The sequence below is a fragment of the Humulus lupulus genome, chromosome 9, assembly GCF_963169125.1.
Source record: "Humulus lupulus chromosome 9, drHumLupu1.1, whole genome shotgun sequence".
Taxonomy (NCBI): Eukaryota; Viridiplantae; Streptophyta; class Magnoliopsida; order Rosales; family Cannabaceae; genus Humulus; species Humulus lupulus.
Window position 1 is genome coordinate 159,002,833 of NC_084801.1, and position 144,179 is coordinate 159,147,011.

Genomic DNA, 144,179 nt, shown 5'->3' on the forward strand with positions numbered 1-144,179 from the left:
ATAGGAATTATACTTTTCTTAATTTTATAAAAAAAATTATTAAAAAAAAAGTTAAATTATGAGAAACACAATTAATAACTAACTAAAATATGGAAATACCACATTTTTTATGATAATTATGTTTTCATTGATTTTGAAGGTCTTTTTTTTTTTAATTTTTAATTTTTTCCTTCATTCTTTTTATTATTTTTTCAGTTTTTTTTCCTTTTTTTTTCTTCCATTTTTTCTTTTTTTCTTTTTTTTTTCTACCAATTTTTGCCTTCATCATTTTTTTTCTTTCCATTTTCTATTATTCGTATTCTCTTTTCATTTTTATTCATTTATCTATTTTTTTTCTTTCATTTGTATTGTTTTATTTTTTATTCATATTTTTTCAGTTTTCTTTCTTTTTTTTCCTTTTTTTCATTCTATTTTTTCTTCATTTTTGTATTTATATTTTCTCATTCCATTTTTTTTCTTTTTTCACACATATGAGATTTTTTTCTTTCTTTTTTTTCTCTTCCATTTTTCTTTTTTTTTTTCGTTTTTTTCTACCAATTTTTTCATTGATATTTTTTTTTCTTTTCACTTTACCATTATTTTTCTTCTTCTTCTTTTCATTTTTATTTGTTCGTTTTTTTTTTCATTCATCATTTCTTTTGTTTTTTTTTTCATTTTTGTACTTATTCTTTTCTAATTCCATTTTCTTTTTTTTTCACACATATATTTTAACATTACATAATTATTTTACTATTTTTTTATTTATTATCTTTTATTATTATAATTTTTTATAGTTTTTTCCACTATATGTAAAAATAATTCAAATCAATTTTTTCAGCATTTTCTTTTTACGGTAACACTTATAGGAATACCAAAATTTGGAAAGAAAACTAATAAAAATATGAAAACGTGAATGAGTAACTGGTTACCTTCACGTTCTTTGTGTGTATATTTCTGAGGGTAACTGATTACCCTCATGTTCTGGTGTGTGTGTGTGTATATTTATGGTTTCTTTATGGTAACTGGTTACTTTTGTTACTAAAATCATAGTTACTTCTTCTTCCTTTTTTAATAAAGTGTTCTTCCACTTTTTCTTTCAAATTTGATGTTTTTTTTCATGTTTAATATGAGTAACTCGTCACCCCTTTTAGGTAACTGGTTACCCCTCTTATGGCAGAAAGTTACTCATCTTAGGATAACTGATTACCCCTCCTGGTGCATGTTAATTAACCTAGCTCTAGGATTTTTTTTTACATAACTGTCTGTACGCCTTCCCACAGACTGTTAGCAAGCTGAGATACGGCCTAATCATGTCTACCACGTGGACATCCCCAAGACCGGAGCTGCCACTCGAAAGATCCTACCTCCTCAGCTCGGGGTAACCTAAGGGTTCGCCAAGACGAGACTGAGTTTGGACTCTGAAGGCCACAGGTCGAGGGAAGCATCCAGCTCGTGGTACGAGCTAGAGTTGGAGGCTGTGACCTTTTATAAAGTCAACCACGCAAGGTAAACGTGCATATATCAGACATCACATGTCTGATATATCCCTGACTTCTCGGACACGCAGCATGAACGTGCGCATTGTGGCACCCACGACTGGGTTGGGCCGTGCGGCCCATTATCCCCCTTACCTATTGATTAGACCACACTTCATGTGTCAGGTTTTAGGAATTAATCATGAATGTCACAGAGTTGACGTGATAGGTAAGAAGGTCACGGGATGACCTTCTTACCAACTCCCAGGTGCCCTCTTCTATAAATATGGAGACCCTGGGAGTTGCAAAGGGTTGGATTCTATTGTGTAAGAAATACCCTGTAAAAGAATACCAAGCATATAACAATAATATTGACTGGTGGAGTAGAAGGATTTTAACCTTTGAACCACCTAAAAACGTAATTGTGTCACCCGCCCATTTCTGAAAAGATCATTCATCTATTTCGGTTCAACATAAGCACTAATCCCTTCCTCTTATTTTCTTAATTACCTGTTGGCGAAGAACCGCGTCAACAGTTTGGTGCTTTCATTGAGAGCAAGTTGGATTGGTGCTGTCACAAACATCCCACTATGGTGACCACTCGATTCATGCACGGAAACGAGACGGAACAGCATGATGGGCAGGAGGCTCATCATATCGCCATCCCCGGTGAACAAATTCCTAAGGTCCAACAGCGGCCGGGCAAGCAGCCGGTGGGCCAAGATGACATTGGAAGTTCGGCGCCCCGGCCACCTAATCCAAACCCAGATTATTACACTGCGGTGGAGATGGAGAATGCTCAGCTAAGGAACCAGCTAGTAAAAGCTAATCAGGAGACCAAGGAGGTGTTGGCCCGACTACCCCCTCTTACAACCGACGCTAACATCGGAAAGAGGCAAGGCGAGACTCATAAGTCCCGCCAGGGTAATCGGTCTAGGCCTAGCCGCTCAGACAGACCTCCGACAGCCAACTCTATTCCCTCATCGCACCGTCAAGAGGCAAACTTCGAAGAAATGCCTAGAGCCGAACAACCACAGTACAACCGTTCGGTCCGAACTTCAACTCCCAGCTCCCAACCAGCCTCGAGCGCGCCTAGGAGAGCTCGAGGAAATTCCAGAAGGAGATCCGGGGAGGGCTCACAGCATCAGCCCGTCCCCTCCAGCCGTCCTGCGCCTCGTCCAGATCGCCAAGTGCGGGACTCGCATGTTGGCAAGGCCGCGAGGCCCCCACTTAACTTGATCAGCCCTGATGGAACTAGGATCGCATCTCCGGTCAGGCATCCTCCCTCACCAATAAGATATCCGTCTCCACCTCGGCCCATCAGAGATATCCCAGCTTATGGAAGCAGTAGGAGAAACCCGTCGTCCGTGGGACCTTCCCGACGTAGCGGGGCGCCGAGAGGGAGCCCGGATCCTCACCCCCAAAGGCGGACTCCGAGCATTTCTAACGGGAGCTACTGGGCCGGCAGTCACCAGAGTGACCTCTCTGGTGGAGACCTACGTCATCATTTAAGCTCGGCACAAAGTCCTCATAGAGGAGAGCCAGTAGGACGCGGCAGCCATGCTCGCTCAGGGGGGGACCTGTCCGAAGTACATAACGGCGGGAATGCCCCAAATAACCTATCTCAAGATAGGAGGGGCAATAACCCACCAAATATGTACAATGGATCTGAAGCTGTTGAGCAGCCCCGGAATAACCAAGGAAATCAGGACAAAACCCTCGAGCGCCTGGCTCAAATGGAGGAGCTGATGAGGAAGCTCCTGTCGGAGAAAGAGAAAGATGAATATGATTCGGGGGACGAGATGGAGCTCTTCACCCCCAGCATAGCAACAACGGCTTACCCACCCGGTTTTCGTATGCCGCACCTGTCCAAATTCAATGGAGATGGAGATCCGTCGGATCATCTGGGGATGTTCAACACCCAGATGATGGCCCACAACATTGGCCCCGAGCTGAGGTGTCTGATATTTCCCTCCACACTGACTGGACCAGCCAGACAGTGGTTCAAGCAAAGCAAAAGACAATCAATCAGCTCCTGGAAGACTTTCTCGGCTGACTTCAAAAGGGCATTCCGAGCCTCCCAGGCTACCCGCGTCAAGGCCGATTCTCTGGCTAACGTGAGGCAGCAGCCTGACGAACCTCTGAAGACTTACTTGGGCAGGTTCGCGAGCATCGCTGCTCGGGCCAGAGATGCGGATGACAGCTCCAAGCTCATGGCCTTGAGGACTGGGATCCTCGTTGGAGGGGGACTCTAGAAAGATATACAAATGAAGGGAGTTAGCTCGGTGAATGAGTTCCTAAATAGGGCCCAGGAGTGGATCAACTTGGAGGAGGCCGAAGCCTCAGCTGCAGGGACCAGCCAGGTCCCTGAGTAGCCCGCTGGAGTGGGGACGGAGGTCGTGACCGCGACCCAAAATGTCACACAGAACAACCAGCTTGGTGGAGGCAAAAGAAAGGGGAACGGGGAGGGCAGCCAGCACGGCCCAAAGAAGAATAAGTCCGTATACAAGTTTAATCCCGTCTACGCGACTTATACAGAGCTCTCCCACTCTAGGGAGAACATCTTCCTAGCTAACTCTACTCGCCTCCCCTGGAAGAGGCCGGAGCCGTTGAAGCACCAGAAGGGGAAGAGAGACACCTCCAAGTTTTTCCGTTTTCACAACGATGTTGGCCACAATACCGATGATTGTAGGCATTTGAAAGATAAGATTGAGACTCTCATCCGAGCCGGCCCCTTGGCCCAGTACGCGCGGAACAGGGTTCCAGCAAGTCGACCAGCTCCAGAAGTCCCGGTCAGTCACCCAGGTCTCGGATAGATCAGGACGTCCCTCCTCCTGTGATAGGAGGAGAGATATCCACAATATCTGGAGGTCCGCATATGGCTGGCACGAGCAGGGGTGCCCAGAAGAGGTACGTAAACGAACTCAAGGCGCATAATGGAGTAGAGTTCGCCCCGGAGCAGCGTCCGCCAAAGCAGCAACGATTGGAGAGGCAACCGATCATTTTTACAGAAGATGCGGGCCATGTCCAATTCCCTCATAACGAACCTCTGGTCGTAGCAGTTCAGCTCGCTAATCGGAAGGTTAGGAGGGTGCTGATCGATAATGGGAGCTCAGTAAAGCTTCTATTCCGGTCCACACTGGAGAAGATGGGTTTGACTGTTGCCGAGCTGAAGGCGACCTCCATGATGCTGTATGGTTTTTCGGGAGAAGGATCAGCGCCTATAGGGACTATTGAGCTGGTGATCACCCTAGGAGAAGGACCTCTGACAGTCTCCAAACTCCTCGAGTTCGTGGTCATCGACTGCTCCGCTGCGTACAATGCAATTTTGGGACGACCCACGCTCATAGCTTTTAAGGCCGTCACTTCCATTCGCCACCTCGCGATGAAATTCCCTACTTCCACGGGAATATGCACCGTCCATGGCGATCAGCTCGCTGCCAGGGAATGCTACAGCATTTCCATGAAGGGAAAATCGAAACCCGGGCAGCTAGCAATGGCCATCCAAGGTGGTGGAGAGGAATCTCAGGAACCCTTAGCTGATCCTGAGATTGAAAAACCTCAGAGCACCGAAGGGGAAAATATCGTCTTAAGTGAGGATATTGACCCTCGAATAGGCGAGGACAGGTCCGAGCTCCAGGCTATTGAGGAGCTCGAGGAAGTAAACATCAATCCGCATAACCCTTCATGGATGGTCAAGCTCGGGAAAAAACTCTGTAGTAAGAGGAAGGCGCAGCTGACTAAATTTCTGCAGGACAACCTGGATGTGTTCGCATGGTCCCACGAGGATATGGTGGGAATTAGCCCAAGTATAATCATGCACACCCTTCATCTGGATAAAAGCGTTCCTACAAAGTCCCAGAAGCAAAGGCGCCTTGGAACAACCTGGGCTGAGGCCTTAGAGGAAGAAGTAGCCCGACTCAAGAAATGCGGCTTTATCCGTGAAGCCAAGTTTCCGATTTGGGTCGCCAACCCCGTGCTGGTCCCGAAGCCCAACGGGAAATGGCGAACCTGCATCGACTTCTCCGACCTGAATAAAGCCTGCCCCAAGGATTGTTTTCCATTGCCAAGGATTGACCAACTGGTGGATGCCACGGCGGGACACGAGCTCATGTCCTTTATGGACGCATACTCAGGCTACAATCAGATCGCCATGAATCCGGCGGACCAGGAGCACACCAGCTTCATGACCTCGACTAACGTTTATTGTTACAAGGTCATGCCATTCGGGCTGAAGAATGTCGGTGCTACGTACCAAAGGTTAGTAAATAGAATGTTCGCAAACTAGATCGGGAAGAACATGGAAGTGTACGTTGATGACATGCTAGTCAAGTCAAAGACTGCCGATAACCATGTTTCCGACCTGGAAGAATGCTTCAAGATACTACGGGAGTATGGCATGAGGCTTAATCCACAGAAGTGCACTTTTGGAGTCGCATTGGGAAAATTCCTGGGTTTCATCGTCAATACCCGAGGAATCGAGGCAAACCCCGACAAGATCAGATCATTACTCGAGCTTCCCTCACCCAGGTCGCACAAAGACGTCCAAGGCCTAACAAGAAGGGTGGCAGCCCTCAATCGGTTTATTTCAAAATCCACCTATAAATGATTGCCATTCTACAACTTGCTCCGAGGAAATAAGAAGTTCAAGTGGACAGAAGAGTGTGAAAGTGCTTTCCTCGAGCTAAAGGCACACCTGGCCGAGCCGCCCGTATTATCCAAACCAAAAGCAGGAGAGCCTCTTTTTCTCTACCTAGCTGTCACAGAGGATGCAGCTAGTGCCGTATTAGTCCGAGAAGAAGACCGGATTCAGAAACCTGTCTATTACATCAGCAAGAGACTTCTCGGAGCTGAATCCCGGTACCCGTTGATGGAGAAATTGGCGTTCTGCGTTATCACGGCCTCTCGAAAGCTCAGGCCATACTTCCAGTCCCACTCAATACACGTCATAACCGATCAGCCTTTAAGGCAGGTTTTGCAAAAACCTGAAGCATCAGGACGTCTGTTAAAGTGGGCTATCAAACTCAGTCAGTTCGAGATATTGTACACCCCAAGAACTGCTATAAAAAGTCAGGCCCTGGCCGATTTTGTAGCAGAGTGCACATGATTCCGGGAGGATCCTACAGAAGACTCACCCCAGGTCACCTCGGCCCAGGCATCGTGGAGGATCTTCGTGGATGGTTCATCCAATGAGAACGGCTCCAGGGCTGGAATCATTTTAATATCCCCTGAGGGACATAGATTCCACTCGGTGCTGAGATTCGGATTCAAGGCCTCCAACAACGAGGTCGAATACGAAGCTTTGCTGGCTAGTCTAAGAATAGCCCAGGAGCTGAAGGCGAGCTCCGTCCAGTGCTTCAGTGACTCCCAGCTCGTGGTAAACCAGCATCTGGGCGAATATCAGGCACGAGGACCCAAGATGGCTGCCTACCTAGCAAAGGTAAAAGTGGAACTGTCCGCGTTTGGGCGAGGCTCAATCGAGCAGATACCTCGGGAACAGAACGCTAATGCAGACGCTCTTGCCAAGCTCGCCACCTCCGGGGAGACGGAGGCTCTGAGGTTAGTTCCGGTAGAGTTCTTGGAAAAACCAAGTATAGAAGAAGCCCTAGCGGAGGTCGAGATGATCGACGCTATGCCGACCTGGATGACCCCCATCCTTGAGTATCTCACCGAGGGGAAGCTACCTGAAGGGCGTAATGATGCGCGGTGAATACTGTACCAGGCCCCAAGGTATACGATGGTGGATGGGATGCTATACCGACGTGGGAACTCCCTACCTCTCCTACGATGTGTTCTTCCAGGCGAAGCAAAGGCCATCCTGCAGGAAGTGCATGAGGGTTTTTGCGGAGATCACACTGGGGGGCGGAGCTTGGCCCTAAAGGTCCTGAGGCAAGGATATTACTGGCCCACTTTGTCCAAGGATTCGATCGCGTATGTCAAGAAGTGCGAAAAATGCTAGCGATTCGCCATCGTTGCCCGAGCTCCCCCGGTCGAGCTGAAGATGATCTCGTCCCCATGGCCGTTTGCAGTCTGGGGGATCGACTTGGTTGGCGCCCTCCCTACTGGAAAAGGCGGGGTCCGTTACGCCGTGGTGGCCATCAACTACTTTATGAAGTGGGTTGAGGCAGAACCTTTGGCAACGATAACTTCCAAAAAAGTCCTCGACTTCGTGGTTAAGAGCATTATCTGCCGATTCGGGCTGCCCAAGAAAATCGTTTCCGACAATGGGACTCAGTTCGACAGCGACCTCTTCACCGAATTTTGCGAAAGGTACGGAATTGTGAAAAGTTTCTCCTCCATGGCCTATCCTCAAGCGAATGGCCAGGTCGAGGCCGTCAACAAGACGTTAAAGGCGAGCCTCAAGAAGAGACTAGACGAAGCGAAGGGGGTCTAGCCAGAACAGCTCCCCCAAGTTCTATGGGCATACCGGACCTCGCATCGGACTCCTACGGGTCATACTCCTTTCCCCTGACCTTTGGGAGTGAGGCAGTCCTCCCTGTGGAGATTAAGGTACTTTCGCATAGAGTCCAAGCATATGACCAAGATCGCAACCATGAGCTACGTAGTGCTTCCCTTGACTTGGTTGATGAAAGACGAGAAGATTCGCAACTCCAGCTCGCACATTACCAGCAAAAAATCACTCGTTATTTCAACTCAAAGGTCAAAAAACGCGCCTTTAGCGTTGGCGACCTGGTCCTCAGGAGAGTTTTCTTAGCCGGAAAGGATCCCAAAGACAGAGTATTGGGACCGAACTGGGAAGGGCCATATCAAATCATCGAGGTCATTAAAGAAGGAACTTACAAATTAGCTCAGCTTAATGGAGGGGCAGTCCCACGAACTTGGAACGCCATCCATTTGAAGAGATATTATCAATGATTCCCTTGTAAGGCCTAAAAGGCCATTTTTATGTATTACGCAATGAGAATTAACTTTTCGTTTATAATTGTACATATTTACGAGTGTAATCTAAAGTAATCACGAAAGACCCTTTCCTAGTTACTTGGGGGGCATATGGTAATTGGATATAACCAGGTCGCCTTAAAGACTTAGAAGTTAATTCAAATCGATTGATCATTGTTTTTCTTAAAAAAAAACGCGAGATATTGATAAAGGATTAACACGAACTAAGTTTTCAAATTAAGTTCCTGGACATAACCAGGTCATAAAACTTGGAAGTTAATTTAAATCGATTGATCGTTGTTTTTCTTAAAAAGCACGAGATATTGATAAAAGTTAACACGAACTAAGTTTTCAAATTAAGTTCCTGGACATAACCAGGTCATAAAACTTGGAAGTTAATTTAAATCGATTGATCGTTGTTTTTCTTAAAAAGCACGAGATATTGATAAAAGTTAACACAAACTAAGTTTTCAAATTAAGTTCCTGGACATAACCAGGTCATAAAACTTAGAAGTTAATTTAAATTGATTGATCGTTGTTTTTCTTAAAAAGCACGAGATATTGATAAAAATTAACGCGAACTAAGTTTTCAAATTAAGTTCCTGGACATAACCAGGTCATAAAACTTAGAAGTTAATTTAAATCGATTGATCGTTGTTTTTCTTAAAAAGCACGAGATATTGATAAAAATTAACGCGAACTAAGTTTTTTCAAAATAACAACTAAAATGCGTAAAGGCAAAATGAAGTAAATCGATTAAAAATAAAATTGATAGTTAGATGTCTCGAGGTGAAAAACCACATGCAAAGTTACAAAAAAAAAATGAGAATAATAAAATAGTGGATGCAAAATGGAAAGGCCCTAGGCTCCACCAGTCGACCCCGTGGAGGTCGCCGTCTCGCCCTCCTACTCGGCCACAACGAAGGCTTCCCTAGTCTCAGAAGGTGCTTATTTATCGAGGCGAGCTTTAAACCCCTCCAACAAGGGCTCCCAGACGTCCGCTCCCAAGAAGGAGAAATCACCGTCGGAGTTATAGACCCAGCAGTAGTAGAGCATGTCCTCCATGGCGGTGCTGGAGGCTGCCTTCTCGGCTTCCAGGGCGGCCTTGGCCTCCTCGGCCCCAGCCTTTGCAGTGTCTAGCTCTGCCCGCGCAGCGGCGAGGGCAGCTTTGGTAGCCTCGACCTCTTGAAGCTTGGGACGGGCTTCTTCCAACTCGGCCTGCGCGGACGCCAGGGCATCCTTAGCCATCTGTAAGGAAGTTTGGTGGGTGGCCACAACCGCCTGATGCTCGCCCTTCATATCCTCGAGCTGGGCCTTAGTCCTGGCTATGCTTCGGTGAAGGGCCAAGGCACTCAGCAAAAACGGAGAGGCAACTGCCTTAAGAAAAAAAGAGGGGAGAAAGGAAAATCAGGGGAAGGAATGATAATCAAAAACCATAAAAGGGTAAGGTCAGCTTACCGTTAGGGCCATGCCCAATGAAGATTCCAGTGCGCCCACCGGGCTCCTTGTTTCGATGGCCCGCAGCTCCCTCTTGTTGAAGTGGTAGAAGTGGCTGACGGCGTAGTTCGCTGTCTCATACACAGTCCCCCGAAAGACATCTGGAATCTTCTCCAGGTCCTGGGGGTCAACCGGGATGCGCACCTCGGGAGGCGCAATCGCCGAAGCCCCGGGCTCCGCCCCTGTGTCCCGAACGAAGGCCGGAGCTCGCGGAGGGGGTGGGGGCATGCTCCCCCCTGCAGCAGGAGATGCAGTTTCCTCGACCTGGGCGGCTGGGGGCTGCTCTTTCTCCTTTGCAGAAGACTTGGTTGGGTTCCCAGCGGCTTTCTTCGCCATCCGGAGCTTCTTCATTTTGGGCCCAGAGGCCCCAACTGAAGGGTTCCCCCTGGTGAACACAGCCCGCAAATTTTTTCCCCCGGGCTGAGACATCTCCTCTGGCAAAACAAATATATGGTTAGTACACAAGTTAGCAGTCATGCAAAAACAAAAACAAAGGGGAAAAAAACGAAATTCAAGTACATATATATATACTAAAGGGAATCCTACCCCCCGAGCTAGAAGAAGAATCTACGGTTACGACCATCGGCCCCGGAGCTTCCGCGGGGGAATCTAAGACAATTATTTCTCGAGCTGGCGTAGGTTTTGGATCCGAGGCTGTCTCAAGACTAGACTCTTCTACGTATTGCCTAAGACCTGGAGCTACGACATCCTCCTGGAGTGATGGCCATGACCGAAGGTTAGTCCCATACTCCTCGAATAGGACCGACATAAAGGCTAGGGTGTTGTCTACAACTATGGTACCCCTAGGGCGGCTACTTTCGTAGTCCAGCACGAGCTGGTCGACGCAGTGGAGCAGGGTTTCATCTAAGTCTGGGTCACTTCGGTGTCGTTGGACGATCTGTCTGGGATTGAACCTAGCTAGCGGGGGTCTGCAGTGGCCTTATCTAAGTTCCTAAACATGTAAGGGTTACCTTGGCCGGAGGGACCTGCAGCTGCTCCGGACCGGACCCTCTCCTCGTCCGTTCTTTGGGCGACCTCCAACGCCCGCTTCCTCGTCCTCACGAGGGGCACCTCGTCCTCCTCATCCTCATCCCCCGTGACCTCCTCCATGATGACAGGCCTCATATCGCGAGCTGGGGGAAGCACTCGGGGCCTCCTCAGGTTCAGAGTCTGGCCTGGGGAGATCAGCTTACAGGCCAGCATCGTCTCGTCTGTCACGAGCTGACGATAGTCCTTTTCACTGGGGGCAAGCCCGCCACTGTCTCGTACTGGCTCCCGAGGATCACAGACTTCTCTGTCCTCGCGAAGATAGCTGCAGAATTATTCTAAGTCAGAAATGGATATAAGGGAAGCTAACCGATACTTAACTTACGAGCTAAGGTTGAAAGGCACTTACGAGGACGGTTGAAGTAGTGCAGCTCGCAGTTTCGGAACCCCGTTGACATAAAGAATTGATCTTTGAAGTCGTTGGGATGGCTGGGCAACTCGATGACCGCAGCCGTGTTGGGGAACCGGGTTAAGTAATAGAACCCGTCACCAACCAAGATGTTCCACGTATTCGACGCCTGGGTAAAATGTAGAATATGAAGAGTTCATGGGGAAGCCTAAAAGCCCCTACTGTGGCCCTATGCGACGTCGTGTACCACGAGCAGGGGCTTGAGGGGCAAATGTACGCCCTGGTTTTTCCACGGACTATTAGCAAGCTGAGATATGGCCTAATCATGTCTACCACGTGGACATCCCCAAGACCGTAGCTGCCACTCGAAAGATCCTACCTCCTCAGCTCGGGGTAACCTAAGGGTTCACCAAGATGAGACTGAGTTTGGACTCTGAAGGCCACAGGTTGAGGGAAGCATCCAGCTCGTGGTACGAGCTAGAGTTGGAGGCTGTGACATTTTATAAAGTCAACCACGCAAGGTAAACGTGCATATATCAGACATCACGTGTCTGATATATCCCTGATTTCTCGGACACGCAGCATAAACGTGCGCATTCTGGCACCCACGATTGGGTTGGGCCGTGCGGCCCATTATCCCCCTTACCTATTGATTAGACCACACTTCATGTGTCAGGTTTTAGGAATTAATCATGAATGTCACAGAGTTGACATGATGGGTAAGAAGGTCACGGGATGACCTTCTTACCAACTCCCAGGTGCCCTCTTCTATAAATATGGAGACCCTGAGAGTTGCAAAGGGTTGGATTCTATTGTGTAAGAAATACCCTGTAAAAGAATACCAAGCATATAACAATAATATTGACTGGTGGAGTAGAAGGATTTTAACCTTTGAACCACCTAAAAACGTAATTGTGTCACCCGCCCATTTCTAAAAAGAACATTCATCTATTTCGGTTCAACATAAGCACTAATCCCTTCCTCTTATTTTCTTAATTACCTGTTGGCGAAGAACCGTGTCAACACTGTCAAAGATCAATCAGGTAACTGGTTACCTTACCTAGGATTTGAAAAAAAAAACGTACAATCTAAAAAAAAACATGTACAATAAAGAAAAAATAATTTTAAAAACAATTCATATTACAAAAAAAAAAATTGCAAAACAACCAAAGAAAAATTTAATATAAAATTAGTAATATAAAAACAATATAAAAAAACAAATAAGCTAAAAAAATAATAATCAAATTACAAACATACCCTTTCAAATTAATAAAATTTGATTAAGAGTAAAACTATGTCATAAACCAACTTTTATACAAAAATATGATAAAATAAACGTAAAAATTCTTTAAAAAAAAAAGCCATAATTTAACTCTTTTTTTTTTAAAAAAAAACCATATTTTTCAACTCTATTAAAAATCCAATATAAAATATAATTTCCTCTTGTATATTTGAATATTAAATCTGGAAAAAGATTGATCCACTTATATAAAGTTATAAACTATTTTTCCATTTTATTCTTCATCAATTGAAAAGTTCAGTGCCGTGCATTTTGGGTAACTAAAGAATTTTCCCGAATTCACACTAGCCTCACCATTTTTCATGGTAAGCGGGCCGGCCCTGGGCATAGGCGGGTTAGGCCCGTGCCTAGGGCCCACCCCTACCCAGGACCAATTTTATTTAAAATTAGTTTAAATTAATTAGTTTAATTTTATATTACTAAATATTAGTTTAATTTTATTTAAAATTACATATACAAAAGGGCCCATTTTTTTCAAATTTATTAAAACCGTGACCGTAAGCATCTCCTTCAAGTTTCCTATCACCTTCTAGCACGATCAAACATCCGGTTGATTCATCTTCTGTGGTTGTCGTCATTGATATATGGAATTGCTCTCTATCGACTACTGTTATTTGGTTGATTTTTTCTCTCTCTAAAACGTGTCACTTACTAAAGGTTCTGTATTTTCTTATGAAATTCATTGAATCAATTCTCTTCTTGCCAAAGCACTGGGCTCTTTTGTGCACTCTTCATCTAGAAATTATTAGTTTTAAAATAAATATGTATTCTTTTGCAAATTTAGTGTTTAATAAAAAAAACTGTACTCATTTAATGCGATTAAATTGGCAATCCTACGAAGAAACGCCGTTGGTTACCAAGAGCTGTAAATGTGGACGCGGCCCACATTTTTGAAAGAGTAGGCCCAGCTTGGCCCATGTTGTGTCGGCCCACTTTATTATTACCAAAAAATGTGAGGATGGAGAATTGAACCATCCACCTCATTTTTAATTATCAATAGACTTACTACCAAACCAAATACATTTCTTCATTTAAATTATAATTTTAGATATTTTTATATACTTTTTAACAATATTTTACACAAAATTATATCAAAGATAATTATTAGAATTTTAATACTTACTAATAAATGCTAAAAAATTTAACTCACAAATCTTAAAATAAATTAATATAATTATAAAAATATAAACATTGAGAAAAATAAAACTTCTATTATCATTTTAATTTATTAATAATTGACAAATAAAAATTTATTATGATTATTAATGTCAAAATATCGGGATTTTTATCGTGTTGTGCTTTCGGACTAGTTTGTTCGTGCTTTTGTGTCGTGCCTTCAGGTTTGTCGTGCTGTGCCGTGCTCAGGCCCATGTCGTGTCATGTCATGTCGTGCCTGGCCCAGGCCCATATTTTTTTGTGTCGTGTCGTGCTCGTGCCTCCCGGGCTCATGCCGATTTCGTGCCATGCTAAAAAGTCCGGCCCGTATTTCCAGCTCTATGTCAAATAGGGAATCGGAAGCTTTCTCACATTTTTTGAGTAGTTAAGATTTATAATATATATATATACATATATATAGGGGAATTCTCCTATAGGGACTTCATTTTAAGCCATACCGGTAGGGCTCTCAGTGTTTACAACCCGTGAACAGTTTTCGGCGCGATTGTTTTTATGACCGTGTATATTGTAGCTATTTAGAGCACCCTGCACATTTTTCAGAAAATTCCGAATAGTTTACAGTACCGAAAACTAGGTTCAAACATGTTGTTGCACGCGTGACTAATTTTTTTATGCGCGTGGAAAACATGTTTGAACCTAGTTTTCGGTACTGTAAACTATTCGGAATTTTCTGAAAATTTGTAAGATGCTTTAAATAGCTACAATATACACGGTCATAAAAAAATGTCACACGCGAAAACTATTCACGGGTCGAGAAACATTGAGAGCCCTACCGATAGGGCTTAAAGTGAAGCCCCTATAGAAGAATTGTCCTATGTATATATATATATATTTGATAACCATAGTCATTCTTTGATAAATGATCTTTTGATGAATAAATGGAAATATTATCTTGTTCATTTATGGCAATGTCATTTTTTTCATTCCGTCGAAAATCTATTTTACGGTATAGACGCTTATGACCTCCCCCTTTATGCCCTGCGGTTTCAAATTCAAAAGTAAAGAACTAGTAAAACTCTTTCGGTCAAATCAAAAGTGAATCTTAGATTACTTTTTGAAAAAATAGAAATATATTTATTTGGAATACGAAATCTATTCCAACTATAATACTCGTGAAGAAAAAGCCGTAATAAATGCAAAGACGTCGTGAGACAATTCGGTCCATATCCAATGTGGGCGTTAGAGTATTGAGAGGACATTTCCCTAGTACGAGAGTATTATAGTTGGAATAGATTTCGTATTCCAAATAAATCTATTTCTATTTTTTCAAAAAGTAATTACACAATTTACTCAGACCTCAATCTAAGACAATAAGTAACTAACCTGTTCTAACAAAAATTAATTTGGTAAGAAATAAACATGAGTGAGATATATGATTTAAGCTGCAAGTTTACTCTAATATGACATAACAAAAACAAATTTTGGTACGTTGCAATCCTTAATAGTAACAAAGATAATAATAAAATGTAACTTAATACATTTTTAATACCATAAAAATTACATGTAACAAAACACAACAAAGAGAGCAACATAAAGTAAGCTAGTACATATTTTGCAATTTATAAAAGTAATTAAGAAAACAACAAAAAGTAACACTATACTTTTTGGACACCATAAAAATATTATGGAACAATTACAAGAATAAAAAAGACAACAACAAAAATTAACTTAATATTTTGCATTCTATAAAAAGTAACAAAAACAACAACAAAAAGTAACAGCATATAAGTAACTTAGAGCAATCACATGCATAAACCTGCTATTTTGTTATCTATAAAAGTAACAAAGACAACAACAAAAAGTAACATGATACTTTGAAATCTATAAAATTAACAAAAGACAGCTTCAAAAAGTAACTTAGTAATTCTTGGATACAGTAACCTATAACAATTACAAATATAATAAAGACAACAACAAAAAAGTAGTATGATACTTTGCAATTTATAAAATTAACAAAATATAGCAACAAAAAGTAACTTATTACTTGTTGGACACCATAAAAGTAACCTATAGCAATTACAAGCATAATAAAAATAACAAGAAAAAAGTAATCTGGTACTTTACAATCCATAAGATTGACAAAAACAACAACAGAAAGTACTCTAAAAGTAACCTAAAATAATTTAAAGTATAACAAAAACAACAATAAAAAGTAACTTGGTATTCTACAATCTATGACTGAATCAACAACAAAATACAATCTATAACTTGGTATTCACTTGTATTTATATGTTATAATATATATTTTGACATTTTTTATATATTCAAATCAAAATAATAATAAAAAAAATTTATTACTAATTTCAATTTTAGCCATGTTATATATGTACATGTACACGTTTATTTATTTTTTTTTGAAAAGTAGTAATGCAATTTCAAGGCAAAAGCTAAATACCAAAGGGAAATTTCATGTTATATGCATAATAACTTAGTGAAATTTTTTAATATGCCACCATAAGTTATTATCCCAAATATATGACAATTTCAATTTTTTAGACAAAAATACCCCTAGCATTCAAATACTCATTTTTTTCTCTCAATCCAAACTTTCTCTCTCTAACATCTCTTATTCTCTCACTCTCTCTAACATTATAATCTTATAGATCTCGAAAAAATACCAAAATTAAAAAAAAATCATCTGAAACCGACATCTCAGTGGAAAAATATGAATCTCCAAAGTTTTCGTCAAATTTTAGTGCAGAGCATCGAAATTGCATCGAAAAAGTATCGTTTTGGATAAAAATCAAGTTTTCATGATTGCATCGAAACATCATCGATGTTGCATCGAAATATCGTCGATTTGGCATCGAAACACAATCGATTTTGCATCGAAAAGTAATCGGTTTGGCAAAAAAATCAAGTTTTCATGATTGCATCGCAACAGCATCGAAATATCATCGATTTTGCATCGAAACATCATCGATGTACCATCGATTTCGCATCGAAACACCATCGATTTTGCATCGAAACATCATCGATGTACCATCGATTTTGCATCGATACACCATCGATTTTGCATCGAAAAAGCATCGTTTTGGATAAAAATCAAGTTTTCATGATTGCATCGAAACATCATCGATGTACCATCGATTTTTCGATGCAAAATCGATGGTGTTTCGATGTTCTTTCGATGCAATCATAAAAACTTGTTTTTTTTTGCCAAAACGATGTTTTTTCGATGCAAAATCGATGGTGTTTCAATGCATAATCGATGGTACATCGATGATGTATCAATGCAAAATCGATGGTATTTCGATGCAAAATCGATGATGTTTCGATGCAAAATCGATGGTATTTCGACGTTGTTGTGATGCAATCATGAAAACTTGTTTTTTGGCCAAAACGATGACTTTTCGATGCAAAATTGATGGTGTTTCGATGCCGAATCGATGGTATTTCGATGAAAAATCGACGGTACATCGATGATATTTCGATGCAATCATGAAAGCTTGATTTTTATCCAAAATGATGCCTTTTCGATACAATTTCGATGATCTGCACTGAAATTTGACAAAAAACTTTGGAGATTCATATTTTTTTTCACTCAAATGTCGGTTTTTAGATGATTTTTTTTTAATTTTGATATTTTTTTCGAGATCTACAAGATTAGAATGTTAGAGAAAGTGAGAGAATAAGAGATGTTAGAGAGAGAAAGCTTAGATTGAGAGAGAAAATAGGTATTTGAATGTTAGTAGTATTTTTATCTAAAAAATTGAAATTGTCATATATTTAGGATAGTAACTTATGGTGGCATATTAAAAAATTTCACTAAGTTATTATGCATATAACATGAAATTTCTCATACCAAATACAAGCCAACTAAGGGCAAATAATAATAAAAAAAAAGATTTCTTTTTGTAAAAGAAAAAAAAGAAAAAAAATGATATATGTTAAAAGTAGATATATATATATATATTTTAAAAAATGAATAGATGAGATGTAATGACAAAAATACCAAAAATAATAACACAAATCTCTAAACACCAAACTAATAAATAAAATATGGCTTTATTTTGAAAAAACTTAAAAATCTGGAAATATTTTCTCACACAATTAGTTTAAGTTAGAAAAAAGTCATAGATTAAGAAAAATCTTAAAATTTTTATATTTATGAAATGAAAGTAAAAATAGTCATACCTCACATAATTTTCACTATTTTTTTTATATATTTTTTTAAAATTACCCACTTTTATCATTCATTAATCATAAATAGCCACATATTTTATTTTTACAATTGATACTCACAATTAGTGACTAAAATGCAATTGGTTTATATTTTTAGGCTTGTAGTTTATATGTATGAACGTGTGGTTTACGTTTTTGATTTGTAGTTTAGATTTTAAAGCCTAGTGGTGGATTGTGATTTACATTTAAAGTCTAGAAAATGTAAAATCGTTATTATGATTAGAATAGTTGATATTAATTAACAATTTTAAAATTTTGCATAAAAATAAAATGGGCTAACTAAAACTAGGTACTACATGTATTTTTTTTTCATATTTCTCATAGAAAAAAAATTAAACAAATAAATTTCTCATATTTTTAGTTAAAATGATTTTTTTAAGAATAAAAAGCCCAATAAGAGGAGGGAAGTTCAATACATTAAAAATATATTTTTCCACGAACTAAAGAGAAAATTATATTTTATATGAAATTTTTAATAGAGTGTGAAAAAATATAATTTTATTTTAAAAAAAAAGTTAATATATGACCTTTTTTTTTTTAAGAATTTTCACTTTTACGAGTTTATTTTCTCATATTTTTGTATAAAAGTTGGTTCATGCCATAGTTTTACTTTTAATCAAGTTGTATTAATTTGAAAGGGTCTTTTTGTAATTTGATTATTATTTTTTTTAGCTTATTTGTTTTTTATATATTATTTTTATATAATTAATTTTATATTAATTTTTTCTTTGATTGTTTTGCAATTTTTTTTGGTAATATGAATTATGTTTATTATTATTTTTTATTTATTATGAACATTTTTTTTCCTTTTCTTAGATTATACGTTTCTTTTTTCAAATCCTGGGTAAGGTAACAAATTACTTTATTAATCTTTGATAGTTATGTAAAAAAAAATTATAGAGCTAGGTTAAATAACATGTACTAGGAGGGATAACAAGTTACTCTGAGAGGAAGAGCACTTCATTAAGAAAAGAAGAAGAAGTAACCATGATTTTAGTAACCTGTTACCATATAGAACCCAGAAATACACACACACATCAGAATATGAAGGTAACCAGTTACCCCCAGAAATATACACACAAAGAACTGGAAGGTAACCAGTTACCCCTAGAAATATACACACAAAGAACGGGAAGATAACCAGCTCCCACATACTTGAAGATAGAAAAAAAAAAAAAACAGATCCACCTCATTTCTCTCTCTCCCATCTTCTTATCTTCCCTCACCAAGAACTCTAGTCGACGCCTGCCTCTCATTGCCGACCCTCCACTCAGACCACCTCCTTGCATCACCTCGAAAATATAAAAAATATTTAGATCTAAAAAAAAATTAAATATGAAAATGGCCGGTAGTCAGGGCTGGGACTCGCCTAGGAGCGACGAGGCTAGGGAGGAGCTTTTCGGGTTCTTGGTTCTTAGTTTGAAGTGTTGGGTTCGGGGTTAGGTTGCAAAGTGGTGGCGATGGATCTCGGGATCGACAACGAAGATGGAGATGAGGAGGGCGGTTCGCGTCTAGGCATGGGTTGCCGTGGGGATGGGCTCGGAGTAACGCCGCAGAAGAGGTGCGAAATTGCACCTAGGTTTAGATGGTGGGGCATGGGTGGAGCTGGGGTCTCGAACGGTTGGGGCTCTCAAACGGAGGGTCGTCGGTGCTGGATGGGGTCGCAGTTGGGGTCGCGCGGAGCTGGAGGGGATTGCGCCAGCCGAAGTTGGAGGGGATGGTGTGGCTGGGTTTTGGAAAGAGAATGGGTTTGTGTGGGTGGGTTTGGAGAGAGAAAGGGTTTGTGTGGCTGGGGTTTGAGAGAGAGAGAAAAATGCAATGCTAATTTTACAATAGTACCCTTATTTGGCTTATGTGTTTTTGTTTTAAATTTAGCTTCCATATTTAGTTAGCTAATAATTGTATTTCCCATACTTTTTTTTTGTCATTAATAAAATTTTCCATACAAATTAGCAAAGATATAATTTCCATATTTTTGCACAATGATAACATAAAAGCCATATTTTGAAAAATTCCCTAAAAACAATAAAACATGTTTGACATAAAAAAACACATTTTTTAATTCAATATAAGAGCAACTAAAGATAAATTATTTAAAATAAAAAAATCTCATTAGATCTAAACTCATTAGTAAAATAACAATATACATCTATTTGTAAAAACCAAATTATGTAAGAAAAAACTATTTATTAAGATTAGATAATCTAAATGATCTAATTAATAAGCAAGTAATATAGAATATTGAGAGTGATGTACTTATAAATAATTTTTATTTCTTAATATTTAATAGAAAAAATACTATTTTGACCCTTGTGTTTTGCCCGAATACTTAATTGACCTCTATGTTTTGTTAAATGACAAAACAGACCATCTGTTTTGTAAAATAGTACAATATGATACTTGAGCCTAATTTTGGTCAAACATTTTTTCAATAGGACTAAAATCCCCTTGTTGTTTTTATTTTTCTGTTTTTTTAATTCCTTTAATGAATTTTCTTTTTTCTAATGTATAAAATTAATTTTATAAAAATGAATTTTCTTTTATAATTATCTTTTAAAAAATAGATAAATAAAAAAACCCGGAACCTCTTTCTCTCTCCCCACTCGACTCTCTCTTTCTCTCTCTCTCTCTTCTTGCATATCTCTGCCCAGCCCCGATCGAGGCACCTCCAGCCATCGTCCGATCACACGCATGCCACCATGAGAAGCGTTGACCCTTGAAAACCCTACCCCTGTGATTCAGCCACCTGACGTGCCACCCTCCGCCTCAACGAGCTTGCTGAAGTCGTGCGCTGTCATGGCTTCTAAGCCACTTTTCGATGATCTCTGGTAGCATCTTGACCAGGGGGTGGTACAGGTGAACTCATAATGTTGAGATGAAGAAAACCTAGCCATGAATTGGCTTCAATCGTTGCTGGAGCAGAGGGAGGAGTCTCGTCAAAATCTCAAAAATTATGAGATTTCTAGGCCTCAATCTAGCCAATCCACGGGGAGGTGAGCTACACCACCACCGTAAATGGTTCCAACGACTTTTGATCCACGTTTACCAAGTGTTTTTTGAGCCCTCAACCGTGTGTAGGTGGTGACGCCGCTGCCGCTTCCAGGTTCCAGGTAGGGAGAGCGTGGACTTGGAATTGACATGAGGAGGGTGGTTGGGTCTTCTTCCATCTCCAACGAGTTCTCCGGCTTTAGATCCATGGCCTCCGTCTCCGGCGAGTTCTCTGACTTTATATCCATGAGCTCCCTCTCTGGCAGGTTATCCAGTTTCAGATACATGACCACCATACCTGCAAAAAGAAGCAATGGAAGAAGAAAGAAAACGTTTGACTATTTTGATTTTTTTATTGGATATAGTTTGAGGTTTGAGTTTAGATTTGTATTTTGTTTTGTATATCATATTTTTATTTTTAAAATTAATTAATATATTATTTTAAAATCTTTTTTTTTAATTATTTAATTAATAAACTAAATCAGAATGCGAGGCTATTTCGGTCCTATTGAAAAAATATTTGACCAAAATTATACTCGTACTATTGATCAATTTTTACAAAAGTTAGGGTTTGAAATATTATTTAACAAAATATAATGACCATCGAGTATTCGAGTAAGGCAAAACAAATATTTTCCCTATTTAACAAGAATACTTATTTGTAGTTAGTGGATGAAATGAAACATATAATATAATTTAAGAAGAAGAAATATTTATTTGTAGTTACAAGGCTGAAAAAGCGTTATAGCTACGCTACGCGGGTGATATCTCTACTAAGTATAAAATACTTGAATCATATAGGGAATTCAATCAACACACATTCTCATTCTCATTCTCTTTTTCTTTGATTCTTTAAATTCATCACTCGCAAATGGTTACCAACCCCAACAAATGCTTCCAGGTATGTCTCTTCTAAATCTAGTCCATTCTCTCTTCTTTTTCTTAAATTTTGTTCTGTTTTGCTCAAGCAAAAGAAAAAAGGATTGGAATCTTGAATTGGATATGTAGGGACTTTGACTCTTTCTTTTTCCCAATTCATGTCGTTTTCCAGTGGTCGTTAAAGCTATTGTCGTTTTGAGTCTATGCTGAAAGTTGTTGTCGTTTACTTCTTCTCTCTCTTTTTTTTTCAATGTACTATTGTTTTTATATTCGTTCTTATACAAACGACAAAGGGCAGCTAGGCAGGCCACCAAACTTTTGGGATCTTCCATGGACATTCTCATTATTTTTAGGTCAATATTATCATTATTGTTAATTATTAATACAACTTTTTTCTCCTCTATATAAACTTTTTTCCTCGTACCATTTTCTAAATAAACTCATTATAAGTTTTTTACATCTGTTTTAACACACTTTGATATTATTATTAAAAATGGATGAAAAGAAAATAAATAAAATCAATGATCATTACCTTTATTACAAATCAAATGGGTAAAAAAATGAATTATATTTCATAGACAAAACAACATTTATTAAGAACCAAATAGACTTATTCTTATTAATTACTTGTAATAATAACAAGTCAATATGGTTTTTGTTTCTTACTTTTCTTTATTTTCCTTGTTTAGGTAGCTGAACCTCCAAACGACTCAATTTCGAGCTTGAGTTTCAGTCCAAAGGCCGATTTGCTGGTGGCAACGTCATGGGACAATGAAGTTAGGTGCTGGGAAATAAAGCACAATAGTAGCAATGGTACGACTGAGACTAGGCTCAAGGCTTCAATATCTCATGAGCAACCTGTACTGTGCTCCACTTGGAACGATGATGGAACAATCGTTTTCTCTGGTGGCTGCGACAACCAAGTCAAAATGTGGCCTTTGACGACACCTGATGCCCAGCCAACGACCGTCGCCACTCACCATGCCCCCATCAAAGATCTTGCTTGGATTCCAGAGATGGAGCTCTTGGTCACAGGAAGCTGGGACAGGACCTTAAAGTATGCACTCTTTTCTTTCTTCATTTACATTCCTTAACATTTATTTGTACATATATAGTGTTTATGTTAGTTTTTAAGTTAAACAGTTGGCTATGTTACAAGTCAAAATCTTTTATAGAGTAGTGTCTGAAGTTAGTAGCTCTAAACTAAGTTGAGAGTAATACTGGCACTGGGATGTAGCTTTATAATTTCCCATGAAGTATTTTGGTCTCTGGCAGCATATTGTTTGCATTTTGAACTAAACAGCCGATGATGTGTATTGGCCGTTTGATTAGCATTGATTGGTCATTGACTTCTGCACTTGGATTCCTACTCTTTTTTCTAGTGTGTTTGTAATGTTAAAGTTACCTATATGGCCTATGGCAGTTCAAAAAGAAATATGATCTCTCTTTCTTTTCCTTTCTTTTTACTGGGATAACCATGAAAATTCAGAGAGTTTACTGCCATTGTTCTATATTTATATATGTACTTGTTTTTTCTTAATACTGTTTCTCATTTTTTGTATCATCTTTTATAGGTATTGGGATATTAGGCAGGCAAGTCCAGTGCATACTCAGCCACTTCCTGATCGTTGCTACACATTATCAGTGAGACATCCTTTCATGGTTGTTGGCACTGCAGATATAACTCTGATAGTTTTCGACTTGAGAAATCCTCAGGTAACTAATGCTTCTTGTATCATCATTATGACTACATGAACAATTTTAGAGGCACATACTTCAGTACATTATCTAATAATATACTTAGATTATTTATGTTAAAGTTATGCTCTAATCAATAACTTTGAACATGTCATCACAGGTTGAAATGAGGAGATTCCCCTCACCCCTCATTTACCAGACAAGATGTGTTGCTATCTTTCCTGATAACCAGGGTTTCTTGGTATATCTATTTACTTTCTCACAAGATAGTCATAATTCTAAGTTCCATTTTCAGCTTTTTTCTTTTCTGTTAAATGACTGACTATCTGGTTTTAAATTTTTCTTTAGGTTGGCTCAATAGAAGGAAGAGTTGGTGTGCAACATTTTGACTTCTCACAACAATATAAGAACTATACTTTCAAGAGTCACAAAGATGGAAACACTTTGTACTCAGTCAACTCCATAAACTTCCAACCTGTAAGATTTCATGATATGCCAGCATATATGAGATTAGCGGAGTTTTTTTTTTTTTTTTTGCATAATTATTCACTTTCTTTTGCAGGTTTATCACACATTCTCAACTGCAGGCTCTGATGGTGTTGTTACCATATGGGATAAGAACAGCAAACAAAAACTCAAGGTATATAAACACAAGTCCAAAGGTTAATTTTCAGCTTAATCAAATGAAGACATTGCCAGGGCAACTCTTGGTCCTTTAGAAGTAGTACTTCAAATGCCCATAATAATATTCGGCCTTGTCCCCAAGTTTACTTTGTCTTTGGCTAATTGGATACATGTTAATCTTTTTTTTTAATGTACTTTTCAGACCATCGCAAAGTGCAATCAACCAGTATCATGTGCCACCTTCAACAACAACGGTTCAATATTTGTCTACTCGGTGAGTCTATATGAAAGAAAAAAAGATGCTAAATAATAATACAAATAAGTCTTTCTCATAATATTAAATTCTGAAGTGTATCTCACATCTTTATGTTGTATTTATTGAGTAATGAAGTGTTTTACTCACAACTTGTCTATATATATACATGTATAGGTGTGTTACGACTGGAGTAAAGGTGAAGTTGAACAAGATCCAGGGACATCAAAGTCCCAAATTTTTTTGCATTTCCCAAAGGTATAAAGGTATAATTCTAATGTTTTGCTTGTTTGGATTATAAATGAGAGAGACCTTTTTTTTTTAAATATTTGCTTATAATATTTTGGATGCAGGAATCTCATGTCAAACCACAATTTGGAACCGGGTTTTATTAAGTGACATAGCTCATATATATCAGATGACAAAGAAGATATTCTAGAGTCAATTACTAATTAGACATGAGTATTAAATCTTGTTTAGTCATACTGAGAAAGAGCTCCTATTTATATGTATGTGTCCAGCTTCCTTTAGCTTTTTTGTAATTCTTATTTCTCTGCTTATCTACTTATATGTTTAATGTTCTTAGAGATCCCAATAGTACAGTTTTTTCCTTTTCCAAAGTGTTATATTTTGTAAACATTTTCCATTCAATAAAAAGATCTCTCCTATTAGACCACTTGTCAATATGAATCATTACATCAATATTATTTTTCTTAGTTAAAACACACCAAAACTGTTTTAGTATTTTGAAATGGTGCCTTCTGATAACTCTCTATGCTAACAAAAATCTTAGGCCATACAGTTGTTTCTTCATTTCCATATCTTTGATAAGAGAAACTTCTAAACCAAATAAAGTGTATTCGCACACCATTGAAATTGCATTATATATGTTTAGTACAAGCGCATGCTACTATTCATCTCCACTTTTGGTGAGAAACTAGTGTTTTTCAGCTACCTTTTTTTATAAATAGATTGTATGGTCCTTGTCTATGTGAAGAAAGAGAATAAACGATTCTCATTGAATAAAAAATACTATGCAGAGTATTTAAATACAATAGATCAGCAGCTCATTACAACTGTACAATTAGTTAGCATAACATAAATTAGTTACAAGAGCTAAGAGCTAATCTAGCTAACTAATACTCTTAACACTCCCCCTCAAACTTAGGGTAGACTATGACTCTACACTAAATTTGTCCCTCAACAAAAGAAATCAAGAGCTACATAAGGCTTTGGTAAAGATTTCTGCGGTTTGCTCATGCGAAGGGGTGTGTTTGACAATCAATGTCTTAGCCAAGACCTTCCCTCGAACAAAGTACAAGTCAAGTTCTATGTGCTTGGTCCTAGCGTGTAAAACTGGGTTGGCAGCCATCAACACAGTACTAAGATTGTCACACCAAATAATAGGAGGCCTCTGAATAGGAACACAAATCTCAGATAGAAGAGATTGTATCCAAGTGAGCTCTACTATGATACCAGCTAGACTTCTATATTCTGCTTCGGTACTAGACCGAGAGACAGTTTATTGTTTCTTCGAAGACCAGCTGACTAAATTAGGCCCAAGGTAAACACATAACCCAAAAGTTGACCTCCTATCATCAGAATCTAAAGCCCAATCAGCATCACAAAAACCAACCAAATCAAGAGAGATTGACCGCCTGAGATGTAAGCCAAAATCTAGAGTACCCTTAAAATATCGAAGGATGCATTTGATAGTTCTCCAATGGGACTCTAAAGGTGTGTGCATGAACTGACAAACACAATTGACAACATAGGATATTTCTGGCCTAGTGATTGTCGCATACTGAAGTGTCCCCACTAAGCTGCGATACACCTTAGGGTCTTGGATAGGATCACTTCCAGTGGCTGACAACTTTTCTCCCCCTGTCATGGGAGTCTTCAACCCATTTGCAAATTGAAGTTTGGCTTTGCACAAAAGGTAAGTGATATACTTGGTATGGGAAAGATGAATTCTTTCCTTTGTTGACTACATTTGAATGCCCAGAAAGTAATTGATCTCTCCAAGATCTTTCAGTGCAAAAGTGGAATTGAGTTGAGACACAAGAGTATCTAACTCAGATGGGTAGCTGTCTGTAATAAGTATATCATCGACATACACAAGAACAAAGGTAGTGTGAGTCTTGGTAAGTCGAATAAAGAGAGAGTTATCTGACCTTGCATTGCGAAAACCAAACTGAACCAATGCTTCTTTGAGTTTGTCAAACTAGGCCCTAGGGGCTTGCTTAAGACCATACAAAGCTTTGTGCAATTTGCAAACCAAATGAGATGAATTTGGCTTAATAAACCCCGGTGGCTGCTGCATAAACACTTCCTCAGTGAGGGAGTCATTGAGGAAGACATTGTTAATATCAAGTTGTCTAACTATCCACTATCGAGAAAGAGCAATAGTTAGAATAACTCGAATTGTTGTTGGCCTAACAACCAGGCTGAAAGTTTCTGTGAAATCAAAGCCATATTGTTGACGAAACCCCTTGGCAACCAATCGTGCCTTATATTTGTCAATAGTTCCATCGAGGTTCTCTTTAAGTTTGAATACCCATCTGCAACCTCTAGCTTTTCTGCCCTTGGGCAGCTCCACAAGAGACCAAGTTCTATTATTTTTTAAAGCAAGCAACTTAGCAGCCATTGCATTATGCCATTCTAGTTTGGAAAGAGCTTTTTCAACTGTTAAAGGATCTTTAGAGGTGATATGCACCTTTGGTTTATATACCCCAGCTTTGGCTCTTGTAGTCATATGATGGGCATTAGTTGGTAAGGGAGCTGACTATGTTGGTTGTGGGTAGACAGTAGCATGGGTAGGACTAGTAGATGAAGGTGGTGATGGTTGATGTGATGAAGGTGATGAATTAGGCAAGTGTGTGAAGGAGGATGAGGAGGATTGGTGGAATGATGGTGGAGAGTGGTGAGGAGAAGAATGTAGTGCGGAATGGGTAGAAGAGGAAGGGTTAGATACTGTAGTGGGAATAGTTAGGATGGAGGTAGATGGTAAACCTGAAAAATCAGACTTGGAAACATTGTTAGAGATAGTAGTAGACTTAGCAAAAGGAAACGAAAAACTCATTAAAAATAACATCACGAGATATGTAAAGCCTACCAGTAGGAGAGAGACTATTATACCCTTTATGTTTCAAGCTATACCCTAAGAAAGTACACTCAATAGAGCGAAAATTGAAGCTTGTGTTTGTTATATGGTCTTCTGTTTGGAAAACAAGAACAACCAAAGACACAAAGTTGGTTGTAATCAGGAGCTTGAGAATAAAGAGTATAAAGAGGTGTAGCTCCAGACAAAACAGATGAGGGGAGCCGATTAATAAGAAAGGTTGCAACATAAACAACCTCATCCCAGAATTTTAGTGGCATAGAGGCGTGAGCAAGAAGAGTTAAGGCTGTCTCAACAAGGTGTCGGTGCTTACATTCATCAACACTGTTTTGCTTATGAGTAGTTGGACAAAAGACTCGATGGGTGATGCCATGAGTAACTAAATACTCAGTAAAGGTTGGAAATTCACCTCCCCAATCAGATTGGAAGCTCTTAATGTTGCAACTAAACTCATTCTCAATTTGTGTCTTAAAGTTGATGAATGTTTGCATAGCTTCAAACTTGTGCTTCAAAAGATAAACCCAAGTAAATCTAGAAAAGGCATCAGTGAAATGTACATAGTATCGATATCCATTGGAAGAGACCATAGGAGATGGACCCCATAGGTTAGAATGAACTAACTGCAATGGCTGAGAATACACAGTATCAGATTTTGAAAAAGGAAACTTATGTATTTTACCCAGACAACAAGCTGAACAAAAATTTGAGATACTTTTATTGCTATGAGAAACATTACAATTTGTCATTACAGACTGAACTGTCTTGGCAACAGGGTGCCCAAGACGACTATGCCACAAATTGAATAAAGAATGTGCATTATTATTGGTGTTTACAACTTGAGAAGTATTACAAGACAGAGTAGACTCTTGTAACACAGACTTAGATGGAGCAGCAGAGCAAGGAGACAAAGACAGAGGTGGCAAGGCATATAGACCATTGCTAAGCATACCCTGCATCAGCACTTTCTTGGAGACCTCATCCTTAACAAGACAAAAGTTAGGATGAAAATCAAAGAAAACACCATTATCATGAGCAAACTGAGACACACTATTCAGGTTCTTGGTTATTTTAGGGACATGAAGCAATTGATTAAGAACAAGAGGTTTAGAGGAGTCAAAGGAAGATAGGAAGGTCTTACCAACATTCTTAATGGTTAAGCTAGCTCCATTGCCCATACGAACTTGTTCAGATCCATGGTATTCATCCTTTTGAGTCAAATGTCTCTCATTAGTAGTGCAATGATGGGTCGCTCCCGAATCTGGATACCAGGACTCATCACAGACAATTTCAGCAGTAGCCACCATTACAGAAGCAGCACTAGGAGATCGATCATTGGATCAGCTCCAAAACCAGGAAGTGTTGGATTGAATCGTTGGTAACATTTTGATGCAAAGTGACCAGGTCTCTGACAAATTTGGCATAGCAGACAAGCACTAGAGAAAGTAGTACCAGAGCAAGAATTGAAACCAAGAGAGGATGAAGAGTACACACCCTGGCCATTAGAACCAAATTGAGAACCCAAGGTATGAGTACTAGAAGTAAATTGATTGCCAAAAATTTTTCCATTCCGAGCTCCAGTAGCAAACAGATTCCAATGACCACGGCTAGGATTGGTAGACATACCTCAACGAGGTCAAAAATTAGTATTGGCCAAATTCATAGATACAAAGTCCAAATCTTTGTGTTGCCTCTTAATTCGATGTTCTTGAGCAAGAAGAAGTGATTCAAGAGCAGTCACAATGAGAGGTTCAGATCTAGAATTGACTGAGAAGATGAAAGTATCATAATCAGGAGAAGGCAATCCATGAAAAATTGCAGCAATATGCTCCTTAGGAGAAGTGTAATGGACAACTGAACTGAGTTGATCAATGAGAGACCTAACCTTGAGCAAATAGTCATTAAGAGTGAGTGAAACTTTCTTGATATTCTGAAATTGAGTGGTGAATTAATCAAGCTTTGCTTCGGTCTGAGAGGCAAAATAGATTTCCAAAACTGACCAGAGTTAAGCATACGACAAACTGCTGACTATTGAGCCAATGGATAAAGAAGCCTCAGAGTCTCTAGAAGAAGGGTAACTAACTAAGTGTGAGCTGTTGCCAGCTAGCACTAACTGATTGTAACAGATTATAACAACTTCCTTGATTGTAGGAGAATGTTATAGTCATTCTTCTCTCATGTATTGCTCTCTTGAGTATGTATAAATATAATTCAAGAAGCTCAAGCTCTGTATCGATTTGATCAGAGCATTCATTCACTCAAACACTTTTCCTTTCTGCATATTCTTTTTGAGCTCTCACTCTGACCATACATGTGAGGATCGGTGGAGTCATCAACAATAGGAGCCACAAGTATAGAAGTTGATCCTACTGGTACCATTAAACAAAGGTAGGTGGAAGAAATATAATCTTCAAGCTTGTGGCCTCTAATGGCAGAAATAACTTGAGGTTTCCAGAGAAGGTAGGTGCTATCATCAAGTCTGGTTGCAAGTTTATGAGCAAACGAGACTGGAGTGAAGGTTGCCGTAGGCGAAGCAGAGGAGGTCGCCAGAGTTGTACTAGAAGAGAGAGCCGGAGTGGTTGCCATTGATAACTAGAAAACTCAAGGCATACTAGAGAGAAGAAGAAGAAAAAAAAACTCAGATCTGTCAAACTAGAGAAATCAATGGGTATACTAGAGAGAGAAGCTCAGATACCATGTGAAGAAAGAGAATAAACGATTCTCATTGAATAAAAAAAATACTATACAGAGTATTTAAATACAATAAATCAGGAACTCATTACAATTGTACAATTAGTTAGCATAATAGAAATTAGTTACAAGAGCTAAGAACTAATCTGACTAACAAATACTCTTAACAGTCTAAACATCATTTTTCTTATAAAATTCGTTTCTATCATTTACAAGTTCATGGTAAATTACCTCTGATATTCATCCATGTTGAGGAATATGGTCCTCCAATGACTCATATCAGACAATGAATAAAGAAGCACATAACAATAATAGCATAAAACAGAAGAGAACATCCAAGGCAAGAGGTTGATTTGTTATATTAAAAAGAGACACCAATAGGGTCATGACACGTTCACTAAGTATAGTTAATATTATTTTCTTACAAGGCTCTAGTCTTTTCCTTTTGTAAAGTTATATTAACTCCTTTTCTCTTCATCTCTTAGTCTCTCATTAAATTTTGAATGTTGTTCTTTGATAATTATCATGAATATGCAACAATAACTAGATAAAAATTTGCAGTCTTATGACTTAACCAACTTGGTAACAGTCATAACTAACATAACAACTAATAATAGACAATTTACATAGAGAGAGTTAGCACACAGGTTACACTTGGTGCTTAACAATGCATGGCTCTTCAATATAAAGCTCTTATGAATAAAAATGTAAATTTTCATACATCATACTGAAGGGATTCTATTTTCCTCCATTTATTAGTGAGGTTTTTTTAGCTGCCGTCTCCATTCTTCTTCCATTAATTTATTAGTGTTACAAAGTGTAAATAATGGAAACTGCAGCTGAGAAAAAACCCTTTATTAGTTAGGGTAGAGGGTAACAGTACTCTTAGTTCAGCTCACCACGTACTCACTTTCTTATTTATAATTTAACCGACGTTGTAAAGTTAGAACACATTGTTACTATTTATAAAACTCAAGGGCCTAATTACCACTATGAAGAGATATCTCTCCAATTAATCAACTAGGAAGTTGGTTGGTTCAATTTCAATCGTTCTCAACAGTAAACTAACATAGCCAGGCCCATCTCTGCCTTTGGGCAAAGATAGGTCAGACTTGCTAAGTGCCCTAGTCAAAAGAGTCAAATTTTAGAAAAATCACTTTTTCTGTAATAGTCTATAAATTTAGAAAAATACAATTTTCTATATAATTATCATAAAAAAATATTATATTTTGTACTAGACCCTTAAAAGTTTATAGGTCCCACCCTAATAACAGCAAATCAAGAAATCAATCTAGTATTAGAGCTACACTTAGTCAGTTAGCTTAGTTAGTTAACTTTTTAACTCGTTTAGCTTCGTGATTAGTTACTATGTTAACTAAATTCTGTTTTGCCCCAAGTTGTTTTAACATTTCTGTTGTACTAGCTGTCTATATATATATATATATATATATATGACAGCAGTCTCAAATTGTAAACACGTGAGATTCATTTTCAATTCAGAATAAGAGGGTGTTTAACTCCTTAACTAAAATACTGTTTTTTGTTTTTAAAAGTTATAAATAGTTTTTTGAAAGTAAGTTGGGGTGTTTGGCGTTGTTTTCATAAAATAATTTTTAAAAGCAAAGTTACAAAAACAGAAAATTTCGAGAACAACAAAAAGTTGTTTTATGTTGTTCTCAATTTTTTTTTGTTATTTTTTTTTTCACATCACTTTTTTAATTATTATTATCTAACATCATTTATTATCATATCATTTTCTTTCTCATTAGTTTCTCTCTCTTCACTTTCTCTCACATCACTTTCTTTCTCATCACTTTCTATCTCCTTATTTTCTCTCTCATCACTTTCTCTCTCCTTACCTATTCCCTCTTTACTTTCTCTCTCCTTACATTTTCTCTCTTCACTTTTTCACTATTTTCTCTCTTATCACTTTCTATCTTTTCATTTTATCTTTCATCATTTTCTATCTCCTTATTTTCTATTGCATAATTTATTATGTCATCATTTTCTCTTTCATCACTTACTATATCCTCATTTTCTCTCTCATCTTTTTTGCTCTCTCGCAATTTCCTCTCTCATCACTTTCTCTCTACTCACTTCTCTCACTTCACTTTTTTCTCATCACCTTCTCTCTCATTTTTTAATGCATAGATCAATTTCTTTGTTCTCAATTTCAATTTCTTCAAATTTTCTCTCCTTACTTTCTCACTCCTTATTTTTCATCATTTTTTCTTTCAAATTATTTTATCTCATTATTTATTACAAACTATTAAAAGATTTTTCTCTTCATAAATATATTTGTTAATTTTTTTATTTAAGATTTTAAAAAAATAAAACTAAAAAATTGTTTATAGAAAACATTAACCAAACACCTCTTATTTTTTGAAAACTACAAAAACTATTTTCTATTCTCATTTATGAGAACACAATTTTGAAAACAAAAAACAGAAAACAATGCCAAATAGACCCTAAGGGCCTGTTTGGCATTGTTTTCTGTTTTTTGTTTTCAAAATTTTGTTCTCAGAAATGAGAACAGAAAACTGTTTTTGTAGTTTTCAAAAAATAAGAGTTGTTTGGTTAATGGTTTCTAAAAACAATTTTTTTAGTTTTTTTTTTTTTTTAAATCTTAAATAAAAAATTAACAAATATATTTACAAAGAGAAAAATATTTTAAAAATTTGTAATAAATAATGAGATAAAATAATTTGAAAGAAAAAATGATGAAAAATAAGAAGTAAAGTTAGGAAAAAAAATTTGAGAACAACAGAAAACAACTTTTTGTTGTTCTCAAAATTTTCTATTTTTTGTAACTTTGTTTTTAAAAATTGTTTTCTGAAAACAATGCCAAACACCCCTACTTGTTTTCAAAAAACAGTTTTTAGCTTTTAAAAACAAAAAACAGTTTTTTAGTTAAGGTGCCAAACACCCTCTAAGTTTTTCTTTCCTCTGTTTTCTCTGGTTTTTTCCTCTCGGTCCTCTAGCACTAATATCTAGTGTTCAAGGTTGTTTCTTGGTGTCTTTATGATCTAAGCTAACACACCATGTATATAAGGTTATGCCAAAGAAAGAGAAGAGTGTTTCAAGAAAAGCATGAACAAACTCGATTCTCAGTGTAGATCAAACCTACATGAGTTCTATACTTAAAATAATTCCAAATTTGAGAAAAATGATAATTTTATTCATAGAAAGGTTATATTTTTTTTTTATATATAAAAAAGTTACAATCATTTACTTATTAATTAATGCAGGGTCGTGTGTTGAAAAAAATTATGGGGTTTCATCTAAAAATCAATTAGTAATTAGTGGAGTTACCCATGTTCTTACAAATGACTCAATATTCTTACACTTGTTTCATGTGTCCCGCGACAAATGGCTCAAAATCATGACCTGCGACAAGTGCAATCTTATACTCATCCAAATATGATCCTGTTTGTTTTGTAGGAATGCTGGAAGGTACAATCTTTTTTTTTTTTTTTTTTGCAAAATTAGGACTTGCGAAACAATTTCATTTTTAGTGATCTACTTACAACAAGCAAAAAACTCGAGATTGTACATGCTTTATTATTTCTCTCATATCCCGCTCTAGAAGTCGTAAAATGACACGAGTTTAGAAGCATATGAAAGATAAGACATAGGGCTACAATTTTCATGATTAACAAAATTTCAAAATCAACCTTCTTCATGGTCAAAAGTTTATCCCAATGCAAGATTTCCTAAAATGGGTATACTAAAAAAAAACATCCATAAAATATTTTGGTCGTACCTTACCCTATACTCATCCAAATTTAATTTTGTTTGTTTTGTAGGGATCCTATAAGGTAGAACCTTCACTTTTTTTTTTTGGCAAAATTGAATATTTACCTATAGGCACAAATATGTATTTATTTATTTTCTTTTGTTGAATTTTTCACTTGTAGATTTTGCAATATACAAATACATAGATCGAAATATTAATTAGAGAGTGTTTCCTAGTTTAGTATAATTGATATTATAATAATTTTATATAGATAAGACATATGCCTACAACTTTCATGTTTCTCGAAATTTTAAAATCGACCATCTTCAAGGTCAAAAGTTTTTCCCAATGTAAAATATTGGAAATCAAGATTTTTTGAAAGGGATATATTCACAAAAAAGTAGTTAGGAAATATTTTGGCCATACCGTACCCTATACTCATCCAAATTCAATTCCATTTGTTTTATAGGAATGCTAGAAGGTAGATACTTCATCTTTTGGCTTCAACAGTAAACATGAAAATTGTGGCCCTACGTCTTGTCTTCTACATGCTTATGCCCTCGTGTTATTTCAAAACTTCTAGAGCCGAATATGACCAAAATAGTGAAGCATGTATGACCCCCTAGTTTAATGCTTCAAAACAATGTATTTGTGTCTGTATATATATGTATACCTCCAGCCAAGCATAGGATCTTGTGAGTTCATAGGTTGCAAACCCTCCATTCTTGCTCTGTAAAGATAGAATTAGATGCACAACATCCTTAAGGTGATACTCTGGAACACGATTTTTCCCATGATGTCAAATGACATGTCTGATAGTAAGAGGGTTGCCGAATTTCAAATTCGACCGTCTTCATGGTCAAACGTTTGTCCTAATGCGAGATATAGAAAATTGAGATTTCTTGAAGGGGTATATTCACAAAAAAGTAGCCAAGAAATATTTTGGCCGTACCCTACCCTGTACTTATGCAAATCTAATTCCGTTTGTTTTGTAGGAATGATAGAAAGTAGAACCTTAATTTTTTTTGGCAACCTTTTTTTTATTAGTACTTGGAATGTTAGAAGCCTTTATGATCATAATTCCTAGCCTAAAGAGAAAAAGAACAAAGAGATCCATACTAAAAGGAATGAATGATCACATTCCTTTTGCTTAATATGCATGATTTAGTGCATTTTCTCCCAGTTTAGAGTGCTTTTAGAGGTAATGTTTCGCTTCTCTTAAAGTTTAAACCTTTTTCTTTCCTTCTCTGATTTAAAGTACTTGGAATGTTAGGAGCTTTTCCAATCATAATCCCTAACAAGAAGAGAATAAGAACAAAGAGATGCATACTAAAAGGTATGAATGATCACCTTTCTTTTGCTAGTGTATTCATGACTTGGTTGCATTTTCTCTCAGTTTAACGTGCTTTCAGAGGTAATGTTTCACTTTTTTTTTTTTTTTTTAAGTTTTAACCTTTTTTTCTTTTCTTTTTCCTACTTTGATTTAAAGTACTTGGAATGTTAAGAGCTTTTATGATAAAAAATCCATATTCAGAAGAAAAAAGAACAAAGAGATACATAATATAAGGTATGAATTACCACTTCTTTTTTGCTTGTGTATGCATGATCTAGTGGATTTTCTCTCAGTTTAGAGTGATTTTAGAGGTAATGTTTTACTTCTTTTAAAGTTTAAACTTTTTTTCCATTTTTTCTTGCTCTGATTCAAAGTACTTGGAAAGTTTGGAGCTTTTTTGGCCATAATCCCTATTTTGCTAGGCCTAATTTTGTGAAAAAAAATGAAGGTTTTACCTTTTCACATTCAGTGAAACAAACAGAGTTGGATTTAGATGAGTATAGGGTAAAGTACGACCAAAATATTTTCCAGCTACTATTTTGTGAATATACCCTATTAAGGAAATCTCGATTTCCTATATCCCGCATTAGAACTAACTTTTGACCATGAATACTATTGATTTTGTAATTTCGGTAAACATGAAAGTTGTAGCCCTACTTAATTTTGCCAAAGAATCAAGGTTCTACATTTTAGTATTCCTACAAAACAAACTAGATTGGATTTGGATGAGTATAGGGTAGGTATATTTCCTGGCTACTTTTTTCAAGAATATTTCAATTTCCTTGCATTGGGACAAACTTTTGACGATGAAGACGATCAATTTTGAAATTTTGTTAAACATGAAAGTTGTAGCCCTACATCCAAATTTAAAAAAAAAAAAAAAGAACGTTATACCTTCTAGGATTCATACAAAACAAACATAATCAAATTTGGAGGAGTATTGTGTAAGGTATGATCAAAATATCTCCCTCGCCAGATTAGAAGTGACCCTTCTCATCTTGTTTTTTTTTTTTTTTAATCTCAAGTGTTGCACTATGCGGATTTCATGCGACTTGTTTTTTTTTTTTTTTTTTTTTTTAATTTGGCTCACTATTTGGATAGTGTGTGTTCTCTATTTCTTTCAGTGGGTATGACTCATGATACCATGACAATAATCATATTGTTCTATCTAAAAACGAATTAGTGATTATTAGAGTTACCCATGTTTTTATAAATGTCTCAATATTCTTACACTTGTTCCATATGGGACACCATTCTTCAATATGTGTTTGTTCATTAGTTTGTTTTTTTAGGTATAATAACTTCTTTAAACAATTATTACTACTTTTTTTAAGTTCTAATTTGCAATTATTCGAATATATAATTCAGGCTTGCCATGCTAAATACCTAATGCCCTGTACATATAATTTAATTTAACTGAGAAAAACTCAAAAATCTTGCTCAAACCAGATATAAGAATAAATATAATTTCGATCAAAAGAGTCTATAACATACACCTTATTATTCGCACATATATAATAAACACACGGAAAAAAATGTGACTATAAAAACATATGAAATTAATCAATCTATGTCATCATGATTAATCTCATCAAGAATTACAATGAGTGATACTATGAAGGCGTAGTCGATGTTTGGATACACTGTCACCATGAAGTTGTGTTTGCCAAACAGGATGCTTTGGGCTGTATGCTTCTTATGCATCTGCAATTAAGTAAGATTATATATCATAAGTACTTTACATAAATCATTTAGTTATATATATATAAATGATCCTTTAATTATATATATAAAGAAATAGCTATCATTATAGATTAATTCTTACTTGGGCAACAATGGTAGAAGATTCTCCAGCATAGACGACACAGGAGCGTTCGAACCAACTTCCTTTAACCTTGAAATCACAAACTTCTTCTTTTGTGTTATTTGCTAAGAACACATCCAATTTGGCCTTCATTTGGATCAAAGAAGACCTTTTTGCGCTAAATAGCAAGTCTCTTGAGTCAGTGCTATCACCCCTAAATACTTGCCATCTTTCATGAGCTGACAGCAGCTGCATATACACATACATACATACATTTATTCAATAATAATAATAATAATTGAATTTTTATCATGTTTAGAAAGAAATGTACTTTATATTTGACTTTATGTATTATATATTAGGTTTAGAGTTTGTTATACCCAGATTTCGAGCTGTAGAAAATATGACCTCGAAAGCTGAGTTCGCATTAAATGGTCTCGTGAGGGTTAAGGGTATGCTCTACGATTGTAAATCGGAGCCTGCAAAGTGTGATACAGACCTCGAATATGGTGACCTCGAAATGATCTCGATCTCGAAGGATAGCTCTGTGAGCCCCTCATCTTCAGAAGCAACTTCGGAGCAGGGATCTCGAGCTCGATATGCCATCTCGAAAGAAATGTAAGCTCGGGAAGTGTCAGCGGCTCGCACAATGACGTGAAGCCTTGGAGATACGCAATGACTACCTTGAATGTCTACAAGTGTTGTAGATATGGGATATGATCCTCATTTATTAATGTAAATCCCCAAGAATCGTGGGATATTATTTGGTCAGTTATGCGTTTCCTGGTCTTCAGGGACGTTTCCTTTTATATCTGATTATAGGCATTTAAAGCTATTTATTTTATTCACAAAAGAGTAACTACCCAAAATATGTGGGATAGTATTCTGCATCCTTCTCTATAAATAGAGAAGGCATGCACCATTGTAAAGGATCGAATTTCTGATTCTTGAGAGAAAACTCTGGAGAATTCATGCTAAAGGATTGTTCAGAGATAATCTTGAGATTAATAACAGAGACTCGTGGACTAGGCAGATTTAACTGCTGAACCACGTAAAAACCGCGTGTCTGATTCGTTTGTTTGTTTTAGCCATTGTCTTTAATTGTTTGCGTGCTCTCTTCTTTTATCTGTTGACGAAAAGCGGCGTCAACAGTTTGGTGCTTTCATTGAGAGCCTCAAGCATCCATCCCTGAGAGATTCATGGCTACAAACAATCAGAACACTCCTGAAGAAAATTACCCAAGGCGTCCTGGAAAACAGCCAATGGAGAACCCGGACGCTGATGAAAGGAGTGGGTCCTCTGATTCCCGGGGACCACCTCCACAACCAAGGGATGAGGACATGTACTATAACCCTGAGCGTTATGTCCCTATTGTAGAATTGGAGAATCGGCAGCTGAAACAACTGCTGGCAGATGCCAACAAACGTAACGAGGAGTTGACTAGGATAGCCGCGGAGGCGCAGGTGGCTCAGCCCCCACCTCCGCGCGAAGACCGAGCCCCTCCTCCAAGGGACGTACACGTTCCTCCCCGGAAGCCCCGTGGACGTCCACGAAAAAATGCTAACACAAGGAGGCCAGCTCAGCCTCCAGCACCAACAGAGCCATCTGCTCCTTCTAGGCCTCAGAGGAGTACCCGAGCTCGGGTCCCGCCTAATCCACCTGTGGAAGTGCCTGCAGGAACTGAGAACAACCAAGCTCCTGTCGAGGCTCGGACTCAGGTTCCTGGTAGCGCACCAAACGCAACCGGCCCATCTCGGGCAAATTCTGGACCTTCCAGGCTGAGGCAAGGACGGCAACCACCGTCACCTATACGGTTTCCTCCGTCTCCCATAAGATATCCTTCACCTCCCCGCAGGAACGCTCAACCTGGTCGAGATCAGGATCAAGGGCGTACAGGGGAGAGACAAGGAAACGGGGAGAGGTTCCAGGGGCGGAAAGGCGCGCCATCCGAGAGAAGTCAGACGTCCCGATCTCGTACTGCAGTGACGAGGCGACGTAGAAAGGATCCACCACGAAATGACCGATCGATGAGTTTCACTAGCGATGAGTCCGGAGAAACAAGGTCTGTCAGTAAACACGACCGGGGTCGTAAAAATACTGGGAATCACAAGAGCCATCCCGACCTGCGCAATCACCTGAATCAGAGCAGGGGAAAGGGAGATCAGACAAACCCGGATCTTAGGAATCATCTGAATGGGCGTAGAGATCCCTCACGGAGACGCGAGCCTGGGATCGCGATTAATGACTATCAATTCCAAACGCCGCCTAAGGACCCAGTACAAGAAAGGATCGATCAGCTCGAAAAAGCCTTTAGGCTTTTGAAGAATGAGCGAGGAAACGGTCGATATGAGGACTCTGATGAGGAACTCGAGCCGTTTGCTCCCAATATTTCTAACACTCAGTTCCCCCAAGGGTTCCGGATTCCTCACGTCCCAGCGTTTGAAGGAAAAACCGACCCATGCAGCCATCTGAGTACATTCAACACTATTATGAGAGCTAGTAACGTAGGTTACGAGCTCAGATGTATGTTGTTTCCAACATCATTGGCCGGGCCTGCCAAGAGTTGGTTCGAGAAGTACAAGAGACATTCTATAACTTCGTGGGATCAATTGTCTAGAGACTTCAAGAAGCAGTTCCGGGCTATGGTGGGAGTCAGACCCGAAGCATCCACTTTGACTAACGTCCGACAACAACCAGGCGAAACACTAAAGAGCTACCTGACAAGATTTAATCTAGAGGTCGCCCGAGCTCGTGACGTGGATGACAGCGGGCACTTGATGGCCATCCGAGCTGGTGTTTTACCCGGGAGTGCACTTTGGGATGACATACAAGGGAAACCGGTGAGGTCGATAACCGAGTTTAACAGACGGGCGCAGAAATTTGTTAATCTAGAGGAAGCGAGGTCAACACTCAAAGCGACCTCGCAGACCGAAACTACAACGATAAACATTAACTCCGCCTCAACCTCGGTTGACCCTCTAGTTACACAGCCTGCCTCGGAGAATCCTTCCAAGAGAAAAAAAAGCGAGGGAAATAATCCCGAGGCTGATGGAGGAAAGAAGAAAAAAGGAGAAAGATATTTCTCCGTATATAAAGTGCATACCGAGCTCAACGAGTCCCGGGAAAACATATACCTGGCTAATGAAAACCAGGTCCCCTTCAGGCGACCGGATCCTATGAGGAATCAAAAGTCCAAGAGGGACTCCAGCAAGTATTGTCGATTTCATAGGGACACCGGCCACACAACTGATGAGTGCCGACAGCTCAAGGACGAGATCGAAGGATTGATCTCGAGAGGTTATTTCCGGCAGTATGTCAAAAACCAGAATACTGGACAGGCTACTGCCAGCCAGAGAGTAGCCGCGCTTCCGGCAACACAGAATAATAACTCCCGATCTCGGGATGAGGATAGGCCTCCACCGATAGATGGAGAGGACGTAATAACCATCTCGGGAGGTCCTCATCTCGCAGGAGGGGGCAGAAATGCTCAAAAACGATATGTGAATGAGCTAAAGACAGGGGACGGGTCTCCATATGAACCCGAACCAAGGGCACCAAAAAGCCAAAGGGTTGAGACTCAGCCTATAACCTTCACCGAGGAGGATGCCTCTCACGTCCAGTTCCCTCATCATGATCCACTCGTCATCACCCTACAGCTTGCCAACAAAAGAGTGCGCCGAGTTCTCATAGACAATGGGAGCTCAGTTAACATTCTTTATAAAGCAACCCTAGAGAAAATGGGGCTCTCCCTTCGCGACCTGAGGGCTTGTGCAACCACTTTGTACGGCTTTTCTGGAGAAGGAACCGCTTGTATGGGGTCCATTGAACTCCCTGTGACCTTGGGAGACTATCCAGTCTCGGTGACCAAGATGATGGAGTTCGTGGTAGTAGAGTTACCATCTGCCTACAATGTATTGCTCGGGAGACCCGCCCTGGTCGGGCTGGGGGCAGTTTCATCTGTAAGGCATCTAGCCCTTAAGTTCCCAACTCCAAGCGGGGTCGGAACATTGAAAGGAGATCAACTGGCAGGAAGGGAGTGCTACAGCATTTCCTTAAGGGGAAAGAAACAAACAAGCGCGCAAGCACTTGTTGTCATACAGTATAAAGACGGGACAGTTCTAAAAATTGACGAGGAGATCGATCCAAGGATTGAAGAGAAGATTGACCTCCAACCTTTGGAGGAGCTCGAAGAGGTTCAGCTCGATGAATCTAGTCCCTCGAAAAAGGTGAAGGTCGGGAAACACCTCCTAGACGAATCAAAATAGCAATTAATTTGCTTTCTGAAGAAAAACCAGGATGTCTTCGCGTGGTCCCACTCTGACATGGTGGGAATAAGCCCTAATATAGCGAGCCACGCATTGAATATAAACAAAAGCTTTCCTCCGAAGCAGCAAAAGCGAAGGCAGATGGATGAAGACAGAAAGAAAGCACTAAAGGAGGAGGTGGACAGGCTGAAAGCAAATAATTTTATAAGGGACGCTTTTTACCCTGATTGGGTGGCCAATCCAGTGTTGGTCCCGAAACCCAATGGGACATGGAGGACGTGCATTGACTACTCAGACCTCAACAAGGCCTGCCCGAAAGACTGTTTTCCCCTACCGAGAATTGATCAGCTCGTGGATGCCACGGCGGGGCATGGTCTGATGTCATTCATGGATGCCTATTCTGGATATAACCAGATTCCCATGCATGCCCCCGACCAAGAGCATACAAGCTTCATTATGGATAAAGGGCTCTACTGCTACAATGTCATGCCATTCGGACTCAAGAATGCCGGAGCAACGTACCAGCGGCTCGTAAACATGATGTTCTCAGAGCAAATAGGGAACAACATGGAAGTTTATGTTGACGACATGCTCGTAAAGTCTCAACTTAACAAGAACCATGTTGATGACCTCGAAGAGTGCTTTGGCGTGCTCAGAAAGTACAACATGAAGTTGAATCCTCAGAAGTGCACTTTTGGGGTGTCTTCAGGGAAATTTCTGGGTTTCATTGTCAACTCTCGTGGAATCGAGGCTAATCCCGATAAAATAAAGGCCCTGATTGATATGCCGTCACCTCGGAAGCATAAAGATGTTCAAAGCTTGACTGGCAGGATGGCAGCTCTGGGCAGGTTCATTTCGAAGTCAACGGACCGTGGTCTCCCGTTCTTCAACTTATTGAAAGGAAGTAAAAAGTTCGAATGGACAGACGAGTGCGAGCTAGCCTTTCAAGAGTTAAAAAGGCACTTGGCCGAACCACCTATCCTATCGAAACCTGAGACGGGAGAAGTACTGTTCTTATATCTCTCAACAACTGAACACGCGATAAGCGCGGTGCTCGTCCGAGAGGAAGAGAGAATACAGAAACCCGTCTACTATATCAGTAAAAGATTACTGGGGGCAGAGTCAAGGTATCCACTGATGGAGAAGCTCGCCCTCAGTCTGATCCACTCATCTCGAAAGCTCCGCCCTTACTTTCAGGCACATCCTATCCATGTACTGACAGATCAACCACTAAGGCAAGTCTCGTCGAAACCAGAGGCGTCTGGTCGACTCCTTAAGTGGGCTGTTGAGCTCGGACAATTCGAGATCACCTACCATCCGAGAACAACCATTAAGGCACAAGCGTTGGCAGATTTTATAGTAGAATGCACCGGTACAGCCGACGACGAAGTAACAACCACGGCCCACGAGCTATGGAAACTTTACGTCGACGGGTCGTCAAATGAAAATGGAGCGGGGGCAGGAGTTATTCTGATCACCCCTGCAGGGAGCAAATTTCACTCTGCATTAAGATTCGGCTTTAAAGCATCTAATAATGAAGCTGAGTACGAGGCTTTACTGGCGGGACTACGAATAGCAAAGGAACTCAAGGCCAGAGCTATACATTGCTACAGCGACTCCCAGCTCGTAGTTAATCAAATCTTGGGAGAATATCAGGCTCGTGGCACAAAAATGGCAGCTTATCTGGAGAAGGCAAAGTACGCATTGGAGTTTTTTGAGTTTTATGCAATCGAACAAGTTCCCCGAGAACAAAACTCAAATGCAGATGCCTTAGCTCGGCTCGCCACTTCCACTGAAAATGAGGAGCTGAATGTTGTACCCATAGAACATCTGTCAGCGCCCAGCATTACTGAGTCAGACAAGGAAGATGTGTGCATGATCGAGACAGAACCGACCTGGATGAGCCCGATCGTTGAATACCTCGAAAATGGAATTCTTCCCAAAGATCGAAGTCAGGCTCGGAAACTAATGTATCAACTTCCTCGTTACACCATCCTGGATGGAAGGCTATACAGAAGAGGGTATTCCATGCCATTGCTCAGATGCGTGACTCCCCCCGAGGCAAAGAAGATTATTAGAGAAGTTCATGAAGGGTTTTGCGGAGATCATACTGGGGGGCACAGCCTATCCAAGAAAATTATACGCCAAGGATATTTCTGGCCAACCATTAAGACGGATTCTTTCGAGTTCGTGAAAAAATGCGACAAGTGCCAGAGATTTGCCACGATACCCCGAGCTCCACCTTCCGAACTAACCATGTTGACGTCCCCATGGCCTTTTGCGGTATGGGGCATCGACCTCATAGGCTCACTCCCAACTGGCAAAGGAGGAGTAAAGTATGCTGTGGTCGCGGTTGATTACTTCACAAAATGGACGGAGGCTGAACCATTGGCGACCATAACTTCGAAGAAGATCCTGGATTTCGTGGTAAAGAACATCGTATGCCGATATGGAGTGCCAAGAAAGATTGTGTCTGACAACGGAACCCAGTTTGATTGCGACTTATTTTCCAACTTTTGTAACAAGAACGGTATAATAAAGAGCTTTTCGTCAGTGGCTCACCCTCAGGCGAACGGTCAGGTCGAAGCCGTTAATAAAACTCTCAAGAGTTCCTTGAAGAAAAAGTTGGAAGAAGCAAAGGGACGATGGCCTGAGGAATTACCCCAAGTCCTTTGGGGATATAGAACTACAGCTCGGACATCAACTGGGCATACCCCGTTTTCTCTAGCATACGGCTGCGAGGCAATGTTGCCCATTGAGGTCGAAATTCCGACAATTCGAACTCAGATTTACGACCAAAGTTCCAATCATACTCAGCTCGAAGAAACCCTAGACTTGATCGAAGAAAAAAGGGAGGAGGCTCAGCTGAGAAATGCTGCTTACCAGCAACGAACAACAAGATATTTCAATAAAAGGGTCCGAAGTCGAAAGTTCGGAGTAGGAGACCTGATTTTGAGACGAGTATTCTTAGCAACCCGAGATCCAGCAGCAGGAGTACTCGGGCCAAACTGGGAAGGACCATACCAGATAGAATCAGTCATCCGCCCTGGCGTATACAAACTTGCGAGATTAGATGGGAACCTCATACCACGAGCATGGAATGGCGAACACCTTAGACCATATTATCAATAGTGTAGGAAGTGTCGCCCGTAACCATGATTTTCTGTACTTAGTTTGTTTTTGAATTTCAAATAAAGGGTCTACTTTGTTTCACATGTAACTTATTTTTATTTTTGCAATCTCTCTTAATTTAATAACCTATGGTCACACTCATAGGATATTAAGGGGGCAACATTGGTATACATACCTCTAGCTTTAAAAAGAAAAAAAAAATATACAATACAAAAAGTATTTGGATACAACCAAATACGCGAGCTAAGATAGTTCGGACTTAACCGAATTATAAAAAACAAAAAAGTATTTGGATATAACCAAATACGCGAGTTCAGATAGTTCGGACTTAACCGAGCGAGCTTAGATAGTTCGGACTTAACCGAATTATAAAAAACATTAAGTATTTGGAAATAACCAAGTATGCGGGCTTAGATAGTTCGGACATTACCGAGCTACCAAAAACCAAAAACGTTTGGAATTAACCAGATGTGCAAGCATAACAGGTTTGGAACAAACCAGCCAAATTATCGATCAATGATGAATGGGAGCCTAAACCCGTCACAAAATATGTCGAGATCGAGGCTGGAACATCTTAAAATAGTTTCGAACTCATAACCTCGGAGCTAAGATACTAAGGATGAGGGAAAGTGACTAAAAAGATGAACCAAATCATTCATATTACATGCCATATAAGTACTTTTCAGTTCATGGTTACAGTAATGTCCGACCTTGATAAATAACGAGGTTGGAAACGGATAAATCGAATAAACTATGCATGAATGCATCGAATTTCGAGCCTAAATCCAAACTATGTTTGTATGCATAAATAAACATAACCGGTCCATCAATTATAAAAATATGCAAAATATTTCGAACCAAGAAATGTAAGTATATAAAAGAATAATAAAGGGAATTGTATCAGCCCCGTGGGCACAAGTTGAAATAATTACAGAAATAATGGGACGCAGCCCCGAAAACTGATCTCCCCGAGGTCAGATTCAAAGAAGAGGAGTCTCCTTGGCCTTCTCAGCATCAGTGGCACCGGACCCCTCAGGACGAATAGCATGACTATCCTCCTGAGCTCCCTCCGAAACAGTACTCGGAGTAGCTTTATCCTTCTCAAGCTGGTCAGCCTCTTCCTTCTCGAGCCGGGCATTCCATCGTTCGAGGAAGGACGCCTCGAGGGGACCCAAAAAACTGGTGTCCAGTTCTTCGTTATAGGCCCACATCCAGTACATGGCTGAATCGACCGCCGTTTCCTTCTTTTCTTTGAACTCAGCAGTAAGGCGGGTTTTGATATCCTCCATGAGGTCGAGGGTGACGGCCTTGTCTTCCTCGAGCTTCTTGTTGGTCTCCCGAAGCTGGATGTTGTCTTTCTTCTGCTCCTCGAGTTCGTTTTTCAGCTTTCCGAGCTCCTTGGCCATTTCCTCACGCTCCTTAACCACTGCCTCGAGCTTAGCATTCACTGCCTTCAGGTCGTCATTCGCTTTAAGGTGGAGGTCCCTCTCCTCTTGGGCGAGGGTCCTGCTCGTATGGACCTCGTTGTTCAGCTCATAATTAAGCTGGGCAGTGAAAGCAAGAGCCTGAAAAAAGGAAGAAACCATCATTAGCCTCGAGACAGCATGAATGTAAGCAAAGGGAATATATAGGATACTTACCGCGGCAGTGTGCTCGATACTCTTCTCGTACAGGACAGTGCGGTCCCGAGTGCCAGTTAGACACTGCCACTGAGGAGCCTCAAAATTGCCGTAGCTCTGGCCAATCCGGGACATTACATCCGAGATCAGCATAGACCCGTGAGGACCGGCAGCATTATCCACCACATACGAATCCATATGGGTGGAAATAGTTAGCTTCTGGGCTCGGGAAGCAGAAGGTCTTTTGGCGAGCTGGGTAGAAGGCATTTGACCCGCCACAGGAGGTTGGGATTCAACCACGGCAGCGATATCAGTCTGCGAGGCCGGCGCCACCACAGGGACGACGACCTGCGAGGGTGGTATCGTCATGGGGACGTTAGTCTGGCCAGTCGACGCAGCAGCAGAGCTCGAAGCCGGCGGGGGAGGAGGAGGCGTTTTCCTGGATCTCTTGGAGCTTTTCCCAGGCTGACTGGTTGTCAGTCCCCTTGCCCTGGGGCGCTTGCTCCTCTTGGCACCCGCATTGTCGATGAGGGCGTCGAGGTCGGAGTCCATGTTGCCTGCACAAGTCATCACAGTGAGTCAGTGAAAGAAATACAAGTTACTCCAACACTATATAGAGTGGTGAAAGAAAAAACCTAACTGGAACTTTCCCCCGAGATCGAGCTTGGGGACCATGAAATTCCCCCGTCTTCAGAAGAGGCGGGGGGAGGGCCTTCCCTATAAGTTGGTGATAACCTCGAAAGGTCCCTATAGTCATTGGTCCCATACTGCACAGCTATCCCATTCCACATCTCGTCTGTGGTATACATAGTGTCATATTTCCCGAGCCCACTATCAAACCTATGGACACAGTCATCTACCCAACTCCATATATAGAAGTGATATCTATCCTGTGGGCACGAGACTAGTCTATTGGGCCTGTGTTTTAATAAAGTGGGAGACCACATTCGCGAAGTAGGAAGGGTTTTACCTCCATCAGAGTCCGAACCCGAGGCTTCATCATTTGCCTCGTTCCCTGACCGCGGACTTCTCGAGCGAATTGGGAGAGGTGTTTTCCTTTTCCTCCTCGGAGGAAGGATGCCTGTGGGCAAAGACACTTCCTCCCAGCGTTCGTATTTTTTACTGGACCAGTCAGAGGTTGACTGGCCCTGTCCCAACAAGCCACAAGCTCGAAGCTTGTCCTCATGTAACAGAAATGAAAGAGACCTCCTGCCATAAGGGAGTCGGAGCAGGCTCCCTCTGTGCTCCTTCATTGTCTCGTCGGGGGTGGGACGCTGAAAGTTAGCTGAAAGGCGAGATACACTTCAACTAAACATGGATACAAGGGCTAAAGATTCGAGCTCAAAAATAGAAAGTAACGAGAATACTTACGAATTCGCCTAAACGAACGATGTCGAGACGGGAACAGACCGTCTGTCCAGAAAAAAGCCCTTTTGAAGTCAGGGGGATGGTTCGGAAGGTCTTCAAAGATTTTTGTCTCTTTGGGATAGCTCGAAAGGTAGTAAAAACCATCTCCTCCCCGAGCTCGGGAGGGATTACTCTTCAAACAAAAGAGGTATAAAATCTCTTGGGGTGAAGGTCCTATCCACCCCAGCTCGTGGAATAAGGACCTCAGGGCAGACAGCACCCTGTATGAATTGGTGTTGAGTTGGAATGGAGCCAACCCAACGAAATCGGTGAAATCTCTGAAAAAGGACTTCAGGGGCAGCAAAGCTCCTGCCTTTAGGTGTTCCTGGCTCCAGGCCGCGTACTTCATACTGGAATCGCGGCCCCCAGGAGCGAAGCAGCTCCGTTCATGTCTTGTCGGAGCTCGGCAGTTCAGTGTGTCCAATGAGCTAAGGCCATGAAGGGCCAGGATGTCAGTTATCTGGTCGGAGGTGGTAACCGAGCTCTGGTAGAACTCGGCTTCAAACATCTCCCTCCTAGGCTGCGAAGACGAAGGCTCCGCCATTAAGGAAAACTGAAGTTCCCCCGGATAGTATGCTACCGTGACTTTTAACGCGGGGTCAAGGGGAACTGGCCTAGGTCCGGGGTTCGGCTCCGGATAGATGGCTTCCCGAAGGACTCTTCTCTTCTTTTCGATGACCTCGTCAATCTGGCGGCGATAGTGGGCTCGGATGTCTTCTTGCTCGCGTGCGATCTCGTACTCTTTAATCCGACGCTGGTTCCGGACAAAGACCGATTCCGGGCTCGGAGATTTGGGCTCGTAAGGGATTGCTCGTAATGACCCCCACCGTCTTTCCAGATTCTGTGACATCTAACGAGAAAGAAAAAATGGTGAGGGCCATGCATGCAAGGATCACGAACTCGATAAGATAAGCTCGGATAACTAAGGGCAAGAAACTAAATATTAAGACCCGAGCACGTGTTCCACAGGGAAGAAAAAGAACGTGGATGATTTTTTGAAAATCCCGAAGTTCAAGGGAAAGAAAGGTGGCGGTTAGCCAGGAAAGGGCTTTTTCGGGTTTCGTGTAATTGTCAAGAATAAGGGTTTTTACCCGAAAACTTGGTGTACAAGAATCATAGCCTAAAATCTTCAAAACCCAGAAAGTTGAAACCACATTCAAACGATTGAATCTGAATATAAACCAGAGACGAACTTCCAGAGTGAAAATCCAGAAAGCCTAAAAACCTATCGGTTCAAACCCTCCTATCGCATCATGCTAATAACGTAAACTAACATACACAGCCAGCACAATATAAAAGGAACAACAAAAATGGCGTACTTACACAGTAATGGGGAGTGCAGCGAAATCGTCGAGTGGAGAAGAGGTTGCAGGAAAGAACTCACTGAGTCGTACAAACCAGGATTCTTTTGTTTCTTCGGCCTGGAAAACATGCAATGAGCATGAACTGTGGTAAGAGGTTTAGGGAGTGTTTCTTTTTTCTGGTCTGTGATGAGAAAATGTGAAGAAGACGAAGAGGGAGTCTTGCATAAATAGGTGGGAAAACTGAATTAATCAGGAATGTTGATTGAAATCCTCATCAGATCGAATGGAGGGGAGTCGATGATGAGATAAGCGCCGAAAAGCTGTCAGACGAACGATCGTGGGCATGTTCCCAAGGTACTCAAGTACCTAAAGTGAGCAATACCCATCTGGCACGTGTCCGTTTTTAAGAGAGTGACAGTATGGTTCCCGAAAAAAGTAGTTCAAAAGTTTCCTTCTCTTAGGATTCGAACAAATACTTTTGAGGGGGAAAAATGTTATACCCAGATTTCGAGCTGTAGAAAATATGACCTCGAAAGCTGAGTTCGCATTAAATGGTCTCGTGAGGGTTAAGGGTATGCTCTACGATTGTAAATCGGAGCCTGCAAAGTGTGATACAGACCTCGAATATGGTGACCTCGAAATGATCTCGATCTCAAAGGATAGCTCTGTGAGCCCCTCATCTTCAGAAGCAACTTCGGAGCAGGGATCTCGAGCTCGATATGCCATCTCGAAAGAAATGTAAGCTCGGGAAGTGTCAGCGGCTCGCACAATGACGTGAAGCCTTGGAGATACGCAATGACTACCTTGAATGTCTACAAGTGTTGTAGATATGGGATATGATCCTCATTTATTAATGTAAATCCCCAAGAATCGTGGGATATTATTTGGTCAGTTATGCGTTTCCTGGTCTTCAGGGACGTTTCCTATTATATCTGATTATAGGCATTTAAAGCCATTTATTTTATTCACAAAAGAGTAACTACCCAAAATATGTGGGATAGTATTCTGCATCCTTCTCTATAAATAGAGAAGGCATGCACCATTGTAAAGGATCGAATTTCTGATTCTTGAGAGAAAACTCTGGAGAATTCATGCTAAAGGATTGTTCAGAGATAATCTTGAGATTAATAACAGAGACTCGTGGACTAGGCAGATTTAACTGCTGAACCACGTAAAAACCGCGTGTCTGATTCGTTTGTTTGTTTTAGCCATTATCTTTAATTGTTTGCGTGCTCTCTTCTTTTATCTGTTGACGAAAAGCGGCGTCAACAGAGTTAATATATTTTTCAACTTGAATCTTAAGATTAGTCGTCTGATCAATTCAATCACACGAATCAATTGATTAATGAACTAAATGGATTTATTCCGAACCCTATTTATCATATAGATATATATTTCCTACGATAACTAAATTAATCAGATTAATTATCAAATATATTATCCCAATCGTAATAATTCTAAAAAAAATTAAAATTAATATAAGATATATATAGAAGTGGTAAACACTAAAACGAAAAGAAAAAAAAAGTATTAACTACCTTCTCACGTAGAGTGATGATGGGACGTCCAGCTGCGTCGAGCAAGACTCGACGGTCACGGAGGCTCAATAAGAATCCTTTCACCTTAAAAATAAGGTTCCCATTAACGTCTGTTACTCCAAAGTTGCCGTCCGTTATCGTCAAAACCTTCTGGACGATCGCCAAATCCACGGGATAAGAGGCGCAGTACTGGGGCCCCACGATTGCGCCGCCGCCACCTTGAATTTGATTCAGGCACCGTTGGCTGGTAACCATAGGGTGCGCTCGGTTGTGCGTATGCCATCACCAAAAATCTCCTAGCTATATATATATAATATGTATGTATATGTTTATAATGGTGGAGAAGAGAATCTAGCTAGAGACTACAAGAACGTTAAATCACAATATATAAGTACGTATTATAACTTGTATAATTTGTGTTGTGATATTTGTAGAATATATATATATATATATGAGGGAAAAGCACGTATTTATATATATATTTATATAAATAGGTATTATGGACTAGCTTTCGTGGCCAAATAACTTGGTTTGTCCTTCGTGGAAGTGGATATGGAAGGACTAGTCTGAATTATATAACGTTAAGTAATAGTTTTAATTAAGAAGACTTCTTAGAATTTTAGACTTTTCTAATTTAAATACGCGTTGTATTTTTTTTTTAAAAATATTTACGTGTAAAAAGAATCATGTGTAAATTATATATAGCACTATAAATTAATAATTTTTTTAAAATACAGAATTTTACAAAAATTATAAAAATATGCATAACAGTGTGTAACAATTATTTAATCAACTCTTACAATTTTTTATTTAGTCTGTAAATGTTGTTTACAAAATGGTAACATATAGTTACAAGCTTATAAATTTTAGTTACAAATTTATAAACTTTGGTTACAAAAAACTGTATTGTTACAAATTTACAAACTTTGTTTTTTTAAAAAAATCGTATTTATGATTATGTCCCTTTGTATTTTTGTAATTTTGTCTAGATTTCATATATTTAGCTTTTTTTTTTAAATCTTAGGTATTTTTGTGAATTTTTCATTATTATTTTTGCAATTGATATAGTGAAATATGTTGAGATATCTCTTCTATATAAAAATTATTTTGATAACGAAAATTCTTGGTTTTAATGGTTTTTTAATTTTTTTTTCCGTTAATTTTAATAGAATATTCTTATATTTAACAGAATATTTTTATATTTAATGGTAGATTGTAAACATGATTTAAACTTAAATAAATAATTAAACAAATTAAAATAAGATATTTTACAATGATAATTATTTAAAAATAATAAAACCATATATTTTATAACTTAACATAAACTTAAACAAAAATAAATAAATTAATTAAAATAAGATATTTTCAGTTATTTTATGATAATTTAAATAATTAAATAACTTTTATTTATAAATAATAAAGACATATATATATATCTTTTTTTTATCTTATAAATTTGCGTGATAGTTTATTTATTATCTAGTGATTGGAGCTCTTTTTCTTAATCAAATTCACCAAAGGACATTCTGAGATACATTAGAAACTAAAAGTAATTGATGCATGTACAGTATGACTTTTTCTATTGTTATTTTATTTCTATTATTAATTTTAAAAAAAATATTATTGTAATATATATATATATGTGTGTCATGTAGCCATCTATATCTATATATTATATAAATGAGAATTTCAAGGAGATGATGTGGCACTCTAAAATTTCTCCAAAAACACTATTTATTTTCTCCTTTAATCTATTTTTTTAATTCATTTTATAGATTATAATAATGTATTAATTAAAAAACAATGTATCAGACATGTTTTAAAAAATATGTAGTTATATGTTTTTTAAATTTAAATAAGATATTTACAAGATATTATTATTTACTCTATCTATTTTACACATTGAAAAAAAGTAGTAATTATAAAAATATATATCTCATATAAATGAGAGCTTCAAGGAGATGATGTGACACTCTAAAATTGCTCTAAAACACTCTATATATTTTATCCTTTAATCTAAATTTTTATTCATTTAATAGATTATAATAATATAGTAATTTAAAAAAAAAATGTAAGTAATTACATATATATATTTTTTATATAAATAAGATATTTACAAGATATTATTATTTACTTTATCTATTTTACATGTTTAAAAAACTAATATTGATCCAAAGCACTTTTTTTTTTTTTTTATCTATTTTCTCCTTAATCTATTTTTTTTATTCATTTTATAGATTATAATAATATAGTAATTAAAAAAAAATGTAAGTAGTTACATGTTTTTAAATTTAAATAAGATATTTACAAGATATTATTATTTACTCCATCTATTTCATGTTATATTATTTTATAATATAATGTAATGTTATATTAATTTATAATATAATGTTTTAGATTAAATAAATGTGACAAAGAGTGTCACATATTGTAACATATAAAAGATAGTTACAATATTTAGATATATGTGAATATCCAAATATGTCACATATTTGGTGTTACAAATGCGATTACAAATTTATAACTTCCAAATATTGCCCATTATTGTGTAGATTTGTTGTTACACAATTTTGAGTTAAATTTCTTAAATCCATATGTGAAATGACTGTTAGAGATATGATTTTAACCCCAATAATGTGTTTTGGGGGGTTACAAAATCAATTGGGAATGATTTGGAACCCTTTGGAAAAACAGTACAATTTTGTGTGCTGAAATTGGGCAGTGGCCGCGGCCAGGAGCACCAGTGGCCACGACCTGGGGGACAGAGAGCCACGGCCGTAGCCAGCAATGCCTGTGGCTGCGGCCACAGTATCTGACGACAGACCAAATTTCAGTTTTTTCCAACCTTTTTGAACAACTCCAAATATACAAATAACTCCCAAATCTCATTTTTAATTCCATAAACATCCAATTAATTATTAGTAACAACCATGGGGTTGATGGAATTTGAAATTCAAAGGGTGTCTCTAAACTCTATAAATAGGAGCCTATTGCTCACTTGTAAGACACAATTTTTCTATCCATTATAGCACTTGGCTAGAAAACACCTAGAGACTTGATAATTCTAGAAAGCTATTTCTAAAAATTGTGAGAGTTCCCTTAGTGCTTGAGTTAGGGGGAAATAAGCTTTTTGACAAAGATTTCAAACCTTGTTCAAGTTGGTGATCCCCAACACTTTTCATTTTGGTTGTGTGAGTGAGAGTTTCTTGCTTTTTGTTCTTGTTCTTACAATTTCTACTATTGCTTTTCTTCTTATTCTTCTTGTCTTATTTACTTGTATTTCTTGTTTAAGAGTAGTAATCTTTTATTTCAAACACTTTTACTTATTTGTATCTTTTTGTTTAGAGTTGTATTTCACCATTCTCTTCTTCTAATTCTTCTCTTATTTATTTATATTTTTCATTCATAGAGTTGTAAAATTATTTAATCAATCTTAGTTTAATTGTATTATTTTGTCTAGAGTTGTAATAGTTTTTACCATTTCCGTTGATACATGTACAACATATATTTTCCTAACATTCAAAAGCTTACCCCTTTGTTTGTTTCAATGGAAGGTGAGACTATCAAGATTATGAATCAAGACATAGTGAGGTTGGATAGGTTTGATGGATCCAATTATACTAGATGGCAAGACAAGGTGAGATTTCTCTTGATCACTCTCAAGATCGCCTATATCCTAGAGTCCACCCTTAAACCTCTCCCGACGCCATCCGACAATGACACTCCCAAGGTGGTGGAGAAAAGAAGGAAGAGGGAGGAGGACAATCTCCTTTTTAGGGGTCATATCCTCAACGATCTTTCCAATAGGCTCTATGACCTCTACACCAAGACCAAGTCGGCAAAGGAGATATGGGGTCCACTTAAGACAAAATTCAAGGCAAAAGAGGAAGGTACCAAAAAGTTTTTGATTTCTCAATATATAGATTTCAAGATTTTTGTGATAAACCTATTCTTCCTCAAATAGATGAATTTCAAATAATTGTTAACAAGTTGAAAGTTTTGAAGATTGAGCTTCCCGAGGTCTTTCAAGTTGGTGCTATAGTGGCAAAATTACCACCAACTTGGAGGAGATATAGGAAAAGAATCCTTCATAAAAATGAGGATTATTCTTTGGAGGAAATCCAAAAGCATATTCGAATTAAGGAGGAATCGATATGTAGAGATAAACTTGTGGAGGGGTCTAATGGAGAGACTTCCAAAGAAAATGCGGTGTCACAACCAAAACATCCTAAAAACAAATGGAAATGCAAGAAGGGTAATGAGGCATCGTTGGGTCCAAGAACCAACCCAAACAAGTTTAAGGGCGAGAAAGTTCCTTGCTTTGTGTGTGGAAAAAATGGTCACTATGCTAGAGAGTGTAGGCATAGAAAAGACCAACAAAGACCTAAGGTAAATGCAACTCATGAGGAGGATATAATTGCTACCTTTAGTGAGGTAAATGCGGTCCAAGGCAAGGTGAAGGGGTGGTGGTACGATACATGTGCCACTGTCCATGTCACCTATGACAAATCATTGTTCAAGACCTTTGAAGAGTCAAAGGGCAAATATGAGATTCAAATGGGTAATGAGGGAAAATCCAAGGTACTTGGCAAATGTACCATTGAAGTCTTTTTTACCTCCGGCAAGAAAGTAACATTAGTGAATGTGTTTTATGTTCCCGAAATGAGTAGAAACTTGGTAAGTGGTGATTTTCTTGGCAAGCCCGACATTAAAGCCGTTTTTGAGTCCGGTAAACTTTTTTTTTTTTGATGAAAATAGGAATATATTGAACTACAAACAAACATATACAAAACAAGTTGTGCACCAATGATTCTTACAAAAACTTATTCTTACAAAAACCAATGTATTTTTGGGAAAGGGGTACTCTTGTGAGGGTATGGTTAAGTTGTGCACCAATGATGTAACTTTCAATGTTATCAATAAAAATGTTAATTCCGCCTATATTGTTGAGTATGATTATTTATTTTTATGGAATCTTAGACTATCTCACATAGGTTTTTCAACTATGAAATGAGTAGTTATATGTGGTATGATTGCATGCAATCTTAAAAACTATGGTAAATGTGAAACATGTGTTAAGGAAAAGATTATTAAGAAAATATTTCCTAGTGTAGAATGATCATCTAATTTACTAGATTTAATCCATAGTGATCTTTGTGAATTAAATGGTGTTTTAACTAGAGGTGGTAAAATGTATTTTCTTACTTTTATAGATGATTTTAGTAGATATACCTATGTGTTTCTTTTAAATCATAAAGATGAAACTTGTGATGCTTTTAAAGTATATAAATTAGAAGTTGAATTACAACTCAATAAAAAGATTAAGGTGCTAAGAAGTGATAGAGGAGGAGAGTACTTCTCTAATGAATTCAATACATTTTATGAAGAAAATGGTATAATTCATGAGTGCACCGCACCTTATACACCACAACACAATGGTGTTGCCGAAAGGAAAAGTAGGACTTATCTAGAGATGATAAATTCTATGTTGGTGTTTTCTAAATTAAACTTCAACTTATGGGGTGAAGCGTTGCTAGCCGCTTGTCACATTCTTAATCGAATACCAATAAAGAAAATTGAGATATCTCCATATGAGTTATGGAAATGAAGAAAACCCAACATAGGGTACTTCAAAGTGTGGGGGTTTCTTGCATATTGCAAGAAAAATGAACCTAATAGAACAAAGTTAGGTTCAAGAGCCATAAAGTGTGCTTTTGTTGGTTATGCCAACGATAGTAAAGCTTATAGGCTATTATACTTAGAATCTAATTTTGTGATTGAATCTAGAGAAATTGAATTCTTTGAGAACATGTTATGTGACAACAATTCTCTAGCTTCAACATCTCTAAATGAGAATTTGTTATATGAGAACAATTCTCAAGCATCTACATCCAAAAATGATTCTCAAGAGGAGAAATCTCAAAGGAATGTAGAGAAACCCATTGAACTTAGAAGAATTTAAAGGGTTAGAAAGGAGAAAAGTCTAGGATTGGATGAGATAGATTCTCAATGAATTTCTTTCTACATGGTAGAAGGAAATAGAGAGGAAGTCATTACGAAAATTCCTATTGTACTTCTTGTTAAGGATGATCTTAAGACTTATAGAGAAGTCATGCAATCAAGAGATAGTGCGTTTTGGAAAAAAGCCATCAATGATGAGATGAATTCCATTCTTTCCAACAACGCTTGGGAATTGGTAGACCTCCCACCGGGGTCTAAGCCAATTGGGTGTAAGTGGGTATTTAGGAGAAAGTATCACACTGACGACACTATCCAAACCTTTAAAGCTAGATTAGTAGCTAAAAGGTTTAGGAAAAAGAGGGTATCAATTATTTCGATACCTATGCGCCCGTTGCAAGAACAACTTCTATAAGAATTTTGTTCGCTTTGGCTTCTATACATAACTTGTATGTTCATCAAATGGATGTCAAAACAACATTCTTTAATGGTGACCTCAATGAGGAAGTGTATATGGAACAACCCGAAGGGTTTGTCCTACCAAGATATGAATATAAAATATGTAGACGTGTAAAATCCTTATATGGATTGAAACAAGCTCCTAAGAAATGGCATGAGAAATTTGATCAAGTCATCATGTCTAATGAGTTTAGGCATAACATTGGAGACAAGTGTTTGTATTCCAAAACTTGTAAGAGATATGTGATCATTGTTTGCTTATATGTGGATGACATGCTTATTCTAAGTGATAGCATGAAAGGGATAGAAGAAAGGAAGATGTTTCTATCATCAACCTTCAAGACGAAAGATCTTGGAGAAGTTGACACCATATTCTGTATAAAAGTGAAGAAACATAGTGAGGTTTTGCGTTAAGGCAAGCCCACTATGTTGAGAAAGTATTGAACAAATTTAACCATCTCAAGGTTAAAGATGCCAATACTCTATTCGATCATAGTGTAAAACTAGAGAAGAATAAAGGAAGAGCGGTGGCACAATTGGAGTACGCTAGTGCTATAGGCAGTCTTATGTACATTGCCCAATGTACTAGACCTGATATAGCATTTGCGGTAAGTAAACTTAGTAGGTTTACAAGTAATCCAAGTGTGGATCACTGGAAGGCTATTGGGAGAGTCCTAGGTTATCTCAAGAAAACCAAAGGACTAAGCCTTCACTACTCCAATTTTCCTTAAATCTTAGAAGGATATACAGATGCAAGCTGGATATCCAATCTTGGGAACAACTTGTCAATCACTAGTTGGGTATTTACACTTGGTGGGGGTGCAATTTCTTGGGGTTCAAGAAACAAACCTGTATATCTCATTCCACTATGGAAGCAGAGTTTATAGCTCTAGCTGCTACTGACAAATAGGCTGAATGGTTAAGGGATCTATTGATAGAGATACCCATAATCAAAGAGAATGTATCCACTATATCGATACATTGTGATAGCCAAGCAACATTGGCTAGAGCATACAACAGAGTGTATAATGGGAAGTCTAGACACATTAGTCTAAGATATTGATACGTAAGAGAATTGATTCAAAGAGGAGTTATCTCAATATCCTATGTGAGAACAAGTGAAAACTTGGCGGATCCTTTCACTAAGCCACTAACAAGAGATTTAGTGGCTACATCATCTCGAGGGATGGGACCTAAACTTCCTAAAGAGATTCATGATTGATGGTAACCTATCTTAACACTAGTTATTTAACTAGTGTTAGGTTCAATAGGTAATAACAAGTCATTCGAGTGAATATTAGTTGTACTCAAAACAAGTCACATCTGAGATGTTGAGTACTTGTGAGTTACCAAATTGAGGGTTAAAACCGAGAGGTTTTTTTTAATAGAATTCAGTCTTGTGAAGACAAGTATTTTTGGTAACAAAATACTGTAAGAGTTCTACCTATATGGACCTAGGGGTGCTACCGCCTCTCATGAGAATTGGGAGTATTCTCAAGAATGTCCATGAATGGAAAGTGCACATGGCTATTAATGGTGCAAAACGAGACATAGAGGTCTCAAGTGAACATGGCAAAGGTGTGTGTGTTATCACTGATTTGTTATCATGAAAAGATGGTTCAATGCCTAGTACAACCATATTTTCAACAAATTTTGTGATAATTACACTATAGTAAAGTTCAAGTTGAAAAACACTTTATTTTATGCACCAATGCAATGACTTCTATAAGAGAGAGTTATTATTTAATCAAGTGAGGGATATGTTATATTTTAAAATATAATGTTGATTGATTAAATAAGTGTTACAATAGATAACTATTTAATCTAGTGGGGGAATGCTATATTATTTTATAATATAATGTTTTAGATTAAATAAATCTGACAAAGATTGTCACATATTGTAACGTATAAAAGAGAGTTACAATATTTAGATATATGTGAATATCCAAATATGTAACATATTTGGTGTTACAAATTTATAACTTCCAAATATTGCCCATTATTGTGTAGATTTGTTGTTACACAATTTTGAGTTGAATTTCTTAAAGCCATATGTGAAATGGCTGTTAGAGATATGATTTTAACCCCAATAATGTGTTTTGGGGGTTAAAATCAATTGGGAATGATTTGGAACCGTTTGAAAAAATAACACAATTTTGTGTGCTGAAATTGGGCAGTGGCCACAGCCAGGAGCACTAGTGGCCACGACCTGCGGGACAACGAGCCACGGCTGCGGCCAACAATGCCCATGGTCACGGCCACAATATCTGACTAACCAAATTTCTGTTTTTTCCAACCTCTTTGAACGGCTCCAAAAACACAAATAACTCACAAATCTCATTTTTAATTCCATAAACATCCAATTAATTATTGGTAACAGCCATGGGAGTTGGTGGAATTTGAAATTCAAAGGGTGTCTCTAAACTCTATAAATAGGAGCCTATTACTCAATTGTAAGGCACAATTTTTCTATCCATTAGAGCACTTGGCTAGAAAACACCTAGAGGCTTGATAATTCCAGAAAACTATTTCCAAGCATTTTGAGAGTTCCCTTAGTGCTTGAGTTAGGGGGAAATAACCTTTTGGACAAATGTTTCAAACCTTGTTCAAGTTGGTGATCCCCAACACTCTTCAATTTGGTTGTGTGAGTGAGAGTTTCTTGCTTTTTGTTCTTGTTCTTGCATTTTCTACTATTGCTTTTCTTCTTATATTCTTCTTGTCTTATTTACTTGTATTTCTTGTTTAAGAGTTGTAATCTTTTATTTTTTTTGTTTCAAACACTTTTACTTATTTGTATCTTTTTTTTAGCGTTGTATTTCACCATTCTCTTCTTCTAATTTTTCTATTATTTATTTGTATTTTTTAGTCATAGAGTTGTAAAAATATTTAATCAATCTTAGTTTATTTGTATTATTTTGTCTAGAGTTGTAATAGTTTTTACCATTTCCATTGATACAACATATATTTTCCTAACATTTCACATGTTTAAAAAACTAAAATTTATCCAAAACACTCTATTTATTTTCTCCTTTAATCTATTTTTTTATTCAATTTATAGATTGTAATAATGTAGTAATTTTTTAAAAAATATACCATACACGTTTTAAAAATATATGTAGTTACATGTTTTTTAAATTTAAATAAGATATTTATAAGATATTATTATTTACTCTATCTATTTTACACGTTTTAAAAAAATAGTAATAATAAAAAATAAAAAACGTAACTACTAACTATGCTTATATATAAATTAATACATTCAAAAAATATATTTTATAAATTAATGTAGTAATGTATTTTAGATATATGTGATTTAACAAATGTAGTTTAAAAATAGCATCTATCTATAAATAAAAAAAAACGTAAATAACTATTAATTAATACTTAAATATCTAACTTAAAAAAAACAAAATGGTAAAAAATTTCAAATTCCAAACTAAAATTGCTTAACAATTAAAAATATCAATATATATACACATAATATTAATTTGATTAAGAATTTATTAAGGTTCATGGCTTGGCTCTCAATGACTCAAGTGAGTAATAATCAATAATTCAAGTTTCAAGGTATTCAATCTCTCTCTCTATATATATGAATATATGTGTATACATGCAAAATGTATATCTAAAATTGTTAGTTTGTGTATGTTGACGCCGTTTTTCGTCAACAGATAAAAGAAGAGAGCACGTAAACAATTAAAGACAATGGCCAAAAGAAACAAACGAATCAAACACACGGTTTTTTACGTGGTTCAGCAGTTAAATCTGCCTAGTCCACGAGTCTCTGTTATTAACCTCAAGATTATCTCTGAACAATTCTTTAGCATGAATTCTACAGAGTTTTCTCCCAAGGATCAGAATTTCGGGTCCCTTACAATGGTGCATGACCTCTCTATTTATAGAGAAGGTTGCCGAATACTATCCCACATATATTGGGTAGTTACTCTTTTGTGAATAAAAATAAATGGCTTTAAATGCCTTTAATCAGATAAAAAAGGAAACGTCCCTGATGACCAGGGAACGCATAACTGACTAAATAATATCCCACGATTCTTGGGGATTTACATCAATAAATGAGGATTACATCTCATGCTTACAATACTTGTAGATATTCAAGGTGGTTATAGCGTATCTCCAAGACTTTAGCATTTCAGGTTTCATGTCATTATGCGAGCCATTGACATCTCCCGAGCTAACGTTGCTTTCGAGATGGGATATCGAGCTCAAGACCCATGCTCCGAAGTTCCTGAAGATGAAGGTATTCTCGGAACTACCTTTCGAGATCGAGATCATTTCGAGATCACCGCATTCGAGACCATATATCATACTTTGCAGGCTCGACTTACAATCCTAGATCACTCTAATCCTCACGAGACCATTTGTTGCGAACTCAGCTTTCGAGGTCATATTTACTATGGCTCGAAATCTGGGTATAACATCTTGCCCCCTCAAAAGTATTTGTTCGAATCCTAAGAGAAGGAAACTTTTGAACTACTCTTTCTGGGAACCATACCGTCACACTCTTGAAAATGGACACGTGCCAGATGGGTATTGCTCACTTTAGGTACTTGAGTACCTTGGGAACACGCCCACGATCGTTCGCCTAACAACTTTTCGGCGCCATCTTGTCACCGATCCCCATCCATTCGATCTGTTGAGGAATTTAATCAACGCTCCTGATTAATTTAGTTTTCCCACCTATATATACAAGACCCCCTCTTCGTCTTCTTCACATTTGTTCATCACAAGCCAGAAAAAAGAAAAACACTCCCTAAACTTCTTATCACAGTTTACACTCAGTGCATGTTTTCTAGGCCGAAGAAACAAAGGAATCCTGGTTTGTACGAGTCAGTGAGTTCTTTCTTGCAACCTCTTCTCCACTCGACGATTTTGCTGCAATCACCATCATTGTGTAAGTACGCCATTTTTGTTGTTCTTTTTATACTGTATTTGCTGTGTATGTTAGTTTACGTTCTTAGCATGATACGATAGGAGGTTTTGAACCGATAGGTTTTTATGCTTTCTGGATTTTCACTCTGGATGTTCGTCTCTGGTTTATACCCAGTTTCGACGTTTGAATGTGGTTCCTATTTCCTGGGTTTTGAAATTCTTAGGCAGCGTTTCTTGTACATTAAGCTTTCGGATAAAAACATGGGCTTTGACAAATACACGAAACCCAAAAACGCTTTTCCTGGCTAATCGCCACTCTCCTTTCCCTTGAATTTCGGGATTTTCAAAAAAATCATCCACGCTCTTTTTTCTTTCTTGTGGAACACGTGCTCTGACTCTTTAGTGAGGGTCTTAATACTTAGTTTCTTGTCCTTAGATCTCCGAGCTCATCCCATCGAGCTCGTGATTCTTGCATGCATGGCCCTCACCATTTTTTCTTTCTCGTTAGATGTCACAGAATCCGAAAAGACGGTGGGGGTCATTACGAGCAATCCCTTACGAGCCCAAATCTCCGAGCCCGGAATCGATCTTTGCCCGGAACCAACGTCGGATAAAAGAATACGAGCTTGCGCGCGAGCAGGAGGACATTCGAGCCCATTATCGTCGTCAGATAGACGAGGTCATTGAAAAGAAGAGAAAAGTTCTTCGGGAAGCCATCTATCCGGAGCCCAACCCTGGACCTAGGCCAATTCCCCTCGACCCAGCGTTAAAAGTCACGGTTGCATACCACCCAGGGGAACTCCAGTTTTCCTTAATGGCGGAGCCTTCGTCTTCGCAGCCTAGGAGGGAGATGTTTGAAGCCGAATTCTACCAGAGCTCGGTTACTACCACCGACCAAATAACTGATATCTTGGCCCTCCATGGCCTTAGTTCGTTGGACACACTGAAGTGTCGAGCTTCGACAAGGCATGAACGGAGCTGTTTCGCTCCTGGGGGCCGCGATTCCAGTGTGAAATACGCGGCCTGGAGCCAGGAACATATAAGGGCAGGAGCTTTGCTGCCCCTGAAGTCCTTTTTCAGAGACTTCATTGATTTTGTTGGGTTGGCTCCATTCCAACTCAACACCAACTCATACAGGGTGCTGTCTGCCCTGAGGTCCTTGTTCCACGAGCTGGGGTGGATAGGGCCTTCACCCCAAGAGATTTTATATCTCTTTTGTTTGAAGAGTAATCCCTCCCGAGCTCGGGAAGGAGATGGTTTTTACTATCTTTCGAGCTACCCCAAAGAGACAAAGATCTTTGAAGATCTTCCGAACCACCCTCCTGACTTCAAGAAGGCTTTTTTCTGGACAGACGGTCTGTCCCCGTCTCGACACCGTTCGTTCAGGCGGATTCGTAAGTGTTCTCGTTACTTTCTATTTTTAAGCACGGAATTTTAGCCCTAAAATCCATATTTAGTTGAAGTGTACCTCGTCTTTCAGCTAACTTTCAGCGTCCCACCCCTGACGAAACAATGAAGGAGCACAGAGAGGCCCTGCTCCGACTCCCATACGGCAGGAGGTCTCTCTCATTTCTATTACATGAGGACAAGCTACGAGCTTGTGGGTTGTTGGGACAGTGCCAGTCAACCTCTGACTGGTCCAGTAAAAAATATGGACGCTGGGAGGAAGTGCCACTGCCCACAGGCATCCTTCCTCCTAGGAGAGAAAGGAAAGCATCTCTCCCAATTCGCTCGAGAAGTCCGCGGTCGGGAAATGAGGCCAATGACGAAGCCTCGAGTTCGGACTCCGGTGGAGGTAAAACCCTTCCTACTTCGCGAATGTGGTCCCCCACTTTATTAAAACACAGGCCCAATAGACTAGTCTCGTGCCCACAGGATAGATACCACTTCTACATATGGAGTTGGGTAGATGACTGTGTCCATAGGTTTGATAGTGGGCTCGGGAAATACGACACTATGTACACCACGGACGAGGTGTGGAATGGGATAGCTGTGCAGTATGGGACCAATGATTATAGGGACCTTTCGAGGTTATCTCCAACTTATAGGGAAGGCACTCCCCCCGCCTCTTCTGAAGACGGGGGAATTTCATGGTCCCCAAGCTCGAGCTCGGGGGAGAGTCTCAGTTAGGTTTTTTCTTCAACTGGTTTACATCTTTTCCCAAAGTTATTATCATTGTTTAACTCACTGTCATTATGCAGGTGCCATGAATCCCGACCTCGACGTCGTGCTCTTTAGTGATGGGGGAGCTGGCGCCCAGAAGAGCAAATGCCCGAGGATACCAAAGAGGCCCGACCGACAGTCCAAGGTACCTAAACATCACGAGACGACTCCCATGGCCCAGATCACTGCGAACACCTCCAGGGAACCGACTGCCCAGGTTGATGGGTCAGGCCCTACTGCATCCATCTCGCAGCTTCCCACCGAGACCCGGTTAATAGTTGTTCGGCCCCCGAAGAAACCTTCTACCTCAACGGTTCAGCTGCCAACGGCCCGAACTCATACTGAGGAATATGTACTTGATGGCGCCGCTGGGACAGAAGGGGCGGTTCTCAGCTCGGACGTCCTTTCTCGGGTGGGTCAGAGCTTTTCTGGCTTTGGCGCCGACCACTGGGACCTCGTGCGCAAGGCCTCGGACTGCAACACTCTTTATGAGAAGAGTATCGAACTCTCCGCCGCGGTAGCCTTCTCAACTCTATTTAGAGTATTTATGTCTCAATTTATAATTCTGATTCGTTCTTTGTGTTTCAGGCCCTTGTTGTTTCAGCACAACTCAACTACAAGCTGACCAACGAGGTGCAAACGAGCTTATCTCTGGCTCAGAAGTCGAAGGATCTCGAGCTGAAGATGGATGACGAGCTCAAAGACTCGAAGTCTGAACTTGAAAAATTGAAGACCCGTCTCGAGGAGCTTGAAAAGTCAAACGCTGAGCTCGAGAAGGCCAATGCCAAGCTCGAAGAGGAGAAGTCTGCCACCCTCGATTTCATGGAGAGCGAGAAGACCCGCCTCCTGAATGAGTCTAAGGAGCAGAGGGAGAAAGCGGTCGACCAGGCCATGTACAAGCTTTGGGCCGACAATGCCGAGCTTGACACCAGCTTCCTGGGTCCTCTCGAAGCCACATATGTTGAGCAGTGGAATGCCCGTCTTTTGGCAAGTACAGCTGCTCGAGAGGCGGCCCAGCAGGATAGTCATGCTATTCGTCCTGAGGGATCCGGTGCCACTGATGCTGAGTAGGCCAAGGAGACTCCTCTTTACTGAGTCTGACCTCGGGGAGATCAGTTATCGGGGCTGCGTCCCCTTATGTAATTATTTTATGCCCATGGGGCTGATACAATTTCTTTAACTAATTCTTTTACATGCTTTACATTTCTTGGCTCGAAATATTTTGCACATTTTTATAATTGATGAACCGGTTATGTTTATTTATGCATACAAACATAGTTTGGATTTAGGCTCGAAATTCGATGCATTCATGCATAGTTTATTCGAATTATCCGTTTCCGACCTCGTTACTTATCAAGGTCGGATATTACTTTAACCATGAACTCGAAAGTACTTATATGGTATGTAATATGAATGATTTGGTTATCTTTTTAGTCACTTTTCCTCTTCCTCAGTATTTTGGCTCCGAGGTTACGAGTTCGAAACTATTTTTCTTTAGGATATTCCAGCCTCGACCTCGACATATTTCGCAATAGGTTTAGGTTCCCATTTATCATCGATCGATAATTTGGCTGGTTTGTTCCAAACCTGTTAAGCTTGCACATCTGGTTAACTCCAAACATTTTAGGTTTGTGGTAGTTCGGTTATGTCCGAACTATCTAAGCCCGCGTATTTGGTTATATCCAAACACTTAGTATGTTTTTGATAACTCGGTTAAGTCCGAACTATCTAAGATCGCTCGGTTAAGTCCGAACTATTTAAGCTCGCGTATTTGGTTATATCCAAACACTTCATGTTTTATTTATTATTTTTTATTTTTTAAGCTGGTGGTATGTATACCAATGATGCCCCCTTAATATCCTATGAGTGTGACCATAGGTTATTAACTTAAGAGAGATTGCAAAAATAAAAAATAAATTACATGCGAAACAAAGTAGACATGTTATTCAAAAGCAAAGAAACATAGATAGAAAATCATGGTTACAGGCAACACTTTTCCTATACTATTGATAATAAGGTCTAAGGTGTTCGCCATTCCATGCTCGTGGTATGAGGCTCCCATCTAATCTCGCAAGTTTGTATACGCCAGGGCGGATGACTGATTCTATCTGGTATGGTCCTTCCCAGTTTGGCCCGAGTACTCCTGTTGCTGGATCTCGGGTTGCTAAGAATACGCGTCTCAATACCAGATCTCCTACTCCGAACTTTCGATCTCGAACCCTTTTATTGAAATATCTTGTGGTTCGTTGCTGGTAAGCAGCATTTCTCAACTGAGCCTCCTCCCTCTTTTCTTCGATCAAGTCTAGGGTTTCTTCGAGCTGAGAATGATTGGAACTTTGGTCGTAAATCTGAGTTCGAATCGTAGGAATTTCGACCTCAATGGGCAACATTTCCTCGCAGCCGTATGCTAGAGAAAATGGGGTATGTCCAGTTGATGTCCGAGCTGTAGTTCTATATCCCCAAAGGACTTGAGGTAATTCCTCAGGCCATCGTCCCTTTGCTTCTTCCAACTTTTTCTTCAAAGAACTTTTGAGAGTTTTATTAACGGCTTCGACCTGACCATTCGCCTGAGGGTGGGCCACTGACGAAAATCTCTTTATTATACCGTTCTTGTTACAAAATTTCGTAAATAAGTCGCAATCAAACTGGGTTCCGTTGTCAGACACAATCTTTCTTGGCACTCCATATCGGCATACGATGTTCTTTACCACGAAATCTAGGATCTTCTTTGAAGTTATGGTCGCCAATGGTTCAGCCTCCGTCCATTTTGTGAAGTAATCAACCGCGACCACAGCATACTTTACTCCTCCTTTGCCGGTTGGGAGTGAGCCTATGAGGTCGATGCCCCATACCGCAAAAGGCCATGGGGATGTCAACATGGTCAGTTCGGAAGGTGGAGCTCGGGGTATCGTGGCGAATCTCTGGCATTTGTCGCACTTTTTCACGTACTCGAAAGAGTCCGTTTTAATGGTTGGCCAGAAATATCCTTGGCGTATAATCTTCTTGGATAGGCTATGCCCCCCGGTATGGTCTCCGCAGAACCCTTCATGAATTTCTTCAATAATCTTCTTTGCCTCGGGAGGAGTCACACATCTGAGCAATGGCATGGAATACCCTCTTCTGTATAGCCTTCCGTCCAGGATGGTGTAACGAGGAAGTTGATACATTAGTTTCCGAGCTTGATTTCGATCTTTTGGAAGAATTCCATTTTCGAGATACTCAACGATCGGGCTCATCCAGGTCGGCTCTGTCTCGATCATACACACATATTCCTTGTCAGGCTCAGTAATACTGGGTGCTGGCAGGTGTTCTACGGGTATAACATTCAGCTCCTCATTTTCGGCGGAGGTGGCGAGCCGAGCTAAAGCATCTGCATTTGAGTTTTGTTCTCGGGGAACCTGTTCGATTGCATAAAACTCAAAAAACTCTAATGCGGACTTTGCCTTCTCCAGATAAGCTGCCATTTTTGTGCCACGAGCCTGGTATTCTCCCAAGATTTCATTAACCACGAGCTGGGAGTCGCTGTAGCAATGTATAGCTTTGGCCTTGAGCTCTTTTGCTATTCGTAGTCCCGCAAGTAAAGCCTCGTACTCAGCTTCATTATTAGATGCTTTAAAGCCGAACCTTAACGCAGAGTGAAATTTGCTCTCTGCAGGAGTGATCAGAATAACTCCTGCCCCTGCTCCATTTTCATTTGACGAGCCGTCGACGTAGAGTTTCCACAGCTTGTGGGCCGTGGTTATTACCTCGTCGTCGGCTATACCAGTGCACTCCACTATAAAGTCTGCCAAGGCTTGTGCCTTAATGGTCGTTCTCGGAGGGTAGGTGATCTCGAACTGTCCGAGCTCAACAGCCCATTTAAGGAGTCGACCAGACGCCTCTGGTTTAGACAAGACTTGCCTTAGTAGTTGATCTGTTAGTACATGGATAGGATGTGCCTGAAAGTAAGGGCGGAGCTTGCGAGATGAGTGGATTAGGCTGAGGGCGAGCTTCTCCATTAGTGGATATCTTGACTCTGCCCCCAGTAATCTTTTACTGATATAGTAGACGGGTTTCTGTACTCTCTCTTCTTCTCGAACGAGCACCGCGCTTATCGCGTGTTCGGTAGTTGAGAGGTATAGGAATAGTACTTCTCCTGTCTCAGGCTTCGATAGGATGGGCAGCTCGGCTAAGTGCTTTTTGAGCTCCTGAAAGGCTAGCTCGCACTCATCTGTCCATTCGAACTTCTTACTTCCTTTCAATAAGTTGAAGAATGGGAGACCGCGGTCCGTCGACTTTGAGATGAACCTGCTCAGAGCTGCCATCCTGCCAGTCAAGCTTTGAACATCTTTATGCTTTCGAGGTGAAGGCATATCGATCGGGGCCTTTATTTTGTCCGGATTAGCCTCGATCCCACGAGAATTGACAATGAAACCCAGAAATTTTCCTGAAGACACCCCAAAAGTGCACTTCTGAGGATTCAACTTCATGTTGAACTTTCTGAGCACGCCAAAGCACTCTTCGAGGTCTTCAACATGGTTCTTGTTAAGTTGAGACTTTACAAGCATGTCATCAACATAAACTTCCATGTTGTTTCCTATTTGCTCTGAAAACATCATGTTTACGAGCCGCTGGTACGTGGCTCCGGCATTCTTGAGTCCGAACGGCATGACATTGTAGCAGTAGAGCCCTTTATCTGTGATGAAGCTCGTATGCTCTTGGTCGGGGGCGTGCATGGGAATCTGGTTATATCCAGAATAGGCATCCATGAACGACATCAGCCCATGTCCCGCCATGGCGTCTACGAGCTGGTCAATTCTCGGCAGGGGAAAACAGTCTTTTGGGCAGGCCTTGTTGAGGTCCGAGTAGTCAATGCACGTTCTCCACGTCCCATTGGGCTTCGGAACCAACACTGGATTGGCCACCCAGTCAGGGTAAAAAGCGTCCCTTATGAAATTATTTGCTTTTAGCCTGTCCACTTCCTCCTTTAGTGCTTTCTTTCTGTCTTCATCCAGCTGCCTTCGCCTTTGCTGCTTCGGGGGAAAGATTTTGTCTATATTAAATGCGTGGCTCGCTACATTAGGGCTTATTCCCACCATGTCAGAGTGTGACCACGCGAAGACATCCTGGTTTTTCTTCAGAAAGCAAATTAATTGCTATTTTGATTCGTCTTGGAGGTGTTTCCCGACCTTCACCTTCTTTGAGGGATCAACTTCCTCGAGCTGAACCTCTTCGAGCTCTTCCAAAGGTTGGAGGTCAACCTTTTCCTCAATCCTCGGATCGATCTCCTCATCAATTTCTAAGACTGTCCCATCTTTATTCTGTATGACAACGAGTGCTTGAGCGCTCGTTTGTTTGTTTCCCCTCAAGGAAATGCTGTAGCACTCCCTTCCTGCCAATTGATCTCCTTTCAATGTTCCGACTCCGCTCGGAGTTGGGAACTTAAGGGCTAGATGCCTTACAGATGAAACTGCCCCCAGCCCGACCAGGGCGGGTCTCCCGAGCAATACATTGTAGGCAGATGGTAACTCTACTACCACGAACTCCATCATCTTGGTCACCGAGACTGGATAGTCTCCCAAGGTCACAGGGAGTTCGATGGACCCCATACAGGCGGTTCCTTCTCCAGAAAAGCCGTACAACGTGGTTGCACAAGCCTTCAGGTCGCGAAGGGAGAGTCCCATTTTTTCTAGTGTTGCTTTATAAAGAATGTTAACTGAGCTCCCATTGTCTATGAGAACTCGGCGCACTCTTTTGTTGGCAAGCTGTAGGGTGATGACAAGTGGATCATGATGAGGGAACTGGACATGGGAGGCATCCTCCTCGGTGAAGGTTATAGGCTGAGTTTCAACCCTTTGGCTTTTTGGTGCCCTTGGTTCGGGTTCATAAGGAGACCCGTCCCCTGTCTTCAGCTCATTCACATATCGCTTTTGAGCATTTCTACCCCCTCCCGCGAGATGAGGACCTCCCGAGATGGTTATTACGTCCTCTCCATCTATCGGCGGAGGCCTGTCTTCTTCCCGAGATCGGGAGTTATTATTCTGTGCTGCCGGAAGCGCGGCTACTCTCTGGCTGGCAGTAGTCTGTCCAGTATTCTGGTTTTTGACATACTGCCGGAAATAACCTCTCGAGATCAATCCTTCGATCTCGTCCTTCAGCTGTCGGCACTCATCAGTTGTGTGTCCGGTGTCCCTATGAAACCGGCAATACTTGTTGGAATCCCTCTTGGACTTTTGATTCCTCATAGGGTCCGGACGCCTGAAGGGGACCTGGTTTTCATTAGCCAGGTATATGTTTTCCCGAGACTCGTTGAGCTCGGTGTGCACTTTATATACGGAGAAATACCTTTCTCCTTTCTTCTTCTTTCCTCCATCAGCCTCGGGGTTATTTCCCTCGCTCTTTTTCCTCTTGGAGGGATTCTCCGAGGTAGGCTGTGGAGCTGCTGGGTCAGCCGAGGTTGAGGCGGAGTTAATGTTTATCGTTGTAGTTTTGGTCTGCGAGGTCGCCTTGAGCGTTGACCTCGCCTCCTCTACATTGACAAATCTCTGCGCCCGTCTGTTAAACTCGGTTATCGACCTCACCGGTTTCCCTTGCATCTCATCCCAAAGGGCACTCCCGGGTAAAACACCAGCTCGGATAGCCATTAGGTGCCCACTGTCATCCACATCTCGAGCTCGGGCGACCTCAAGATTAAATCTTGTTAGATAGCTTTTCAGTGTTTCGCCCGGCTGTTGTCGGATGTTGGTCAAAGTGGATGCCTCTGGTCTGACTCCCATCATAGCCCGGAACTGCTTCTTGAAGTCCCTAGACAACTGATCCCATGAGGTTATCGAGTGTCTCTTGTACTTCTCGAACCAACTCTTGGCAGGTCCGGCTAATGATGTTGGAAACAACATGCATCTGAGCTCGTAACCCACGTTACTAGCTCTCATGATAGTGTTGAATGTACTCAGGTGGCTACATGGGTCAGTTTTTCCCTCAAACGCTGGGACGTGAGGAATCCGGAACCCTTGGGGAAACTGAGTGTTAGAAATATTGGGAGCAAACGACTCGAGCTCCTCATCAGAGTCCTCATATCGACCGTTCCCTCGTTCATTCTTCAAAAGCCTAAAGGCTTTTTCGAGCTGATCAATCCTTTCTTGGACTGGGTCCTTAGGCGGTGTCTGGAATTTCCAGTCATTGATTATGATCCCAGGCTCGCGTCTCCGTGAGGGATCTCTACGCCCATTTAGGTGATTCCTTAGGTCCGGATTCGTTTGATCTCCTTTCCCCCTGCTCTGATTCAGATGATTCCGCAGGTCGGGACGGGTCTTGCGGCTTCCAGTATTTTTACGACCTCGGTCGCGTTTACTGACGGACCTGGTTTCTCCGGACTCGTCACTGGTGAAACTTACTGATCGGTCGTTTCGAGATGGGCTCTTCCCGTGTCGCCTTGTCTCCGCAGTGCGAGACCGGGACGTCTGACTTCTCTCAGATTGTGCGCCTCTCCACTCCTGGAAAGTCTCCCTGTGTCCTTGCCTATCCCCCGTACGCCCTTGATCCTGATTCTGAACAGGTTGAGCGTTTCTACGGGGAGGTGAAGGATATCTTACGGGAGATGGAGGGAACCGTATAGGTGACGGTGGCTGCCTCCCTTGCTTTGGCCTAGAGGGTCCAGAATTTGCCCGAGATGGGCCAGTTGCGTTCGGTGCACTACCAGGAACTTGAGTCCGAGCCTTGGTAGGAGCTCGGTTATTCTCAGTTCCTGCAGGTGCTTCCGCAGGTGGATTAGGAGGGACCCGAGCTCGGGTACTCCTCTGAGGCCTAGAAGGAGCAGATGGCTCTGCTGGTGCTGGAGGTTGTGCCGGCCTCCTTGTGGCAGCATTTTTTCGTGGACGTCCACGGGGCCTCCGGGGAGGAACGTGCACGTCCCTTGGAGGAGGGACTTGGTCTTCGCGCGGAGGCGGGGGCTGAGCCACCTGCGCCTCTGCGGCTATCCTAGTCAACTCCTCGTTACGTTTGTTGGCTTCTGCCAACAACTGTTTCAGCTGCCGATTCTCCAATTCTACAATAGGGACATAACGTTCAGGGTTATAGTACATGTCCTCATCCCTTGGTTGTGGAGGTGGTCCCCGGGAATCAGAGGGCCCACTCCTTTCATCAGCGTCCGGGTTCTCCATTGGCTGTTTTCCAGGACGCCTTGGGTAATTTTCTTCAGGAGTGTTCTGATTGTTTGCAGCCATGAATCTCTCAGGGATGAATGCTTAAGGCTCTCAATGAAAGCACCAAACTGTTGACGCCGTTTTTCGTCAACAAATAAAAGAAGAGAGCACGTAAACAATTAAAGACAATGGCCAAAAGAAACAAACGAATCAAACACACGGTTTTTTACGTGGTTCAGCAGTTAAATCTGCCTAGTCCACGAGTCTCTGTTATTAACCTCAAGATTATCTCTGAACAATTCTTTAGCATGAATTCTACAGAGTTTTCTCCCAAGGATCAGAATTTCGGGTCCCTTACAATGGTGCATGACCTCTCTATTTATAGAGAAGGTTGCCGAATACTATCCCACATATATTGGGTAGTTACTCTTTTGTGAATAAAAATAAATTGCTTTAAATGCCTTTAATCAGATAAAAAAGGAAACGTCCCTGATGACTAGGGAACGCATAACTGACTAAATAATATCCCATGATTCTTGGGGATTTACATCAATAAATGAGGATTACATCTCATGCTTACAATACTTGTAGATATTCAAGGTGGTTATAGCGTATCTCCAAGACTTTAGCATTTCAGGTTTCATGTCATTATGCGAGCCATTGACATCTCCCGAGCTAACGTTGCTTTCGAGATGGGATATCGAGCTCAAGACCCATGCTCCGAAGTTCCTGAAGATGAAGGTATTCTCGGAACTACCTTTCGAGATCGAGATCATTTCGAGATCACCGCATTCGAGACCATATATCATACTTTGCAGGCTCGACTTACAATCCTAGATCACTCTAATCCTCACGAGACCATTTGTTGCGAACTCAGCTTTCGAGGTCATATTTACTATGGCTCGAAATCTGGGTATAACAGTGTATATCCTATTAGTATCATTTCCAAGTGTACCAACATTTCCTTAAGTTTTTTTATATCATAATTTATTTAGCTTCATGACTTAGCTTTCAAAAGAGTAGTAATCAATAATTATAGTTTCAAGATAAAAAATCTCTCTCTCTCTCTCTCTCTATATATATATACATGAATATATATGTATATATAAAATTGTTGGTTTGTGTATATCCTATGAGTATCATTTCCAAGTGTACCAACATTTCCTTAAGTTTTTCGTGTATCATACACACGTACATGACTTTCAATGTATATCATGCATATTTTCACACACACATGAATATCAAACTATGTTGACACTGCAATATATCTCAAAAATTATTTTCAAGTAAGTTTTGTGCACCTGACAAATGCAGATAGAACTAACTGATTGAGAACTCGCCGATTGTGTAATATATGTATATTTATTTATGGTTGATTTATAGATTTTGATATTTTTCTTACGTTTTTGGAAGGAGAAGAAATTGAACGTGGATCATGGTGCTATGATATTGTTTACTATATGTACTGAAAAAATATATTTGTATTTTTGAATTTAATTAGCTAACCAAGTATTGATATTAGTATTGTTTGAATTTTGGTTCTCTATATATCTATTTTCTTATTAGGGGTATTTGTGGCATAAATACTCAATGTTCTACACTTGTTATAGTTAAATACCTAATCTTTTTTTTTTACAGCAAAAATATTCAATGTTCAATATATTTTAAAGATAAATACATAATCTTTTTTCTTTGCGGCAAAAATACCTAAAGTTACTAAAATATTACTTTTGTTAGTACCTCCTATGTTGGAACAGTTAAGCATATTGACTAAGCAGATATTTGTCACTCTGTAATCGGTCAATTTCATATTTATTTTTTTAAAAATATTTTAAATTAGAAAAATGAATTGAAAAGACATTTTAAATTAATACAAATTTAAATAACAAAAATACCTAAATTATAGAATGAGACATATATGGTGAGTCGACACTTAACATCTCCAACATAGTAGGTATTGAAAAAAGTAATATTTAAAAAACATTAGGTATTTTTTCCGCAAAGAAAAATGATTAGGTATTTATCTTTAACATATATTGAACATTGAGTATTTTTGCCGTAAAAATAAAAGATTATGTATTTAATGTAACAAGTGTAAAACATTGAGTATTTATACCGCAAATATCCATTCTTATTATAATATAATTATGTTTTTTTATTCAAAAGTGAATAGTTGTACAGAATATTATAATTATTATCATCAATTATGAATAATAATAATTATATTTTTCTCTCATTTGATATTTTCTCAAGCTTATTACAAAACGATATTACTAATGATATTATTTGGATTTGTGATTTGTTTTCATTATAATAAATAAATATTTTTCTAGATTGTAATTTAGTGGACATTCCAACAGCAACAAAAGATGTGAGGTTGATGTGAAGTACAAAAAATCTTTTTTAGAAACAAGAAACATATTATGAATTAAAAGTATATAATTATGACAATTGATGTTGATATTGTTTTGTTAGTTTAGTTTTTTCACATCTCTTGCTTTTCAAATGATATTATACATTCTATTAATTTCTTGAAAGGAGATAGAAACAAATAATTGATTAATTAGATATTTTTAATACAATTTTACTATTAGAGCATAACTTAAAAAAATGGAGGAATTACAAAAAGGTATAAATTTCTCACTCACATTTTACAAAGTATAAAATTAATCAAACAAATATAGAATTACGTTAAATATATATAATTGAATTGCAAAATGTATAAATTCAAATTATAATATTTATCAAACAAATATAAAATTACCTTAAATATATATTTAAAATTATTATAAAAAATTACGTAGCACTCTAAAATTGCACCAAAGCCCCATTTCTATTTTCTTCTTTTTTCACATTTTTTTTTATTTTGAATTCAAATTTGATTAGATATTTAATTACGACAACTGTTTAATTAAATTATAAATATAAATAACCATGAAATTTTCTCATTTTTTATTTTACTTTTTTAATTTATGGCTATTAATTTGATTAAGGAAAAAACTCAATCTATTTTCTCATTTTTTCTCATTTTTTAATAATAATAATAATAATAGGTATCAATTTAAAAATATCCATATATAGTAATAATAATAATAATAAATAATAAATAATCTATCTATTTGTATGTTTAACATTTTGATAAAACACAATGCTAAATACACTCTATATTACATTCTCTTTTGTACTTTATTAAATCAATGAATGACATGTGGATTCCACTAATGATTTGAAAAAGAATATTAAAACATAAAAAATTGAATAATATCCACAAATGAAGGAGAGTGTAAAAGAGAGTGCAATAGAGAGTTTCTTTAACACTCCTCTAAAAAAATAATAAAGGATCCAAACGGGTAATCAAAATTTTGACAAAACACAAGGTCCACAAGTTAATTTTAAAAAATAAATGGCCCAAACGGTTAATTGGCTAAAATACAAAGTTCAAAATGGTGTGAACTCTTATAGAAAACATAAATTATATAGATTTATATAATTTACTTTTTATAAATAATTTTTAACACTTTGAATAAATACATGGTCAAAATGTTAATTTTTAAAAAGAGTAAATGACGACTAAAATACCCAATGTTTTCAAAATGTTGCACTTTTATACCCAATCTTTTTTTGGCAGTAAATATACTCAATATTTTTAAAATGTTGCACTTTTATACTTATTTTTTATTATTTTGATAAATAATAAGAAAGTGAAGGAAAAATATAGGATTTTAATAATTTTTTATATTTTAAATTATTTTCTCTTTCTTATTCTTTCTCAAAATAATTATTTTAAATTAAACATTAATAAATATTTTATTAAAATTAATAAAAATGATTTAAAATAATTAAAAACTTATATATATATATATTTTCATCAATTTAAAATATAAGTTTTTTTAAAAAAAAAAATAAAGAAAAAATAAAAGTTTTAATTATTTTGAAAGTGAAAATGATTTAAAATTTTAAAAATAACTAAAATACTGTATTTTTCCTTCACTTTCTTATTATTTATCAATATAATTTTTAAAAAAGGGTATAAAAGCGCAACATTTTAAAAACATTAGGTATATTTACCGCAAAAAAAAGTTTGGGTATAATCACTACTACAAAATACCCTTTACGAGACACTTTTTTAGGACACGCACATAAATGAAAGTCCTTAAAAATATTTATGAAGTTTTTAGTACACTCATTGAGAGTCTTGAAAAAACACAATTTAGGACCGCAATGAGTGTCCTAAAAAAATAAGTGAGTCCTAAAAAAATCAGGGCTAAAAAATGAGTGTTTTACTTAACAATTTTAAGGACTTGCTTTGAGAGTCCTTAATACTCTTTTAGGACTCGCAAAGCGAGTCCTAAAAACACCTGAGCTGAAAAATTAGAAATGGTGACTTTTAAGGACTTGCTTTGTGAGTCATAAAAGAGTATTAAGGACTCCCAAATCAAGTCTTTAAAATTGTTAGTAAAAGAGCATAAAACCACTTATTGTTTAACGTATTTATAAAATTAGTATTAGTTAAAAATAAATTGTTTTATTAATTGGAAAAATATTTTAAAATAATTTTAACATATAAATTTACTAGTTATAATTTTTATAATATATGGCATTATTTATTTATTTAAAATTTATATGAAAATTAAAAAAAATATTAATAAAAATTAATTAATATATTTTTAAAATAAAGTTAACTAAAGTGCACTTTTACCTAATATTTAAATTAAATAGCAATTTAAATTTCAAATAACAATTATTATAAGTTTGAAAAGAATTTGTATAGTTGTGATTTTTAAAATTATTTTTTATAGTATTAGGAATATAAAATTGGGAGTTTTATAATCACATTTTTTTTATCTAAATAATATAATCTGATTTTTATTTATAAAATAAAAAAATATATACATATACCCAAATCCCTTTCTCCCACCCGATACTTTCCCTTCTCCCTCTCTCTATCCCATTTTTTCTGCTAGGCTCGAACGACAACGGTAGGGGCTCGGGGAATGGTGGTCGACTGCGGCAAGGGGGTCGGGCTGTTCGGCGGCAGGGGGCTCGGGGCTGGGCTCGATAGCAACGACTGGTGGCTCGAGGGCTGGGCTCGTCGGCGGGTGGGGGGGTCTCGGGTCTGGGCTCGACGACGCAGGGGCTGGGTGGACGTGGAGGCTTGGGGGCTCGTTGGGGCTGGACGGCGCGGAGGCTTGGTGGCTCGTTGGGGCTTGGTGGCCCATTCTCGGCCGCGAGCAGAAGCCTCCAGGCTCTACTTTTGGACAACTAAATGACTGTTGGGGCATTGAACAATCTGAGGTATGCCCCTTAATTTGTCGCAGCTGGTGGAGCGGTGGCCTCGCAGGGGTCGCGACGGTGGTCTCTGCTGTAAGTATGCTTTCTTTAACAATTTTTTTTTCCATATGTATATAGATTTGAGAAATATATGTATAAATATTATATATATGAATAGATTTATAATGCCTATATATTCTGTTTTGTAAGGTTTTGTATGAAGTTGTTTGGAAACTTTGATGTATTCCAATTAAATTATAGGTAGTGAAAACCAATTTTTATATATTGCTTCATTTTGGTATTGCACTCCAGCTGTTTGATGATTTGTCTAATTGAACAACTATTTGTTAATATGGGTAGCTAGGATTCTATATATGCTATCTTTTTTTTTTTATTTAAAAAAAAAGAAAATTCTTTGTATTAATCATGGGAAAAAAATACAAAGATTAGAGATCAATGGACGATCTCAGTAAGCTAAAATATAGCTTGAAACAGAAAACAAACATAGTAAAAATCATCCTTTGACCCTGGCTTGTTTATGTACCCTTGTAGTGTAATAAGTTTCATGTGAGATGCAGTTACATATTTTTATTTCTGTTGTAATTTGTAATCATATAAGCTTGTCTGTGTAGGCTGCTAGAATTCTGGTGGTCCTTATGTGCAAGCATGAATTTGATGCTCGATACCAGAAGCCTGAAGATAAACTATATATTGCGCAACTGTATTTTCCTCTTATTGGCCAGGTAAATGGTGCCATCGAAGCTTTATTTTTTCCTTATGAGGGAATGCTGCATATAAACAACTATGTATTTCACAATGATATTCTTAGATTGTAACTGCTCAAGCTAATATTTCTCTATTGAACAGTAAATGATTTATGTTATGATACAGTATAATTATCAAAGTTCTATCTCCAATTAGTTCACTAATTAGTGATGTGGTCTATGCAGATTTTGGATGAGATGCCTGTTTTTTACAACCTTAATGCTGTTGAAAAGCGTGAAGTTCTCATAGTTATTTTGCAAATTGTGCGCAATCTTGATGATGCATCACTTGTGAAAGCATGGCAGAAGAGCATTGCAAGGACTAGATTATTTTTCAAACTCATGGAGGAATGCCTAAGTCTTTTTGAGGTTCCTTGATATTTCCCTTACCTCTTTGATCTTGTGATTGACTGTTGGTGTCATTTAGTTTACTTGTTTGGGTTCTATAAAGTATAAACCATGCATACATATAATCTTTTTATTTATTTGCTATCTTATTTTGAATGGTTGTCAGGTTTACAAGTTTTTATAAAATTGACGTGTGTTGACGCCGTTTTTCGTCAACAGTGAAAGAAGAGCACGTACACAATAACTAGTAATGGCCAATAAAAATATGATAATATAAACACGATTTTTTACGTGGTTCAGCAGTTAAATCTGCCTAGTCCACGAGTCTTTCTTATTAAGACTTAAGAATATCTCTGAAAATCCTTCAAGGATGAATTCTCCAGAGTTTTCCTTAAGCTCACAAAAGTTCGGTCCTTTACAATAGTGCATGACCTCTCTATTTATAGAGAAGATTGCAGAATACTATCCCACATATTTCGGGTAGTTACTCTATATGTGCAAATAGATTAAATGGCATTTGTAACGCCCCAACTCCAGGGACCGCTACAGTGCACGTTGCAAACAATGCTAAACTCACTAATCAAGCCATTTGGCCATAAACGTGTAACTAAGTAAGACTAGCGGTTTAGGGGTTAAAAACGTTGGTTAAGGTATAATGTTTCACTAGAACGTTTACTGTATACATTGGGATCCCAGAAAATATAATTTCAGAGTTTAATACAAGAAAGTGTTTACAACAGGCCGTTCTAAGCGGCAAAACAGGGTTCAGCCCTAGTTCCACTTTCAAACCTCGCCCAAGTATTGGTCGAGTAGCTGCATATGTACACATCATCACCTAAGATCTCCAACTCAAGGATGGTCCAGCTTCCTTTTTCCTTTACCTGCACCACAAAGCACCCGTGAGCCGAATCCCAGCAAGAAAACTCATATGCTCATAAACAGTCATATCATGATATCAAATCATATCTGGCATGCCTAGCATTCATAGCTCTACTCAGCATGCAAATGAATTCAGACAGATGTTGGAGTATCCAGGACAAGAAGTCCTGGCCTTCCGATTGGAGGACTATCAAGTCAATCCTAATCAGATGAGTGTCGTAACACTAGAGGTTCTGGTAAGCCATACTGAGTGACTGGCAAGCGAGTCACCAATTCAAGTGGAAGGTTGGCTATTGGGTAAGCCTCTAACCTTCATCAGGTTTTGGTAAACCATGCTGAGTGACCAACAAGCAAGTCACTGGGGCCTCAGTGCCCAAGCCATGCATATGATGATCAAAATGATCATGCAGAGCTCGTGGCTCTGATCAAATGAGTGAATATCACTTAAGGTTCTGGTAAACCATACTGAGTGACTGACAACCAGGTCACTAGGGGCCCAGTGCCCATTTCCTGCAATGTCTCTACATGACTAGCCTTTGGCTAGATAAATGCTTGTTTATATTCATCGAACTTGAGGCCGGTCTTGCATTAATGCTCTTTGAGTCATTCAATGCAGAGGGTCGATTAGGTCCAATCGACATAGCTTGCACTACACACTAGGGTTGTCATGACTAGTGAGTTAGTACAATGTGACCAGTGCCCAGTACCACTGCCGAACCTGATTAGTGAGTCACGGCTTCACAGTTGATACTAACACCTTTGCCAATTCTGACTAGTGAGTCAGCCCTGTGTGACCAGTGCCCAGTACCACTGCCGAACCTGACTAGTAAGTCACGGCTTCACAGTTGATACTAGCACCTTTGCCAAATCTGACTAATTAGCCAGTACCATGCACAGGTAAGCAATGCCATCAATGTGTATCATATGCCAATTATCCAAGAATAGGGCATTCAGAATGCTTACTAAATAGTTGCTAGCATAATTATAATCACACACAAACGCAGAGACTTAAGCTCTAACCAATCTCATATTCATCATTCATGGCATGCCCTAATCACATGTTTCTCGTGCATCACATGCATCACATATAACCAACCAGCATGCCTTAATAACAACCATATGCAAATGGGCAAGATTTCCAAGCATTCATTATGCTATCAATTTTTACATTTAAACATCCAACATGCATCAATCATAGCCATGCATGTCACATATGGGGTGCAGTTTTCTTACCTTGGGTTCGAGCGAGAATTAATAAAAGAAACGACCTTTGAGAACGATCAGATTTTAGTCCTTTAGCGGTCACCTAGTCATAACCAAACATATAGGATACCATTAATAAAAATGACCAACATAGGTTCCCAAACCAATATCTAGCCTCCGGGACATCAATCCACACTTAACCGGGTAGTAGGATCAACCCCGAGGCCTATGGCAAGCATCCCCAGGCCAAAAACCTATTTTTGGCCAAATCTGCCTTGATGGGCCACGGCTCACCATAGCCATGCCGCGGCTCACCCTCAGACAGAAGCCTAAATTTACCCAGAAGCACACTCAGGCCGCGGCACGCCATAGCCAGGCCGCGGCACATTACCCTGATCAGCCCAAAAACCAGCAACGCACAAGCAAACTCCCCTGCGTTTTTCCCTTGGAACCAGGCCCTCAAACCAATCCAAAACACCAACCTAACACCCAATTTAACCTCTAAACATCACCCATAACTCTCCCTCATCAAAACCCAAGTTTCCAAACTCAAGAACTTCCATTAATTCACAACTAACACATCAAATCCTGAACTGAACACTTAATAGAAAAACAGGGTATACCATTAAACTCATGGCTGGAACTTACCTCAAACTTGATTTCGAATCCCCTTTCATGGCTGAATCAAGTTCCTAAGCTCCCACCTTTGATTTCCTAGCTTAACTCCTCAATTTGGCCTCTCAAAATTCAAAGGGAAGTGAAGGGAGGAACATGTACGGGAGAGAAGAAAATGATGAGGATGAGACTCTGTTTTTGTTCTGTTTCCACAGCTTTCTAAACCCCAAAGCTGATAAAAATCCTTAAGGTCAAAAGACCATAATGCCCCTAGGCCAATTTAAAAGCTTCTAAACACTCCCAAGGGTAATTTCGTCATTTCCAACCTATACCGTTAATTATAATTAACGCTCTCCGATTCCCGCTAATCTCAACATTCTCAAATGCCAATAAATCATACCCCATTACCCTTTAATTGACACGTGCCCATTCTCAAGTATGTGACGGTACGGTTCCCGAATAAAGTAGTTCAAAAGTTTCCTTCTCATGGGATTCGAACGAATACTTTTGAGGGGGCAAGATGTTATACCCAGATTTCGAGCCATGAAAATTGTGACCTCGAAATCTGGGTTCATAATGGATGAACTCGTAAGGTCTGGAATATGATTTGAAATATAAACTTCGGGCTGGCAAAGCCGAGACGACTTCGAAGATGGTAGCCTCGAAATCCTCGCAAGCTCGAAAGGTAGACCCCGAGGTACATCTGTTCTCGAGGATGACCTCGGATCAGGGGATCCGAGCCTGATGCGCGTACGAGCTCGAAGCAATGTGACTTCGGGATGTGTTATGGCTCGAAAGCCAGTAAGAAACCTGGGAGAATATGGCCTTGATAATATGGGATAATAACTTGGAATGTCCTAATGAGTCATCTATAAAGAGACGCGGTCTACATTTATTGCTGAAAATCCCCTACAATCAGGGGATATTATTTGATTAGTTATAAGCCCCCTAGTCTTTAGGGGACATTTCCTTTTACATCGGATTGCAGGCATTTAATGCCATTTAATCTATTTGCACATATAGAGTAACTACCCGAAATATGTGGGATAGTATTTGTTGATGCTCATAATCTCATCAAGGGAAAGTGCAAGGTCGTCACCTGGGCGTACCCCCCCCCCCCCCCCATTTCGCATGGCCATCAGATTGGCGAGGCCCCCTGATCCGCGAGACCACCCCGTCTCGCGAGGCTGCTGTTCCGCGAGGCCACCGAGTCGCCTTCCGCGAGGCCACCGAGTCGCCTTCCGCGAGGCCCCCCTGATCCGCGAGACCACCCCGTCTCGCGAGGCTGCTGTTCCGCAAGGCCACCAAGTCGCCTTCCGCGAGGCCACCGAGTCGCGAGGCTACCCCGTCTCGCGGGGGTGCTGTTCCGCGAGGCCACCAAGTCGCCTTCCGCGAGGCCACCGAGTCGCGAGGCTACCCCGTCTCGCGAGGCCCTCCTGATCCGCGAGACCACCCCGTCTCGCGAGGCCACGCAAGGTCCCAGATGGGCGAAGCCATCAGAGGGGCGAGGCCCTCCTGATCCACGAGACCACCCTGTCTCGCGAGGCCACGCAAGGTCCCAGATGGGCGAGGCCATCAGAGGGGCGAGGCCCTCCTGATCCGCGAGACCACCCCGTCTCGCGAGGCTGCCATTTCACATGGCCATCAGATGGGCGAGGCCCTCCTGATCCGTGAGACCACCTCATCTCGCGAGGCTGCCGATTCGAGAGGCCATTGGGCCATTCCCGCCATGCCCATGCGCGAGGCCACGGAAGGTCCCACGCGCGCACGCCCCGGGAGGTCCACTAGCCCACCATCGTCCCAGGAGGCCGACACCCCATGACGATGCATATGGGCCCAAAACCCCTACTCAACGCCACGGCCAGTACGGACACCAAAGATCCCCTTTTTCACACCTCGAAGTCCCTATGCTTAGGAGATCCAGTACGAGTCGAATGAGACATATTTGTACGACCAAGTACTAGGTACGGATACCAGTGCCAGTGAGGTTGCTGGGGTAAGGATCATGGTCCGTACGTCTACGGCCATGGGTCAGAACCGACACCACTACCTCCTGCACCAATACACCTGCTACCACACCTCAGGAAGGGGTACAGACAAGTAGTGGAAACATCCCCCTGACACCTGCTCTTGTACGGGATGTACAACCACTACCACTGAAACCGCACCCCTAATACAGTACGTTTGTACCACTTGGTCCCCTGGACCACTGTGTACCTAAGGCCATTAGAGCCTACTATAAAATGAATTCCAAGGCCACCTGAAAGGGGGTTGGAAATTTTACTGTAGCAGAGGCATTAGTGTGAATGAGAGACTGAATTCTTCATTGTTGTTATACCATTGTTCTTGAGTTATTGTTCAAGTTTTCATAGCTTTCCAATTAGCGATTTTAATTTGATAAGTTTTCCAACTTAACTTTGTTGACGAGTTCTTACCGTCAACAGTATTCTGCAATCTTCTCTATAAATAGAGAGGTCATGCACTATTGTAAAGGACCAAACTTTTGTGAGCTTAAGGAAAACTCTGGAGAATTCATCCTTGAAGGATTTTCAGAGATATTCTTAAGTCTTAATAAGAAAGACTCGTGGACTAGGCAGATTTAACTGCTGAACCACATAAAAAATCGTGTTTATATTATCATATTTTTATTGGCCATTACTAGTTATTGTTTACGTGCTCTTCTTTCACTGTTGACGAAAAATGGCGTCAACAGTTTGGTGCTTTCATTGAGAGCCTTAAGCATTCATTCCTGAAAAAAGTCATGGCCACTAATAATCAGAATACACCTGAAGAGAATTATCCAAGACGTCCTGGGAAACAGCCGATGGAAAACCCAGATGTCGAAGAAAGGAGTGGATCCTCCGATTCTAGGGGACCGCCTCCTCCACCAAGAGATGAGGATATGTATTACAATCCTGAGAGATATGTTCCTATTGTGGAACTCGAAAACCGGCAACTGAAACAGCAGTTGGCAGAGGCCAACAAATGGAATGAGGAGTTGGCAAGGATAGCCGCAGAGGCGCAGGTGGCTCAGCCCCCGCCTCCGCGTGAAAACCAAGCCCCTCCTCCAAGGGACGTGCACTTTCCTCCCCGTAGACCCCGTGGGCGTCCACGAAAAGATGCTGCCACGAGGAGGCCGGCTCAACCTTCGGCACCCACAGAGCCATCCTCTCCACCTAGGCCCCAGAGGAGTACTCGGGCTAGGGCCCCGGTTAGTCCACCTGTGGATGCACCTGGGGAAACTGAGAACAACCGAGCCCCTGCAGAGGCTCGGACTCAAGCCCCTTGGAATGCACCACATGCAACCAACCCATCTCGGGCAAACTCCGGACCGTCTAGGCCGTGAAATGGGTGGCAGCCACCATTGCCCATACGGTTCCCTCCATCACCAATAAGATATCCTTCGCCTCCTCGCAGGAATACACAACCAGTTCGAGATCAGAGCGAAAGGCATACGGAAAGGAGATAAGGAAATAGGGGAACTTTCCAAGAACGGAGAGGTGCCCCATCAGAAAGAAGTCAAACATCCTGGTCTCGCACGGCGGAGACGAGGCGGCATGGAAGAAATCCATCTCGAAATAACTATGCGACGAGTGTTACCAGCGACGATTCTGGAGACACCAGGTCGGTCAGCAAGCATGACCGAGGTCGTAAGAATACTGGAAGCCGCGGAAATCGCCCCGACCTGCGAGAACACCTGAATCAGAGTCGGGGTAATGTTGACCCGATAAATCCGGACCTGAGGGATCGCTTGAATAGGCGTAAAGACCCTTTACAGAGACGCGAGCCTGGAATTGTGATCGACGACAACCGATTCCAAACTTTGCCTCTCGCGGACCCAGTCCAAGAGAGAATCGATCAGCTGGAAAAGGTATTTAGGCTTTTGAAAAACGAGCAGGAGCATGATCGATATGAAGATTCTGAAGAGGAGATGGAACCGTTTGCTCCCTATATTTCCAACACCCCATTTCCACAAGGGTTTTGGATCCCTCACGTCCCAACGTTTGAAGGAAAAACTAACCCATACAGTCATCTGAGTACGTTCAACACCATAATGAGGGCCAGTAACGTGGGTTATGAGCTCAGATGCATGTTATTTCCAGCATCATTGACAGGACCAGCTAAAAGCTGGTTCGAAAAATATAAGAGACATTCAATAACCTCTTGGGAGCAGCTGTCTAAAGACTTCAAAAAGCAGTTCAAAGCCATGATGGGGGTTCGACCTGAGGCGTCAACCCTAACTAATGTTCGGCAACAACCAGGCGAAACATTAAAAAGTTACCTTACAAGGTTTAACTTGGAAGTCGCCCGAGCTCGGAATGTGGATGACATTGGACACTTAATGGCTGTCCAGGCCGGAGTAATGTCAGGAAGCGCCCTCTGGGACGATATTCAAAGAAAACCGGTGAGGTCCCTAACCGAGTTTAATAGATGAGCACAGAGGTTTGTCAATGTAGAGGAAGCGAGATCGACACTTAATGTGACTTCCCAGCCCGAAACTACAACGATAAACGTAAACTCTGCCTCAACCTCGACAGACCCAGTAGCTTCAAAGCCTGCTGTGGAAAACCCTTCCAAGAGAAAAAAGAACGAAGGAAGTAACCCCGAGGCCGAAGGATGAAAGAAAAAGAAGGGGGAGAGATATTTCTCCGTGTATAGAGTATACACCGAGCTCAACGAGTCTCGGGAGAACATATACCTGGCTAATGAAAACCAGGTCCCCTTTAGGCGTCCGCACCCAATGAGAAATCAGAAATCCAAGAGGGATTCAAGCAAGTATTTCCGATTTCACAGAGACACCGGGCATACAATCGATGAATGTCGACAACTGAAGGACGAGATCGAAGGATTGATCTCGAGAGGTTACTTCAGGAAATATGTCAAAAACCAGAGTACTAGTCAAGCGGTCGCGAGCCAGAGAGTAGCCGCGCCTTCGACCGCACAAAACAATAATTCCCGAGCTCGGGAAGAAGATAGGTCCCCGCCGATAGATGGAGAGGATGTAATAACCATCTCGGGAGGGCCTCATCTCGCAGGAGTGGGCAGGAATGCCCAAAATAGATACGTTAACGAGCTAAAAACTGGGGATGAGTCTCCTTATGAACCCGAACCTAGGGCTCCAAAAAGCCAGAGGATTGAAACACAACCAATAACCTTCACTGAGGAAGATGCGTCCCATGTCTAGTTTCCTCACCATGATCCACTGGTCATCACTCTCCAGCTGGCCAATAAAAGGGTCCACCGAGTTCTCATAGACAATGGGAGCTCAGTTAACATCCTCTACAAAGCAACCCTCGAGAAGATGGGACTCTCCCTTCGTGACCTGAAAGCATGTGCAACTACTTTATACAGCTTTTCAGGAGAAAGGACCGCCTGTATGGGATCCATCGAGCTCCCTGTAACCTTGGGAGACTACCCAGTCTCGGCAACCAAGATGATGGAGTTCGTGGTAGTAGATCTACCATTAGCCTACAATGTGCTGCTCGGGAGACCCGCCCTGGTTGGGCTGGGGGCAGTCTCATCGGTAAGGCATCTGGCCCTTAAGTTTCCAACCCCAAGCGGTGTTGGAACATTGAAGGGAGATCAATTGGCTGGGAGGGAGTGCTACAGCATTTCCTTGAGAGGAAAGAAACAGACGAGCGCACAAACAATCGTCATTATTCAAAATAAAGACGGGACAGTCTCAGAAATTGATGAAGAGATCGATCCAAGGGTTGAGGAGAAAGCTGACCTCGAACCCTTGGAAGAGCTCGAAGAAATTTAGCTCGAAGAGACCAATCGCTCGAAAAAGGTGAAGGTTGGAAAATACCTCCAAGATGAGACAAAATAGCAACTAATTTTCTTTTTGAAGAAGAACCAGGATGTCTTCGCGTGGTCACACTCGGACATGGTGGGAATAAGTCCGAATATAGCTAGCCACGCGCTGAATATAGATAAAAGCTTCCCTCCGAAGCAACAAAAGCGAAGACAACTGGACGAAGACAGAAAGAAGGCACTAAAAGAGGAGGTCGATAGGTTGAAAGCAAACCGATTCATTAGGGATGCCTTTTACCCTGACTGGGTAGCCAATCCAGTGTTGGTCCCAAAACCCAATGGGACATGGCGGACTTGTATTGACTATTCAGACCTAAACAAAGCTTGCCCGAAAGACTGTTTTCAGCAACCGAGGATTGACCAGCTCGTGGATGCCATGGCGGGGCATGGCCTAATGTCCTTCATGGATGCCTATTCTAGATATAACCAGATTCCCATGCATGCCCTCGACCAAGAACATACGAGCTTCATAACGGATAAGGGGCTATACTGTTACAATGTCATGCCATTCGGGCTCAAAAATGCTGGGGCCACATACCAGCGGCTCGTGAACATGATGTTTTCAGATCAGATAGGCAACAACATGGAGGTTTATGTTGATGACATGCTTGTCAAATCTCAACTTAACGATAACCATGTTGATGACCTCGAAGAGTGTTTTGACGTGCTCCGAAAGTATAACATGAAACTGAATCCTCAGAAGTGCACTTTTGGGGTATCTTCAGGAAAATTTCTGGGCTTTATCGTGAACTCTCGTGGAATCGAGGCCAACCCCGACAAGATCAAGGCCCTGATTGACACGCCCTCACCTCGAAGACACAAGGATGTCCAAAGTTTGACCGGCAGGATGGCGGCCCTGAGTAGGTTTATTTCGAAGTCTACGGACCGTTGCCTCCCATTTTTTAACCTTTTGAGAGGTGGAAAGAAGTTTGAATGGACAGAGGAGTGCGAGCTGGCATTCCAGGAACTTAAAAAGCACCTCGCCGAACCCTCTATCTTGTCAAAACCTGAAACGGGATAAGTACTGTACCTATACCTTTCCACCACCGAACACGCAATAAGCGCAGTACTAGTTTGAGAAGAAGATAAGGTACAAAAACCCGTTTACTACATCAGTAAAAGATTATTGGGGGCAGATTCGAGATACCCCCTGATGGAGAAGCTAGCGCTTAGTCTAATTCATTCATCTCGTAAACTCCGCCCTTACTTCCAAGCACATCCCATCCATGTGTTGACTGATCAACCACTTAGGCAAGTCTTGTCTAAACCAGAAGCTTCAGGTCGACTTCTCAAATGGGTTGTTGAGCTCGGACAGTTCGAGATCACCTACCACCTGAGAACGACCATTAAGGCACAGGCGTTGGCGGACTTTATAGTGGAATGTACTGGTATGACCAACGATGAAGTCATAACCCCGGCCCACGAGCTGTGGAAACTATACGTCGATGGCTCATCCAATGAAAATGGATCAGGGGTAGGAATCATTTTGATTACCCCAGCAGGAAGCAGATTTCATTTTTCCTTGAGATTCGACTTCAAAGCGTTGAATAATGAAGCCGAATACGAGGCTTTACTCGCGGGACTTCGTGTAGCAAAAGAGCTCAAAGCCAAAGCTATACATTGCTACAGTGACTCCCAGCTCGTGGTTAATCAAATCTTGGGAGAATACCAGGCTCGTGGCACAAGGATGGCAGCTTACTTGGAGAAGGCAAAATCCGCATTAGAATGTTTTGAATTTTATGCGATCGAACAGGTTCCCCGAGAGCGGAACTCAAATGTAGATGGTTTAGCTCGGCTTGCTACCTCCGCTGAGAATGATGAACTAAACGTTGTCCCCATAGAACACCTCTCGGCACCTAGCATTAACGAGCCAGAGGAGGAAGACGTATGTATGATCAAGTCCGAGCCAACATGGATGACCCCGATAGTGGAATATCTCGAGACCGGTGTCCTTCCAAAAGACTGGAGTCAGGCTCGAAAGTTAATGTATTAGCTTCCCCGATACACCATAATGGACAGAAAGCTATATAGAAGGGGGTATTCCATGCCATTACTACGGTGCGTAACTCCACCCGATGCCAAGAGGATCATCGAAGAAATTCCACGCCATTATTGGCCATTACTAGTTATTGTTTACGTGCTCTTCTTTCACTGTTGACGAAAAACGGCGTCAACAGTTTGGTGCTTTCATTGAAAATTGTGACCTCGAAATCTAGGTTCATAATGGATGAACTCGTAAAGTCTGGAATATGATTCGAAATATAAACTTCGGGCTGGCAAAGCCGAGACGACTTCGAAGATGGTAGCTTCGAAATCCTTGCAAGCTCGAAAGGTAGACCCCGAGGTACATCTGTTCTCGAGGATGACCTCGGATCAGGGGATCCAAGCCTGATGCACGTATGAGCTCGAAGCAATGTGACTTCGGGATGTGTTATGGCTCGAACGCCAGTAAGAAACCTGGGAGAATATGGCCTTGATAATATGGGATAATAACTTGGAATATCCTAATGAGTCATCTATAAAGAGACGCAGTCTACATTTATTGCTGAAAATCCCCTACAATCAGGGGATATTATTTGATTAGTTATACGCCCCCTGGTCTTCAGGGGACGTTTCCTTTTACATCAGATTGCAGGCATTTAATGCCATTTAATCTATTTGCACATATAGAGTAACTACCCGAAATATGTGGGATAGTATTCTGCATTCTTCTCTATAAATAGAGAGGTCATGCACTATTGTAAAGGACCGAACTTTTGTGAGCTTAAGGAAAACTCTGAAGAATTCATCCTTGAAGGATTTTTAGAGATATTCTTAAGTCTTAATAAGAAAGACTCGTGGACTAGGCAGATTTAACTGCTGAACTACGTAAAAAATCGTGTTTATATTATCATATTTTTATTGGCCATTATTAGTTATTGTTTACGTGCTCTTCTTTCACTGTTGACGAAAAACGGCGTCAACAACGTGGTAGCTTAAATTATGGAAAAATGCACCAAAGTGGGGCCCTCAAATGATATAACTTTCTGATCTCCAAATGTTGTAAGTCCATATCCAGGATTTTCCCCCCTTAATTTTATTTAACTGAGACATGAGTAATAATATATGCCACTTGACGATGAAAATTGACCTACTCAGAATGACAAAAGTTTGGTTATCCTTGTTCTTTAAATGCACATTTTTTGCATGTAAACAAACATTTTAGTTTTGCTTAGTTCTTGAGTTGATTCAAAGGGAGGGTTAATTGAACTTGGATGTGCACATCTTTAGAGTTTTGTCCTCTCTGTCATTTGTTTCCTTGTGTTTAATTTTTTGGTCATGATTACCTCTTTTGGGCTTTATGCAATATAAGAATGTTAATCATTTGGCTAAGAATGATAAAGGAAAAACTTGTTACTATGGAGCCATTTATTGCATAGAAGGTTTCCAGAAGTATACCCTTTAACCATGGTATTAGAATGGATGCTATATTTTTATATATTATTCATGTTGGGTAAAAGTAATATTCTAATAATAGGAGAAGTAAGTTAACAATGTACAGTAATTTACCTATTGTTGATTCTCACTCTTTCTTTTGCCATTGCCCGTGACACTGATTTTCTATTATTCATTTTTACAGCACAGAAGGTCTGCTGATGGCATGCTTATGGGTTCTAGTTCTCGTAGTCCTGTTGGGGATGCACCTGCTTCCCCTAAGTACTCTGATAGACTTTCTTCGGCAATCAACAATTATCTGTCTGAGGCATCAAGACAAGAAGTCAGAGTGAGTTAATTTATTGTGGTCTTAAATCAAGAAATCAATGCTTCCAGTGTTTTGTCTATCAATAATGTTTTTTTTAATTACTTACTGATTGTTTTGAGGTCATCTGTTCATCCTTATATTGTCAAACAATAGGTACTAGTTACTTTTTCTAAGTAGTTTTGTGCATTGTCCAAATCCCTGATACATGAGTTGTAAGAAGCTACTCATTTTTACGTATAACGCTAATGTTGAATCCCACTCATGCAGCCTCAGGGAACACCTGAAAATGGATATTTGTGGCAAATAGTAAATTCTCAGTTAAGTTCTCCTAGCCAGCCATATTCATTGAGAGAGGCTCTCGCTCAGGCACAATCTTCTAGAACTGGAGCTTTTGCTCAGGCTCTTAGAGAATCTTTGCACCCATTATTGAGGCAAACACTGGTATGTTTACTTTATTATTATCGAATACATTTTTTTTTTTGAAAAGAAACTTCTTTGTATTAATCATGGGAAAAAAATACAAAGATTAGAGATCAAGGGACGATCTTAGTATGCTAAAATATAGCTTGAAACAGAAAACGAACATAGTAAAAAACAATAATAAAAAACTGAGCCTATCTTATTACAGATTGCTGCAATAGCAGATTGTTTTGTGCAGCAAAGTACTTCAACCCCATTCTGAATTTGTTCAGTCATATTTTACTTTTAGGTGGCTAATAACTTTACCATTTTCAGGAGCTCTGGGAAGAAAACTTGAGTGCTTCTGTTAGTCTTCAGGTTTTAGAAATTATTGAGAAGTTTTCCACAATGGTTGCTTCCCATAGTATTGCTACAAACTATGGAAAACTTGATTGATTCTAATATGCTATCTTGAGAACTAAAGAAATCATAAAGGGATGATACATTGTGTAGCTGGGTTTATAGTTATATGATCTAAAATAACATGAATAAGTAGTTTTAATATAATAACTGTAATCATAAGGATTTATATATGATCTAATGCTCTAATATATTTGTATGTAGTTGTCTAGCGGATTAATTAGAGAAAATATTATCAAAGAAAGTTAAGTGTAGTAATTTTCTTCTAATTGTTTCTGTATAATCTTTCTAATTTCAGAAAATTGAGGATGGGACTTGAGAAGCTAGCTTGCAAGTTATGATTAAACAGGTTTCAAGTTTGGTTCATAGTCTCTCTCTTTGTTTCTGCTCAAATGGTTTTGATTGTTCTAGTGCTGAGATTTTTAATTGTATGTTATAGCAGTTACTTGATTTTCTAGTACCATGATTCTTAGTCCCACTAAAGATTTCTTGGTCTAAATCTATTACTAATTTCTAGTACTTTAGTTTCATTAAGCTTTCTCTTTATCCCTACATATATGCGTGCCTTACTCTCTCTCTCTCTCTCTATATATATATAATATTGTATCATGTATGTATCATCATAATTGTGATTAAATATATGTGTGTGCCTTAACTGTGACTAAATAGATAGTGATGTCAGATTTGGTTAGCAATTTTTATGTGTGTTGCGTGTCATTTTTAAATTAGTGTCAGCCCATATCAATTTACTTAAAGACTATTGGCTCTTGTCTTAAGAAGATCATGGAAGAGCCTGAGCCTTCCACTTCTTCTGCAATATTCATGTGCTCTAGATCATGAAATATTGCAGAAGAAGTGGAAGGCTCGAGTTCTTCCGTGATCTTCTTAAGACAAGAGGAGCTAGATCATGTACTTACCACTAAGGCAATGGATTTTTGAACGAGATTTGATAGAATTTGTAGTTTAATATGTGATGATTGCAATCTTACTTAGTAGTGGTACTTATACTTGTTGAACATGCTTTGTTTTTTTAGGCTGAAAGAGCGTTAGTTTCAGAAAATAAGAGAACTTCACTGGTGTTGTTGCAGGTTTTGGCATAAAGGATTTAACCAATTTTGATGTTATTGTTGTGGTACACTTTCAAAGTTAGGCTTCTACTTAGTAGATAAAACTGCTTCATAAATTTGAGGTAAATATTTTAATTTTTACATGATCTCTTTCGGGGACAAAGGTCAGTATTTTTTGTTAGTCAGTCGAGTATAGTTTTAATGCAACTTTATATGTTTCCTTATAAAGTTATGTCAAAATTTAGTTTTTAGTGGCTTTTCATCATCAATACAACATTATTATGTATTCATGATTTATAATGCATTCAGGATTTTCTCTTAAATAATTTGGGTTTGTTGAATTTGTTTTTCCAGAATGAATTGTTGTATATTGTATCATTGTGTGTGCATTTTTTTTAATAAAGAGCTACAACTTTTAGTGTTTCAGGAACTAGAGAGAAAGAGCACAACAACTGCTGCACTCAAGTCACTTCAACATAAACTTGAGAAATACAAGATAAAGTTGAACAACTCGTATAAGAATACTCGAGTATACTTATAACTTGTTCATGTTGCACAAAACTGATTACAAGGACAAGAAGAAGAAATATATGTTGTTTGACAATGAATTTAGTGTTTTATTATATTTGTAATTTTTATTAGAGTAAATGATTTTTATTTGAATGGTTAATTATTTACTTTGTAAATCTAGTTACATATTTTTTAAGGTCAAGACGATTATAATTTTAATAAGTTTTGTTATTTTAATCTATAAATTTTTAGATTAATTTGTATAAATGTTTTATTTAAATCATAATTTTTAATTTAAAATAACAATAAATAAATTTTTAAAAAATTAAAATTATAACTTTTAAGAGCACCCAAAGAGAGTCCTAAAAACCTTACTTAAAGGCACTCAGCAAGATCTTTTAGGACTTGCAGACATTTTTTAGGACTCGCACTGCGAGTCCTAAAAACATCATTTTAGGACTTGCAATGCGAGTCCTAAAAACCTTACTTAAAGGCACTCAGCAAGATCTTTTAGGACTCGCAGACATTTTTTAGGACTCGCAGCGCGAGTCCTAAAAACATCATTTTAGGACTCGCAATGCGAGTCCCAAAATCCTTACTTAAAGGCACTCAGTAAGATCTTTTAGGACTCGCGGACATTCTTTTAGGACTCGCAACGTGAGTCCTAAAAACCTTAGTTTTTAAGGCTCTCAAATAGAGGACTCGCGCCCCGCGATTCCTAAAAACTTTTTTAGGACTCGCAATGCTAGTCCTAAAAAACCTTTTTTGTAGTAGTGAATAGTGTAACATTTTGAAGACATTGAATATATTTACCGCAAAAAAAAAAGATTGAGTATAAAAGTACAACATTTTGAAAATATTGGGTATTTTAGCCACCATTTGCTTTTTAAAAATAAAGAGTCAAAACGAGTAATTGGCCAAAATATAGTGTTCAAATAACCGATCTATCTATTCCTATTTTTAACCTTTTGAGAAAACTTGAGGTCTACAAGTTAATTTTCAAAAGTAAAGGTCCAACTGGTAATTAGCTAAAATATAAGGTTCAAAATGGTGTGAACCCTTACAACAAACATAAATTATATATAATTTAATTTTTATAAAGAATTTTGAACCTTTTTGAATAAATACATGGTCCAAAGGTTAATTTTTAAAAATAAAGGGTCAAAATGGGTAGTCGGCCAAAATACAATGTTCAAATAATTGATTAATCGATTCCTATATTTAACCTTTTAACAAAATACGAGGTCTAAAAGTTAATTTCTAAAAATAAAAGGTTCAAACGGGTAATCGGCCAAAATAAGTCTTACATAAAACATAAATTTTCTTATACATAATTTAGACTTTTTATACAAAAAAATCACGCAAAACGTATAATAATGATACTAATAATAAAAAATAAAATTACACATACAACAAGCTTTTTGAACTTTATTTTCGACACTTTAATTTTTTAGATTTTTTCAAAAACCTGCAAGAGGTTTGCTGTACAATGAACACCATTATGAAAAAAAATTGTGGTCAAGACACCCACACATATCCATATAAAGAGCATGTTGTACGAGTAGGGTGAAAATGAATCCCTACCCTACAATCTCCCAAAAAATATTTTAAAATATGTATATTTTTTAATAATTACAAAAGACTGTACGAAGCGCGGTTATGTTTTCTAGTGTAAATATATATATATATATCTATGTCAATGTTGTGTTTAGATGTCATATATATATAGAGAGAGATTATTGATATAAATATTTATATATACCATAGAACTATAATTCATTCTATTATATATATATTTTAAAAAAATAGTGAATCAATTTTTATTAAAATTATAGACAATGTTTACAACTTTAAAACTAAGCAAACGTGCATTGCACGTTACTTCTACCTAGTGTATATATATATATGTTAGAATAGGATTAGCATACCAATTAAACACATGTCCATATATATACATGAATAAAGAATTAACACACATATTATAATGGGTATCAGAGTCATACTTCATCCTATCCTACCGACAAATCTCTATTTTGGATCATGGCAAACGAAGCCTCATCTACAAGTTATGCAAACTCTAGTGCTTCTATAATATCGCCCTTGTCACTTACTCCTTCTCCATGTTTCTGCAAGTCCACAACCAACAAACTTGACTTTCTTTATGAACTATCATATGTTCATGAAGAAAACAAGATTACCAATAAAAACCTTCCTTTGATTAAACCATACCAAATTTTCTCAAAATCCATTACTCTTTTTACCTGGTCCATTAAAGCTCTTATTAAACCATCCTACAAAGCCCCAAAAGAACATATCCAAGCTTCTAAATTTAGCGAGTGTCAATTGAGACCTACCCCTGAGGTCCAATTCGTTACTTTAAAAATTCCTCCTGAATTTATTCCCCAGTGGATTGCGTAAGGATTCACCCATATTCATTTTGGTGCCATTCACTTAGCTATTTCCCTTCATGGCAGAAAGAGCCTTCCAATTAGCTGCCGAATGGGTCTGCTTGACACCCAAATGAGGAAATACCAACATGCAAGCATTGCAACCATAGAAACTACATTAAATGCAGGAAAATTAATAACTACATTGTTCCCTAACTTTAATATGTCTCTCAAAGACAATCGCTTGACTGATGCCTTTTGTTGACTGTGTTTTTAGCCAACGACGTGAGAACGTCAAAAATGATTAATCTTCAAGAGAATTTAAACGACACAGACAGTTTTATCAAGAAAAGTAAATAACACATAAGATTTTTATAGTGGTTCAGCCCCGATCAGTCGGTAATAGCCTAATCCACTTAGAGTTGTGATAATAGATCTGTACTCAAGATCAGATGGACTGAGCCAACTGAGTTTCTTCAGTACAAATTGCAAAAATACAAGAATCCTTTCAAATACCAGCATTTTCTCTCTCTAAAATACCCAGACCCAAATTTTCCCAAAAGTCTAGAAAGAAGAAGCAGAAACCCCCCTCTAATCCCATAAGCCCTCTATTTATAGGCTTAGGGTCATACATACGGTATCCCTAGAATCGGGATATTTTATTATATTTAAATTACAAAAAATATTCAAAATGTAACAAAACCCCCCATTTGTGGGAAGAATGAGAGATTCCCGCGTATCTTGTTGAAGCCATTTGGGAATCTTGACTTAGTCCTCCTCTAGCTAGTTGATCCACCTCACCTCCACTCTGTTCGATCACACACATGCTGGTCGGACATACACTTGCTAGTAGGACATGCAAGTGCTGGACATGCACTTCTCTCCTCTAACATGACACTCTCCTCTAGCATGCCATTTCTTTATTTGGACAACCATGCACTGGTTGGACATATGCATAAAGACCAAATTCTTGGGCTCTCCTCGGACCACACCCTTGGGATCTCCTAGGATGCACTCTCCTTAGCTCTCCTTGGATGCACTCTCCTTAGCTTTCCTCGGACCACACCCTTGGGATCTCCTAGGATGCACTCTCCTTAGCTCTCCTAGGATGCACTCTCCTTAGCTTTCCTCGGACCACACCCTTGGGATCTCCTAGGATGCACTCTCCTTAGCTCTCCTAGGATGCACTCTCCTTAGCTCTCCTCAGACTAAGGTCCGAACACACCCTCCTTGGGTTCTCCTCAGACCAAGGTGGTCCGACCGGGCCTCTTGGGGCTCTCCTCCTCGGACCAAGGTCCGACCCCATCTCTTAGACCCCTTGGACTAAGTTCCGACCGGACCTCTTGGGGCCTCTCAAGCAGTCCAAATTCTTCATCAGTCTACCGGGTCACTTTATCACAACTTTGAGGAGTCAATGTATTTATTGACTATTAATATGTCTTTTACTGACCATGCACTTGCCACTTGTCACCTTTATTGACACGTCATTGATCTCTAATTTTTGGGGATAACACCTTCAAAGTTGAGGTCCAATTGGCTGGAATTGACCAATATCTTACTTCCATTGGAGCTACTCTTCACTACCAGATGGCATACATACTCCAAGATCACGCTCCGGATCTTTCTTTGACAACAGCTGAAGAAGCATTACTGGTCTCGATAGACTCTACCCAAGTTCCAACATGCACTCATATTCCAAGGCAAATCTCTACAAATGATCTTATGAAGATTTTGCCCAATTCATGGATAACAAACTATGAGATGCTCCATCAACCCCAAAAAGCTGTCCAGACTCTTACTGAACCATATTATCACAAGAAAGAAGATGGCACTGTCGAAATAGTCTTTGATAGAACTCAAACAAAGACTCCCAGTTGTTTTACCACCCAGTACATGATGACTTTGTCACACCAATTGATGTGGAAATCCAATCCTTTGATTCTTAAGGCAGCCCTATTTATGCTTTCGAATCTTCAGATGGACATAAGTATTGGGATGTTTGCGACTGCAAAAGCTACCTAAAAATAGAAGAAGACCTCCCAAAGCGATGTCCTAGCTCAGGAAAATGAGTTATGCAATAGCTTGATAAAGGAGAAAGGAATAGGATTGTTAGGCCAACCCTTTGGAAATTTTGACATATTGTCAAATATTCTGATCCCAAAGACTTATCTGACTCTCCTCCAAAACCAAATGGATGGGACATTGAGCTTCCTCCAACAAACTCCCAAGAGCCTCCGCTTTCAGCTCCTCAACAGAACATTTTTCCATGCTACAAAAAATCAGCAAAATGGATGCGACATCATGGAGAAGCTTTTCCTGCTCAAAATCAGTTCCAAAAAATTCCACAAGTATGTATGATGACTACTACTTATTATGAGCTAGATTTTGCTCCTCTCAAGAAATTTGATAGACAAGACGACCAAGGTACGGTTTCTCACCACCCCACAACCAGGAACACATATGTGTCTCTCAAAAAAGTATCTCTGGCCGAAGAAGTTCTCAACTGGAAATCATTTTTATGATTGCCCAAAACAAGGTCTTAAAGCAAGTCGAGTTATAAAATACCAGAATTGAGACAGCAGTAAAACAATCTCAGACTACTATCATCGATAAACTCCCTACAAAAAATCCAACAGACTCATGAAGAGCTTCTAGCCTTCATTAAAGCAAAATCAATCCCAATGCTAGTATTCCTAGCGAAAGAGGCCGAGATGAAGCGCCTTAAAAATCAATATGAATCCCTCAAGAACTAGTTCGGCCAGCAAGAATTGACAAAGACTCCTTCAACTAGCTATTTGGGAACTTTGTCCCCATTCGGGATAACTATGACGCCGATCCTTGGTAGTTTGCTACAATACCAAAGACCTCCCAGCCTTTTCCTATTACTGGATCTGTGCAAGAGGACTCTGTTGTAAGACTAAGACGCATGCTTGATGAAAGTCAACAACAGAAGACAAAAAAGGGGAAGAAGAAAGAATCACCAAGGCAATCGACAGACGAACTTAAGCAAACTTATGGTTCACCCAGCCACAAATCCTCTGTCACGAATGATTCAACATACAAGCAATCTCCACATTGCAGAAAAAGAAACAGACTCAGATGATCAAAGCTCTTCAGCTAGTTTAGACAATTCTTTAGATGACTGGTCTGAAGAAATGAGTTCAACTTCTAATGATACTATACCTAGTGATCCTGAAAGCTTATCCAGTGAAAACTTATCCAGCGATGACGATAGAGAATTTCCACATTTGATGGTTCAACCTGCAGAATCAAACTCACAGACCGAGCCAATTATCATAAGTGAAGACGAAAGTGAAAATGAATCAACAACACCACATGTTTTCCAAAACGAAAGAGTAAAAGTTCAAACTTTTACTTTAGATGACCTCCCTCCATCAAAATGGCGTGAAAGGTTCCAAGAGTTTCAAGCTTGGCTCAGCCTAGAATCACAAAGACCAGAAGCACAAACAGGAATGATTCTCCTTAACTTTGTCTCCTATTTTATAGGTACTCTACAAGACTGGTGAACAAGTCTGGGCGATTATAGGCAGATGATGATTTTACAACTTCCATCTGTCACCAATGCCCTGACCTATCTGTACATTGAATTCTGCGTACATGATGCTCAAGTCACTGAAAGACTACGTGCATAATTCTACAAACTAAAATGTTTTTCAATGGATAAGAGAGAGTTGGAGAAGCATTACAAAAATATGACTCAACGGTTCTACCAAATAGGTGGAATTGATGATCCAAATCTAAAAAAAGCTTTCCTATCTTCCATATCAGGACCACTAGGAGAAGAAACCTTCAGACTTCTCTCGGGAATAGGAAGAACCCTAGCTGATACTATGATTGGAGAAATCTATCAGCTAGTTCTAAAGGCATTAGAAAAGGTGTGCTCTCAGCACAAATTTATCCAAGAATTCATGAAACAATCCAAGAAGCTCAGAAATTTGCAACTAAAAGGAGCTGCGAATCAAATGTCCATCAGAATCAGCATGTTCTTGTCTTCAGAAAAAAGGAAACACAACAAAAGGTTTAAAACCTTTAAGACCTTCAAATCCTCAAAGGAAAAAGGGCACCCCTCGTTCAAATTTCTAAGGAGGAAGCGCTTTTCCAGGAAGAAGTCTGACAGATGTTTCATCTGTGGAAACAAAGAACATTATGTCAAACAATGCCCTAAAGGGATAACTGCCAAACTGATCTCCCACATTCAACAAACAACTCGCGTATCTCTTGAAGAAAATGACTTATAATCTATCTTCTCTACTGATGATGAGATAAATCCAGAGCCCCTCTGTGCATTCGAACAACTGAAGGCTTCAGATGAATTCTACCACATGGCAGCTATCAATACAATACAACCATCACCAATCATCTCCATGCAGATCCTCTCTACAAAATATGCTCGGCCAGTCAAAGTAGCAGCCTTCTTTGATACAGGAGCATCATACACCATGATGAACCCTGATGTTCTCCCTCCAAAATATTGGAGAAAAGAAAAATAATTCTTTCACGCTGCAAACAGAAGCATTTTCTGTATAGAGCTCATCAGTAAACCAATTAAATTACAGTTCTTCCCAGGATACTCTATCATTCATAGAGTAATTGGATCAAAATTACCAAGGAAAGATCTAATTATTGGTTTTGATGTCTACACCAAGAAAAATGGTTTACGAATCCTTCCTGGTGGCCTTGGCTACAAACAACATTTTGCTCCATGGGAATCCATACCCAAATATTTTCTAATACCTCCCGATCCATTCTCCAAGGTCAGACAAAGGCTCATAGGAAATTCTTGTGCCTTAAGTCATGCCGAGTTCCTCCAAAAATGTGAACGCCCTCTATGGAAAAATCAACAGTTCTTCATCAGTTTACCATTCAAGCTTAATGAAGACATTAACCCTGCCAAGGCAAGTCACCCAGGCATGAACCCAGAGCATCAGAAAATGGCAACTGAGGAATGCAAAGAACTACAACAACAAGGATTGAAAGAACCAACCACCTCTTCGTGGGCATGCCATGCTTTCTACGTCAATAAGAGATCAGAACAAGCTTAGGGAAAATAAGGACTAGTCATCAATTACAAGCCTTTGAACGAATTTTTGGCAGATGATAAATTCCCCCTACCAAACAAGAATTCCCTATTTGCAAGCCTGTCAAAGGCTCAAATATTTTCGAAATTCGATCTAAAGACGAGATTTTGGCAATTGGGTATCAAACAAGAAGATAGGCCCAAATGACCTTCTGCATTCCAAATCACTACTATCAGTGGACTGTCCTTCCCTTTGGTCTCAAAACAACCCCATCACTATTCCAAAAAGCCATGACTAGAATCTACGACCCCATTCTAGATAAGGCCTTGATCTACATTGATGATATATTGCTCTTCTCACAAGATGAACAAGCCCATCACAATCTACTAGCCCAATTCATATCTCTCACAAAAGCCCATGGGGTCATGTTATCTGAAAAGAAGATGATCATTGGACAAGCCCAAATTGACTTTCTGGGAATGAAGCTTATTAAAGGCCAATATGAGGTCCAACTTCACATAGCCCAATAATTACTAAAGTTTCCCGAAAAGGACTTCACAAAGGTCCAAATCCAACAGTTCTTAGGAATTGTAAACTATTTACGGGATTTTGTCCCGCAACTTTTGAAAATGACAAGACCACTCAGTGACATGCTTAAAAAGCAAACTCCACCACGGTCACAAGAGCAAACTATAGCAGTAAAAAAACTAAAGGAGATGATGCAACCACTACCACCTTTGCAGATTCCTTCTGGTGGAAAAAGAATCTTGTAGACAGATGCTAGTGATCGGCATTGGGGAGCTGTCCTACTTGAACAAGACAAGACAGGGAAAAGAAAAATATGTGGATACAAGAGTGGTCACTTCAAAGATTTTCAACTCCACTATCATTCTACCCTAAAAGAATTATTAGTGATACAAATGGGTATTACAAAATTTGAATTCCATCTGATAGGTCATCATTTCTTGGTAGAAACAGACTTTGTCGCATCAAAAGGAATGATCGGTCTAAATAAGAGCAAGACGAAAAATGCCCAACTTTTGAGATTGGTAGTATGGTTTGACAACTACTCTTTTGACATTAAACACGTCCATGACAAAGACAATACTATGGTTGATTTCTTATCCAGATCACCCCTTGCTACAAATCTAGCCACAGGACACTCACCAAGAACCATCCCCATCGTCGCCCAAAAATTATCACATACCATCCCATCCATACTCATGATGACTTCTTCCTCTTCTGTCAAACGCAATCAATCTTTTCCCTGGGAAGCAAAAAAATATCCTTTTGAAGACATCCCACAAATCAGCTAGAGAAAGAGCAATCTTTATTCAGAATTTTATGATTTCCAAACATGGACCTTCTATACAAAATGAATTTGGAATCCATCCAAAGTATCCATTTGCCCAAATCCTACCTCTTCTAGATGCTATCTTCACACAAAACCAATAGCTCATTTTTTATAGTATTTGGCCAGTGTTTTTACCATAGCTGTCGAGGTACAAACTATGGCCTTGCACACATCCATAAAATCATTCTTGGACCAAGAAAGGTTCAAACCGGCGACATCCTGTCCTGGTTCGCTCCATTGGAAAAAATGGAAAAAGGTCCAGAATGATAAACCCACTTTTATCTGCCCACCAAGCCCAAATGTTGCCAGCTTAATGAACTGTTATACTGTTCTCTTTCTTAGTCTTAATGCCAAACTTGATGCAGAACAAAATATAGTTATCAATCCAGCATTCGAAGTCTACAGGTCCAAAGAAGAGCCACTATGTGGTCTTGGGGGCCAAGAATACATGGACATCCAAAAAAGTCTGTTTGAGAAAAATCAGACTATACCTCCTGAATTATGGCCCAAGCCAGAAGAAGACGCTCCTTGGGAAACGTTCCCTTCTGACTATACTTGCAAAATAACGAGGCCCCTTGAAGCCTTCCATATTGAAGAAAATGAAACAAATAAGGATGCCATACTCAAAGAAACTTTAGAGCAAAAATATCCATCACTATACAAATTGACCAACACTGAAGGGGTCATTTTGCGAAAAAGCAATTACTTTAAAGATTCTTGACCCACACGCCGACACTGCAGACATGCAAGATCCTTATCTCTTCTAGTACATAGGAAAAGAATGGGATATACAGACTACGACGCCTGCCCTCCAGCTGGCAGTGATCAGGATGAAGAAAAACCGATAGGATAGGACCCACTTCATGAGGACCCAACATATGATTCTGACTATGGGTCCAGCCATGAAACAATTTTTAAATAAACATTATGTCTTTTAGCCTTTTGCTTTGGTCAGGGAGTTTTATCCCTTAACTTGTATGCTTTACTTTATGCTTTTGTCATTTAGCCTTTTGCTTTGTACAAAGAATCTTATCCCTCATCTTGTCTACTTTACTTTATGCTTTGGTCACGGAATCTTGTCCCTTATCTGGTCCCAACTATGGTTGGTTTTGACTAGGGCGGGTTAAGTTTGTATGCTTGAGTACATGGCTATATAAGGTCACCATCTCTCTTTGTGTAAGGCAGAGAATTACGAAGTAATAAAATATCAGAGAGTTTATTATAAAAAATGTTCTTCTAAATCCTTCCTTCAGAGATTTCTGAAGTAGAGATAGTATGCAATATGGATCATATCTGAAGGAAAATATTGTTATAAGTTATTAGATTAACCTTCAAGTTAATTCATTAGCAATCTATCCTTTATGATCGTAAGTCACGCAGTTTGGAGTGTAAGTCGTGCAGATCCATGTGAGAAATTACCGAGTTTATTAATTCGTTAGTTTGTCTAACTAACTTATAGCAGGAACCCCTTAATAGAGATTTGTCGGTAGGATATGATAATTACAGAGATTCTAATATGTGCGTTATAAATCTCAAGAGAACTTATGTAAAAATATCAAGAAATAATAATATATATATATGATACAAACGATAAATCTTGATTTATTTGGTGGCAACTGGTATAGTATTTCTATATATTTTTATGAAGGATATTCTCATTTTATGTGGGTGAGATTAGCAGGTTGAATAGAAAGAATGATAGGTATATATATAAGAGAGTATAAATCTAATTCTATCATGTGATTTACACTACTGTAAAAACAACATTTTATGTCACCCATTTTATTTCTGAAGACAATAGATTTTTTATTTTATTTTAATGGGAGCCATTATAAATTTATTCAAATATATATACATATATATATATTTAAAATTATTATATCAAAATGTTTAGAAAAATAAATAAGGGACCATAGCCTCATCTAGCCCCCTTGGCTCCATGGTTCTATTGATTTATATACTAGGGTTCCTAGATTCCCATTGCTCATGTCTACTATCTAGCGAAACCACAACTAAGGGAATGAGTTTCCCATTGATTTCTAGCTCGTATATGAACTATGAAAGCATGGCCTATCGATCCTTTAGACCTTCATAATTTGAAGATGTCATCAAATTAGTTACCACACTGATAACTGGCTTGTGGCAGCCAAACGTTCATAGCAACGTTGCTTTTTGATCCTTCTATATTGCAACTTCCTATCATTGTGAAACATAATTCACCAAGTGTTGGATATATGTATATATATATTTATATTAATTTTTCTAACTTTTAACATATTGCCAAACTTGAATAGTCATGTCTATTTTAACCAATTCTCATTCTCATATATAGTCTGTTCACTCCATTTAATTTTATTTTTTTAACAAAACTCACATTAATTGTTTTTGTTTTTTATTGATTAAACCTTACAATAATGTGAAATGCGAGTAGTGTGACAAATCAATACTGTATAAAAGTTTAAAATATGTATATAAAATTTTAATTTTTCAATATAGTTACCATTGGTAATACATTTGGTAACCAATAGAAACCCATTTCATTACTCATAATTAAGAACTTATAGTTTTTCAAAGACACAATGGTCCCAATGAGTTACTCTCATTGACACTAAGAATTCGATTTTAAATGAGTTCATATTAGTTTTCATCGAGCTACCATACAAGTCATCAATAGTTTTGTAATCATGAGTTACCAATAGTTGCGAAGAGTTTTAAGATAAGTCACCAATAGCTTTTATAACTATGTGTTACCAAAGTTTAGTCATATCATTGATTACCAATACTTCAAAATACAATAATCAAACTAGTCATCAACAGTTTTGTTAATGCTTGCCTCGTTTTTTCAGTAACTTTTTCTTTCTAATACAATAACCATTATTTAATTTTTTTTTTGTAATGGCTTGTATCTATTTTTTTTAGTAATTAGATTATATACCTTTGTATAATAAATAAATAAATATAAAATTTTCTTTTCATTTCTCTTTTTTGTGTTACTACTTTTTATGGGGATAACTATTCACTACTATGTAATACACATGACAAAAACAATTAAATATAGAATTCTTGTTATATTAATGTGTAAGAAAAAAATTAATATATATATTTTTAATTTAATTGTTCTAATTTGTAAAAAAAAAAAACATGTCTTCTAGTCTTATTTTTTTAGTCAAGAAATTTTGTTAAGAATCATGTAAAACTTATTTGCATTATATTAATATAAATTTAAATGTTATAAAATATTAAAATTATAATAATATATAATACAATGCTAAATATTTAATAATAATATTTGTTGGCTCATTTTTTTCGTTAAGTCGTCTAACATCCAAAGAATAATATTGAGAAGATTTGTGAGAGCTAAATAAATTATAAGAGATGTTTCTAGTGCCCACAAATAATGGATAGAGAGAGTTCTATAGTGGTTCAGTCTCAAAAAGATGGCCTACATCCACTTAGTCACTGTCATTGATCTTGCAAGCCATGTATTACATTTGTATTTAGTTTTTAGCTATTTGGCTCCATTGAAGATGGAGAGCTCTCTCTATAAAAAGTTGTCGTCCTTTTCCCTCTCAGCCTCTTTTTGGTCCCTACTCCTCTTATTTATATATACACATCGTCACCGAAGCTCTCCAACTCATGGATGGTCCATCTTTCTTTTCCCCTTACCTACACCACATAGCACCCGTGAGCCAAGGTTCAATAAGAAAACTTAAACATGCTCATAAGCGGTTAATAACATATTACCAAATCATAATAAGCATGCCTAATAGTAATAATACTACTCATGCATGCATACCATTCATATAAATGACTACAACGTCATAGGGGCCAGCTGCCCTAATTAAATGATAATGAATCACACCGCGGCCCGTTGCCCAAAATACATGATTAATGAGTCATACTGGGGCTCTGCGCCCTAGGATATGGGACTAATGAGTCACCCCGGGGCCCTTTGCTCTATCCTCTGAATAGCTAGCCTTGGAGTTGGCCTAATGTACCTAGCACTGAGTTTTCTACCAACTAATGGGTCAGACAAGCGTATGATGCGCTCCTGATTAGGCGTAACTGTTTTGACCAGCGCTCAGGGCGCTAAGCCGTTCTTGACTTATAAGTCATGAAGCGTCCCAAAATGATAATAAGGTTTAGTGCCTTGATTATCGTGCCGGGAGAGCATAATTGGATATATGTGTGATTAATTGATTAAATGCATGAGTACGTGGGATGCATGATTTATATGATAATATGAATATATTCATACGTGTGACGACCCTAAGGTAGGGTACGTCCGCCAGATACTCGTAATTCTAGGGTTTACGAGTATGTTAGGCACTTGACCAAATGAATTAAATACAATGATACAAAGAAATACAGAAAAATTTAAAACTTTTATATAAACTTATTAATAGAAATTATTACATGTATGAATACTTTAAATTTAATGCAGCCATATGAAAACTCTAAACCACTATTGCATTGCTACTGAGTAAGTTGCTCAACAGCTAAAGCCACACTTGGAAAAATGTTGGAAAATAACATAATGAGCAATGCTCAGTAAGCAAATCTCATGCATACACATACACATGAATGTCGTGAGTTTGTAGTGCACATATACTAATATGTTGACTTATATATACTTATGCATTTCATTTATTACTCATGCACATTCAAACTTTACTTTTATGCTCTTTCTTTTACTTTAACATTTTTATGGGCCCGATTTCACTTGTGCACACTGTTTGATTCAGCCAATGCCTGCAGGGCTTGTTACACATATCATATAGAATCCCATGGGTTCTCCTCCGGCTAGCCATCATCGCAGCTAGGCTCATCATAACACTCATTTCATCGTTGCCATAGCTGCCATACTTATTACACATATGGAGGAGAAAGACAGAAACATGGCAAACATATCTGAATGGTCAACTCTGACCTAGCCCACACTAGTGGGCAGGCACTATAAGTCTTATAGACCTCCGTCTTCTTCATTGCACTTACTTAATTGCTTCATCAAAACAGTGGCACCCTTTTTAACATCTTATTATCACTTTGCTTAAGCCTTGCGTCATTAAAATGTTTAACTTTACATAAGACTTTTCAAGGCATTTCATAACTTTTCTCATATTCTTATGCATGGTCTTATATCACATAATAATGTATCACATAACTGTACATGCCATGCATACATGTAGATGCTGAAATGCCAATGTTCATGATTCATGTTTGATGGTATTCAATCAAGGCATTGTATCACATCTCATATAACTCAAAACATCATTAGTCATAATACATGAAGCTTTGGGTTGGTGGCGTTGTTATACCTTAACGTAGAGCTATGGCTCAGGTCTAGGGTTTCCAGCCTAAAAACTTAAATGCTTCATATATCATAACATATAACAAAATCATGAACAAAAAAGTAATCCACATATTCATCAACATAAGAACACATACTTGCACATAATTCATATCATTCTTAACCAAGTAAGACATCTTTCACATATCACGAAATTTATCAATTACATATCACACAACACCATTATGATATTCATATAACCACTCTTCACATACTTATCATATGCATCATCATCATCCCATACTTAACTAATCAGATATACACAATCAATGTAATCATGCATCTTACACTTAAGCACAAAAGGTGAGATTTACTTACCTTAGGTCCTTAGCTTATTTTAAAACTGCTCACCAAGAGTCAATCAATCAAATCCATACAAATCCTATTCAAGGCACATCATTTATTAAATTCTATCAAAATCGTAAATATAAACTATTGATAGTGTATATTAACAATACTAGAAACTATATAAATGATAATAATAATTATTATCAACGTAATGCAATTAACTCTTCATATAAAACCATGCTTTAAACCTTGCTCATAAAATAATGTACTCTCATGATAATAGTAATAATAATAATAATAATAATAATAATAATTCTATAAATAAACTTATTTCAATATTAATAACAAAATACCTTAATAACAATACATATGTGAATGTATATATTTGATAACTCTAAGATTTAGAGTTATTTTTATGTCTTTAAACTTAATTTTCAAACCAAATCAAAGAGTAATGAATTGTAATTAGTTGAAATGGTGTCGAATTAGTGTAAATTTATGTTAGGAGTAGTTGTGTTTGTGTTTTCATATTTTTAGTGATTTATGTAGTTTATGTTTAGTTATTCAGGTTAGGAAACAGGAGCTGAGGGAACTGTGAATCAAAGGGAAATGTTGCTGGAAAGGGAAGGATGCTAACTCAACAATGCTGTAGCAGTCAGTCTTAGCAATTAAACAGAAGCTAGAGAAAAAGGACTTCGTGAAAAAAAAAATACTCCAGCTGGATTAAATGAAGAGAAAAGAGGCGGCCAGGTGGCAAGTGTACTGAGTACTGAGTCAGCTGAGTATGTGGGACAAAGTACATGTAGGCAAATGATTTGGATTGTCCAATGAGGGTAAAGGAAAGTACCCTAGAATTAAAGGAGGCGGCCGTATTTTTGGAAGAGGACCATTTTTTAGAAAGAGAGAGAACTTTTGGCTAAGGACAGAGAAGGTTTCAGGGAGAAGATTTAAGAAGAGTACGACCAACAGAGAAGGAAGAAGGCTGATGCCATAAGGAGGATTTGAGCTCACAACTCATTCTTCCTACACCATTTCTTTCTCTTTGTATTAATTTCATCTAATTTATGCAAACTCCATGGATTACTTCTGTATTATTTTCATGTTTAAGTTTGCAACTATGAACTAATTTCCTAAGGGTTTGGGTGATTATGAACCCTCAAGTATGAACTCAACATATAAATGCAATGGCTAAGTGATTATGTCTTTGTTCAATTGAATGTGCTTTACTGTTATTGAATGTTAATTATTGGCCATTTTTAGCATTTACTAAGCTAGATCTAACTTGGAAAAGGGAAGTCTAGCTGATTTCATTCAATTGATGCAAGAGATTCATCTAGTTTTAGGTGATTTTGAGTAGTAGAATAGGAATGTTTTGTTACCTTGCATAACTTAAGAATTGATGCTTAAATGAATGTTTATAATCTGATTTCATGCAGGAATGTATAGAAGGGGAGTATAGACATTAGATTGCACATTTTGGGAAAAACTTGCTGGGTTTTACGAAATTTGTTAACACTGTCATAATTGCTAACCCATTGCTGAGCCATTGCTGTAACAACTGGAACGAACCGAGGGGAATTAATCACCCGAATCCATTTTTCTTATATCTGAAAACCACCCAGTATTTTGTCATTTTAATCTCTGATTTTTGGTTTAATTCCTTTGTTTGTCTACAAGTATTTTCAGAGTTAATTACCCACTCTTTCTTTTGTTTTGGTTACTATTTTATAAGTTGTTTTTGGTTGATTTTACAGTAATTTAGTTAAAAAGTCCCTGTGGATACGAACTTTGACGCTTTGTCACTGTATTACTTGTTGCCGATTGTGTATACTTGCACATATTTTAATCATTAGAAAATTTACAACAATATTCAAATAGTCATTTTATAAAAGAAATCATATTTTTAATATTGAAATATCAATCCCAGTGGTATAATAAATATACTTTCTCCAAAATTCACTGGTCTCACAAATATCAATAATTGTAAGAAACTAATATTTGATATTATTTTAATATTCAAATATTAACAAAATATTAATATATAATAATAATTGTTAAATAATACGTTTACTATAATTTACACTTTTCATATATATATATATGAAACTACATTCTTGATTTACTTAACAAAATAATAAGAATAATAATAATTAAAATTAATTAATCATAATAATTTTCATATTAATAGAAAATCAACTTAATATGTATTTTTTTTTATAATTTATTTAATATCTAATATTTTCTAGAAAATTGGACAGCACAACGACTATAAAATGGACAATCCCAAAATCAAAACCTGTATCAGAAATACATATAATCCCAAACAGCGAGTATAATTACAGAAAAATATTCCATATATCAAGAATATATAATTATATACTATAAATACACATAATAACAATTACTCTAATCAAGCACAATTAAATCACGATATACAGGTCAAAGAAATTATACCACAATGATCGGGTTCCACAACAAGTCAAACGATGATTTTCTGAGACTCAAAACGTACTTCGGAACATCGAACACTAAGTTTTGACGGTCAGTCTACGGTGGATCGCGGTGGCTCGTGGTGGGCCCACCACCCAACTATGGTAGATGTAGAAACAAGTTATTGGGTTTTGAAGCCCACAACATGAGGAACACGATGGTGGTGACAGATCGGCAAACGGATGCCCGAGGTGGCCGAATTGCAACTTTGAAGTTGCGGGGTGGCCGAACTTAAATCGACCAGTTGAGGTGTTTAATCGGCGAGTGAGCTTTAGATTCCCACGTGGTCGATAGTTCGGAGGCCTCTAAATCCAACGGTTCTGTGCGTGGCTATAAACGGTGACTGCCGGTGGATGTTCGGTGGTTGGGTAGACGCACGCACGCGAGAGAGAGAGAGAGAGAGAGAGAGAGAGAGAGAAGAAAATTTTTCTGAGGAGAGAGAGAGAGAGAGGCTTGGGTAAAAAGAAAGGCTGAAGCCTTTTCTTTTCTTTTTTTTTTAAATTACACTTGGAACCAAAATACTAAAATTCTTTTCAAATAAGCCCTTTAGCAAAACTTTCTTAATTTTATAAAAATCCCCAATTAAAATTATATGACATTTGGGTCCAATACTTGACTACTCAAGTTTCTTTCTCTTTAATCTCATTAACAATATAAAATCATATTTTAAATACTATTTTTCCATTAGTATTTCTTAAATTTGTAAACTTGTACATTTTATGTATTGAAACTCTGATTTATAATAAAGAAATATATTATGAAAATGTTGGATATTACAATATGTATTTTATGTGTATTAAATATGCATGTGGGCCCATTCTTGTTTATAAGGGCATATTTATAATTTTGGTCCATTGCAGGCATAAATGTGAATATATATGTTAAATGATTGAGACCATATTATTTTGTGGATATATTAGCAGTGTATGTCTCGAGGCGATCCTAGTGGCGAATTAGCGGAATAGTCACAACAGGGTTTAATACCTAGCTCAGGGTGAGCCTAGGGGTATTTTGGGAAGTTTAACGTATATTTGGGATTTATTGAGTAACAGATAAGTATTTAGTGATTAGTTGGGCATGTCAGGATTAATTGAGAATTTATAGGAAGACTCAAGGAATTAGCAGGAAACATGGAAAATGGCCGTTTTGCCCTTATGGGAAATAAAGGGCTGAGTTAATATGAAGGGAATTTCGGTCTTTTTGATTAAGGGATATGGTAGGATAAGGTTCAGGAAAAATCATACCATACTAGATCATCACTCAGCACTCTCTCTCTCTCTCTCATTCACGTTTTCTCTCTCCCTCTCTTGTGCCTTGAGAACTTTGAAGCTTTGGAATAGAAGGCTTAAGGATTTAAGCTTGGGGATTGGAAAATTAAAGCTAGGACTGGCTGAGGTGCAACTAGGGAGCAGAGTCTTCATCAAGGTAAGGTTTTAGTTGTGAAATAATGGTAGAACTTTGCAACTAGTCTAGGTGTTTGTAAGCTTTTAAGTTTCAAAGGGGTTTTGATGAATTTTGGGTTCTTAGGGGGATTTTGGTTAGAATTTTATGAGGTTGTCCTTCTCTAAGTAGACTATTAAGGTTTAGTGGTTCATTTTTTTGTATCTGGTGTATGTTGGGTGAGATTTTGATGAACTAGGTTGGGAGAAAATGTAGGGAAAACCCAAGGATTTTTGGGTTCATTGGGGCGCACTGCGACCCAGTTCATGGGTGTCGCGACCCACGTGACCCCAGAAGCCCTGAGGGGCTTGCTGTTCTTGGGTGTGCCGCGGCTCTATAGGGCGAGTCATGGCCCACTTACCCCTGGAGTTTGGGGCTGGCACCTCTGACTTGGGGGTGCACCGCGACTCTTAGGACCAGGTCAAGACTCGCTTAGGCAGCCTGAGCCAAAATAGGTTTTTGGGCTCGGGGACTTAAAGCTAAACGCTCGAGACGAATTCTACTACCTGGTTTAGTAGAATTCGAGGTCCCGAGGTCTAGTATTTTATTCCAAAGAATTTAATTGGATTGGATTTTAATATTTATCCATTTTAGCTTGTGACTAGGGTTATTGTTAAGGCTCGGGATTGAGGATCATGCTCAGGATCGCTCCACATCTTCCGCTCAGGACTTGAGGTAAGAAAACTGCACCCGAGTTGTGAATGGGGCTGAGATTCCCCTGTACGTGAATATATGTAAGGTTATAAATGTATTTGTGATTGGAAGTATCTGGATAGGTAGGTCAGCTCGTACTGATTTTGATTGTGTGTTTTGTATATCTGTTATGTTTGATATGAAAGTCTAGCCTAAGGGAACCGGGGCTGATGTTAAGTGTACTGAACGCAGCTCGACCTAAGCGAGCCAGGATCAGCTAAATAACTAAAGGTCTTGGCCTAAGGGCGTTGAAACCTAACCAATTGTATTAAGATTGAATTATATGTTTGGATGAATCTTTTTACTATTGCCTAGTTTATTTTTTGAATTCTGCTATTGATTGACTTATTTGATGTAAGTTTTCTATGCACACTCTGTTGTTATCTATACTTGTTGAATTTAGTTTTCTTACTGAGCCTTGGCTCACGGGTGCTATGTGGTGTAGGTAAAGGCTTTGGAAAGCTGGACTAGCCATGAGTTGGAGAGCTTTGGGGGCGGTGTGTACATCGGCAGCTGCGCGACTACCACGGCTGAGGGATTTACAGGGACTAGAGCCAAAATTTATATTTTGCCATTTAGGCTGGCTGCAGTTGTATTTAATTTTGAGGGTTGTAACCACCTCGTAAACATGATTTTTGGGATCACGTGTATCAAACTCCTATTTTAATAAAAGTCAACCGTTTTATAATCAAAATATTTTAACCCTAACCTGTCAGTTGACTTTAGAAACACGTTTATGTTCAAATGACTTGATTAGCAAGTCTTGCACTATTTTAAACACACAGTGTAACGGTCTTGGTTACCCAGGGCGTTACAACTTGGTATTAGAGCTGTCTAGGTTTAAGGGTTCCTAAAGACTGGCTGGGCATGTACACTCACCGCTAAAGACAAGCTCGACTCAGGGTTTGGTAACCATATATGTGATTATATGTTTCAGTGTTTAAATGAAATATAAATGCTTTATCTGCATGTTTATTAGGAAAATGAGATATACTGATAGGGCCCGGCCATTGAATGCTATGTGAATATGATAAACCGTGCTTATTAGCATTTCTACTATATGTGAATGATTGTTTAAATGCCTGCTTGCATTATGATTGTGTGCTATTGATTGAGTTTCGACGTTGGAGCGTAGGGTGATTATAAACCCGCCATCATTGCCTAACCAGTCGAGTCATTGATTGCAGATAAACTTGGAGAGTTATGCCTACAAGGCGATCAATTTGACTAGCCGGCATCAGGTTTGAGGCTAGAGATGATGAGCAGGGCCAAAAACCTCCACCAGTTCCTGAGAACTTGCAATAGTTGCTTACTGACATGCAAGCTAGACTCCAGAGTCAAGAGGAGGAGATTCTCCTTCTGAGGCAGTAGGCTCTGCTAGGAAGTGCTGCACCTAACTTGTCACCTATCGTGGCTACAGTTGTACAACCGTCTGAGATTGGGAATAGGTGGAAGCCGCTTTATGAAAGATTTAGGAAGAAACATCCTCCAACCTTTGATGGAGGACCAGATCCACTAAAGGCTGAACAATGGATGAGTTTAATTACCTACATACTGGACTTCATGAGGGTGGAAGGTAAGGAAAAGGTGGCCTGTGCCACCTATAGGCTTCGAGATGATGCCCGCATCTGGTGGGAGGTAGCATCACAGACTCGAGATTTCTCTACCATTAGTTGGTATGGGTTTAGAGACTTGTTCAATAAGAAATACTACAGTATTTCCATCAGGGCGGCAAAGGTGAATGAGTTCATGGGGTTGGTACATAGCAGTATGACAGTTATTGAGTATGCCCTGAAGTTTGACATGCTAACGAAATTTTCACTTGATCTAGTGCCTACAGATGCAGCTACGCAAGACAGGTTTGTTTGAGGGCTTAATGCTATGATAGCCCAAGATATGATGATCACATCAGTACCTGGGGAGACAACTTATGCCCAGCCAGTTGAGAAGGCCCTCACTGTTGAGGAGGTAGAGAACAAGATTTGGAGGGAGAACGTTGTGAGACGGGATATTTGTAGGGAAGTGCCTCCATTTACAGGGTCTGGTAGGGACGGAGGCCTCAGTGATCAGAAGAGAAAGACCCGTGACACCTTGACCACTGCTGGTCCTGATAGGAGGGGCTAGGGTGTCCAGGGTGGCCGCCAGGGAGGCGGTGTGACGTGGATAAGTTATCCAGAGTGCACGAGATGCAGGAAGCGCCGTCTGGGAGAATGTCGAGTGAAAGCTTGCTACTTGTGTGGGGGTGGTGGGACACCTCAAGAAGGATTGCCCAACAATGAAGAAAGATGAACCAGGGAAGGAAGATAGCTTGGCTCCAGCTCGAGTGTTCACCTTAACGCAGGCAGAGGCCGAGGCTAGTCCCTCGGTAGTGACAGGTCAGCTTTCTAGCGCTGGCTCCTCTTATACTGTATTTATTGACTCTAGTGCTACACATTTATTTATTTCTAGTAATGAAATTGATAGATTGTGCAGACCTAGTGAGTATTATTTTCCGGGGTTTGAGACTATATGGCCTACAAGGGAACTGGTAGTTTCTAGAAGATGGATTAGAGTACTGCTAGTGATGGTGGACAGTAGGGAACTATCAGTAGATTTGATTGAGTTGGGTATGGATGATTTCGACATGATTTTGGGGATGGATTGGCTAGTCAGATATGAGGCCACTATAGATTATAGGAAGAAGATGGTGACTTTCGAGCCAAAGGGTGAGGACCCCTTTGTATTCATGGGTACTATGCATGGACCCTGCATTCCTATGATATCCGCGTTGAGGTCTAGGGACCTATTAGAAGGAGGTTGTATAAGATTTCTAGCCAGTGTGGTGGATACCACTAGAGTCATCCTGGTGGGGCCAAGAGAGACTAGACTGGTATGCGAGTTTTTGGACGTGTTTCTTGAGGACTTACTAGGGCTGTCGCCACACAGGGAGATTCAGTTCATCAGTGAGTTAGTACCGGTACAGAACCAGTGTCGAGGGCACCATACAGTATGGCTCCGGCAGAGCTAAAAGAGTTGAAGATACAGTTACAGGAGCTACTAGATTTGGGATTTATCAGACCTAGCTTCTCGCCATGGGGTGCTCCGGTTTTATTTGTGAAGAAGAAGGACGGGACTATGAGAATGTGTATAGACTACAAAGAGTTGAACTAGTTGACTATCAAGAATAAGTACCCACACCGAGGATAGAGGATCTGTTCGATCAGTTGCAGGGTAAAACGGTATTCTCGAAGATTGATCTTCGATCTGGTTATCACCAGCTGAGGATCAAGGACGAGGATATTCCGAAGACGACCTTCCGCATGAGGTACGGGCATTGTGAGTTCTTGGTCATGTCATTTGGATTGACCAATGCCCCATCAACATTTATGGATCTGATGAACATGGTGTTCAAGGATTTCTTAGATCAGTTTGTGATTGTCTTCATTGACAACATCTTGGTTTACTCTTGTTTAGAGGTAGAGCATGAGCAACATCTTGGACATATTGTCAGTGGAGATGAGATTAAGGGAGCAGATATTGAGGGAGCATTAGTTGTATGCTAAATTTAAGAAGTGTGAGTTCTGGCTACCAGAGGTAACATTTCTTGGACATATTGTCAGTGGAGATGAGATTAAGGTGGATTCGGCCAAAGTAGAAGCAGTTAGGGATTGGCCGAGGCCAAGGAGCACCTCAGTGGTTAGGAGTTTCCATGGATTAGCTGGATATTACAGATGGTTCGTGGAAGGGTTTTCAAAGATTGCCACACCATTGACTGAATTGACCCCGAAGAATCTGAAGTTCATATGGTCAAACAAATGAGAGGGTAGTTTTACAAGAATTGAAGCAACGATTGATTACTTCTCCGGTGTTGAGTCTTCCTTTAGATGGGGACAAGTTTGTGGTGTATTGCAATACATCGAGACTGGGATTTGGATGTTTGTTGATGTAGAGTGGGAAAGTTATTGCCTATGCGTCGCGACAGTTGAAGGAATATGAGTAGCGGTATCATACTCATGATCTAGAACTAGCAGCGGTGGTATTCGCACTAAAAGTATGGCGACACTATTTGTATGGAGAGAAGTGGGAGATATACACCGATCATAAGAGTTTAAAGTATTTCTTCACCCAGAATGACCTAAATATGAGACAGAGGCGTTGGCTAGAATTGGTGAAGGATTATGACTGTGACATCCTTTATCACCCAAGAAAATCCAATGTAGTGGCAGATGATTTGAGCCAGAGGGGCCTAGGACAGTTGTTTAGCTCAAAGCAGATATTGACGGAATTGGCAGAGGAAATGACTAGAGCGAGGATAGAATTAATAGTGGGCCAGTTGGCCAATATGACTTTATAGTCTACCCAAATGTGGCTTAATGCCTAGATTAGGGGGCCAGGAGGGCCATAATTGATTTAATATGTAATTATGTGATTTTATGGATTATTATGTGAATTATGTTATGATACGATGATAATTACATCCATGTGGGCCCACTTCTTATTAGAGGGGCATTTTCATAATTTTGGCTCGTTGAGGGCATAATTGTATATTTATGTGCATGTTTGTGATTTATGGGTGAGACCACATTATTATGTGGATTTTTTCGAGCTATTCGACATGAGACGATCTTAGAATGCAAGTTAGCGGTTTGGTCTTGACGGGATTAATTACCAGGCTTGGGGTGAGTCTGGGGGTAATTTGATGCTTAGTACATTACCAGGAATGAACGGGTAATGGGATATGATTTAATAATTATTTGAGGAAATTGGGAGGAACGGGAATTGGAGGACATTAATTATGATTAACGGGATGGACGGGAAATGACAGTTTTACCCTTGCTAGTCATGAGAGGTTTTAATTGGCCATAGGGGCATTTTGGTCTTTTGACCATGGGATATGTTTAAGGCAGGTAGGCTGTAGAAGGGAATAGGCAGCCAAAAATAGAGTTTCTTTCTATCTCTCTCATTCTTGATCATCTCTCTCTCGGGTTGAGATTTTGAAGCAAACTTGAAGATTTAAAGCTTGGGAATTAAGGCTTGTGAGCTTAGGATCTTAGTTCAGCCATTGAAGGGGGTTTAATTCTGTGTTCAAGGTAAGATTTCCAGCTGAAATTTTAAGGTTTTCTATGTTTTTGAAGTGGTGTTTAAGCTTTGAATTTTGATTGTAGAATTGGGTATTTAGTGTGGTTTTAAGTGTTTCAAAGCTTGGGTTTTGTTGATAAACTGATGGTGATGTTGTATAAATGTTTGCCTGAGATTTTGGGATTGATTTGGAGAAGGTTTGATTGAGGTTTAAATTGAGAAATATGTAGGGGAGATGGATTCGCAGGGTCAAGTCACGACCGAGTTCATGCAAGTCGCGACTTGAACCCATTCCAGAGCCTCCCCTGGTTGCTATCTAGCAGGCGCACCGCGACCCTCTGGGTGAAGTCGTGGCCCACCCTGGCACCCCAGACAGGGGCTCTCTGTCTTGGGGTTGTATCGCGGCCCTAGGGGGCAAGTCGTGGCCCGCCCCTCCCTTTTGTGCCAGGATGAGTTTTCAAGAGTTTTAGGCTCGGGTTTTCATTTCTTAAGGCTCGGGATCGAATCTACTAACCGTTTTAGTATGATTCAAGGTCTCGAGAGTGGGTTTTTAGACAATGAACCTTTTATTATTTATTTTATTGATGGGATTTCATATTTGGTTATGATTAGGTGACCGCTAAGGGACTTAAGGACCGATCGTTCTCAAGGGTCGTTCTTTTATTATTTCATGCACGAACCAGAGGTAAGAAAACTGCACCCAGTATGTGACATGCATGGTTATTGATGAGGCATGTTGAGTGCTCTATATATGGACATTGATTGCATTGTAAATGTCTAGCAGCTTTGCTTATTTGTGAATGGCACTGACTTATTAGTCAGAAACGACATTGGTGTTAGTACTAGTCATGAAGTCTTGACTTATCAGTCATGATCGGCAGTTGTACTGAGCACTGGTTGTATGGTTTTGGCTTAAGAGTCAAGAGCAACATTAATGTGTTTAACGCAGGCCGAAATGATTAGATCTAATCAACATGAGCATTAAATGCTTAACCGACCTATAGGTCAAAGAAAACTAAAGTGCTGGTCTAGTCTAAAGGCTAGTTACTTAGAGCCAGGGCCAAAAGGCTCAGGTGACAGAAGCGTCACATGGCTTAGAGTGCAGAGCCCCTGAGAGTGACTCATTAGTCACCTATCCAGAGTGCCACTCATTAGTCACCTATCCAGAGAGTGACTCATTAGTCACCTCACCAGAGAGGGACTCATTAGTCACCTATCCAGAGTGTGACTCATTAGTCACCTATCCAGAGAGTGACTCATTAGTTACATCACCAGAGAGGGACTCATTAGTCACCTATCCAGAGTGTGACTCATTAGTCTCCTATCTAGAGTGTGACTCATTAGTCACCTACCCTGGAAGTGACTAATTAGTCACCATCTGATTAGGGTTGCAAGGCCCATAATGATTTATTTATATTGTATACATGCAGTAATAAGTTTTCTTGCCGAGCCTTGGCTCACAGGTGCTATGTGGTGCAGGTAAAGGGAAAGAAAAACTCACCCAGCCTTGAGTGGAGAGCTTAGGTGGTGATGTGTACATATACGGGTGCTTGACCACAAAGGCCAAGGTGTTTCTCAGAGGAATTAGGGTTTAACCCTATTTTTGCTGCTTAGGTCAGTGTGTTGTAACTTTTATACTGCAATGACCATTTTGGATTGTAAATAACTTTGTAAACACTTTTATAGGCCCATGTACAGTTTAACATTTTAAATTAAAATATATCCATTCCTTTTGACTGAGATTTTCACCCTGGCCTGTTAATAACACCTAGATGCACATTTATAACCTAATGACTCATTTAGAGAGTTAAGCACTATTTAAATTCCACACTAATGGTCTTGGAGTATCTAGGGCGTTACAATAAGAGAGGGTCAGATGGATGATGCACAGTTGCAGGAGATCAGAGGGAACGTTCTAGCAGGGGTAGCTAAGGACTATTCCATTTCAGAGACTGGTTTATTATGGTATAAAGATCAAATTTGTGTCCTAAAAAATGTGGGTATTAGACGAGAGATACTTGATGAATCCCATACTGCACCATACTCACTCCATCCAGACACCATGAAGATGTATGAGGATCTATAGACGTTATATTGGTGTCCTAGGATGAAGAAGGATGTAGTGGAGTAGATGGCCAAGTGTTTAACCTGTGAGCAGGTGAAGGCTGGGCATATCAACGACCATCGGGGCTGCTACAACCTTTAGGTATTCCTGAGTGGAAATGGGAAGACAACACTATGGATTTTGTGGGAGTTTTACCAAGGACAGTGGGACTGCATGACTCGGTGTGGGTGATAGTAGATAGATACACCAAGTCAGCTCACTTCTTACCAGTAAGAACGACCAATACGGTGGATCAGTACGCGAAGTTGTACGTTAGGGATATTGTACGTATCCATGTGGTTCCCAAATATATAGTATCAGGTTGGGATCCCATATTTACCTCCAAGTTCTGGGTTGGTTTGCAAAAGGCTATAAAGACTCAGTTGAAGTTCAGTACGACCTTTCATCCTCAGATAGATGGACAGTTTGAGAGGACAATCAAGGTATTGGAAGACATGCTTAGAGCTTGTGTGCTAGACTTTGAAGGGTCTTGGAGTAAGTAGCTCTCATTGATTGAGTTTTCATACAACAATAGTTATCAATCAACGTTGGAGTAGCTCCATACGAGATGTTGTATGGAAGGAGATGTAGATTGCCCATTCATTGGGATGAGATGGGTGAGATGAAGTATTTGGGACAGGAGTTGGTTTAGAAGACTAATGAAGTTATTGAGAAGATCCAAGCTCGAATGCTCACTTCACAGAGTAGGCAAAAAAGCTACACTGATCCTAAGCGTAGGGACGTGGAGTTCCAGGTAGGGGACCCACGCATTTGTGCGAGTGTCACCACTGCGAGGAGTGAGGAGATTTGGGAAAAAGGGCAAGTTGAGCCCTAGATTCATAGGACCTTTTGAGATCCTGGAGAGGATTGGGCTAGTGGCCTACAGGTTGGCATTGCCACCACCGTTATCAGGGGTTCACGACGTATTCCACATTTCTATGCTTCAGAAGTACGTCTCAGGTATGACTCATGTGTTGAAGTATGAGGATTTGGAGTTGCAGACAGATTTGTCATATGAGGAGCGACCAATTCAGGTCCTAGAAAGGAAAGACAAGGTCCTACAGAACAAGACGATTCCTCTAGTCAAAGTGTTACGGAGGAATAACAAGGTCAAGGAAGCAACCTGGGAGCTTGAGTCAGCTATGCGAGATCGGTATCCCGAGTTATTCAGGTAAATTTTGAGGACGAAATTCTCAATAGGAGGTGATAGTTGTAACAGTCCAAAATTGCTAATAAGGCTTAGTGCCTTGATTAGCGTGCCAGGAGGGCATAATTGGTTTATATGTATGTTTAATTGGTTAAATGCGTGACTATGTGGCATGCATGATTAATATGATTATATGGACATAATATATGCATGTTTATGAGTATGGTTGAGACCTTTATAGCTTATAAGGGCATATTTGTAATTTTGGCCCATTGAGGGCATACATGTGATTTTATTTGATATATGGTTGAGACCATATTATTATGTGGATATATTTGCAGTATATGGCTTGAGACGGTCCTAGTGAGCGGATTAGCGAAATAGTCACAGCAGGGTTTGAATACCCGGGTCGGGGGAGCCTGGGGGTATTTTGGGAATTTAGAGAATGTTTTGAGATTTATTGAGTAATGAATACATATTGGGTAATTAATTATACGTGACAGGTTTAATTGGTTAGCAGTAGGAACACTTGAGGAATTAGCGGGAACCAGGGGAAAATGACCATTTTACCCTTAGAAACCATTAGAGGGTTGAATAAAATTAAAGGGAAAAAATGTCTTTTGGGATAAAGATATACTTAGATGTGTAGGGAATGATGAGGAACATTAAGGAATTTCTCACATTCTCCCTTTCCCTCTCACTCTCGATCTCACACTCTCCCTTTCTTTGTACCTTTAAGCTAAGGAGGAAAAATAAAAGAACTTGGGTCTTAAGCTGTGAGTTTTGAAAGGAATTAAGCTGGGTTTATTCAGAAGTGTTATGGATGTTTTATGTTTAAGATATGGGATTAAGGGTCCTAGACTTGTAACTGAGCTTGATTGGAAGTTGGAAGCATAATTAGTTGATTTTTTTGAGGTTTTTGGCTGGAAAGGATGATGAGAAAACCCAGAAAATTCTGGGTTTGTGGGGCTCACCGCGACCCAGCTCATGGGTGCCACGGCCTGCATGCCCAGAATTCCCTGGGAGGGCTCTCTATTTTGAGGGTGCGCTGCGACCCTAGGGAGGAAAGTCGCGACCCACCTCCCCCAGAGGCATGGGGGCTGTGTCTCTGACTTGAGGCGCGTCGCGACCCACCTAGGGAACTCTTGCTTAGGTTAGTGTTTAGGCTTGGGAAGGCTCGGGGGTTTGAACCTAGGCACTCGAGACGAATTCTACTACCCAGTTTAGTAGAATTTAAGGTCCCGGAGACTAATATTTGTTCCCTAAGTAATTATTTGGATTAGAAATAATGGTTACTCATTGGCACTATGACTAGGTTTATCGCTAAGGATCAAGACTGAGGATCGTTCTCGGGACCGCTCTTAACTCTCCGCTCGGGAATTCAAGGTAAGAAAATTGCACCCATGTGGTTGTGTTTGGGACTAAGGTTCCCTGTGTATAGATATATGCATTGTGTAACTGTATTATTAATATGCAAAATGTGAAAGTATGGCATAAGGGAGCCAGGGCTGACGATTAGCGCATTGGACGCGACTCAGCCACTGTGAGTTGTGGTAAGCTAAATAAGCAATGGACTCGGCCTAAGCAAGTCAGAGTCAACTGAGTAAATAGAGGGCTCAGCCTAAGGGCGCCGACCCTGAGCACTTGTATTACTAGTTAGGAAATATTATTGAAAGTACATGTTTACTATTATTAGCTTGATGCTTATAATTTGTTGAATATATAAACGATTGTTTTAAGATTGATTGGATGCTACTACTGTTTATGCGTTTGCTATTTATAGTTTTCTTGTTGGGCCTTGGCTCACAGATGCTATGTGGTGCAGGTAAAGGCAAAGGGAAACTGGAACAGCCATGAGTTGGAGAACTCTAGGGGTGGAGTGTACATAGCCAGCTACTCGACTGCCACGGTCGAGGGAAAGTACAGGGATATAGCCCTAAAACTTGTATTTTGCCATTAGAGTGGCTTTTGGCTGTACTAAACTCTTGAGGATTGTAAATTATCACTTATACCCTGTTTTGGGATCCCGTGTATTAAACATCCATTTTAATGAAAATTAACTGTTTATGATAAAAAACTTTTAACCCTAACCTGATAATTAACCTTAGGATCACATTTTTGTTCAAATGACTTGATTATCAAGTCTTGTACTATTTCAAATACACAGTGTAACAGTCTTGGTTATCCAGGGCGTTACACCATGGGGTTCCAAAGTCTATAGTATTGGACTGGGATCCCATATTTACCTCCAAGTTGGGTTGGTTTGCAGAAGGCTACGGGAACTTAGTTGAAGTTCAGTACAACCTTTCATCCTAAGACAGACGGGCAGTCTGAGAGGAAAATTCATATATTGGAGGACATGCTTAGAGCATGTGTGCTAGACTTCGAGGGGTCTTGGAGTAAGTACCTCCTGTTGATTGAGTTCTTGTACAACAACAGTTATCAGTCAACGATTGCATTAGCTCCATACGAGATGTTGTATGGAAGGAAGTGTAGATCGCCCATTCATTGGGTTGAGATAGGGGAGAGGAAGTATTTTGGGCCGGAGATGGTTCATAAGACTAATGAAGGTATTGAAAAGTTCCAAGCTCGAAGGCTCGCTTCGCAGAGTAAAAAAAAAAAGCTACGCTGATCTTAAGCGTAGGGACATGGAGTTCCAAGTAGGGGACCACATATATCTCCGAGTTTCGCCATTGCGAGGGGTAAGGAGATTTGGGAAAAAGGGCAAGCTGAGCCCTAGATTCGTAGGACCTTTTGAGATCATGGAGAGGATTGAGCAGGTAGCCTATAGATTGGCTCTACCATCGTCATTATCAGGAGTTCATGACGTTTTCTACATCTCAATGCTTCAGAAGTACGCCTCAGATATGACCCATGTATTGGGATATGAGGATCTGGAGCTACAGGTCGAGTTTTTCTATGAGGAGCGACCAGTTCAGATCCTAGACAGGAAGGATAAGGTTTTGAGGAACAAGACTATTCCTCTAGTTAAAGTCCTCTGGAGGAATAGCAGGGTCGAGGAAGCGACCTAGGAGCTAGAGTCAGCTATACGAGATCAGTATCCCGAGTTATTCAGGTAGATTTTGAGAATGAAATTTTCAGTAGGAGAGGATAGTTGTAACGTCCCAAAATGCTAATAAGCTTTAGTGCCTTGATTAGCGTGCTAGGAGGGCATAGTTGGATATATGTGTGATTAATTGATTAAATACGTGACTACATGGCATGCATGATTTGTATGATAATATTAATATATTTATATGCATGTTTATGTGTATTAAATATGCATGTGGGCCCGTTCCTGTTTATAAGGCATATTTGTAATTTTGGCCCGTTGCGGGCATAAATGTGATTATATGTGTTAAATGACTGAGACCACATTATTATGTGGATATATTAGCAGTGTACAACTCAAGGCGATCCTAGTGCGCGGATTAGCGGAATAGTCACAGCAGGGTTTAATACCCAGCTCGGGCTGAGCCTAGGGGTATTTTAGGAAGTTTAACGTATATTTGGGATTTATCGAGTAACAGGTAAGTATTTGGTGATTAGTTGGGCATGTCTGGATTAATTGGGAGTTTGTAGGATGACTCAAGGATTTAGCGAGAAACGGGGTAGATGACCATTTTTCCCTTATGAGCAATAAAAGGTTGAGTTAATATGAGGGGCATTTTGGTCTTTTGATTAAGGGATATGGTAGGATAAGCTTCAGGAAAAATCAGACCATACTAGAACATCACTCAACACACTCTCTCTCTCATTTACGTTTTATCTCTCCCTCTCTTGTGCCTTGAGAAATTTGAAGCTTTGGAAGAGAAGGCTCAAGGATTTAAGCTTGGGGACTGGAGAATTAAACCTAGGACTGGTTGAGGTGCAGCTAGAGGGCAGAGTTTCGATCAAGGTAAGGTTTTAGCTGTGAATTAATGGCAGAACTTTGCTGCTAGTCTAGATGTTTGTAAGCTTTTAAGTTTCAAAGGGGTTTTGATGAATTATGGGACTTTAGAGGGATTTTCGTTAGGATTTTAGAAGGTTGTGCTGCTCTGAATAGACTATTAAGGTTTTGTGGTTCAATTTCTGGTTCTGGCGTATGTTGGGTGAGATTTTGATGAACTAGGTTGGGAGAAAATGTAGGAAAAACCCAAGGATTTTTGGGTTCAAGGGGGCGCACTGTGACCCAGTTCATGGGTGTCGCGACCTGGCAGTGCGCCCCGCGTGACCCCAGAAGCCTTGAGGGGCTTGCTGTTTCGTGGGCACGCTGCGGCCCGCCTACCCCTGAGTTTGTAGCTGGTGCTTCTGACTTGGGGGCGCGCCACAACCCTTAGGGCCAGGTCGCACCCCGCCTAGGCAGCCTTAGCCAAAATAGGTTTTTGGGGTCGAGGACTTAAACCTAAGTGCTCAGGACGAATTCTACTACCCAGTTTAGTAGAATTTGAGGTCCCGAGGTCTAGTATTTTATTCCAAAGCATTTAATTGGATTAGATTTTAATAGTTATCCATTGTCTCTTGTAACTAGGGTTACTGTTAAGGCTCGGGATTGAGAATCGTGCTCGGGACCCCTCCATATCTTCCGCTCACGACTCGAGGTAAGAAAACCGCACCCGAGTTGTGAATGGGGCTGAGATTCCCCTGTATGTGAATATATGTAAGGTTATAATTGTATCTGTGATTGAAAATATATGGATAGGAAGGTTAGCTCGTACTAATTTCGATTGCGTGTTTCGTGACCTGTATATCTGTTATGTTTGATATGAAAGTTTGGCCTAAGGGAGCCGGGGCTGATGTTAAGCGTACTGAACGCAGCTCAGCCTAAGCGAGCTGGGATCAACTAAATAACTAAAGGGCTCGGCCTAAGGGCGTCGACACCTAACCAATTGTATTAAGATTGAATTATAAGTTTGGATGAATTTGTTTACTATTGCCTAGTTTATTGCTTGAATTCTGCTATTGATTGAATTATTTGATGTAAGTTTTCTATGCACACTCTGTTGTTATCTATACTTGTTGAATTTAGTTTTCTTACTGAGCCTTGGCTCACGGGTGCTACGTGATGAAGGTAATGGATTTGGAAAGCTGGACCTGCCATGAGTTGGAGAGCTTTGGGGGTGGTGTGTACATCGGCAGCTGTGCGACGACCATAGACGAGGGATTTACAAGGACTAGAGCCAAAATTTATATTTTGCCATTTAGGTTGGCTAACAGTTGTATTTACTTTTGAGGATTGTAACTGTAACAACCCAAATTTGCTAATAAGGCTTAGGGCCTTGATTAGTGTGCCTAGAGGGCAATAAGTGAATTACGATTATAATATGTGAATTTATGTGAATATGTGATAGAGATGTATGTTTAGTTGGATTAAATATGCATGTGGGCCACGTTTGGATATTAGGGGCATGTTTGTAATTTTAGCCCGTGAGGGTATAAATGAGATATGCTTGTGATATATTTGTGTAGCACGACCCGAGACAGTCCTAGGGAGCCGTTAGCCAGGAAGTCACAACGGGGTTGAATATCTGACTCGGGGTGAGTCGAGGGGTATTTCGGGTATTAGATGTCTTATGGGGTTATCGGGTTATGGAAATAAATATTTGGAGATGTATCTGAGGTTAGAATGTTTAGGAGGGAATATTGGGAAAATTTACCATTTTGCCCTCAGGGACATTTTTGGTACCTCGAGCCTTGAGGTAACCACATAGATTTAAGTTAAATAAAACAAAATATAAGAAACCCCTAGAATTTTTCTAAACCGACCCACTCCCTCTCCTTTGCTCTAGTTTTCTTACACTCTTGAAGGCCTAGTGACATCTTGGAGGAAACTAGCCAAAACTAAGGAATTGAAGCTAGGAACCAAGCTAGAGTTTTGGAAGCTTGGAGCTTAGGAAACTGAGTTGTGGATTCAATTCTGTACAAGGTAAACTTCTTAATATGTTGAGTTGTGTTAATTTGCAGTTGGTTTTAGGTTGAATATTAGAGTTTTGCATGTTGGAGGGATGAAGATTCTACTTTGATTTTTATAAGGTTTTTGGCTTTAGTTTTTGTTGGGTTTTACTGTTGAATCTATAGTATAATCTCTGTGATAACTAGTTAGAATTGTTGGCTTGATGTTGGGGATAATTGGACTGGTTTTTGAGGTGAAAATGGTGAGTTTTTCTGGGCCCAAGGGGTCGGGCCGCGACCCTGTTCTTGCTGAGCCGCGACCCCCTTGAGCTTGGGGCGTCTGGAATTGGAGGCGCGTCGCGGTGCCCTTCAGGAAGGGCCGCGACGCGTGTGGGCAATTTTGAGGCAGGGCCTTGGGTTGAGCTGGGGGCCGTGACGCTTAGTGCATTTTTGGGTTCTAGAGGAGTTTTAGGCTTGTGAATTCAATAGTTAAGGCTCGGGATGGATTTTATCACTCGGATTGATAGAATTCAAGGTTTCGGAGACTAGAATTATGAATCAAAGCTATTTAATGGATTAGAACTTGATGGATGAATATTGTTAATACGTTGTGACTAGGGTTTTGGCGAGGCTCGGACTAGGGAACTGTGCTCGGGACATCGGTGCCTAGAAAGCTCGGGACACAGGTAAGAAAACTACTGTTCCCATAGAGCTTGTGTTGCAGGGCTCGACCCTATATGATTGAGTTGCAGGGCTTGGCCCTATATGAATGTGTTGCGGGGCTCGACCCTTTGATTGAATTTATATGTGTTTAGATTTCTACTTAGCTTTATCGTATGTGTATGTAAATGATGGAACGACAAAGGCCGGGAATGGCGAAGGCCGGGAACGGCGAAGGCCGAGAACGGCAAGTGGCCGGGTGTAGCGTTTTGCACGCGGAGTGCGAGTTGCCAGAGTGAGACCCCAAGGGATACCTGGGATATCCTTATGGTTTAGACCGTGAACCCAGTGCATGGTAAAGCACTTGGGATGACATGGCCGTACATGTATGACCTGGTGTTGTCTTGATTTTATATTAAGTGTTTGATATGCATTTATTATCTGCTTGTGAGGGTTTTCTTGCTGGGCTTCGGCTCACGGGTGCTCTATGGTGCAGGTAAAGGAAAAGGGAGAGTCGATCAACCTTGAGTATGGCAAGCAGGACGAGCGGCACGTACATGACCGGTGTGTTTGGCTGCCACGGCCAATGGTGCTTTTGGGAGATGTTTGTACAAAACCTGAATTTTGTCGTTTAGTCGACTCTAATTATATTTGAGTTATAAATACTTCTAGAAAATATTTTTGGGATCCCAAATGTTGAATGTCTTATAAATTTTCAATTAAAGGTTTATTCTCAAGTTTATGACTCTGACTATGATTTAATTACACTTTTGTCTTAAAACCTCGATTAGTGAGTTAATTGCACATCTTAAACTCACTTAGTAACGGCTCTAAGATAATATGGCGTTACAGTAACCACCTTGTAAACATCATTTTTGGGATTCCATGTATCAAACTCCAATTTTAATTAAAGTCAACCATTTTATAATCAAAATATTTTAACCCTAACATGTCAGTTGCCTTTAGAAATACGTTTATGCTCAAACGACTTGATTAGCAAGTCTTGCACTATTTTAAACTCACAGTGTAACGATCCTTGTTACTTAGGGCGTTACAAGTCACGTCCAAGGGCCCATCCCTAGGATATGGGACTAATTAGTCACCCCAGGGCCTATTGCCCTATCCTTTGTATAACCAGCCTTGGAGGTTGCCCAGCATACCTGGCATTGAGTTTTCCACGATCATTAGGCCGGATAAGCGTATGATGCGCTCCTGGTTAGCCTAACCAAAATGACCAGCGCTCACTGCGCTGTTGCCATCCTTGCCTTATAAGTCAATGCTTTTCGACGAGCGCTCAATGCTATTGCAATCCTTGACTCATAAGTCAATGCTTTTCTTAATCAGATAATGCAGACAAGCATATATCATATATCAAATATCCACATACAAAGCATCCAACATGCTTACTCAACAATCACAGTCATAATCATAATCGTGCACATTCTCAAGGCTTTGTGCCCTATTCATATCCTTTTCTAACAATCTGGGACAAGCCATAATCACATGTATCACATACTGGGTGCAGTTTTCTTACATTTTGTCCAAGCACAGGTTAAGAATGAACGACCCTCGAGCACGATCCCGATTCTGAGCCCCTAGCGATAAACTAGTCACAACTATAATAAAGAATCCCATCAATAATGAACAAATAAAGTCTTCCAGATGGAGTACTAGCCTTTGGGATGTCGAACTCTACTAAACGGGATAGTAGGAACGATCCTGAGCCCTTAGGTTTGAGTTCCTGTCACTAAAAACCCAACTTGGCCAAACATTCCTATGCGGGTCACGACTTGACCCTGAGGGTTGCAGCGTGCCTCCAATTCGAGGCTTCCCTTGCCTTTGCCCAAGGACACGTGCTGCAACTTGACCCTGAGGGTCGCGGCACACCTAGTCCAACCAGAGCCCCCTACGCTCTGGGTTCACATGGGTCGCGGCACCCCATGAATAGGGTTGCGACACGACCCTACAAACCTAGAATTTCCTCTGTTCTCCTTAGCCAATTTCACCAAAAATCCAACCCAAATGAATCCCAAAATCGTAATTCAAGCCCCCAAACATTACCAGCACATTAACACCATCAAAACCCAAGCTTATCTCACTCAAAAACCTCCACCAAATCTCTAATCCAAAACCTTGAACCTCAAGCTCAAGAACACTATAAACACAGGGAAGAATTCAAACAAATCAAAAGTTGTAGCTTTACCTAAATTGTGTAGTTTAGGCTTTAAGTTTCCAATAAGTAAAACCCTACCTTCAAGCCTCAAATTCCCGAAGCTTTAACCCCTAAAGCCAAGAAAATTCCCTAAAGCTAGAGAGAGAGAGAACCGAGTGAGAGAAAGAGAGATTTGAGAGTGATTCTCTTTTTTGGTTTCCTATTGTTGAGGGTTTTAGTGACTAAGTCACTACTCATTGTCCAAAATGACCCAAGTACCCTTTTTGCCTATGCCTTGCCATCTTAAGCCCGCAAGGGTAAATTTGTCTTTGGTGACATATCTCGTTAATCATAATTAACGCCCTATAATTCCCATTACTTCCAATATCCTCAAATAATTATCAAACAATTTCCCATTACCCAATCAATCCCGGTAGTGTACTAAGTTACTAAATTACCACTAGGCTCACCCCGAGCCCAATATTTGACCCCATTGTGACTTTCCCGCTAACTTTCTCCCTAGGATTGCCTCGTGCCAAGTAACCCAAATATATCCACATAATAATGTGGTCCCACACATATATCACTTATATGCCAGATATAACCATAATAGGCCAAATTATAAAAATTGCCTTTTTAATCAGAAACGGGTCAACATGCATATTTAATACACCTAAACATGCATATCAAGTCATATTATAATATAACTCACATAATCATATGATGACACACACACACACACACATATATATATATATGTCATATAAACACATAATTTTCCATCTTGGCCCCCTAATTAAGACCCTAAGCCTTATTAGGTAATTTGAGACATTACAACTATGCCATCCTTACAAGAATTTCATCCTTGAAATTTTATTTGAACAGCTCGGGATACTGATCCCGCATATCTGACTCTAGCTCTTAGGTCGCTTCCTCGACCTTGCTGTTCCTCTATAATACCTTAACCAAGGTATAGTTTTATTCCTCAAGACCTTGTCCTTCTTGTCTAGTATCTGGACTGGCTGTTCCTCAGAGGAGAGACTTGCCTGAAGCTCCAAATCCTCATAACTCCATACACGAGTCACTTTTGATACATATTTCCAAAGTTTAAAAATATGAGATACATTGTGTATGGTCAACAGTGCCAGAGGTAAGGCCAATCTATAGGCCACCTGGCTGATCCTCTCTAGGAACTCAAACGGTCCTACAAATCAAGGGCCCAACTTGCCATTTTCCTAAATTTTTTCACCCATTTCCACGGTGAAACTCTAAGGAGGACATAGTCTCCCACTTGGAACTCCACATTCCTCCACTTCGGGTCTGAATAACTTTTCTGTCTATTTTAAGGAGCAGCCATCCGAGCTCTAATCTTTTCAGTAGCCTTAGTGGTCCTCTGAACTACCTTAGGACCCAAATATTTCCTCTCATCCATCTCATCCCAGTGAATGGGCGATCTACACTTCCTACCATACATCATCTCATAAGGTGCTACTCCAATAGTCAATTGGTAGCTGTCATTATAGGAAAACTCTGTTAGAGGTAAATATTCATTCCAGGACCCTTCAAAGTCCAATATACATGCTCTCAGCATGTCCTCCAATATCTGGATAATTGATGCACCCAAAATGGGTATGTTTAAAAATTTATAAATCGCAAGCGCACGAATCGTCCATATAGAATAGTGATCGTGTAAGCAAGGATGTCGAACCCAAAGGAGTTGTCTAAAATCGAAAATGAAACTATTTTAAAACAAAAATAATAAATTCTAACCTAGCTCCAAAGATTGATGAGTTTTAATATTATGAATATAAAATAAAAGATTGAAAAATAAAGCTATTTAAGAGAATAAAAATAAACCAATAATGAGTTGAAAATAAGTGTTAAAAGAAAAGATTATTAAGATACTAGAATCCACAAAATGTAAGTTTAATAATATCTATTAGTATATTGATTCCCAAGTTTTAGTGATAGTTAAAATAATTTAAACTATCATTTTCCAAAAAGATTTATAATTTTAAGCACAAATTTCTTATAAAAAGATAGGATTTTTCTTCACTTTTCAAAATTATAATTTCAAAGCATTTAGTGTAAATCAATCTAATGAAATAACAAATAAATCAATGAACATTATTTATAAGGCAAAACATAATATTTTTGTTCTAAGCATGGATGTGTACAATTTAATGACACATCTTACACAAAGAGTATTATGTTTATGCACTAATGAAAAACAAAGTGTAAATATGTTCTAACAATCTAAAATACAAGATATTTAATATGAAAGAAATATATGTAGAAGAAAAATCCATAAACTTTGTTGTATTACAAGGGAAATCAACATACAACATAAATATTACCTAGTTACAAGTTGCTTCATCATGATCTTAATAATCTTATGAAAAATATTAGAAGCACATAACTAGAGTAGAAATTACAAAATAAATGACATACATACTTGCAAAATGCTCTTGAAAAACCCAAATGGAAGAGAGAATGGTAGAGAGAAAATGGGAGAAAAAAAAAGATGGTAACCAAAAATTAAGCACCCCAAAATGGTCTTCAAAACCCTTATTTATAGCCAAAATGAGATTATTAAAATGATCAATTTAAATTAAGGAAATTGATTAAATTAATAATAATATGGTAAATAGGGGTAAATTGTAGGAGTGATGATGGTTTTGGGGTAAAAAGTGTATAGAAAATGGGTAAAAAGTGGCATTTTGAGCATAGGGGACAAATGGTACACTTAGGCAAATTTAGGCTCAAAAAGTGGCAAAATGCAGCACTAGGCTGCTGGTGGCAGGCTTGGTCTGTGACTAGGCCGAATGGGCTTGACAGATGTGTGGTTTGGAGACCCAATTGGGTTGGTTGTTCTTGGAGCAATTGGCGTGGAGGCTGAAGCAATGTTGAAGGCAAGGGAGTGATTTTGGTGTTGTGGCAGCTGGGCGTACGGCTGGGGAAAGAGGCAGCCGAAGGTGTGAAGACTCAAGTGCTGGGAAGAGAGACTGATGGCTGCTTGGAGGTGGGCCAGGTCTGGGTTGGGCAGTGGGAGCTTCTAGCGTGGGCTTGGGCCTTGGGCCAGGCTTGGGTTGGCTAAACATACTTCAAAAATGCCATTATCCATCTTTTTTTTTCAGCAAAAATGCCACTCTTTATCTTTATTTTTCTTGCTTTTCAAGAGCAAAAATACACCAAAATCCCTAACAAAAGAAACATAAATTAAATCAAGTTCAAATATTTTCAATTATAACATAAATCATATTAGTTCATTGAAAATATTAATTAAGACTTAATTTAATTGAACATTTAGTTTTACTAAAACAACATTTTTTATACCTCAAACTAAACAACATTAATTCAAATAATTAACTACAATATTGTACAACAAAATAACTATAAAAACACACAAAATTATATAAAATCAAAATAAGACTAATAAATTTAAAATTACTTAGAAACTTAATAAGTTAATTAAAAACTCAAGAACTAAGCAACATTTATCATATAAAATATGGTAAAATAACTCTAATTTGTAGAGTTATCAATAATCCTCTCTTATTTACCATCAGTCTGAGAATGATAAGCTGTACTGAACTTCAGCTGTGTACTCATCACTTCTATAAACTTCCCCAAAACTTGGAAGTAAAGATGGAGTCCCTATCCGATAGGATAGACCTCGAAGTCCCATGAAGGCATACTATCTCTCTCACATCGAGAACCGAGTACTAGTTGTTTACCCAAAATATTTGCATGATGACATGGCATGGTATAGGCGCACATGAACATCATGTGACTGTTTATCGATTAAAACCTGGTCGACCAATGACCAGGAGATCAAAAGGAAATTGAGTTGCTTGATAGGTGCGAGGAATATGCTGAGTAACAGGGAAGTCAATATGCTGACATATACGACCAAATCTGCTTGTAGAACCGAGGCCAGCATTCAAGGATTGTTATGAGATAGATATTTCTAAGATATTTGACTATCTTTATACGTAAATATCATTATTTCTATTATTATTATTTAAATATGCTTGTAGCAAAAGTTTAGGATGGCCCATAAGCCCATATGTACATCCTTGAGCCTACAAATAGGGTTCAAGGGATTCATTTAAGAGATACACAATAATTTGTATTCAGAGAGAACAAGTGCTTTTATACACGATCTATGTATTCCACTTTGGATCTTGTGAAACCTAGTGAACCCTAGTTCGCTAATCGCAGGTTTCAAAGTTTACATTAATAAAATCATTAAGTGGACATTGGTTATTACCAATCTCTAGGGCTGAACCACTATAAAATTTGTGTCTGTTTAGTTCTTGCTTTCAGCTCTATCATTTTGATCATTTTTTGTGACTCTGCGTCGTTGACCAATTCAAGGGTCAACATTTTGGTGCTTTCATTGAGAGCCGAACTCAAGAACTCAGAAACTTCAAGATAACAATGGCAAAGAATTCCAGGAGAGTGAGTCAAACTGGGCAAACATTTGAAAGTGTACCAAACCCACCTCCTCCACAAGGTGTAGAGGAGGACGAGCCACAAGTGGAATTGGAAGAGGAAGAGATGGATGTTGAAACCTTGCAAACGACTTTGGTAGTATTGCAAGAGGAGTTAGCTACTCTAAAAGCTATCCAGGAGAATGTGGTTGAAACTATGGTGATGCAACAGATGGAGATCGATCGACAACTCTGAGAACTGAATGAGTGGCAGGCCGACATGGATCGTTAGTAGAGATGCTACAATGGCTTTAGAGGCAACCATTAAGTTGGCTCGAGGAAAGCATGTTCCACCTCCAACAACCTCTCAACCAGACCTGCCACCAAACTCTCACCTCCTCAAAATCCACAATCAGATCCCTAGTGTCCTCAAAATCCACCATAACCAAGGAGTCCATAGAGACGAGAACTTCCTCTGCATGCTCAGCAGGAAAGGCAAACCCAGAATCCTGACAGAAGTGATGAACAGTAGCCACCCTCTCGTGCTGGTCGAGATAACACTCAACAACATAGACAGAATAGGGACGAAAAACATCCCAGAAGCCCTAGATGTCAAACAACTGGAGAATAGAACCCTACTGGCAGGGGGCAACGTCCCTCAGGAAGCAGGAGGCAAGTGGACTCAGGCTTTGTGGTCCGGAACCCCCCACGATAAAGTAATGTCAGGGGACCCAACGACTAGCGCAGGCCCCCACCTATTTACTAGGACGAATTAGGGAGAAAAGAGGGGAATAATGCGTACAACAGGTCACACACTTATAGGTCGCAATTCACAGACGACCATGATTACAATGAAGTGGACTCCAGTAAGAGGAACAATGGTCGATGACAGGAGGAAAGGGACGGATAGTGAAATCCTCCCCCAATGGATAACCTACCAACAAGCCAAAACGCTAGGGGGCAACCTAAACAACCCAACTTCTTTGATTGACTAGGTGCGAGCAAGCAGAGATGTAGGGATGAAGATCTAAGAGATGTACTTAATGACCTAAGGGAAAGACACGACAAGTACTTCCCCCCAGCTGCAGCCACTCCTGCCATACCAGATGTTGTTCAGGCTCAGATAGATGCCTTGCATCAAGCTATGTAACAACTGGTCGGAAATAAAATGTCCCACATAGAATATGATCGAGAAAGACACCCCATTCATCAATAGAATTGTTGTGCAGAAATCCCGAGCGAATTCGAAATGCCAGTACTGCCCAACTTCACTGGAAGAGAAGATCCGATGTCTCACATAAATAAGTTCGAGATACAAATGGACATCTAGAAGGTGTCTGAAGATGCTTGATGAAGGATTTTTCCTGCCACTTTGTCTGATTTAGTTCAGGAGTGGTACTTCAAGTTTCCACCGGCCAGCATAGTTTCATGGGAGATGTTCGTAAAGGAATTCTACAAACAGTTTTATGCTGGTCGGATACATTTGAAAGAGGCTAATTAACTTGTCGATATCTGACAGAAGGAAGAAGAAACTCTTAAAAAGTGTATACAACGGTTCATGCGAGTAGCTGCTCGGGCCAAAACTGTTGGAGACAAGGGAAAAATGATGGCCATCATATCTGGAGTGCAATTCCAATCTACCCTCTAGATCGAATTGACAAGTATATCAAGCTGGAGGCGGCTATAGACAATGAAGGAAAGTCCCCAAAGGCCGACCAGGGCAAGAAGGAAGACTCGACCAAAGCTGCCAGTGGGTCTGGCAAACCCAACGACAATGACAAAGGCAACAATAATAATGGAGGAAAAAGGGAAAATACTGAATGCGCGACACCTGGTAACAAGCACCCTAAAAAGAACAGATACGGGCCGAGGTTCACCAATTATACGACCTTGGTCGATAGCCGAGCTGAGGTGTATTAGGCCAGTCATACCACAGTCCCCTTTAGACGACCAGCCCCGATCAAGAAGGGCATATCCAAAAGGGACACAACTAAGTTTTGTCGTTTCCATAACAACTATGGCCATGATACCAATGAGTGTAACCAGCATAAGGACAAGATCGAGTTCCTTATCTGACAAAAAAATCTGAGAAGATATGTATGAGCAGGTGGAAATGCCCCGCATGGGGCTAACGGAGGAAACGAGCAGGCGCCTGTACACCAACGCTCGCCTCCTCTGCAGCCAGTTCCTGTTGCTAGTACGTTGCTAACAATTTGCGAGGGATCCCATATATCTGGTGATAGTGGTAAGGTGAGGGAGAGATATGCCAGAACCCTACGTCACGATTAGGACATAGAGATGCTAAACATCGAGGAGCAGACTCCTAAAAAATTTCTAACAGAGGAAAAGTTAATAACTTTCTCTGAGCTGGACGCACAACATGTCTAATTTCTCCATTCAGATCCTTTGGTAGTGGATGTCCAAATCACCAACATGATGGTGAAATGGGTGTTAGTGGATATGGGAAGCTCGGTCAACATTCTATACAGATCTTCACTGGAAAGAATAAAACTATCAGTGCAAGATTTAGAACCATGCAACCAAACCATCTACGATTTTTCTGGCAAGGGGCTAGCTGCACAGGGTCAATCAGACTCCCAGTCACAGCAGGAATGACATCCGTGAATAGGACATTGCTCGCTACTTTTATAGTAGTTGATTATCCGTCCGCATACAATGCTGTGATTGGAAGACCCATTCTTGTCGAACTGCGAGTAGTAACTTTAGTTTGGCATCTGGCCATGAAGTTTCCAATCGATAAAGGAGTTGGATGTGTATTGGGAAATTAGTGAAAGGCAAGAGAATATTACAACTCCTCTATCACAAAGGCAAGAAGAGGTGGATTGGGGAGAGCACCAGAAAAAAAGGTTGCTGGTGGTAAATGAATCACAAGCCCAATCAGGTCACCAAATAGGGCGTTGCCTAAAGTGAAGATAAAGACTTAGATCCTCGATTTGGGGATTTTCAAGAAAACATTGGGCCCGTGGAGGACCTTGATGAAGTCCAACAAGAAGAAAAAGATCCGACCAGAGTTGTGAAAGTCGATAAAAACGTAGAGACAACAATAAAAGAAAGAGCTGGTGGAGATTTTAGGAGGAACTAGGAGGTCATTGCCTGGTCGCATAAATACATGGTTGGGATAGACCCATCAGTTATTAGCTATGTATTGAATATAGAAAAGAACCACCCACCAGTGCAACAAAAAAGAAGGTTGCTCAACAAAGATAGATCTAAAGCCTTAAAGGAGAAGTCGAGAAGCTGAAGGAAAATGGGTTCATCAGGGTAGTGTTTTATCCATCTTAGGTCTCTAATCCCGTACTAGTTCCTAAACTAAATGGTAAGTGGAGGATGTGCATGGATTAAGCCTTCCTAAAGAATTGTTTCCCACTTCTAAGAATCGACTAGCTGTTTGAGGGTACATCAGGACATGAAGTTTTGTCATTCATGGATGCATATTTCGATTATAATCAAATTAGTATCCATCCACCTGATGAAGAGTACACTAGCTTTCAAACAGAAACAGGGCTTTACAGCTACAAAGTAACGCCCTTCGGTTTGAAAAACGATGGTGCGACTAGTCAACCACATGTTCAAAGAGAAAATCGACTATAACATGGAGGTTTACGTCGATGATATGCTGGTCAAGTCGAGAAGAGCTAGTGAACACATCAAGGATATGCAAGAATGCTTCAACATCTGGAACAAATATAAGATGCAGCTTAATCCTCTCAAGTGTTCCTTTGGAGTTGAATCAGGAAATTTTTTGGGATTCATAGTAAACTCGCGAGGAATTGAAGATAATCCCAAAAATATTCGAGCACTGATCGAGATGCAGCCACTAGCCAAAGTTAAAGCTGTACAAAGCCTGACAAGGAGAATCACAACTCTGAGTAGATTTATATCTAGGTCTATGGACAAGTATGTCCCATATTTTAATCTACTCAGAGGAAACAAAAAGTTCGAGTGGACAAAATGTGAACATGCTTTTCAGGCACTTAAGGCCCATATGTCCCGACCGCCCATTTTATCCAAACCAGTCGAGGGAGAGACTTTGTACATCTACTTAGCCATAAAAAAAGTATGTTGCTAGTGCTATTTTGATCAGGGAGGAAGACAACATTCAAAAGGTAGTATATTACATAAGTAAGAGGCTAGTGGGAGCATACTTACGATATCCAACTATAGAGAAATTGGCTTACTACTTGATACTGGCATCTAGAAAATTGTGACCCTACTTTCAAGCTCACCCCATAATAGTTCTTACTGACCAGCCACTACGACAAATCTTACAGAAACCAGAAGCCGCCGGTCGACTACTAGAAGGGGCAGTTGAGCTACAGCAGTTCGAAAATTCCTATGCACCTTGAGCAACCATAAAGGGACAAGCCTTAGCGGATTTCATGGATGAATTCACCAGACTCCTAGCCAGCGAGCCGATTATAGAGACAGGAAATCAAGACCAAACCCCTGCAGACTGTTCGTAGATGGGTCATCTAATGAGCACAACTCAAGGGCAAGGAAGGTTTTAATTACCCCCGAGGGACATCGGTTTCACTGGGCAATTAGATTCAACTTTACAGCCTCCAACAATGAAGCTGAGTACGAGGCACTGCTCGTAGGTTTGAGACTAGCTAAGGATATGAACATAAAGTCATTAGAAGTATACAATGATTCCCAGCTAGTTGTTAATCAAATTATTGGAGAATGTCAGGATAGGGGTCTTAAGATGGTTGCACATCTAAGCAAGGTGAAAGACTTGCTAGCACAATTGAGAAGTATACTCTCCAGCAAGTACCTCACGACTAGAAGTCTAATGCCAATGCCTTAGCCAAATTAGTGAGCGACAAAGATGCTGACACTTTGAGCATAGTATCGGTTGAACGCTTAACAACACCCAACATTCAAGTGGAAGAATCCTCCCTAGTGATACAAGTGTCTGACACGTGGATGACTCCCATCGTTCAATATCTCAAACAGGGATTATTACCTGCAAATAGGAATAAGGAAAGGACACCACAATATATCGACGAGGATATTCAATGCCTTTATTAAGATGTATCTCCAAGGAAAAAGCTAAGGAATTGATAAAAGAAGTACATGAAGGATTCTGTGGAGATCATGTTGGGGGGCAAAGTTTGTCAAAGAAGATACTCCGACAAGGGTATTTTTGGCCTACGATGATCGAGGATTCTATAGAATTCATTAAGAAGTGTGATAAATGCCAAATATTCTCCAAGATACCTTGAGTAGCCCCAAATGAGCTTAAACAGATGCAAAGCGCATGGCCATTCACAGTTTGGGGAATTGACTTGATTGGATATTTGCCTACAAGAAAAGGGAATGTCAAATACGCAGTAGTTGTTGTCAACTACTTTACTAAGTGGGCTGAAGCTGAACCACTCGCGACAATCATGACCAAGAAGGTGCTGGATTTTGTTGTCAAAAACATTGTATGCCGATATGGATTGCTGAAAAAGATTGTATCAGATAATGACACACTGATAGTGACCTGTTTATCGATTTCTGCAAGTGAAATGGTATAACGAAGAGCTTTTTGTCAGTCACCCATCCACAAGCAAACAGACAAGTAGAAGCTGTAAATAAAACCCTGAAGAAAAGGCTCGATGAAGCTAAGGGAGCGTGGCCAGAACAATTGCCAGAAGTACTATGTTCATATAGAACATCTCACCAAACAGCAACAGGCCATACGCCATTTTCCTTAGCCTATGGGTATGAGGCCATGTTACTAGTTGAGTTAGATCCACCATCGCATATGAGGATAACATACAACTAGAATACGAATAACCAGTTATTAATGGAATCTTTGGACTTGATCAATGAAAGCCGAGAGTAGGCTCAACTACAAGTGGAAGCTTATCAAAAAAAGGTCACTCGATATTTTAACTCCAAAGTACACGAAAGAAAGTTTGACGTTGGAGATTTGGTACTTAGAAGAGTTCGTCTCAACACTCGAGATCAGGCTGCTGGAGTACTCAGATCAAACTGGGAGGGTCCGTATCAAATTGAAGATATTATTCAACCAGGCACATATAAACTTGCTCCCTTAAATGGAGATCTCATTCCTCGCTATTGGAATGGAGAACACCTGCGCAAGTACTATTAATGAACAGACTTGGCTTGTATTAATTTTACCTTTTATAAGTTTTTGAACAAGGGTTGATGGATGGTCACTTATAAGTGTAAGATCAATTTTTGATCACTCGTACAGACACGAATTTTGTCTATTTTTACAAGAAATAAAAGGAACTGTGTGCAGCCAGGTATTCTTGCTAATGATTGTATTTATTACAAGTATTTGCTCATTCCGTGTGTTGTTTTGCTATGTTATCATTGATTGTTTATAAGTACATGAGCAGTAATGTTCGAACAGGAATTTGTCAATGGAAAGTGACTGAGAACCTTAAACTCCTCGATAACTTGAGGGCATATAAGATACTAAGTGTGTAATGCCCTAAACTCCAGGGACCATTACGGTGTGCCTTTTAAACAGTGCTAAACTCGCTAATCGAGTCATTTGGCCATAATTGTGTAACTAAGTATGATTAGCGATTTAGGGTTAAAATTTTTGGTTAAGATATAACGTTTCACTAGAACGTTTACTGTATACATTAAGATCCCAAAAATATAATTTAAAGGTTTATTACAACAAAATATTTACAACCAGCCGACCTAAGCGACAAAATAGGGTTTAACCCTAGTTCCTTTTTCAAAATAGACAAAATCCATGCACAATGCTAGCTACCACAAGGCTTTCCACTCTCAAACTCAAGAGTTACTATCCTTTCCTTACAATCTAGCATTGCCTCACACTTGATTAACCAACCTATATCCTGGATCATACCGAAGCCAGTCATAACCAACTTTATATAAACCACTGATGAGTCCTTTTCATTATAACCTAATTCATCTCTTAAAACATACCAATAGAGTATTACATTCCCATAAAAACATAACCATGTGATTAGCATATCATTTCTATGCCTCTCTAGAATCACCAAACAAAGAAACAGCATGGCACCAAACCAGTCAGCATAATACAAAAATCTGAACTAGAAAGCTGACCTGCCACCCCTGAGGAACTAGTCTTCGTCTCAGTCTCTGGCTGCATCAGAGTGAACACTCGAGCTGGAGTCGAGTTGTTCACCCCCTTTTGCTCATCCTTCCTTCGCCTTGGGCAATTCGTCTTGAAATGCCCAACCATGTCACATAAGAAACATGCTTTTGCTCGGCATTCTCCTAGAAGACGCCTCTTGCCCCGAGCACATATTGGATAAGTCTTCCAGTTTTCATTCTTGCTTGCTCCAATAAATGGAGGCATCGCTGCATGAGCTCCATGCTCTCCAACACTCTCCTGCTCAATTTTATTTCCTGTGCTCTCAACAGCAAGAGCCTTCCCTACCACCTGAGCATAGGTAGAGATTTCATGCACTGGGGCAACTCTAATGCCCTGAGCTATCCTAGAATTCAATCCATGGATAAACCTTTCCTTCAGTGCTACATTTTTCGGTACCATGTCAAATGCGAACTTGGCCAACCCATCAAATCTGTTTACATACTCGATTACTGATTCATTTCCCTGAACGAGATTCAGAAACTCATTCATCTTCACATTTAATACCGACACCATTGCCAATTCCTGACTAGTAAGTCAGTGCCACGCACAAGTAAGCAATGCAACCAGGCATATGTCATATGTCAAATATCCAAATGTAGGGCATTCAAAATGCTTACTTAACAATTGCTAGCACAATTAGGATCATGCACAAACACAGAGACTCAAGCTCTGATCAATCTCATATTCAATATCCATGGCATGCCCTAATCACATGTTTCTCGTGCATCACATGCATCACATACCGTGTGTAGTTTTCTTACCTATGGTTCGAGCGAGAAATAATAATTGAACAACCCTTGAGAACGATCAATCCTTTGATCCATTAGCGGTCACCTAGTCATTACCAAATATGGGATTCCATCAATAAAATCAATCAATAAAAAGTTCCCGGACCAAGACCTAGCCTCCGAGACATCAAATCCCACTAAACTGAATAGTAGGAACGATCCCGAGGCCTAAGGTTTGGATTCCCATGATGAAAACACACTTATGGCCAAAAATGCCACTAAGGGCTGCAACCAGCTTTCCCCCATGCCGTGGCCTGCCTCCCCAAATAGAGGCGCCTGCACTCCAGCCACCTACATGCACCACGGCCCTACCTTCCCCATGCCGCGGCCCAACGGCCTTCCAGCACCCCCTTGCTTCTTCATAAAGCTTGGGCTGCAGCGCTCTAGAACAGAGTCGTGGCCCCACCCAAAACCCAGCCAAAAACCCCTGTATTTCCCTCTTCGTACTCAATTCAAAACCTCACTAAAAACACTTCCAACACCACAAAGCAAATGTCCCAACTATTACCGCAACTAGTCCATCATATAACCAACAAAAACAACACCAAAAACAAAGCAAGGAACCAGAAAATTGAACTAAAACCTTACCTTAAACTCGAATTGAATCCTCTTCAATGGATGAACACAAGCCTAAACCCTCAAACCTTGATTCCCACACTTGAACCCTCAATCTTAGCTTCAAAAATCCAAAGTAAGGGAAAGGAAATATGATCGGGAGAGGAGGAAGAAGTGATCTATTTTCTTAAGCGTCAACATCTTCCTAAGGTTATATATATCCTTTAGGTCAAAAGACCAAAATGCCCCTAGGCTTATCTTCTTTCCTTAACAGCCCCCAAGGGTAAAATAGTCCTTTCCCATCTAATCCCGCTAATCATAATTAACGTCCTCCAATTCCCATTATTTCCAATATTCTCAAATACTTCTAAATCATATCCCATTACCCTTTTATTCCCGGTAATGAACTAATCCGCAAATTACCCCGAGACTCACCCCGAGCCTCGAAATTAACCCCGTTATAACAAGACCGATAACTTGCATTCAAAGATCGTCTTATGTCGAATGGTTCGAAAAAATCCAAATATAATGTGGTATTTTACATAATTCATCCACATACATGAAAATACACAATTATGCCCTCAATGGGCCAAATTACCAAAATGCCCTTATAATTAAAAATGGACCCATATGCATGCATTTATCATCATATTATAATATAATTCACATAAACATGCATATAATCATTTAATAACATAATGTAACGCCCTGGATAGCCAAGACCGTTACACTGTGTGTTTATAAAAGTGCAAGACTTGCTAATCAAGTCATTTAATTCAAAACATGTTACTGAAACTACAGTTGAACTAGGGTTAAAAGATTTTGGTCTCAAAAGCTACATTTCTTATATATATACAATTTTCCTTTCTACATGGGATCCCAAAAGTAATACGTTAAAGACTGTTTAAAAAAGGTTCAAGATTTAGATATAGTGACCAGCCATTCTAAGGCAAAACAGACAGCTAAGCATATCCTGTCCTGTTCCACTCCTCGGCCGTGGTGGTTGAACAGCTGACTATGTACACTCAACCCCGCAGCCCTCCATCTCAGGATTGGTCCAACTTGCCTTTGCCTTTACCTGCACCACGTAGCACCCGTGAGCAAAGGCCCAGCAAGAAAACACAATAACAGAGCATAATCATTCAACAGACAATCAAATAACTCACACCGCATAAGCATGTACTCAACAGTCTAGGCATTCATGTTAATCAAGTATTCAGCATACTAAGTATATCATTCCATAATAATAATCAATCCACATATGATAACTAGGGTTAATGCCCTTAGGCCGCACCCTCTATTTATCCCATTGACTCTGGCCTGCTTAAACAGAGCTCAGTGAATATTAAGCTGTCCTCAGCTACTAGTGGCCGAGCTGCGCCCTGTGCGCAAGTATAATTTACGGCACCCTTAGGCCACTTATCACATGTCCCATGGCGTGATACAATCTATGACATTATATAGATATCAGGAGCACTTAGTTCCATCACAAACACATAACCGGGTACAATTTTCTTACCTTTAGATTTCCTAGCTTTGTTCGATTAGATCCTCAGGCACGATCCCTCTTGAGCCCAAGCGTACACCTAGTCACAACCATAGATCCGAATCATCCCCAAACCTCAGGTCCAAAACCTAGCCTCGGGACCAATCCCGAGCCCTCGGGAAGCCCTCATTCCACCAAACGGGGTGGTGGAATCGAACTCCTAACCCCCGAGCAAAAACCCTTGAAAATTACCCAAAAACCCATTTCTGGAAATAGGGTAGCGCTATAGAGCTCTAACGAGAGTGCTACAACGCTACAAACAGAGCCAAAAGGCTCAGAAACTTCAGGGCCTAGCGCTACAGCACCCAGTGACTAGCGTGTGGCGCTAGTCACAGCACAACCCTGCACAACATTTTCTCCTTCGAATTTTCCCATGCAAAACCTTACCAAAACGCTTCCAAACTTCAACCAAACTTAAAAAAAAAAGCCTACCAACATCCTCCACTCATCCCAAATATCCCAACCACACATAATTCAATCACATGCACCCCTAGTCAAAGAATTCACCATAGCTGGACCTAAAGCTCTGAAACTCAACAAGACCATAGAAATCACAAAGCTTAAAACTAAAGTTCCTTACCTATGATGGATGAGCTTAGCCTAGGTTTTCTCCCACTCTTGCTCAGCCTTATCCTCCTCAAATATTCAGCCTCAACTCCTTAGGATTCCCACAGAACTTTGCTTAGAAAAACCAGCTCAACACCAAAACCAGGAACTGAAATATTAACCTCAAAGTCTTAACTCACCTGATGAAAAACCTTAGCTAT

At 39.5% G+C, this 144,179-nt stretch overlaps 4 protein-coding genes and 1 long non-coding RNA gene across 9 annotated transcripts; 3 read left to right on the forward strand and 2 right to left on the reverse strand.

Annotated features, from left to right (window-relative positions):
* Nucleotides 1–20,475: 20,475 nt before the first annotated feature.
* Nucleotides 20,476–25,026, forward strand: LOC133800798 (protein RAE1-like). Of its 2 annotated transcripts, XM_062238860.1 has the most exons (10): nucleotides 20,476–20,901; nucleotides 20,987–21,797; nucleotides 22,465–22,832; nucleotides 23,350–23,491; nucleotides 23,634–23,714; nucleotides 23,822–23,950; nucleotides 24,036–24,113; nucleotides 24,300–24,371; nucleotides 24,528–24,608; nucleotides 24,704–25,026. In XM_062238860.1, exons 2-10 carry the CDS (start codon nucleotides 21,768–21,770, stop codon nucleotides 24,743–24,745), a joined length of 1,023 nt encoding a protein of 340 aa, XP_062094844.1. In that variant the 5' UTR covers nucleotides 20,476–20,901; nucleotides 20,987–21,767; the 3' UTR covers nucleotides 24,746–25,026. The 2 variants fall into 2 exon arrangements, with proteins under 2 accessions (XP_062094844.1, XP_062094845.1); XM_062238861.1 differs by having other exon boundaries at nucleotides 20,476–21,797; nucleotides 24,528–24,616.
* Nucleotides 25,027–26,739: 1,713 nt separating this feature from the next.
* LOC133800225 (uncharacterized mitochondrial protein AtMg00820-like) lies at nucleotides 26,740–27,105 on the reverse strand. Its single transcript, XM_062238180.1, has one exon. It carries the CDS (start codon nucleotides 27,103–27,105, stop codon nucleotides 26,740–26,742), a length of 366 nt encoding a protein of 121 aa, XP_062094164.1.
* Nucleotides 27,106–36,672: 9,567 nt separating this feature from the next.
* LOC133800800 (protein LURP-one-related 10-like) lies at nucleotides 36,673–50,707 on the reverse strand. 4 transcript variants are annotated; one of them, XM_062238867.1, is made up of 3 exons: nucleotides 50,298–50,707; nucleotides 37,054–37,281; nucleotides 36,673–36,932 (listed from the first exon to the last, which is right to left on the reverse strand). In XM_062238867.1, the coding sequence occupies exons 1-3, from the start codon at nucleotides 50,550–50,552 to the stop codon at nucleotides 36,792–36,794; spliced, it is 624 nt and encodes a 207-aa protein (XP_062094851.1). In that variant the 5' UTR covers nucleotides 50,553–50,707; the 3' UTR covers nucleotides 36,673–36,791. The 4 variants fall into 4 exon arrangements, with proteins under 4 accessions (XP_062094851.1, XP_062094847.1, XP_062094848.1 ...); XM_062238863.1 differs by lacking the exons at nucleotides 36,673–36,932; nucleotides 37,054–37,281; nucleotides 50,298–50,707 and adding exons at nucleotides 45,067–45,994; nucleotides 46,070–46,605; nucleotides 46,689–47,775; XM_062238864.1 differs by lacking the exons at nucleotides 36,673–36,932; nucleotides 37,054–37,281 and adding exons at nucleotides 45,078–45,994; nucleotides 46,070–46,605 and having other exon boundaries at nucleotides 50,298–50,436.
* Nucleotides 50,708–58,237: 7,530 nt separating this feature from the next.
* Nucleotides 58,238–78,426, forward strand: LOC133800226 (uncharacterized). The gene is made up of 4 exons (XM_062238181.1): nucleotides 58,238–58,270; nucleotides 76,871–77,251; nucleotides 77,791–77,901; nucleotides 78,109–78,426. Exons 1-4 carry the CDS (start codon nucleotides 58,238–58,240, stop codon nucleotides 78,298–78,300), a joined length of 717 nt encoding a protein of 238 aa, XP_062094165.1. The 3' UTR covers nucleotides 78,301–78,426.
* Nucleotides 78,427–91,944: 13,518 nt separating this feature from the next.
* Nucleotides 91,945–93,156, forward strand: LOC133802296 (uncharacterized). The gene is made up of 2 exons (XR_009877236.1): nucleotides 91,945–92,531; nucleotides 92,829–93,156. It is a non-coding gene; the product is annotated as an uncharacterized LOC133802296 (long non-coding RNA).
* Nucleotides 93,157–144,179: the final 51,023 nt, after the last annotated feature.

Coding starts and splice junctions, on each gene's coding strand:
- LOC133800798 (XM_062238860.1), top strand. CDS start 21,768: ATGGTTACCAACCCCAACAAATGCTTCCAG. Junction 23,492..23,633: donor TCGACTTGAGAAATCCTCAG/GTAACTAATGCT, acceptor ATGTCATCACAG/GTTGAAATGAGGAGATTCCC. Junction 23,951..24,035: donor ACTCCATAAACTTCCAACCT/GTAAGATTTCAT, acceptor TTTCTTTTGCAG/GTTTATCACACATTCTCAAC.
- LOC133800226 (XM_062238181.1), top strand. CDS start 58,238: ATGGCTATTAATGGTGCAAAACGAGACATAGAG. Junction 77,252..77,790: donor TCGCGACGGTGGTCTCTGCT/GTAAGTATGCTT, acceptor TTGTCTGTGTAG/GCTGCTAGAATTCTGGTGGT. Junction 77,902..78,108: donor ATTTTCCTCTTATTGGCCAG/GTAAATGGTGCC, acceptor TGGTCTATGCAG/ATTTTGGATGAGATGCCTGT.
- LOC133800800 (XM_062238863.1), bottom strand. CDS start 47,301: ATGAAGGAGCACAGAGGGAGCCTGCTCCGACTCCCTTATGGCAGGAGG. Junction 46,606..46,688: donor GATCTCGGGGGAAAGTTCCA/GTTAGGTTTTTT, acceptor TGACTTGTGCAG/GCAACATGGACTCCGACCTC. Junction 45,995..46,069: donor GTATCGAGCACACTGCCGCG/GTAAGTATCCTA, acceptor TCCTTTTTTCAG/GCTCTTGCTTTCACTGCCCA.
- LOC133800225 (XM_062238180.1), bottom strand. CDS start 27,105: ATGACTACAAGAGCCAAAGCTGGGGTATATAAACCAAAGGTGCATATC.